This window comes from Setaria italica, chromosome VIII (assembly GCF_000263155.2).
Source record: "Setaria italica strain Yugu1 chromosome VIII, Setaria_italica_v2.0, whole genome shotgun sequence".
Classification (NCBI taxonomy): Eukaryota; Viridiplantae; Streptophyta; class Magnoliopsida; order Poales; family Poaceae; genus Setaria; species Setaria italica.
The window spans coordinates 2,252,528-2,390,365 of record NC_028457.1 but is presented as its reverse complement, the minus strand read 5'-3'; the positions used below and the strand labels follow the sequence as shown (position 1 = coordinate 2,390,365).

At 47.9% G+C, this 137,838-nt stretch overlaps 13 protein-coding genes and 2 non-coding genes across 17 annotated transcripts; 9 read left to right on the top strand and 6 right to left on the bottom strand.

Annotated features, from left to right (window-relative positions):
* The first annotated feature begins 26,231 nt into the window (after window positions 1-26,231).
* LOC101761187 (probable F-box protein At2g36090) lies at window positions 26,232-27,910 on the top strand. Its single transcript, XM_004978656.3, has one exon. The coding sequence runs from the start codon at window positions 26,718-26,720 to the stop codon at window positions 27,729-27,731; it is 1,014 nt and encodes a 337-aa protein (XP_004978713.1). The 5' UTR covers window positions 26,232-26,717; the 3' UTR covers window positions 27,732-27,910.
* A 9,130-nt stretch (window positions 27,911-37,040) lies between these two features.
* LOC101760782 (bZIP transcription factor 16) lies at window positions 37,041-39,037 on the top strand. Its single transcript, XM_012848458.2, has 4 exons — window positions 37,041-37,304; window positions 37,406-37,630; window positions 37,707-37,850; window positions 37,995-39,037. The coding sequence occupies exons 1-4, from the start codon at window positions 37,155-37,157 to the stop codon at window positions 38,115-38,117; spliced, it is 642 nt and encodes a 213-aa protein (XP_012703912.2). The 5' UTR covers window positions 37,041-37,154; the 3' UTR covers window positions 38,118-39,037.
* On the top strand, window positions 38,905-39,838 carry LOC111258234 (atherin-like). Its single transcript, XM_022829184.1, has one exon. The coding sequence runs from the start codon at window positions 38,905-38,907 to the stop codon at window positions 39,433-39,435; it is 531 nt and encodes a 176-aa protein (XP_022684919.1). The 3' UTR covers window positions 39,436-39,838.
* A 10,328-nt stretch (window positions 39,839-50,166) lies between these two features.
* Window positions 50,167-51,640, bottom strand: LOC101760368 (NAC domain-containing protein 90). Its single transcript, XM_004978654.3, has 3 exons — window positions 51,316-51,640; window positions 50,887-51,209; window positions 50,167-50,796 (listed from the first exon to the last, which is right to left on the bottom strand). The coding sequence occupies exons 1-3, from the start codon at window positions 51,506-51,508 to the stop codon at window positions 50,428-50,430; spliced, it is 885 nt and encodes a 294-aa protein (XP_004978711.1). The 5' UTR covers window positions 51,509-51,640; the 3' UTR covers window positions 50,167-50,427.
* A 10,273-nt stretch (window positions 51,641-61,913) lies between these two features.
* LOC111258233 lies at window positions 61,914-63,068 on the top strand. Its single transcript, XM_022829183.1, has one exon. It carries the CDS (start codon window positions 61,914-61,916, stop codon window positions 63,066-63,068), a length of 1,155 nt encoding a protein of 384 aa, XP_022684918.1.
* Window positions 63,069-73,226: 10,158 nt separating this feature from the next.
* TRNAE-UUC lies at window positions 73,227-73,300 on the bottom strand. Its single transcript has one exon. It is a non-coding gene; the product is annotated as a tRNA-Glu (tRNA).
* A 2,429-nt stretch (window positions 73,301-75,729) lies between these two features.
* On the top strand, window positions 75,730-76,389 carry LOC111258232 (E3 ubiquitin-protein ligase RHF2A-like). Its single transcript, XM_022829182.1, has one exon. The coding sequence runs from the start codon at window positions 75,730-75,732 to the stop codon at window positions 76,387-76,389; it is 660 nt and encodes a 219-aa protein (XP_022684917.1).
* A 1,009-nt stretch (window positions 76,390-77,398) lies between these two features.
* On the top strand, window positions 77,399-96,799 carry LOC101759962 (RING-H2 finger protein ATL2). Its single transcript, XM_004978653.3, has 2 exons — window positions 77,399-77,801; window positions 95,710-96,799. The coding sequence occupies exons 1-2, from the start codon at window positions 77,759-77,761 to the stop codon at window positions 96,549-96,551; spliced, it is 885 nt and encodes a 294-aa protein (XP_004978710.1). The 5' UTR covers window positions 77,399-77,758; the 3' UTR covers window positions 96,552-96,799.
* On the bottom strand, window positions 89,473-89,546 carry TRNAE-UUC. The gene has a single exon. It is a non-coding gene; the product is annotated as a tRNA-Glu (tRNA).
* A 4,433-nt stretch (window positions 96,800-101,232) lies between the features above and the next one.
* Window positions 101,233-105,500, bottom strand: LOC111258231 (RING-H2 finger protein ATL58-like). The gene is made up of 3 exons (XM_022829180.1): window positions 105,076-105,500; window positions 103,000-103,122; window positions 101,233-101,431 (listed from the first exon to the last, which is right to left on the bottom strand). The coding sequence occupies exons 1-3, from the start codon at window positions 105,498-105,500 to the stop codon at window positions 101,233-101,235; spliced, it is 747 nt and encodes a 248-aa protein (XP_022684915.1).
* Window positions 105,501-110,935: 5,435 nt separating this feature from the next.
* LOC101759148 (rho GTPase-activating protein 4) lies at window positions 110,936-115,384 on the top strand. The gene is made up of 5 exons (XM_004978651.3): window positions 110,936-111,869; window positions 113,455-113,575; window positions 113,667-113,786; window positions 114,194-114,424; window positions 114,529-115,384. Exons 1-5 carry the CDS (start codon window positions 111,409-111,411, stop codon window positions 115,105-115,107), a joined length of 1,512 nt encoding a protein of 503 aa, XP_004978708.1. The 5' UTR covers window positions 110,936-111,408; the 3' UTR covers window positions 115,108-115,384.
* A 1,720-nt stretch (window positions 115,385-117,104) lies between these two features.
* LOC101758468 (protein FANTASTIC FOUR 3) lies at window positions 117,105-118,490 on the top strand. 3 transcript variants are annotated; one of them, XM_004978649.2, is made up of 2 exons: window positions 117,105-117,229; window positions 117,428-118,490. In XM_004978649.2, exon 2 carries the CDS (start codon window positions 117,431-117,433, stop codon window positions 118,262-118,264), a length of 834 nt encoding a protein of 277 aa, XP_004978706.1. In that variant the 5' UTR covers window positions 117,105-117,229; window positions 117,428-117,430; the 3' UTR covers window positions 118,265-118,490. The 3 variants fall into 3 exon arrangements, with proteins under 3 accessions (XP_004978706.1, XP_004978707.1, XP_022684635.1); XM_004978650.2 differs by having other exon boundaries at window positions 117,116-117,229; window positions 117,373-118,490; XM_022828900.1 differs by lacking the exon at window positions 117,105-117,229 and adding an exon at window positions 117,237-117,328.
* A 4,139-nt stretch (window positions 118,491-122,629) lies between these two features.
* LOC101758208 (aspartyl protease family protein At5g10770-like) lies at window positions 122,630-124,788 on the bottom strand. The gene is made up of 2 exons (XM_022829018.1): window positions 124,534-124,788; window positions 122,630-124,007 (listed from the first exon to the last, which is right to left on the bottom strand). Exon 2 carries the CDS (start codon window positions 123,967-123,969, stop codon window positions 122,824-122,826), a length of 1,146 nt encoding a protein of 381 aa, XP_022684753.1. The 5' UTR covers window positions 123,970-124,007; window positions 124,534-124,788; the 3' UTR covers window positions 122,630-122,823.
* Window positions 124,789-128,768: 3,980 nt separating this feature from the next.
* Window positions 128,769-129,772, top strand: LOC101757794. Its single transcript, XM_004978648.4, has one exon. The coding sequence runs from the start codon at window positions 128,845-128,847 to the stop codon at window positions 129,568-129,570; it is 726 nt and encodes a 241-aa protein (XP_004978705.1). The 5' UTR covers window positions 128,769-128,844; the 3' UTR covers window positions 129,571-129,772.
* Window positions 129,773-131,885: 2,113 nt separating this feature from the next.
* Window positions 131,886-132,910, bottom strand: LOC101757391 (alpha carbonic anhydrase 7). Its single transcript, XM_022829179.1, has 2 exons — window positions 132,844-132,910; window positions 131,886-132,766 (listed from the first exon to the last, which is right to left on the bottom strand). Exons 1-2 carry the CDS (start codon window positions 132,908-132,910, stop codon window positions 132,003-132,005), a joined length of 831 nt encoding a protein of 276 aa, XP_022684914.1. The 3' UTR covers window positions 131,886-132,002.
* Window positions 132,911-137,838: the final 4,928 nt, after the last annotated feature.

Here is a 137,838-nt window from a genome sequence, read left to right as displayed (position 1 = left end):
TAGGTTAATAATGCCTAAATAAATTATCCATGACATTGCATTGGCAATCAATTCTTTGCTTCACCAAAGAAACTGAGTACTTTGAACCAACATATCCATTAATTAAAGTACTATCAACAAGACAATTGCCTTGATGAAGAAACATAGATAAAGTGACAATATCATACAATTATTTCTAAATTTTTTCACTAACAACTAAAACCTACGCTTTATTGCCCATTCCTGCCCCTCTCTCCATTGCAGCTTCACTTCTCCCTTGAAAAGTTACATCACTAGGTTGTTTCAGATTTGAACTTGTAGCTTTCTTCACCTACAACGGGGTATAGGGTTAGAGGAATAACACAATTTGAAGATATTGCAAAACTGTAGATTTAATCTTTGAAAAAAAAACTTACATGTGAACGGGGCCAAGGAATAGTATAGCCAATAGCATCTATTAGTGTACGAATCTTAAAAATAGGTCTAGGTGTCAGCTCATCTCCTTTATTTCTACTGTCAACATTTTCAAAACCTTCAACATAAATCCCAACATATTCCTTTCCAAGCATGCTTCCTCCGATCTCTTGTTTGCCATTAGTAGTCACTAATTTCGCTTTGGCCACAATTCTTCCTTTGTTTCTTAGTGAAAGAAGATAGACTGGATAACGGCTCTACCATTTTGCAAAACATGATGATAAGAGTTTTGTACATTTAACTAATTTAATTACAAAAGAAACAAGCGGAATAGAAGCATACCGATTCTGACCGGTTCAAACTAGGGGCATTAACTCTTCGAGTCCTCTAGAATAGGTAGAAATTATATTAGTCAAAATACAGCATCACTAAAGCAAGTTCACTCATTATAAACAATATTGCAATGTTAGCTTAGATATACCATGTTTGTCAATATGGGATCTTGTGAAAAAATTGTGGCTGCATTACCAATATCTTCAAGAATAGAACTCTGAATATGTGCCTCCTGCAGCCACAGTGTAGCTAAGTTTACATCAAATTTAACTAAAGAAATATTACAAGTAGGTATACAAATAAGTGTATGAGGTTGTGTCTACTTGATTATGCTATACTCAACTAGTATGCTCTAAACAATACAAGCATACCTTGGCAACTGTTTGCTCGCTAGGTAAAGACGTACGGTCTTCGGTGGATATCTCCTGCTGCAAAGTGTCATCAACCATATTACATAATACATTAGCAAAAACTTAAATATTATTGTTGTAGCTGTGTACATTAGAAATAAAGTATCTACTCTATTACCTGCACTTCATTTGTGGGAGAGTGCACATTACCAATTGAGTGTGCAGGGCTGTGATCAGTATGACTTTCTGGTTCTATAAGTCCATCCTTGAAAAAATAAACAATTTAGAGAGGGAGAGCTTACTTCTAGGTGCTAGGCATACATACAGTTCATTGTAAATATGAAAGGACACATATATGTAAAAATAATAGATTAAACCATTCTGATGTTTAGAGCATAATAGCATATCTAATCACTGTTATCAATGAGAAAAAAAGATCTAGTTGCCATTCTGAAAAAGGAATAGATGTTTATCTTCACATCTTATCTGATCTTAATGTTTATCTTCACATCTTATCTGATCTTCTAAGTGTTGACACTACCAAGCGATAATTCCAGTTTTTTTCTTTGTTTTCAGGTATGAGATTTCTCTATTCATTTATTCTTTTAGATCCTAATAGGGAGATAAGTACAGTAGAATATAAGCATAGCATGACTTGAGGCTAAAAGTAGAGTAGATATGTACATGTGCAATACAACAAATGAGGGAGCAAACAAGTTCTGAACAGCATGTAGCCTAACAAAACATGGTCACTAACAGACAAGTCACCAACACTACCAGGCAGAAGGTAAAAATATATATGGCAAGTCGAATAGATGCTTACTTTATGAAATCCTCTTCAGGAAACTTTTTTAACATGAAACCAAGCCAGTGCTTCATGAAACCACCCATGTGTTGCACCTTATTCTCCATTGCATTTACTTTCTCTTGGTACCTTCTTTCTTCCCCAGTTTGAGTGACAAAAGTTACACCTTGAGACACTAAAACTTCACTCCAGTAGTTATCATCATAGTACCCACGTGCTTTTAACTCCTTAGCAACTATCTCACCGAACACCTCATTAAAATCTTGAGCTAAAAGATTACCATTGTTGTTTAGTTGCCTTTTTTTTCTAATTCCTCATATGACGCATTCTATAGAAATAAAAACAGTGGAAGGTCACAGAATGATAAATAGAATTTCAAATCAAACATAAATGCTTAGGATCAGAAAATGTACCATTATTGCATCCACTTTGTGGGTAATGTATCTTCCATTCTTTTTCTTATGAGCAGCCTCCCATAATTCTAGCCTATGAACCTTCCTTTTCTGGTTATCTTCCTGCACAACAGAGTAACTTGAGGCTCATTACAGATCTGAATTAGATGATAGTGAATATAATAAATAACATTGGATGAATATATTTGACCATCTTTTTTTCAGCCTAGCATGGCTTTTTCTTCCTGACGTGTGTGTATTCTTCTGTTCTTTTGCGATTCTAGAGTTTGTCACACTCATTGCTTTTAAATTGGATATAAATGTTACGTAAAAGGATGGCACCTTATGTGGTTCTCGATACCAAAATCCAGCAAGAGCTTTCCATTGAAGTTCATTCACATTGTTTGGTTTCCAGTTTATGATTTCATCTAGAGATCTCTCTTCACGATTAAAATATTATTTCTTCAACTTTGATTTGTAGGATCACCACCTATTGCTAACAGTTCTTAGCACCCAGTGTTTCTATAAAGAGTAGAGGTAAATGTTACTAGATGGATGAAAATTGAGGTACTTGCTTGAACTGGTAAGATTAATTTTACCTCCACATCCTTGATTATTTGTTGCTTGTGAGTATTGAACAAAGGATTGTCCCATCTTTCAATGTGTAAAGGAGCTAATGATGGTTTTTTTGTTGTCTGTCCAAGGTACTGACCAAGAATGGAGGCCGACTTTTCATTTGGAACACCATTTTCATCGATCCCTACAATTACCTTTCCTCCTTCTAATCCACTAGATTTGAAACTCTGAAATCCCCTGAAACTTATCTGACCTCTCCATTTGGCCCTACATATATGAAATAGATTGATTTGATACTGCATTTGGATATGCAAGGAAAAAATTAGGAAACTTACATATTATCTTAATGGGGGTTCGTGGATGGTGGCGTGGCAGGCGGGCTAATAAGCTATCAACATCAGGAGGACCCTGTAAGTCATCATCGTTCTCATTCTCTGCTAAGTTGTCATCCCCATTCTCATTCTCTCTAAGTTATCCTGCCCATTCTCAATAGGTTCTGGATCCTCTACTTCTTCAAGGTTCAAGTTCCTTAACCTTTGAAGTGGTCTTACCATGATTTCTTCTGCATATACATGGGTACCAAGATCAGCACTTATAGTTTAGCGTAATCTGAAAGTGCGCGCGCACATTAATTTAATTTCAGATTCAGTCATTCAGATTTTAGAGCATTAGAGAGTATGTAGGTTGGTGAATTATCTCTCACAAGGCAAAAGGCAGCCGCACAAATTGGCAGCAATACAGTAAGAAAATAGGAATTTTATAATTCAATTATCAGGTATGAAATAATCAGTTCCTACTAATAATTTGGGACATCAGACTCTAAATAGCGACCACAGCGCATCCTGTCTTACCCAATTCATCTAGTCAAACAACAAGATCTGTAATCCTGACTCATTTTAATGTTAATTTTGTTTCAGATTTCAGATGTCAAAGCCTAAACTACTAAATTACATCAAAGTAGGAAACATGACCTAACTAGTACTAGCATTCATTTGAAACTGAATACTCCAAGGAAAAATATCCAATCAGATATCTCCTAAATTGTTCTACCAAATTCAGTGTTTAAGAACTGCATGGAAAGAAACTGAAATTATCTAAAGCCATCTATTACTCAACTTGATTAGATGGAATCTACAAGGCCGTAAAGTAAGTGCCAACCCCTCAGGAATCAGCACATCCTACCGAAGAGATTAGCCCTAATTACCAAACTAATCAAGTGGTTGCATGTAGGAGGAAAAACAAATTCGATCTAATAAGTACCTGATAGTTGGTCCTTGCGACGTCCTGGCTCCTAGCCGCTGCAGGTGATCTGGACGTCCTGGCGTTGTTGTTGCTGCAAGTGATCTGGACGTCCTGGTCTCCCTTGTTGTTCTAGGTTATCTGGACGTCCTGGGATCCTTTGCCACTACGCCTCGCACCCTGCCGACCGCATGACCAAGTGAATGCCGATGGTTGAATCGTGACCCATGGTTTCAGAAGGCTGACGGCAGCGACGAGAGGAAGGTGAAGATATGCTCACAAGTTTTAGAAGGTTGACGACAGCGACAGGAGGCTGGGGGCATTGGATTTGCAGCGAGGGCAAGGTGGCTAGAACCGGTGGAGGAGGACTGCCTAGCGAGATTCAGGAGGGAGGTGAGGAGACCGGGAGGTTAATGCGGAGGTGGGGAGGTTAAGGGATGCGATTTGTTCTCTAATCCCAGGATGTGCGGGCTATTAAGCGCCAAGTGAATTGTTTTAGGCGGCAAGTTGGACAACAAAATTTCTATTTAGATGTAATCTCTTTCTAATTTAAATAATCACTGATCATTGGTACATATATTATGACATTTCATTTGCAAGCTTTGGAAATTTTGTAAAAATATAATTGACATATATTTAAAAAAAATGGATAATTAATAAGTTATTGAGTACTCATAACTTTTCAACAATGAAGAAAATGAATGGCCAACATAAAGAGATTGTCGTATTCAAACTCATTTGGAAGAATAGGACTTCATATTAGCATTGGCAAACTATTTGAGAAGAAGAGTACACCACAGAGAAATGGAAACTCGATTGATTGTCATTTATATATGCTTTTCTTTAGATGATAAAATCTTATCACCATTGTGGGATGAAACCATATAGACCTTTATATTTTATATCACCTAATGTTTATAACCATTGCGGGATGAAACCATATAGGCCTTTATATATTTTATATCACCTAATGTTTATAACAAACCTTTATATTATAGTTTATATCACCTAATATTTATAACCGTTGCGGGATGAAACCATATAAGATTGTCATGTACCAAGCTAATGATACACTTATCTTTTTATTTGTGATTGAAACTTATATCATTCACTTTTGCACAGAAAATATATATTGTAACTGTATAAACCTGGCTCGGCAAAAAATTAGGAATAAAAAATTGTCAAAAAATTAGGAAAATAAAAAAATGTCAAAATTCGAGCCAAAAAATTAGGAATAAAAAACTGTCAAAAAATAAGGAAAATAAAAAAATGTCAAAATTTTGTATATCACTGAATCGAACCGCAGGCTACAAGTTCCAAAGCACCGGACAAACCATTGAGCTAACATGTGATTTCGGTAGTTATAGAAATTCTAATCGCTTTGACAAAGTGTTTTGTTTGGTCTGTAAATAAATTAGATAATCCATGCTGGAACCTCTAGTGCCATCCTATCTGTCATGGTCTTTTGGACTGGCCATGTGCATGGGCCTTTTGGATAGAATGTTAAGTGGGATATGGATGCATGTGTGCTATGGAATATGTTAAATGCCAAGTATACGTTTGAGTATATTTATTGTCATTGTGAAATGTTAGCCAAATTTACATCGTACAAATTACAGAGATGCTCCAGACCTCCAATGCAACAATTCCAAAGGGATACAACAATAGAGATCTGTGATGCAACAAGAGACACAAAAATCACCGAAGGGGTGCAACATTCAATCACCAAGATGATCAGGGTTTTCGCTTCACTTAGTTCCATTAAAAAAGTTGTAGATAATTTAGAGATACAAAATGCAAGTTCAATTAGAACAACAGAAGCTGGAGCAAGTCCTATTGTTGAACTATGTAGGATGTCCACTATATTGTTCTAATCTATTTCATCTACCAACAATTCAGCACCCATGTCAAAATGATCACATGGGATAACTCTCACCACGTTGTGCCATGCTTCAACTTTTGGATCTTGGACATAAAAGACTTACTGCACTTGTGAAGAGAAGACAAAAGGATCATGCTCTAATTTTTGTCCTGTGTGTATCTTTCAAGAAAAAATCACAAGGGTGAATCCAAACTCATCTTGTCATAACTCAGCTTGATGATGAACATCATACCATTCACCTTTGAAAAGCACTACCTTGTACTTTGCATGACAATTCAATTATATCTGATAATTTGCCATAATAATTCACACCATCATGTGCGATGTTCACTATGCCACTATTTTGTGTCAAGCATGAAGCCTCATGGCTCATAGTATGGAACCTAAAACCATTAATATTGTAACCACTGCATCTCACACCACATCTGCTAGGTTTTGCAGCCAATGCTCTAACCTTTACCGTGATGCTTGTTCCATCCCCTAGGATAACCTGTTTGTATAAGAAATTATATTATATCCATTCCATCTTTTAATGGTATGCCTAAAATGCATCAATTTAAGATTTGCACTCCTTTTGCTCCAACCAATCAGGTAAGTGTTCATTGGTCAACTTCTCAATGGAAGGTGTCAAATTAGTTGATGGACCCATTTTGCTTTTCTCCTTTTCCAAGAATTCTCTACAGCAATCGGATCAGTGTCATGTCATCAAGTTACTATAAAAATAAACATAACAGGGAGCACTATATGAACAAACCTGCGTAAATCCTCAAGTTTATCGCAATGTCGCAAGACGTATCGATGTGCCTGAACAAGAAGATGCTTATCAAGGTTGACACCGGTACACTTTCCAATTGGTTCACCAGCACTATCAAACAAGTACATGCCTTTTTTTTCATCAAAAGGTTCAGGATTTCTAAATGGCCTAGTAAAATGTGTAGTTCCTTCTAAAAATCTCAAACTACAATCCAGGCACTCCTCCATGCAATATCCTTCAGCAATTGATCCTTCTGGGTGAGCACTATTCTTCACAAGTGCCTTTAGTCAAACAAAAAAATCTATATGCAATTATGGACATATGTAAGTTGTAAGAATTATTTACAATGACAGTGGAAATTACATGTAGTTGCATACCCTCTCCATGGGATACATCCACCGGTACTGAACAGGGCCACCAAGTTTAACTTCTTCTACCAAATGCACCATCACGCTTACAGTAAAGAATGATGGCAAGAAAGTTCTCTCCATATCACATAGTGTCATCACAATACTCTCTTGAAGCTTTACCAACTCATCCACATCTATCACCTTGGAGCATAGCATCTTGAAGAAATTAGATAATTCAACAACTGTCCTCATGACATCTTTGCTAGGGTAACAGGATCGGAGCGCCACTGGAAGAATGTCATGTAGTAAAACATGATTGTCATGTTTAGTCCACTCAATGTAAAGTCTTTCATATTCACACACCTAGATATGTTTGATGCATATCCATCAGGGGTCCTAAGGTTTTTAATTATTGAGCAAAGGATCTTCTTTTTCTCTCTAGACATGGTAAAAGGTGCATCAGGAAGCGACTGCTTTCCTTCATTATCTACAACAAGATGAAGGTCCTCTCAACTTCCAAGTTCAACTAAATCTAGTCTTGCATTAAGGTCATCCTTCATTTTATGACAAATAGCCAACAAAGTCGAGATAAAGTTGTCACTCACATTTTTCTCTAAGTGCATTATGTCTAGATTGTGTCTTAATCTATTGTGTTCCCAATGTGGTAGCTTAAAGAAAATTGACCTCTTTTTCAACCAATCTTTAGGATTCTTCTCCTTAGCACCACTCCCATCTTACTTCTTATTTTGTCCTTTTGTTTTACGCTTGCGTTTCTTAGCACTTTCAGCCGCCACTTCCTTATTCTTACCTTTCTTGTTGTCCTTCTTTGCTGTGCGCACCTTTTTTCCTAGCACAAACTCTTTCCCTTCTAACATTTTAAGAATAGTAGTGCCACTCATTGTTTTAGGTGCAAGTTTAGTCTCTATCGAGCCATCAAACTGCATCCTTTGCCTTCGGGATCTGTGATTTCCTGGCAGCCATCGATGATGACCCATATAGTACGACTTTTTAACATTCTTCAGGCAAAATGATTTTATCGTTGGACCACAAGAAGGACATGCATATGTACCACCTATGCTCCATCCATATAGGTAAGTTAATGCTGGAAAATCATTTATAGTCCACAATAGTGCAGCTCGGAGATGGAATTCCTTTTTCAAAGAGGCATCAAATGTTTCAACTCCATCCCACAATAGTAAAAGCTCATCGATCAAGGGCTGCAAATATACATCCACATCATTACATGGAGAATCTGGTCCAGGGATGATCATTGACAACATTAAAGCTGTTTGCTTCATGTAGATCCAAGGTGGTAGGTTGTAAGGAACGAGCATTACTGGCCATGTGCTACACTTTAAATTCTTATTCCCAAAGGGGTTAAATCCATCACATGCAAGACCAAGGCGTACATTACGAGCATCTTCTGCAAATTCATGATGCCTATCATTAAAGTCTTTCCAAGCTTCACCATCTTATGGATGTCGTAGTTTTCCATCTTTCGTACGGGCCTCCTCATGCCATTGCAAATCATCTGAAGTTTTGGTAGTTGAAAATAACCTTTGGATCATAGGTATCAATCGAAAATACCACAACACTTTTGCTGGTTTTCTTTTCCCCTTAGGTTTAGCTGATGAGGCATTCTCCTTAACAACTTTCCAACAAGAGCTCTTGCACACACGACAAACATCCTTTTTGGCATGTTCACCTCGAAATAGCACGCAATCTTTGGGGAAAGCATGGATTTTCACATAATCAAGACCTAATCCACGGATGATTTTCTTCGCTTCATAATGTCTTAGGTAGATTTGCTTCAGGAGGTAGCGCAACAAATAGTAGACCCAGTAGTGCTGTAAACGATTCTTGTGACCAACCATTTAAGCACTTCAAGTGATATAAGTGGACCAAAAATGACAACCTTGAGTATTTACAACTAGGGTATAACCTTACATGTGCATCCTTCAAGACCCTTGCATATATATTTTGATCCCTCCCCGAATCATCATCTTGAGCTAGATTCACAATATCCTAGGGGCATTATGTTCCATATCTGCAAATCCTGACTGAAAATCATCTGCTTCACCTTGAGGCAAGCCTGCAGCCCTACCAAATGCAGCATGTAGCAGTTCTTCCATGCTATCCGATTCTCCATCCCGGCGACCTTGTACTATACCCAAAGAAGGCAATGTTGTGTTGGCACATCAACAAATGCAACTGATGGTTTGTCATAATTCTCACCATGATGAACCCAGATAGTATAACCTTGAAGAATACCGTCACACCTCAGATGTGTCCTAACTTCATCACGACAATGGTTTATTCTATTCTTGCACTTTTTACATGGAAACAATATCTCACTATCATGTGGAAGGTCCCGGTAAGCAAAAAGCTAAAAAAATTTCAACACCATCTTCGTATGTAGTCTCCTGTCTTACTTTTTTCATCCAACTTCAATCCATCACCCTATGTAAGGAGCTATAAAATTTAAATAAAACAAATCGGGTTTAATTTGTAGTACATAGTTGTGACAAAGATGAACATTAGGTGATGGTTAATTCCAAAAATAAAATGAAAACAGATTCCTTAATCAGTATAGATTGGTGAATTACTGCCAAACACAAATTTATTCTACCGAATAAACTCAATTAAATGTTACTAATAAAACTTAGCAAATTCCAAAATTATTTATTCCAAAGCAATTTGCAAAATAATTGTAGGATTCTGCAAGCTAGGCAAAAAGAAGAACCCTGCATATGCAACAAATGATTGTTTTAAAAACCAATTCAATTTTGCCAGAAAAGGAGGCAGCTGCTGCTCTATACTCTGATTGCTTCCAATCATTCCTTGAGGCGAGATATATATTACTGAACATTGTAGCTTAGAATTCGAGAGAGTAAATGGGGATAATGATGCATTAGATGTACAATAATAAAAATTGCAGTATCATTGCAGGGCTTATTGGAGCAAGATATAATTTTGATTATCAAATAGAAAATCAGGGGTGGAGCTAGCTTTGTTCAGATTCAAGATTCACCATGCCCCGCAATGGAGTTGAACCCGACAAATGGAGAGGGATGTGGGAAGGTGAACCTGGACCTCAACGTCGTTGCCGTGCTGCTACCCTCCAGCATGCCCCCCAGCGGCAGCGGCGGCTGCCTGGCACACAGATGTGTTTTGCCGAGTTGAGAAGGATTGCCGTTTTGACCTGTGCGTGCCTGGATGCCATGTACTTATTGGGAGGATTATGTGCAATAAAATACGGTTGTATTTAGAGACCCATCGAACATTCTCTACTAGCTCAATGGTATGGTTGTAGGTCCTTGTAACCATCAACCAGGGTTCGATTTTGGGAGGCATCATTTTTTATTCCTATTTAAAAAAAATTCTGTTGTACACAGCTAATTTTAATATATTTTTTAGCCTGCAATACCAATTAAAATCGAGTGTTTCATCTTGCCAACGTTACACAAATTTAGTTAGACGTTAGTTGTATTTTTTTCACAATTCCAATATATTGTTTCTTCATCCTCCAATGATTACAAATGTTAGGTTCCTTGTTCTGAATAAGTGTCATTTTCCATTTCGCATCAAAATTCATCTTTACATGCCTATTGATGGTTATTTGATATGCTTTACAACCTGTCTATGTCAAACTTTGTATCAATTCGATACGTTTTTCTAATCGAGTCAAAAAGCATCTTTATCTGGCTATAGACAATTGTTTGATACGTTTTACAACGTGTCTAGTGGATAATGACGCTTTAAAGCATGTCTAACTCCGTGTCATTTTGAGCCGACTTCAATAGCGTGTTAAAAATGTCTTAATAAGACTAATAACACTCTAAGCGTGTCTAATATCGTAACACTCTGACATGTTTTTGAAATTGTGTTAAAAAACATCTTTACATGCTGACGTAGAGACGCTTTTAGCGTGCGTTACTACTATAGCGTAGCTAGGGGGGTTTCTAGTAGTGGTGGGGCTTCCCAACCGGCTTCACCACTAGCTTTGAAGCCCTATACCAAAGGGGCGTGAGCAAAACAGCTCCGCCATGGGAGCCACCGGCTCTCTTGAGCAAATCGATGGAACCGAAGCCAAAGAAACTAGGTCCCCGCAGCTCCATCTCATCAGCGGGACCAAAGTTCCTGATTTGCCCCCTCCATGGTGGTGCCGGAGGGTGCCAGCGGCGTAGGGAGATGGCGTGGCGGAAGTCATCGGCGGCACGGGGAAGGAGGCTTGGTCGAAAGGTGCCGGCGGCGCGGGGAAGGAGGTGGGCTCAGAGAATGCCGCGTGCGAGGAGGAGGTGAGATCGGAGGCTGGCTAGCATGGCGCAGGCGCAGTGGAGCCGGAGAGCGGGGTGGCACTGCGAGGGCCGGAGAGGCTGGGGAGCAAACGGAGGGCAACGGCGAGCGCAGGAGCAGAGAGTTGGGCGACGGGGAGAAGGAGAAGGTAGGAGTGGATAAGAAAGGGAGAGAAGGGGAAAGAAAGACATAGGGGAAAATAGGAAGAAAAGAGAAAAAGAAAAAGAAAACAAAAAAAGATAAGGGTATTATAGACATTCCATCCTTTTCCACGTTTAGGAGAAGTTGTTTTACAAAATATTTTTCTAATCAGACAAACTGAAGGAAAAAAAATTTCTCCATCGAAGAAGCTGGAGCCATAGCCGTGTTAGCCACGGCTCCACCAAAGAATATACAACTACAGATGTTTTAGCTACAGCTGGAGTTTCTGTGCAATAAGTCAGTGAGGGCCTACCGGTCCTGCTGTCTGCCCCACACCAAACATGGAATCTCTCGGACTAGGCTAGGCCAGCGGTACTGTTGGGATATGGTTTGACTTTGACTATCCACTTTTATTTTGATCCTTGTCAGCACGTGAACACAACAACAGCTACCTACAAGTAGGCACGTGTGCTCCTAGGTCCACCCCTTTTGCAGGGAAAAGGAAGATAAAAGCAGAGCTGCTACTGTGCTACACAGTACTAGCTAGCGCGTGTAGAAGTAGGACATGCATACACTGTTCACACATGAGCTGCATTAGTTCGAGAAGAGACCTGCTAATTGCAAGTTACTTACTAGTTTCGACGACTGTCAACATTTGTTCGGACGGTAATTAAGCCTGTGACAGTGTGATGTAGTGAACCTTAATAGAGCCTGACTGAACCGTACACTCACTTGCAAGTTGACACACATGTCCTTCGGTTGTAGACACTCATTACAAACTTCGGTTGCCCTCCGATCATGTCGACACAGCGTGCAAGCTATAGCTAAGGGCAATAATATCATTTAAACAAGAGTATATATCGTAGACATACATGTACTAGGATTCTATCTGGACCATGAATCCTATGCTTGTAATACTCCTATACGGAGAACTCTTGTAGTTCATCCAGGATAGGACCTCTTCCGTCCTATGTAATGAACATGACAGGCGCCCTCAAGGGTAAGCCGTTCTATAATATTCCATATGGTATAAGAGTCTCCTTCTCCAAAGAAACATTTAGTTGCGTATAGCAATCTTTTTTTTCGTCGACGTTCACGGTGTCGACAAGCTCCTCGGCGGCTTCATCGGCAATGTTCAGCATCCAGATTTTGGAGAACTTATAAGGGATAACTTTCTTGTGTGGCGAGCACAAGTCATGCCTGCTATTCGTGACCCACGCCTCATCGGCATCCTAGAGGGCTCGTCATCTCAACCACCGGCGATTCTTCATGTTGAGAAAGCTGACAATGTCGTGGAAGAAGTTGAAAATCCACCCTACGTGACTTGGATTATGCAACAACAGCTTCTTTCGTACCTCTTGTCCTCCATGACCAGGGAAGTCCTGGTACAAGTTTCTTCTCATGAACATACTGCCTCCTTATGGACGGCGATTACTGAGATGATCTCGTCGCAATCTTGATCTAAGCTTCAGCTCCGCTCTCAACTGTCATGTGCGAAGAAGGGAGATTATCTCATCAACATATTACAGCAAGATTAAGGGACTTGCTGACGAGATGGCAGCCGCTGGCAAGAGAATTGAAGATGATGAACTCATTGGATACATCGTCAATGGGATGGATTCTGAGTATAATCTGTTTGTCTCCTCCGTATCCATCAAGGACTCTTTGTCGCTAGGCGATCTCTACTCTCAGCGCCTCTCATTTGAGGCATGCCTGGCTCAACAGCACACCGAGGAATTTCGCATCTACTCGTCGGCCAATATGGCGTCTCGCGGGCGTGGTCGCGGTCTAAGCTAGCTTCTGGTGGTCGCGGGCGTTGTCGCGGTCAAGCCTCTGGTGGTCGCGGTTTTGGTGGCCCTGGCCGCCCTTCTCCTGATTCTGATGATGGCCCTGTCTGTCAGCTCTGTGAGCGCACAGGACATACCGTGCATGATTGCTGGTACAGATTTAATAGGAAGTATCTTGCTCCACGAGACAGTGGAGCCAAACCCATGAAATCAGGACCTCAGAAGTTGGCTTCCGCTGCTGTTCCTTCTTATGGTGTTGACATAAACTGGTACTTCGATTCTGGAGCTACTGATCATATTACCAACGCCGCCCTCGACAAGCTTACAACAAAGGAGAAGTACAATGGCTAGAGCAGATACAAGCTGCTAATAGCTCAGGTATTAACAACAACCATATTGATACAACTATTTTGCATACCTCTAGTCGTGATTTTTCTTTTAAAAACGTCCTACATGTTCCTGCCGCTAAAAAGAACTTGATATCTGTTCATCAATTTGCTTCCGATAATGATGTCTTTTTTAAATTTCATCCATCTTTCCTCTGTGTTAAGGATTTGGACACGAAGAATCTACTTCTTCAAGGTAGATGTCAAGATGGGCTCTACCCATGCCACGTACTCATCAAGTTCATCATGCCACCAAGCCCACGACGCCTCGGTGGCATCATCGCTTCGATCGTCTTCTTATTTATAAAAATATACAAAGGCCTAAAGGTACAGTGGCCCAACAACCTAAACCAGATGTGGATGCCATTCGCATCAAAATGATACGTTCAAATCTTCAGCTAGCCTTGTTAGTTAGGTCAACAGTCATATATGGACCACTGCGTGCAGCATCCATACGGCACCAAATTGGGTGTTTGGTTCTTTGGAACCTCCTAAAATTCCTATCACATCGAATATTTAAATACTAATTAGAAGTATTAAACATAGACTAATTATAAAATCAAATTAGAAGTATTAAACATAGACTAATTATAAAACCAATTGCACAGATGGAGACTAATTTGCGAGACTAATCTATTAAACCTAATTAGTTCATGATTTGACAATATGGTGCTACAGTAAATATGTGCTAATGATGGATTAATTAGGCTTAATAGATTCGTCTCGTGAATTATCCTCCGTAATTAGTTTTATAATTAGCTCATGTTTAGTCCTCTTAATTAATATCGAATATTCGATGTGACATAAATTTTTAGTTCGGAAACACCCCTAAATCTTGATTATACTGTAGGTAATAACTTTGGACCATCAGAGGCCTAGACCCTTCAGGGACCTCTGTAAAAAAGCTTTGCTGTACGTGGAGCAGTATCTACTTGCAAGTTTATCCAGACTGCATGACTGCATCTCTTAGAAAATCTGAACAAGCTAGAAAAGGCACCACCTCGATTTGATACGAACCAGTTGCCGTGGACATCCAGCAGGCACCGCCGCCGAGCGGCATCATCTTTTCAAGGGCCCAATAATCGAAGTATTGAACACCGGAGGGGTACAAATCAGCGGCAGTGATGCCGACTAATCGCCCTATTGTGTCGCCCAAGTGATTTTGCATGCCCTACAACTCTACAAGCACCATCTTTTCCGATTACTTGACACTTTTTATAGGGGGGAAAACTGCTGGCTTCAGAACCACATACCTTTCTGACAGACAGACCAAATTGAGGCGCAAAGCATGCATCCCATTACAGCTTTCTCTTTAACTAGTAATTGTGCACATGCAATGCACATATTTTTTAAATTAGGTCATCAGGTGACCCTTGTTAGTTGGGCAGCACATCTTCGAATGTAGAGGCAGACCCTTACTTTTCTCCTCTTGATGAATTATAAACTCCCACTGTATAAAGCTAGCTACTTCATCAACCGGTGGGTCTGCACAAGCTGGTGATAATCAAAACACGTGAACTGTGTATCGATGTTATCATTTTATTACTTATCTCTAATGGAGCAAGCCACTAGTAGATGGCATGGATCAGATGGATCGAGTTGACCTGTGCCAATGCAGTTATGCAAACAGGCCCTGCTACACAAAGCCTTGCTAGCTGCGTATAGCATGTGTACCTCCTCAACAAAAAATGCAAATCGATGCTGACAACTGACAACATTACAAATGAAGCTGTCAAGTACTGTCACATCAGAGAGACCCCCCTCGGCCCCCGCATCGCCAGGCGACTCGGGCGGCGCCACCACCTCACCTCTAGCGCCGCTCCCTCCTTCCCTTCCGACTCACTGCCGCCGGAGCTCACTGGCGGAAGTCCGTCCAACCGCGATGAGGGCGGCGGTGGGCGCATCAACTTCCCCACTAAAGACCTTCTTCCCCTCCACAACCTCCCCCACCCTCTTCTTTCCTGCTGCTGCGGTGGTGGTTGCCAGCGGTGGCCGTCACCCTTGGACTGGTGGTGCCCAGATCCGGCACCGGCAAGCTTGGATCCGGCGTCGCCCAGGCCATTTAGGGCCTCCCCTGGTGGATCCATGGGGGGCGTTAGCGGGGGCCAGAATCAGATCCGCGGTGGCGCAGCCCACAGCGGTGAGGGTGGCGGCGGTGGCGGCCCGCGTGGAGCCTACCTCTCTTGGGCTAAGCTCGGGGGGAGGCATCTTCACCTCCGGTGACCGCCACCGTGGGAAGCTCGTGGTGAATCCGCCCGAACGTGGCCCGTGGCGGCTACAGGTGAGCATGGCTCGGCTCTATGGCGGCGGTGGCGGACGGAGGGCGGCAGATAGAGGGCGGCGACAGCGGGCGACCGGCTTTGGCACCAGCCAGCAAAGTTTGGTGGTTGTCAGGGTCGAGGTCCTCAGGCGAAAGCCATGACTGGTCTTGACCGGTGCTAGTGACGACGGTGCCATGATGCATCGTGCTCCTTGATGGCATTGCAGTGAGGACCTTGACCCCAGGAACTTTTTCCAGGTGAAAATCGAAGAACCAAAGCAGGTTCGGGCGGCGGCGGAGTCTTGGCATTACTTTCTTCTTGAGGTGCCATTTTGGGATCCTTGAGATGGCGGTACCCGTTCAGCTTGGTGGGATGGCGGTTTTAGTGTACTGCCAATGTGCATGGTAGAGATTGACTAAGTGCAGTTTCTACACGACAAGAAAACAAGGTGACCATCGAGCAAGATCATCCTAACTTCTAAAGTTTCTAAGAAAATGACAGATGGGAGGGATTAGTTGCTGCACAAGGCCTATTGCCAGGTGGAAGCAAGAGCATAGAAGAAGTTTTAAGCTTAGTCTTTTTAGCTTTCTTTCTTAGTGGCTTGCTTTCTTACTTTTCTTTGATTCTCGTGTTGAGGCGTGGAGTCTAAGTACTCGTGTACCTCCGGACTAGGTGGTCGGATTTGTTTTTTTATCGTAGACATTCAGAAATTTGTGAATGTTCATGACCGGATAATTTTCTTAATTAAAAAAAAAGTACTGTCTCGTTGATCCTGGACAGACAGGGAAATGTAGCGATTTACTTTCGCTCATGCGACGAAAACGTACGTGTTGGACACGTACTGGATTCCAATGATGCGCGCCTAATAATGTAGGCTGTCATCCCAGCTAGCTAGTGCAGAACCGGAGATCGTCTGATCCGTTCATCGGTCGACAGCAAGCAAATGGAAGAGAACAGTGGGCACAGCACCGTGTACGAGCAACGATCGAGGAGGTGTTCATCCATCGATCGATGGATCTGGGACGCATCGATGGATGGGAAGACCGGAAGATATCGCGAGGAGATCGAATGAAGTGACGGCTGAGACGGGACGTGCATGGGAGTTGGGTCGATCTGAGCCACAGGGCACGATACGACCGAGGTGCCCCCACCGAGTCACGTCTCTGTACTGTTACTGTTAGAGGCCTGCAGCAGCCCATGCACGCACGCGTGTTGGTGGCGTGACAGATGGACAATCACAGGAAGCACAGTGCACTTGCCGTATCTGCAACAGAAAAAAGGGTGCTAGGTTAGATGCTTGGATGGTATGGAACCTGACCCAGTGACCCAGCAGGCTGTCTGATTGCTTGAGGGTTCAGAATCTGTTCCTCCTGGCTTACCACTGCCAAGGCCCATACTGGGTAGCTCATCATCAGAATTCAGACCACAATAATTCAACGTGTAGTATGTTTCTGGGGACCAGGCGTCAGTGATAACAGTGGTTGGGCCATTCAGATACAGCATCTATCATCACAAGAATATCGATCAGATCAGCTCGTGCGATCTGATGATGATCTAAGATTACGAGGCTAGCAACACTGTGGGCTACGTTGTATTTCATTGCTATCTGATCGAAACCAAAGTCATGATGCATTGATGCTTGGTGCTACTACATAGGAGCCATCGGTACGGTTGCTGCCGAAATGAGCAATCCTCCATCGAGTCAAGCAAGTGGTCTTGCATTCCGCCACAATATGATCATGGTGATGTCCATTCCATTTCTTGTCCGGGTTATTCCAGGTTTCACAGAGACACCACGCATGTGATCATGCATTATATTCGTGCATGCGTATCCAACCAGCAGATGATAAACGAATTGGTGAGAGCACTAGACGATACTCCATACAGGAGCATCATCTCATATGAGTAAAATGGACAAAGGGGATGATATGATCGAATATAGATCGAAAAAAGCATGCAGAATCTTGACTGTGGCTACCGGCAGCAGCGAATGAAGCAGATCGACATGCTTGCTTGCTTGCTTGCCGGAAATGACATTATTGACATGGCCGGCAATGATAATCGACGCCGGTCGGTCGGTCGGTCTGTCTGCCGTCGCTGCGTTAACGAGTCGCGGCAGCGGGAAACATGACGGATCGATCCATCACACCCGTCGATCCTACGTTACGTCGTCCTGCGTGCAGGACAGAAGCAGGCGACGGACTGCACTGCACTGCGCAGTCCGACAATGGTATATAGTGGCAAACAAGAAACGAGTAGCGTTCTGCTGTTTCCCGCTGATAATCGTGCATGTACAGCAAGCCTGTCCTTATTACTGTTAAACACGCATTGTCCATCGAGCTGTGCTGTACGCATCGTATCTATTGCCAGCTTGCTTGTCGTGCGGTCACTGACGTAAATTTTCCTATGTGCCACAAAAACCGACAGGAATATATGGAAAAAGTCAGAAAAATATTTACGTCGAAATGGCAAATACCGACAGGGATAGAATGGCAGAGAAATTTAAATTATATTGCTTGTCGGTTTCCCGACAGAAATAATTTTTCTGTCGGTATTTTTCTGACGGTTTATGCATAGGAAAATTTGTATCCATCATTTTAGAAATCCATCGAAAAACTGTCAGGATAATTTATGGGGTGTTCGGTTTGAGGAATGAAGTCATGCCTCATCTTCTCACTTCTCAATTTTTTTGTTTGGTTCGTGGAATGTAATTAGTTGATCCCTCAACACCTCATCCCACACAAACTAATAAATAGTATAACCATGAAGAATAGGATCATCCCAATAAATCTTATAGGATCAACTTATGATGGACAATCTCATCTAGGATGAGGTCAAACCAAACACACCATTACCCTGTAGGATTCTCCGTCAAGGAAATTTCTAAGTTCGCTGTCGGTTTCCCGTCAAAGATATATATAATATTCCTGTAGGTGTTATTCTATAAGAGAATTGAGTATCCCTGGCGGTAGGAACAGATAGATTTTTTTTCCTGTCACCCTCCAAGAGAATATATCATTTCAGGTAGTGAATGATCATTTGGCAGTAATATAAATGCGAATAGACATGCAGTCTCTCAAGGTATATGGGTGTTGTTCATCACTCAAGCCCTGCCCTCCATCTCCATCAATCAGAAGAAACTCAAGACTGATCAAAGGGCCAGGTAATTCTCGCACTCACACGAACAGCCCAAGCCCGTTTAGCTGGGTCACTTGTGTTGTGGTGTCCTGCTGGCCGGTCCGTCGCCGTCCCAAACGTCGTGTCTTCTCCCAGTATCCAGTCTCCACCTATCTAGAAGGAAGGACAACAGAGTTATGTATCTGGTGGTGGTTGAGGACGATGAACAATTGTAGCCAAGGTGCATCTGATCTCCAACCAACAACAGTTGTGCATGAACCGACATAGCTAAAAATTTCAATCATATGTAAATAACAATTCTCTCAACAACATAATTTCTCATAGTATAGTTTATATCCACTAATTAATCACTTGCAGTGCTGTATTCGTCGCTATGATAAATAAAATTAGAAAAGGTACGGATGAATTAAAAACAAAAGGAAAATCTTGGAATGCTTATGCGGACCAAAAGAAGGAACTAGGTTGCTAGGATTGCATGTCTGACAACGTGAGGGAGGGGGGCATGAGTCCCCCTATAGGAATCCGTCATAACCTACCTGCAAAGTATAAGATGTTGAGTGTAATACAAACACCTCCATACTAAAGAACATAATTTCAAATGTCATCCTTACTCTGAAACCTAGTAATCATCTAGCCATATAAGAGATTATATTTGTCGTGAGGCTTCATGATCGAGGAAGTAATAGCTTTGTTAATGGAACTATTGCTGAATGGTACCAGGACGCCACCTATATGTGTCCTCGGTACTTTTGTCAAGGATGGATATAGCATGGTGGCTCCACACTAGAGGGAGTTGATCAGAGAGTGTATGTCCGGATGGTCAGAGAGGGCTACTTGAAGCAGGCAGTCTTGGAGCATCCGTTTACCCTCTTGAGCGCAGTTGGTGAGACGTGGTCGTAGCTGTTCGTCCAACGGAGAAAGCATGGCGTCTGAGACGGAGATGTTCTGCCGGATAGAGTGCGAGTAGAGCGCCGGGAAAGTTTCTTCCAAAGTCGATCCGAGGAGCCAGTGATCGTGCCAAAAGGCGGTAGTTTTGTCGTTACCCATGCGGGAGGAGGTCAGTGAGCGGTAACGCTGAATTTCCCCTTGGATCAGTCATGCAATGAAGGAGTCAGTAGTGAATCCTCCCAGATCTTGATCGTGTTGACTTAGGAACCAAGTTTTCCAAGGCCAAGATTGTGGATCATGAAGCTTGTGAACAAATTTCATCAGGAGGTAGTGGTTTTGTTGCTCAATGTTCCGAACCCCGAGACCACCGTTCTCTTTGCTTTGACACACCTTCTCCCAGGCCACAAGACATTGTGAACCATGGCGCTTTTCTCCCCCAGTCCAGAGGAAAGCTCTCCGGCACACATCCAAAGCTTCAATGATCGTTTTTGGCAGCAAAGTGGAGGACATGAAATAGACAGGCAGACTGCTTAGGACCGCATTAACCAAGATCAAGCGCCCTCCAGTGCTGAGAAGACGAGCCTTCCATCCAGCAAGGTAGCGATCAAAGCTGCACACAAGGGGCCGGTAGTCACAGGGTCTAAGTTTGTGCAGCGAGAGTGGAAGCCCCAAGTAGGTTTGGGGGAAGCTGGCAATCTGACAGCCTAGAATACTAGCCATCTGACCAGCTGTCTCGGCATGGACGTTCATGGGAACGAAGGCGGATTTGTGGAAATTGATAGTGAGGCCCGTCGCCATAGAAAAGGAGTCCAGGATGGATTTAAGGGAAATCATGGACGGCACATTCCCTCGAACAAGAATCAGAGTATCATCAGCGTATTGGAGCACTGGACAAGGGAGTGCATTATCGATAGGATGCTCCAAAATGCCAGACCTCGACGCTCTTTGGACGAGATGTTGGAGGACATCAGCGACAATGATAAACAGGTAAGGAGAGATGGGATCTTCTTGGCGCAGCCCCCGTTTACAGTTAATCCAGCGTCCGGGAACACCGTTGAGCATCACTGCCGTTTTGCCTGTCGATAGAATTTCGCTGATCCAACTACGCCAGCGAATGTCAAAACCCCTGGCGACCGAGTCGAACGCCTTCTTAAAGTCCAGCTTGAGCACTGCAGTGGGGACATTCCTTTTGTGGCAGCAGCTCAAAAGATCAGCAGCATAGATGAAATTTTCTGCTATGTTCCGGCCATGCACAAAGCCAGTCAGATCTGCGTCAATGATAGATGGGATGGCTGCTCTGAGCCGATTCGCCAGAACCTTGGAAAATAATTTCATTGGGCAGTTCTGCAGCAGAATAGGCCTGAATCCATCAGCTTTCCTGACACCTTCATGCTTAGGAAGAAGAACAAGATGAGCTCTGTTGAGACCGTCGAGGTCAGCAAGGCTCGAGTGGAATCCAGAGAAAAGATCCACTAATGGCTGCCTGAGGTTGGCCCAGAAAGCTTTGTTTGAATATGGGCCAAAGCCGTCCAGCCCAGGACTAGAGTGCATATCCATGGCAAACAAGGCCTACAAGATCTCTTCAGTTGAGAAAGAAACGGAGAGATTGAGCCCATCTACAGACAAGTGTGGGTAGAGCTCCTGTAGGTCGAAGTTCCAAGACGTTGGGAATTCAGACCCCAACAGTTCATGGTAGAAGTCGAAAAGCACTGTACTCTTAGCTTCATGAGATTGCAGGATGTTGCCATCGTGTTCCAAGCAGGGGATAGCGTTCTTCCGACGGCGCCCATTAGCGGCTGCATGAAAGAACCGAGAATTTTCATCCCACTCCACGGCCATCCTCATGTTGAAACGCTAGCGCCAAAAGGCTAGCTTTTTCGGAGTGAATGGATTGGAGGCCCTGGATGGCTCAGCGACGAAGAGTAGATTCAGCAGAGGAGAGAGCGCGTTCCTCTTCTAGTAGGTCAAGGGCTTTGATGAGAATATTGGTGTCGTTTTCACGTTGCTCTCTAGGGTGAAGGCGCTTGGACCAGGAGCGGTAAGCGTGTCTGCAATTCTTCAAGCGTTTGACAAAAGCCTTGCTGGTCGATCCTCTGACCGGAGTGTCAATTGTCGATCTCATCATTTCCTTGAAGGCTGGGTGTTGTAACCAGGCATTTTCAAACCGGAAACAACGAGCTCTTTGGAATGCTGGTACAAACCGAAAGGAGGAGAGGGACATGATCAGAGGCAAAACGTGTCAAGGAGGATAGGGCCGTGTTTGGAAAAGTGGACTCCCACTGGATGTTAACGAAACACCTATCTAGTCGCACTAAGTGTAGGCTCTGTCAACCAGCGGAATCTCAATTAGAGCTAGGCAGTTAATTGTATCATTGAACAATTGCGCTTCTCCTGAGTTAAACGAGTCACTATTTTTATCAGCAGGCTCACGTGTGAGGTTGAAATCACCAATTATGATCCAAGGGCCGGAGACTGATTGAGCAACATCCTCGAGTTCCTTAAGAAAAGCATCTTTATCTTCATGAGCCGTGGGGGCATAAACATTCGTAAGCGTGAAAAGGCTGCCGTCAGAGTTGAGGGAGAAATTAGCTGTAAGAGAGTAAGCTCGATCAGAGGAGCTGAGCAGCAAGCACGAAGTTGCATCCCAAGCCATCAAAATCTCAAGCCATCAAAATCGTAAGCACGAAGTTGATCAGAAAGAAAGTGAGCGAGGTAACATGAGAACAAGCAGAACACCAGATCACGAAACAAACTTAACATTGAAGACAACACGCACATGAGTGTGTACAAATTACAAAAACATGCAGGGAGAAAAGCTTTTGCGAGGAACTCCCTTCGCAAAGCACTCACACAAACTAACTTAGAGAGATACATCTCCCGAACAGACAGAGGGAGAGAAGCTAGCTCTTGCGAGAAACAGGCTAGCTCGCAAAGCAAACACATACCACAAGCTAAAGCTAACATCAGACGGGGTACGACACCTCATCCTCGACCTCAGAGAGGTGAGCAAGGCCACAGACGCGCCCCAGGCAGCGCAGCTTGGACGAGGAGATCTTCTCTGGTGGGGGGCGCTCCAGCACCCCGGACGCTTCAATTGCTGCCTTCATGCGCTCGGACGCTTTGGCCAGGTCCAGCTGAGCTTCCTTGACGCGAGTCGCCTTGGTGGTGGCGTCGATGTAGAACGGGATCTCCTTGGCCGCCAGACGACGACTGCGGCGCAGCTTGGAAGCGCTGTCCGCCGCGCGCTTGCGGCGAACACGCCGGCGCCGGATGCTCACCTCGTGCTCTTCCTCCCAGCCGTATGCTCCCAGTAGTTTCTGGAGCTAGTGGCATATCAATCATCCCAGCCGTCTGCTCCCAGTAGTTTTTTGTTTCCATAGGTCTGTACAGTTCTGGATGTATCTTTTCTTTTGTTCCTGACGAAGCAGCCAGCATGGACTCTGTCGTTGTACTGATGGATCACATTACAATGCACATGACACCCGAAAAAGGCACAGAAGTATACAGGACGACTACTGCTTGGGGCCGCAGCTGATGAGCCGGACTGTGTAGTAGATGGGCCGCCTCCTGAGAGCAGTCAGTAGTAAGTAGATGTGCTGGATTGCCTGATATTTCTTTGCTTCATTTTATCTGTTTGGACTCTACAGCACTACATTATTTACGCATCAAAAGCAAGCAACGGATTCTTTCTGATAGCACGTCGATGTCACATTCGTCTCATATGATATTAAACAAAAAACTACATATGAAAAAGAAAGATTTCTTCGCCTCATCAAAATGCCTCGGAAGAAGTAGACGTTTTCCCGGAGGCAGCAGTAGCGGCTGCACGCCCGTATCAAAGCAACAGCACGAAAGAAATGGCGTTTAGTATGCGTCGCTTGTCACGGCACAGAATGGCACAAGTTGCCAAACGCAAAACGCCTCACTCACGATGCAGATTGCCATCATGTTAATGTTTGGGAGCTGCGAATCCAAGCAACTTCCCCCATCGCCGTCAGCATATTTTTTTTTTTTGGACTAGTAGTTTATTGGTGTTGGTTAGAGGGTGATCAGACTCGTCTAGTCGTCTGAAAGCTGCAGAAACCCTTGTTTACTTCTGAGCCTCTCTTTTTCTCTTTTTTTTCTCTCCCTCTCTTTTTCGAAATCCATCTAGCAGCCGTCGCTTGCGTTTCAATCACAGTCAGAAAATAAACACAGTCAGAAACAAACACATTGGTAATACAGGACATAATCTTTCGTTTCCGTTCGTTAATAATCTTAGACTTTGTGCTTAGATTTTGCATTTATGATGTGTGAACATGCTGCCATTTGCTGGGGGTCCCTTGTTTATTAAAGACAAAAGGGCTCGCAGACTCGTAACACTTGATGGTTGCGCGTTCCCCTTCCATTCCAGGGAGAAAGAAAGGAAAGGAGCAAACAGGGACGCGATCTTAACATGTTAACCGCCGCCGCAGCCCCACCAGCTAATGAATCATAGAGCCTGGAATGGAACCCTTTTTTTCCATACAAAAAATGAGTAATTTAAAATAAAATCGTTGCTCCTGAGTGGCTCCACGTACGTGCGCACCACGCCGGGAGTCGTCGTCGCTGCTTGCGGAGCTCCTGCAGCGGCGGGGAAGACGCCGGACGTCGCAGGCCGGCGGGGAGAGCGACGCGCCACCGCCGCCTGACGGTGCAACGCAACCGTGCGAGAAAAGCTAGCACGCGTCCTGCGTCGTCGTCGTCGTCGTCGTCGCGGGCGGACGAGAACGAGACGACGGCTACTGACTTTCCGGTGGTAGGTTCGTGGCGCGATCGGAGGGACAGCGCGTGTGCGTATCCATCGGTCGGTTGCACATCGCTCGGAAGCGTTCGCGAGAAAGGGGACGCGACGTGGCACGTACGCTACGCTTTATTCGTTCCAGGGGTTTATTTCTAAAAACAATGCTCATTTTCTTTTCTTCCCTCTCTCTCTCTCTCTTTTTGCCAAAGATCGTCGTGAAAGGGGGCCCGGAACGCTACCTCTCATCATTCATTGTGCACGGAGGAGAGGGCGTACGGAAACGGCTGGAATCGCGGCAGCACGCTGCAGCTGCGTCGTACGGATCGGGCGCAGCACGGCGGCGGCGACCTTCAACCGTACCCTACGTCAGTACGTGCCCGTTCGCCCACCGAGCGTGCGTGCGGGACCACCGTGCAGCGCCGTGGCGTGGAGATGCGAGGCAACTTGGGGCACTACTTGGCAAGAGGGGGAACGAAAAATTCAGGGGGGGTTTCAAGGCTGACGGCCGTGCGAATGGTTGACGAGATCGTGATTCTAGAACGAGAGAAGAGACCTACTACTTTCGCCATGGAGGGTGCTTACTTAGAACAAGGAGTCGTTAATCAGTTTACTCTCGCCATGTGGCAGGTGGAGTTCGTGTTGTTTAGAGGAAGGGAAGGAGGCTTCAAGTCTTATCTCCTATAATTTTTTTTGAAAAAAAAAGGCCTTTTCTCTATGCTCAACAATGTGCCAACCTTCTCGCTTTTCGAGCCATCGATCTCACCCCGTACCGGCATCGGCAGACGGAAAGGAACACAAGGAAGATATGTCCATTCAACCACAAACGTAAAATGTTGATGTGTCTATTCTTTTCAACGATAAATGACGTGCTCGTTGATAGGAGCTCGTATCTTTCAGAATTTATTTTAAAATTTAACTTGTGCTATTCTTTTTAGTAGTAAAACGACGTGCCCATTAATAACGAAGTGCCAATCTCGAAGATCTATCGAATCTGTCTCGGAGGAGCTCATAAAAGTGTTGAGTGTGCATGTGTTTTAAAAAAGAAAAAAACAGTGCCAATGCCGCGATGTGAATGTGACAGCGGTTAATTAGTAGTGCGTCGCGAGTGACGTGACGTCGCAACACGCCTGGCATGCATGCCAAACGCCACCCAAGTCAGCAAAACCATGTTGGCCCTCACGGAAAAGGTCAGAACCCGTGTGTGGTTTCGCGGTGTGCCACACGTACGGACGACCTAGCCGGCCAAACTGTTTGCAAAAGCACGCGGCTGATCGATCAAGGTCGTGGATTAGCGCGAGCGAGTGATTAATGGCGGAAACGGGACCATCAACGGCGCCCATCATCAACATTGCACGCACGTGCCAAATGCGATCATCGCACGCCTGCCTCATCTATCTCTACTCTCTAGCCGCGAGCAGACGCGGAATCCACTCACACGTACGCTGGCTGCCCCCGCAGCCGGGACGACGGCAGGTAGCCGCCGCCATTGCTACACTTGCAAAGCTTTCTTTAAACGTGGATACGCATCGATCATGCACCAGTCGATTGTAACTAACGTCCCTTGCCTGACACGTCGGCCATGGCAGGGTCATCGTACGGCGCCGCGAGTTGAAATTGACCGGTGGCGTTGCTGCCGTTATAGAAGCTTCCTTCCGCTGTCCGATGAGAAGAAAAAATGTCCCCACGGATGACTTCTCCGAGCTTGCTTTCCGGCGACGCAAAGAGCGCGAGAGCGAGAGCGAGCTATCCGCCGTGGCTGCTGGCTTCTCATCCTTGCTCTGCTGACACCGGCCGGTCGGGCAGGAACATCTCGCTTTCTGACCCGTGATCCGACCACGCAACCTCCCCTTAATCACCCCATTTATAAACCAAACAAAACAAACGAACCACAGGCCGCTTCAAATCGACGCACAACCGCCCGGGAACCAACCAAGCTCCACGGATCCTGTTAAACAGAGCCGCCAGGTTGCCCCGTTTCCGTTTCATGGGTGGTCTCGGGGCCATGGACGCCGCCGGTGCCGCCACGCCGGCGGCCGTCGAGGACCTCCCGGCCGACGTCCTGGCCCTCGTCCTCCGCCGCCTCGACGGCGCGTCCCTGGCCGCCGTCGGGTGCGCGTGCTCCGCCCTCCGCGACCTCGCCGCCGACCCGGGCACCTGGCGCGGACTCTGCCTCGCCATGTGGCCCTCCCTTCGCGACGTCCCTTGCTTCTCCCGCGCCTCCGCCGGCGGTGGGCACTACTACCGCGCGCTCTTCGCCGACGCCTTCCCGTTCCCGGACACCACACCGTCGATACCGCCGCCGGCGGTGCCCGGATCGGCGGGCTCGCGGCCGCGATCACCCCTGCCCGCGCGCCTCGTCTCGGCCGTCGACCTCCACCACGGCGGCGCCTGCATCATGTCCCGCGTCGTGGAGACGGACGCCGCGTCGGGGTGGTTCCTGGGCGCGCCGTTCCGCGTCGACGCGCTCGTGCAGGAGGGCTTCACGGCGCCGTTGTCGCCGGCGACGACGATCGCGCCGGGGGACCTCGCGCTTAGCTGGATCCTCATCGACCCGGCCACCGGCCGCGCCCTCAACGCCTCCAGCCGCCGCCCGGTCTCCGTCGACCGCAAGTGGCTCACGGGCGACACCGTGGCGCGCTTCGCCATCGTGCTCCCCGGCGCCGACGCCGGTGGCTCCGACGTCGCACTGGAGGCCGCCGTGACGTGCGACGAGCGTCGCGGGCACGTGCGGGAGGTGAGCCTGTGCGCGGAGGGCGGCGACGGCGGCGGGGTCAGCGGCCGGGACGCGCTGGCCGCGGTCGCCGCGGCCATGGCCGGCGCGAGGCGGGGCGGCCGCGGCGCCGAGGGCGCGGCGAGGCAGCGGTACGAGGAGTTCGTCAGGGGAGAGAGGGCGCGCAAGGAGCGGAAGGCCAGGCGGGAGGGCATCGTCGACCTCTGCTGCTCCGGCGTCGGAGCCGCGGCGTTCCTCGGCTTCCTCGTCATGCTCACGCTCCGGTGAGAGGCGACGGCGTTGACTTGTACAGGGAGTGTAAAGACGATCGTGTTGGGGGTTGTACGGTCGGCTGTCACGATGAAATGTACAGCTGAGAGTTGCCATCATGCAGTGGCGTCCTTTTGCCGCTATTAATTCTTCAGAAAGCAAAGTTTAAGAAAAAGAAATACAATACTTTTCTAAAAGCAAAGTTTGTCCTAAAGACGTTTTGGTCTGAGGCACCATGGATTGATTTTTTTTTTATCTGACATGCACGCCTCAGCACTTTAGCAGACCTGATGCTCGCTTAGGCAAAGCAGAAACAGAACATATACGTAGTCCACCACCATTATATGGTTCAGTACTTCATCGCAAAAAATAGATTGAATTCGAACGTTCTTACACAAACCTACCTAATTTTACTTCCATTTTCCAGTTGCATAAGGGCATGTAGACCGTTTGTCGTCGTATGATGATATCACACCACATAAAAACACCTAAATAGACAGCTCTGGTTGTTTGTTAAGTCTTTAATGCCCGCATGTAGTCATGATCAATAGTAAATAAGACTTGTGTATACTATTGTGTTGCTTATTGAAAAAAGAAAGATGATGATACCTTTTGGAAACATGATATTCGAATATATTTATATTAATGTAATAGAACAAATTTTTCATAAATTAAATAAAACGTAATATGACTAAACAAGGAAAGCTTCGCTGTTGTTTGCGCGCACAAGGAAACAAAAAGATTCACACATGTTCATACCAGAGGCAGTAGCTTGACAGAGTCCAGGTGGATTGGTGGAAACTTCACAGTAGAATTAGGATCTTACTTTTGGGCAAGAAGAAAACTAAATCAGTTTTCGCATCCAAAACATTGAACAACTTATACGTTCTGAGGTAGTTGCTGCTCCTGCCGTCGTGCTGCACGCTATTGTTCTCAGCAAGCCGATGGATCTCCATAGCCACCTTTCGTCGAACACCTCGTTTACATCAGAAACACCGACTAAGCCAGAGGGGTGGGAGGCTCTGTCGCCGCTGTCCTCGCGACGGGTCGGGGTCACCGGGAGGAGGTTTCCACAGCGGCATTTCTTGCACTTGCAGCGCCGTTGCCGTGACTGGCGCCGGCGGTGATGGGTGATGCCGTTGCGCCCAAGCCGCGAACAACGGGGCGGTCCGTCATTGCTGCTCCAGCTACCGAGCTGCTTCCGCAACGGGCCACCATTGCCGCCTCCGTTGCCGCTGACCGGATGCAGAGATGGGATGGATTTTTGGCGCGCAGCTACCATCTTGCGCGCGTCAAAATCTGGATCCGAGCGCACCCGCAGTAGGATCCGCGCCGTCGACTCGAGAGGACGACCCTGTACAGCGGTCCTCTAGTTGGCGATTTGGTCTGGGACCACGAGCCCTTGCCGTCGCCTCACAAGACGACGATGGCGCCGTCTCCTCGCCATACGAGGGTGTTTTGTGCAAAAACTACCGGACACATACGGCACTCGGCGACGCGTTGTAGGTGCTGCTACGATGGAATGGAACCGATCGGGCCATGGGTCGGATCGGAATATCGGATCACGGGCGGGCGAGGGAAATGGAGCGGGGGAGGGGGCAATCGGCTGCGGCTGCGAGGGCCCCCGCGGCGGCATCGGTGGCGCTGGATCTGAGAGGGGCGCAGCAGCAGCAGGACGCTAGCAATCGTGGAGTGGAGAGGGATGGGTGCTTCCGGAACAATCACACAATTCACAACTCACGTCACGTGGTAGACAGGGGACGTGGAAGGGAGAGAGGACTGTTTGGGCCCAACTGGCTTGTCCTGTTGAGGCCCAGTTAGGTTAGTAGGCGCTGGATCATGCATGGGCTGTAACCGATCTATTGTCGAGGCCTGCCGCTGCGTGGCGCACAGGACTCACCACGCCACTGCCCATAGGGAGGGAAACAACCAAGAGACGTGACGTGACACGCACGAGGCCCCTGCGCCGCCGAGCACCGCGGCATGGCACCGCCGGCCTCAAGCAAAGCAGGCGAATGACAGCGCGCCCGACGAGCCGCCGCGCGTGCGCGAGGGCAGTGCAGTATCTCTCATGCATGGCGTGCGAGTGGTGAGGCAGTGACGTGGTCGCTCGGTCGCCCCTGCCGCCCTAGGACGGACGGACGGGAAGTCCCGAGGCGGCGGCCGGGCGCGTGAAAAGGCGCGCCAGGGATCAGGTCTGGGAGGAGACAGGATGAGAGGGATGGAGCTGCCACTAGCCGGGGGATACGCTGCGCCGATCCATTGGACAGGTACATGGTACTACACGTCGTCAGAGTCAGAGGGCGTCGCCTTGCCGTATAGCCGCGCACGCCAACTTGCATGAGGGCGGCGTCTCTGCTGACTGCTTCCGCGATCAGATCGCAAGTTGGTTGGCGCGCATCATCTCGCGCCCAGGACTCTCCATCAGTAGAGTAGAGAAGAGAAGAGACGGGTCCAAGACTGCGTGCACAAAGCACATTGCCTGCGGCCTGCAAGGCGGTGGACTGGGGATAAGCTTTTCTTTCTTTTTACTGTGGGCGCGCCGCGGGCAGCGTATCTTTTTACTACCGGTCCGTCGGTCTCCACTGCGCTCGTCGAACCGTCTGGTAGTCTCTGGTAGTCTCTGGTCTGGCCGTTTGGGGCTTCCTTCGAACCGAAGAGATGTGTTCATCCATCACTGGTAGTCTGCGCACGGCACGGCACGGCGCGCGCGAACCTTTTGCTGTTCGTCTTGAAGACTGCCTTGGCAGCGTGAAGCGTTTTGCTCCGATCCTGACAGCAGGATTAGCAGCAGGCAGATCCTCCAGTGCCGGCAGTGCGAGAGAGCAGGCGGTTCAGCTGGCCGCGATACCATTGGACCCCGCCGCCGACAAGGCCGGTAATCAACGGTCAACACACGTTTGTCCCCACACCATCACAGATTACTACGCTACGCCCTAGTCGTATTCATAATCCGTTAACCATTTGTAGGTCCTTGGTGAGGACGACGGCGAAACCAGGAACTCAAAAGTGATCATGAGAACACGAGTAATACGATGATTTTAGATAGGTTCGGATCTCCGGAAAGTAATACCCTACGTCCTTTTATGCGTGAATTGCATTGCTCGGGATTGTTCGATATTGGGATACCCTCGACCACGAGTTACAAGTCAGTTTGAATCTAATCTACTCGATAGTTACATGGAAATTAATCTGAGTCGGACTACAATACGCATTCCATGATATCCGGGCAGATTTGGACTGTCTTGTTATCTTAACGTGTACTCCAAGTAACTTCATATCCTTAACCCGCACGCCCTAATTGGGCGGGCACACTTGTTAGGCCCGAACAGTATCCTGGTCGGTAGGGATCCATGGGTACCCGTATCCCTTAAGCCCCCGAGCGATGTGTAGGTGAACAGGAACTTGAGGTCATCACAGCGAAGCTTGAAATGAAGTCGGCTAAAACTGCGATGGCATCATGGTGACGGAGAGAATGCGCAGTGCTAAAAAAGAAGAAAATCCGAGCGAACGTAGAGCCAACGCGTAGAGTGAAGACGAGTGCCGAATTGATCGATGCGGGCATCAAACAGGTCGAAGCGAAGGTTAAGGAGAGCGTCGCAAGACGCACTCCGTAGGAGTAGCCCCCGAACATTGAAGTGATTAGAATAATCGGTTCAATAGTCAAAGAAGAAAAGGTTGTCTCCTGAAGCAAGTCCTAGTGCCCGAGCACAAAGATAGGCGCAACCATGGAGGCCCGCCGACCAAAAGTACACGTCCAAATCTCTGGAGATAAGGACTGGTGCAATGATAAATAAGCGACAAAGATGCCTGCTCATGGGAGTACTACACCATCTGAGCAACTTCACGATTCCCGTCAGTACTTGAAGATCAGACCAAGCATCACGTGAACACTGTAGAGCCATATCGGTATGGGAAAGCCTTGTCGTGAACCCTCATGAGTTCACTGTAGCACTTTGGATGTTTAGCGAGCGGTCAGGCTATAAATAGACCAAAGTTCATCATGAAGAGCCATGGCCCGAGTAATAACGCTTGTAGGCTTGAAGCTTATAGTTTTTGATAGGACTAGCACCCGCCCAGAAGCCTGATGCTAGAAGAATTCTCATAAGGAAAACCTGGATGCTCCTTCCCTTCGCAGTCTCTTTGATGAAGCCAGGAGGTGACGATGCTAGAAGAATCCTTGTGAGGAGGCTGCATCGTGAACCGTGTCACTTTGTTCGGGACACTGTTAGGGGAAGTGTTTCGCACAGCTTTCTTGTATTGTGTTTTTTTTTCTTTTTTTACATTGTAGCTTCTTATCCTGGGATGTCAGCTATTTCAAAGTTATTCACAGGCATTTGTAATATGTATTGGCAATAATACTTCCAGGGAATATGATTGTAGCTGAATAAAAATATACCCCTTCATCTGAATGTGGGGATTTATAGTGCCACAGGGGCACACCCGCCAAAATTAGGTGCCCAGCCCCTAGGGACAAGGATTGGCGAAGCCATGGAGGCACGCCGACCAGAATTAGGCGCCCAGCCCCTCGAGGATGAGGACTGGCAGAGCCGCAGAGGCACGTCGACCAGAATTAGGCGCCCAGCCCCCGAGGATAAGGACCGACGGAGCCGCGAAGGCACGCAGTTAAAAGCGCAACGTAAAACCCGCAGATCCTATCCCACGCACGCGGCGCTAACGAAAAAACTCGCAAATTTTGCCTGGCACATTGCGCCACAATAACGGGAGGTCCGCAATTTCTGTCCGTAGGTTACGCCGTCATCCCCCTCAAAAGCGCAAGGTGTCACAGAGCCGTTTTCACTTCTATCTTGAACACTCACAGCGTCGCCGCCACAGTCCACTGAGCACTTCGCTGCCGCACTCACGAACCCTAGGCCGTGCCGCTGCAATCCCCGTTCTGCTCGCGCACATTCTGTCGCCGCCACTCGAGCTGTCGTGCCACTATCGCCAAAGCCGTCGTGCCACCGTATGCGCATCAAAACTCGAGCCACCATTAGATCAAAATCTCAAGGTGTACAGCTTGAAGAAATGGCGCAAGCAAATATTCTGGAGCCATCTGCCATCGAGATGAAGTCCGTGATGACCCAAGAATCGTTACAAGCCCTTGTCGACTGAGGTCTCCTCGGGCCGCAGGCTCTGCTGGATTGGAAGCCCACCGCCAGCCAAGATTTCCCGTCAGAGGACACGGCGGAGACGGTGGTCTTCGCGCTGTTCTTCGAGCACGGGTTCGGGATCCCGTGCGAGATTTGTTCCGGGGCCTTCTGTTCTACTACTGAATCGAGCTAGTACATCTCAATCACAACTCAATTTTAGACATTGCGGTCTTCATTCACCTATGTGAGGCATATTAGGATATCCCCCCGCATTTTGATCTCTGGAAATATTTGTATCATCTGAAGCCTGTGTCAAGTAAGGGGAAACAGGCATGGGTTGTTGGGGGTTGTGGGTTCTCGCTGTGGCCTAAGAAAGTACAAGAATATTTTGATCTGCAGCTGAAGGAGTCCAACAAAGGTTGGCATAAGGAGTGGTTCATCATTGCCAATCAGCAGCCCAAGTTGCCGCCATACACAGGGTACGGGCCAGCGGTGATGCCCGTGTGGTCGAACTAGCCGACCTTGGAGAAACAGGTCCAGGTGAATGAGTTGCTGGCGAAGATTGCCGACTTAAAAGCACGGGGACTGACAGCCGCGGCCATCAGTATCAACTTCAGCAAGAGGTTGATCCAACGAATCAAGCACTAAGTGCACCTGACGTACGAGTATTCAGGGCTAGAGGACCCGACCCGGGATGTGCAGCGCAAGGTGTCCAAAGAAGAAATTATCAACTGGGTGTCCAAGTTCTTCGGGGGCGTGATTAGGAACAAAAACTGCCCCAAAGCATACTCATTGAAGAGGCCGCCATCCAACCCGGTAAGATTGCGGATTTCAGATTTGGCGTACTGCATGTCCTTCTGTGACTATTCTGAATAAAACTATGTTTTGATCAGGACGACATGTTTATATACTTTCCCTCGGCACCACTGCCTGGAGGGGTCGACTAGCGATGACCCAAGATCCGTCCGACCGTTGAGGCCAACGTGCCGCTCGCCGACCTTCAATGGGATTCGGACTCTTCCTTTGGGTCGGACGAGGGTGTGACAGAAGGGGCCGGCTAGCCCCAAGGCTCTGAGCCGGTTGGGCATCGGACACGGTAGACCGTGCACAAGCAGGCTGTCTCTAAGGTGCCGCAGTTGAGCGGGAGAGGAGGAAGATGGCCAGAAGAAAAAGGAGAAGGCTGCCCTGACCAGGTCGGGTAGCGATGTGGACGAGGACTCCGACACGCTGAGCCCGACCGTAAAGAGAAAGAAATTGGAGCTCCAGGAGACCACTGCGGCTGAAGCGGCACACGTCAAGGAGACGCTGAAGGTGAAGATCCGTGGCAGGCCCAGCGAAGATACATCAGCGCCGCCACCACCATTGCGCCCCATGTACCGAGTGAAGAAGAAGAGCACCCTGTAAGTGCCGCCTACTTATGCTATCTGTGTTGCAATTATGGTTGCCGACTAACTTGTGTGAATTGCTTGTTGTGCTGGTGATGGAGGACCACCATGCTGTCCGATGATGGTGGCGTACAACTGACCAGCTGCTCAGCCCAGACCGAGGCGACCAGCGGTCACACCATGGAAACGTCCCTGCCCCCGAAGGCCAGAGTTGATAAGGATGGTCGCACCGAGGTAGTCGATCTGACTCCAGCGCTGCAACGTGATGAAGCCGGCTTCGGAGTTGCAAATATAGCCCCGGTTGACCCTAAGGTCGAGAAGGCAGCTGATGAGGGGGCTAGAGCCAAGCCTCAACAAGAGGAGCTGCCCAAGGATGACCTGCTCCCGGAGAGGTCTGCTGAGGATGCTGACCTTGGTGTGGTTCATGAAGATGAGCCTGACCCCAAGGATTTCTCCGACACGGATGTAGCAGAGGACGTAGCGCGGGATAAGGAAGACCTTTACAAGCTGCGAAAAATATCCCTGGACGCCGACGAGCTGTTGTTTGTAAGTGCATTTGCCAACTTGTGTTTAAATCCAAGTTTCCTTGAAGAATTCTGGATGTTGAAATGTAAACAGAATCTGGCCACCCACGAGCGGAAGAGGACAAAAGGGACTCGGCGGGCCGAGTATTATCGTTTGAAAGCGGAGCGCCTTGAAGCCGAGCTCCAAAAGGCCAAAGAGGATGCCGCCAACCAGCTCCTATAGAAGAGCATGGAGAAGGATGTGCTTGCTGCGCACATGAGAGGTATGCTGTGCCGACCTATTTTAATCAGTTTTGTCCTTGCCACCCTAATGCTGATGTGAACTTGTTTGGGCACGCAGATGCCGCGATGAGGGAGCAAAGACTCCACCGGTACCTCAAGGAGTGCGAGGGCTCCAATGCACGCCTTCAGCAAGAGCGTGACATAGCGGTCAAGAGTGAGTATGTGGTATCACAGAAGCTGGCCTATGAAGCCAATGCACATCATTATGCATGCATCACAACACCTTTGCACGACATGCATCACAAGCATCATTATGCATAATTGAGCATCATGAACATCCTTTTGTGCATAGTTAAGTATCATGAGCATCACTTGTGCATAAATAAGCATTTTGACCGTGCATTACTTAAGTTCCTAGAAATTTTTATTTATTGTTAAAAAACCAAATTTGTGAAGCAACCCCAATTTCTTCTACACAAATATGCCTCCTGTTATTTTATTCAAATACTAGATACCATTTAGTGATTTTACAAATTTTTACCCAATTTTTTAGAGATGTTTGATTGTGCTAAAAGTTCATTTAAAGTTCAATTTTAGCTATTTTGTTTTGTCAATTGTGTGGGTGAGTTGGATGTCGGGTTCCTTGAGGGGGGTGTATGTGACACCCGGCCCAATTTGTTGGTCCAGTGTGGTCCATGAGCGCATGTTTAGTACCACCTTGCTAGTTGAGCAAGGGTGGAGCCAACTTATAAGCCTTTGTCAACTAGCCATAGCACCTTCGGGTTAGCGAGGAAGTCCTTCATACTCTCGAGAAAAACAACGCCAGGACGGGATGCCATCGAGGTCGCCAAGAGGATCTCGCAACCATTCCTACCTAGCACGCCAACTGTCAAATTTATAAGCCCAGCAGTCTACCAGGGGTTTACCCAAGTGGTTGATTTGTAGGTGAGGGCGATTGCGAAACCAAGAACTCGAAGGTGATCGCGAGAACACGAGGGATACGAGGGTTTTAGACACGTTCGGATCTTCGGAGAGTAATACACTACGTCCTGTATGCGTGGATTGTATTGCTCGGGATTATTTGATGATGGGATACCCTCAGGGGGTGCCCTTGGCCACCTTATATAGGCTGAGAACTAAGAGTTACAAGTCGATTTGAATCTAATCTACTCGGTAGTTACATGAAAATTACTCTGAGTCGGATTACAATACGCGTTTCATGATATCCGAGCAGATTTGGATTATCTTGTTATTTTGTACTCCAAATCAAGTAACTACCTGTTCTCAGCCGCATGCCTTGATCGAGCACCACTCAGACCAGTATCCTGATCGGTAGAAATCGGTAGAAGCCCGGTAGAAGTCTGTGGGTACCCTCACTCACCGAGGGGTAATCGCCTGATCGGATGGATGGGTTTCGCCAAGGCACCGCACTGCCGAATCGGTGGCGCGCTGCTGCTTGGTCTTCTAGGCCCTTCCGCCCGGCGTCCATCCCCGGCCACCCGGACTGTTCATTGTCGAGGCACGTCGCGCCGGTGCTGGCTGACATGCGGGGCCCCGCTCCCTCCAAAAGCGAACTCAACTCACGGGCCCAACCCAGGCGCGCCAGCAGTGGCGCCCATCCGCCCTCACGTGTGCAGTCGCGAAGGCCACGTCACCGAGACAAAGGCACTTCCGCACCTGGTGGGGAATCACCCCAACTGACCAGTGGACCCCACAGCCCCGAAGGCCTCGGGCCACGAGCCCGCCTCTCTCGACTCTCTGCATGCTGGTCGCGGCGTTGGGTCGCTCCGCGTGTCCCTCCACGGCCTGCTGCGTGGAGGAGAGCGCGCTGGGCTGCTGCCGCCTCGCCACGTGGCGATCGCGGACGGGCGAGATTGGCTCGTGCCCGCCCCATCGGACGCTCCCGGGCGAGGTCGCGGCGCGGGCACAAGACCACCTGTCCTGCTCGGCTGCTCCCCCACACCCCGCCGCGCCGCCTCTGGGAGCCGGGAGGGATCGGAGGAGATATTTATTCGGGGGCCCCCAGCCCGGCCGTACTCGCTTTGGCTTGTCACCGTCGAACCCAAGCGATTAAGCGCAAGCTCGGCTCGGCTGCCCCCATCCCCCACCCCGCCGCTCTTACAAAAACCTCCCTCTCCCCTCCTCTTGCTCGGCGATCCATCTAATCGATGCGAGGAGGCCACTGTTGACTCCCATCCCTCCCTCCCCCCTGCCGCCATGTCTGACGACAGCGACGGGCAGAGGCAATGCCGCCGCGGCGTCACCGTCGACGTCGAGCTCGACGCCGCCATGGCGCTCGCCGACATGGCCGGGGTCGGGCCGGCTGCCACCCCTGGCGGCGGCAACCACCCGCGCTCTTCTCATCAGGTGAAGCCCATCCCCTCAGAGTCGAATTCGATCTCGTCCCTGGCCTCTCACCCACTTGCCGTCGCTACATGATTCAATTCTTGACGGTTACTGCTTTCCAGGCTGCCGCCGCGGCGCCGCCGACAGCGGAGGGAGAGGACGATTTGGCGAGCACGCGGCTGAGCCTTGAGCTCGGCAAGGTCGGCATCCAGTCCGCGTCCCCCTGCTCCAGCAGCTCCAGCGCCGGCCACCCGCACCCCCAGCCTTCGGCACAGCATCAGCCGCACCCCGTGCCCGAGGCGGCGGCGACGGGGTACGGCCCCCGGCCCCGGCACACGCTCACCGAGGTACCCTACTCGCGCCGCGCGCTCGCAATTCCGGTGATCTCTCCCTTTCACCAGCGCGCCGTTCATATGTGTGTAGGCCGAGAAGGAGGCGAAGCGGCTGCGACGCGTGCTGGCCAACCGGGAGTCCGCCCGCCAGACCATCCTCCGGCGCCAGGCCATCCGCGACGAGCTCGCCAGGAAGGTCGTCGACCTCTCCTCCCAGAACGAGAACATGAAGAAGGTGCGACCGATCTTCAGATTCCGTTACTTGCGACAGTAGTGTGATTGATTGTTGTACAACCTGCTGATGATCACCATCCAACTGACGGTCGTGAAAGTTTCTTGTCTTATTCCTATGACCCTGACCTGACCTGTTGGTGTGCAGGAGAAGGACATGGTGATGCAGGAGTACCTCTCGCTCAAGGAGGCCAACAAGCAGCTCAAAGAACAGGCACACCACCATCACCACCATCGCTTTCGCTTTCGCTTTAATCCTGTACTTGCTTGACTAGACAGATTACGTCGTCCGCTGCATGATCGACGATTAAACAACTGTATTATCCAAAGCATGATGTTGCCATTGTTAGGCAGACAGGAATCTAGTACGTTCCAAGCCTCCAGTTGTGCCCCTCGACGGAGGCCACATGACACCCAAAGCTTTTCTGGCCACTACAAGGTCGATGCCGTACACCTAGCTGCTACGGAGGAGCATGCTAGTTGTGGTTGTGGTGCTCGATTTGTGTTCGTTGTCAAAGTGCTTCTTGCTGTTGTACGCATGTCACGCTGACAGAGACATCTTATATCGGATAATGATAGAACGAACAATCTCTTCCTTCTTTTCCTTTTCCTTTCCCTGGCCTTTTGGTCGGCACACCCAGCTCGGTAGCTAGCTCGGTGCAATGCCGACGCTGGCCGCATGGGGTGCGTCCGCGTAGGGTAGTCAGCTCAGGTGTTCTCCCTTCTAGTCGGTTCAGCAGACTGGCCTTCCCTGGGGAGAAAAGTTGCTGCACGCAGCCGTGTCCTCGGTGTCGTTTGCAGCGTCGCGCGTCACCTGGTCACCGCACCACGTCGGCACAGCTCGTCTTTTTGTCGCCGGAGTTATCATCGGTCTTGCTGTCACACCACGTCGGAATTAGCTGTTTCAGAGCCGAAGAGGCGCCGCAGGTCCTGATCGATTCGTCACTTCCAATTCTCTGCAGGTGGCGAGGACGACCAAGAAAGCCCCGGTGACGACGGCGGTGACCGCGGCGGTGCCCATGCACGTGGCGGCGGTGCAGCAGCAAGCGGCGGAACCCATGGCGGCTGCGGCGGCGTCGCCGCCGGCCACGCCGCCGCAGCCGGGGTTTCTGTACACCGCGGCGCCGCCGGTGCCCTACGTCTGGGGCTCGTGGCCGCCCGGCGCCGGGTACGAGCACCACCACCATCACGGCAGCCCACCGCCGGCGCTCTGCCTGCCGCCCTGCGCGTGGTACTACCCCGTCGTGGCGGACCCACGCGGGTCGCCGTCGGCCGCGTACGCGGGGACGCAGCAGCAGCAGCAGCAGGCGGCGTTCCAGCCGGAGCCCGCGGGGAGCGGGGGCGGGAGCCCGGCCGGCGGCGCGACGGCCGAGGAGGACACCGACGACGACCCCTGCTCGCTCACGCTTGGCCTCGACATCGCCGCCGACAAGCGGAGCGCGCCGGTCAGCATCGACGCCCGGGGCGGCGCGGGGCCGAGCGACAGGGACAAGGCGGCGACGGCGGCGGAGGCGAGGAAGCGGAGGAAAGAGCTGACCAAGCTCAAGCACATGCACGCCGCCGGCCGCCCCGGGGCCGAGCAGTGGTAGTAGGCGCGCGGCACGGCGGCAGGCATTGACACACTAATGACAGGGGGCTCTTGCACTACGGCATAGCATTGGTGATACGGCGGCGACGGTGACTCCATTGGATCGATCTGATCTCTTCTTTGGATCGATTGCTTTCGTGTTTCTTTTGGTTTAGGTAGGCAGGATGCAGGAAGGTTTGCATGCATACGCATTTGGTCATGTTTCTGAAGCCTCAAGGCAATTGGAGGAGAGGAAATGTTTTCTGTTTTTCGTAGTATTCTTTGCTGCAATATGTAACTGGAGAAGAAACAACTACTAAGCTAGTAGTATTAGTATTTCTCGATGATGTAGCATCGGAGGTCATGTATAATGTAACGATTCTTTCTGTAGGATTTTTATACCACCAGCGAGCAAGATTAAGGCAATACAACGTCTCCTTTCAAGGATATGCATGAGCCTCAGATTTCGTTCTTATTTCTCACTACCCGTAGAAAGGCATGATTTTTTTCACACAGGAGCGAGACAGAAACAAGGGGATTGGTCAGCACAAGTTTAGCTTCATTCCTGGTAAGCAAACACTCTTCTCATTTTCGAATTTGAGGCATTCAGATTCATTCAGTTGTGCAGTGCGTATACCCAACAAGACGAAAGTTGTGCAGTACTTCCTCCGCGTAAAAAAAAAACAAGTTATTATGTGCAGTACTTCCTCCGTGTCAAAAAAAAACAAGTTATTATGTGTGATTAAATATTTTGAGTAACTTGTTTTTGGGACACGTATATAAGAGGAGATTTCGCCTTGCTAAAAAGTGGAGCTTGCGGGTAATTTGTTTGGAGAAAAAGCCGGATTATTAGATATTCGCCGTGGTTAATGTTAAGTGCCATTGGATCTACCGTAGATCATATAATCTGGGTAAAAAAAATCACATCCCAATCCAAACTCTTTGGATTATCGTGTATTTTTCCTAGATTTTTGGAGGGTAATGACTGCTTTCCAGCCGGCTGTAATTTCGTCCACCTGCACGGACTCGTCAATCTGCGCTGACTCATTCATTGCGCAAACAGGTTTTCCATGTGCGCGGGCCCCACAATGTGCTGATATTCTCTCCGCCATTCCTTCTTCCCAACAGAGGCACTCTTATCTTCTTCACCCCTCTCTCTCTCTACCTCCAGTATCTTCACCAAATGGTGGTGAGGGAGTGGCGCGCGCGCGCGGCGGCCCCCGGTGAGGGCCTGCGGCGGCGGCCTCCAGGGCGTGCGCGACGGCAGCCCCCCCCGGCGACGGAACGCGGCGGTGGCCCCCGGCGAGAGCCTGCGGCGCTGCCCCCGCGGCGGCCTCCCGGCGAGGGAACGTGAGGACGGCCCCCGGCGAAGGCCTGCGCAGCGGCGCCCCCCGCGGAGGCCTCCAGGGCGCACGGCGGCGAACCCCGGCGAGGGACCCACGGCCGCGAGGAAGGGCTCGCAAGGGTCGTGGTGCCGTCCTGCACCAGGGGCACGCTCACTGGCTCTCTCTCGAGTGGTTGTGATACTAGCATTTGTCTGAGTTTTTGCTCCCTGGTTCCTGTCCTCCTGATTTAGGCAATAAAATGGACCTGATTAGGCAAACATGTTATTCGAGACAAGCAAAAATATGGTTCCCAATAAGCAACTTAGTAGTCCAGGTTTCAGATGCCAATTACATGAATTGTAATTTTGTGGATGCGTTCATTTCTGTATGTGAAGTGAACTGTGAAGTGAAAGTGCTACATTTGCAGGGACTTCATCTCGGTTGTTCCCCTTTCAGTGAAGAAACTATGTGGCTTTAAATGATGTTAATTTGCCTATACATTTGTTCTAAATTGCTTCTAAGTTTATTGTAGTATGCGTTTAGCTTTTAACAAAACTGCTTGGTACTGTATGAGAAAAATAGGATCAAAACATATTGAAGCGAGATCTTGAAGCTTTTGCTGAGACCAACACGATGGTGCAATCAGATTTTGGTTTTGATGCTCGGTTGTAAAGACACGGATTTTTTAACCTGGCAATCTTTTCTTTGTTTTTTTTTGAATCTTACTGGTGGAGTTGCTCTGCCGCGTTCGGCTAGGCTGAATCTGGCTGGCTAGGCTGTTTCGAGCTAGGCTGATAAGCGCAGTCGTTTGGCAGTTTGGCAGCCCACACGCAGCCGTTCGGCTGCAGCACCGACGCTTGGCCTCCTTTCCTCTTCCTCTCTCATTTTCTTCCCCGCATCGCATCTCTATCCACTTCCCTCTCGCTCCCTCTGCGTTGCGTTGTACCCAGCGTCTCCCTCTCCGACGACGGCTTCCATTTGTCCTCGATGCGGCATCCACGAAGCAGGTCTAACACGAGGTGAGCTTTTCGTCGCCTGTGCCGTACCATTCACCCCCACCGCGTAGGAAGGTCATCTACCCGCAGCGTCAAGACACCCGGGGTCAAGCCGGCCGCTAGGGATCCAGCTCGCCGTCCAGCACGCCAGCCGGGATTCGGGCTTGCGACGGCGGCCGTCTCCACCGCGGCACCCCCTCGCCTGACAACTCGAGCAAGAAGTCCAGCAGCAGATCTCCCATCCGCCACATCGTGGCCCTAGTGTCGCCATAGCCCGAGGAAGCCCCCCATTCAGATCCAGGTAATCCTTGTTTACCGCCATATGCTTCTTCCTCAAGATGACTGAAGCTGGACAGCAATAGCAAAAGGAAATATTTAGAGTGATGTTATTGGATCTAAAGCCTGCTCATTGTTGAGGCAGGTGAATGTGTGGCGGTAGGCCTTGGGTACAAAATTGAATACCTTAGAAGTGTATATTATCCTGTTATTGATTACTATTGATACATATGGGTGTAGGTTTATATTTTCTCTCCACCTCTAAAAGTTTCCATCGGACTCAGATCCTTGTCCCTCTCACTTGATGAATCACATATAAATTGATAAAGCTCATTCAAATAAAATCTGAGAATGAATTGATTGACTTGTTAATTTTCTCTGTTTGGGTAAACTGCACCTACTAGTACTATTAATTGCTCTATGAATGGTCGAAATGGTTTTGAAATCATATATACACATGTTTTTTTTTTACATTCTTCGCTTTGGAATGATATATATTCATCTGTACAAATGATGACCACAAATACTAAAGGATGTCAAATATAAGTTGTTTTGAGAGAATTCATCTTAATTACCTTCTTGCTTGTCCGCACCTGCTTAATGTTAGTTATGTTTTAGACCAATCGTTGTCTGAATTAAGAAGTTTATATTATTTGCCATTGTCAAGTTTTTTATGTGTGCTTGTACCTTTCCTAAGAATTCTTTCTTGTTGCTTATGTAAATGCCTTTTTCGGTTATTTCTACAGTTAACAGTATGTGATCCAACCTTGGTAGCTAATGTTATATCTTCTGCTTGGTCAGAAACTTGAGCTATAATTCACTGACAGGAAGCTTACCACCTGGTTTAGGCCAACCTTCACTTGTGTCACTGTAAGTTTATGATTTCTTCTTGTTCATGAGATCCAAAATAGTAATACTGGATCCTGCAAAGATAAAAACATAATGTGTTGTCATTGCAGCTATCATTCTTCTGCAAGATGTTGATGGAGATAATAGCATACATGATGCTGAGACAACCTAACATTGTCTTTTCAACCTAATAGCAAAAAAATAATATTGAATTAAGTAAATTTGCTTAAATTGCATGTATTTTTCTTTTTCATCTGATTAGTCATTTGGTTTACTATTTGAGCTCATGTGTTTGCTCATAACAAAAGATCAAATGTTTTGATTTCCCTTCCCTATTGAGGTCTTTGTTTGATGTACGTACAACATCCTGACCTTCTGCCATCTCATTCAAATGAATGAAATTGGATATGCATGTGGTTGCTTTTATTGGATTAGTAAATACATTCTGGTACTTTAGGCAAGTTTTCCTCATATTCATATATCACTTTTTATTTTACTTATACTGAGAGAAATTTGTAGCCCCCATGAACACAATTATTAACTTACCAGTTCATAAATTTATCATATTGTGTTTCCTTTGTAACAATTCAAAATATAGGATTACATTCCTGAATTAACTTATTATCTCAATGATGCCAGTCAGTATGCCTGTTAATTACTCATTAGTGTATGTCTCTACGAGATTTGCATATAGCCATGATTAGTATGCCTGCCTGTCAAATTCTGGTCCCTTTTATCTATAGATTATATTTCTAGCTTGCATAAAGGTTTATGCAAGTTTATTGCTTCTCTGAATTGGATTGTCCTCAAGTGCTTTAACTAAATTCCGGTACAATGTTGAGTGCAAATTTGAAGCATTAATCTAACAATATTTTCTTTTGCACATATGCAGTCCTCTACAACAAGCCTACTTCCAGTACACTCTTGTCCTTTGCAACGATACCCACACTGGCATCGTCATCCACTTCTTCATGCTCTCCCCCACCAGCCTGTCTATACAATCTCTGTTACAAATGCGCCAAGACAACTGCTGAGGCAAGTGACATGTTCATTACGTACTGAGTTTGTCTACTTTTATGTTTCCTGCATTTTCTTCTTTGTTAAAATAAAATTGCAGTTCCTACCTACTCAAACTATGCATTGTACAACTGGGCTCAGATGGCTAGTAGCAGTGCCAATTGGGATGAGAAGACAGCGAAAACATTCCTCGACCTCTGCATTGTTGAGAAGAACCAACTGAATTGAAGCAACAAGTGCCTAACTAAGTTAGGATGGCAACACGTCTACCGTAATTTCAAACAACAGACTGGTTTGACTTTAGGCAGCAAGCAGCTGCAGAACAAGCTGAGCACCATGCAAAGGTCATTCATGAATTGGAGGGACCTGCAAGTCCAATCAGGCCTAGACCGTGACAAACATACTGGTGGTGTTGCATCTGATTCCACTTTTTGAGCTACCGACGAAGGGGTACGTGCTGTCACCTTTGCAGTACTTCTTGTTCATTCAATTCTAGCATCAATTTTTTTCTAACATGTAGTTGCGTGACCTACAGGAAACTAGTGCTGGTGCTGCCCAGACGAGTACTACTAAACCACCACCACTCCTTAACGAACTTTACACGCTATTCGGCCACACCACCCAAGACAGGGGGACCTTGCTAACTGCAGGAGGTGTCCGTGAGGCAACACCCAGTATGGGGACCAAGGACACTCCAGTAGACATGTACCTAGACCCCATGGCTACTAGCAATGCTCGTAATATGTCTAAAAGGCCAACCCAGGAGGAAGTTGTCGACAATCCTCCAAAAAAGAAGAGTGGCAGCTTGGGGGACTACGTCAGAGAACTCTCCGAAACTGTAGCTACGAGAAGCTAGAAACGTCTCAGCTGTGAGCAAGAGGAGATGGACCTTGCAATGCGGATTTTAGAAGAAGATGGTATTGACGAGGGGTCTGATCTGTACTGCATGGCAATATATTTATGCAAGAATGCAGTGAATCGAAGGGCCTTCACGAAGATGAAAACCAGAGAGGGCCGCCTGCATTGGATCCAATTCAACTGGGAGAGGGAGAACAAGTAGTTCAGTGTGGCATCCGTTGGTTTTATTGTAGTGTTGTATACTGATGGTAGGGAACAATATCTTAGCATGTAATGTGGCCTCTAGCTTGAACAATGTATTGTGTGTGATGTCTAATTTTCCAAGTTAAATGTGGTCCGTGATTTACATTGCATGTGCATTAGTGAGAAAGAAGTTTTATCTTACTTTTCATTGTACCAGGAAGGTGTGGAGGACCATTGAGGACCTATTCAGCCATCCAAGGAGGAGGACAGGGAAGCCATATTGACAGGTTTGAAAGAGTTTGTTCTATAACTTGTGGTGGAACTTTTACTTTATAGACTTATGACTGAACCATTAATATCTATTCTGTGCACAGGTTGCTTCCATTATGAGCAGCGTTGAGGAATCAAACAGTGAACACTGGTAGTGATGTTAGCTCCATCGTATACCAGCTGGCGGGGGTAGCAGTAGCTATAGCAGCATATGCAGCTGCGAGCAAAAGTCCAGCTTCTGTGGTGAACCCACCCATGAAGTTGCCACAAATGACCAGACGTCAATGGGTTGAGCTAAATATGCGGGAAAGCTGGAGGTGCTACAACACTTTTCGTATGTATCCTGACGTATTCCTTCAGTTGCATGATATCTTAGTTAATTATCATGGGCTGGAATCAACACAAGGGGTCGAATCTATCGAGGCTTTAGCTATGTCCGTCTGGGCTTGTGGGACACAACAGGCTTCTAGACAGATTAGAGATAGATTTTAGCGGTCATTGGACACAGTTAGTAGGAATATGGCTCATGTGGCAGATGTCATGTTCTCATTCGCACAGACGGTTATCGCTCTAAAGGACCCGTCATACTCAATGGTTAATTATAGGCTCAACCCATATGCACCGTTCTTTGATGGGTGCTTAGGTGCTTTAGATGGAACTCACGTTCCCGTACAAATCGGGCGTGAGTCACGTCTGGACTTTATTAATAGGAAAGGGTGGTCAAGCTTTAATGTGTTAGCTATAGTGGATATGGACATGCGGTTCACATATGTAGGAGCGGGGAGGGCGGGGTCCAGTCATGACATGGCGGTGTTGAGGGACTGTATGGAGACACCAAATTACCCACATCCATCTCCAGGTATGTTAGTTGGCTAATTACGCTCTTGAAGAAACAATTGTAAAAGTGTTGCACTAATGGTAAGTATATTTGATGTTGTGTAGGAAGGTACTATCTGGTGGACTCGGGTTACACAGTTCATGAAGGCTATCTGGGGCCATATCACAGTACGAGGTACCATCTAGAGGAGTTCTGCCGCAGAGCGGCTGAAAGTTTGGAGGAGAAATTCAACTTCCACCATTCGAGTCTTCGCAATATTGTGGAACGAGCATTTGGCGTGCTCAAATCGAGGTGGCATATTTTCCGAGAAGTACCATTCTATGATCGAGAGAGGCAAATAAAGATCATTATTACTTGCTTTGCACTCCACAATTATTTGTTGCACCGTGCCGATGCAAGTACTGCAGATAGGAACATGGCATGAACTTCGGATTACGTTGTGTCTGCATGGGTGGCAAGTGTACGAGATTGGATCGCGGTAGGAATCTCGTTGACGTAGTTAACCGGTATGACTGGTTTTGGATTTTGGTTCTATACAAGTTTGCATAGATGTTGGTAATGACTGATGGCTATGCCAAAATGGGTACATGCAGGTAGTGATAGCAAATTTTGACATTTAGGTAGCCAGGTAGTGGAATTCGAGCAAACAAACCCTAGCAATGGCACTGGATGCCTCGTTGTTGCCTCACTGTAATGTTCTATATCTATGTGTGTAGATGCAGTGCAGCTAGATGCAGGCAGCTGCAAAGCAGTAGCTACAGCCAACAGCTATAAGCAGCAGCCAGTAGCCAGAATCAGCAGCCAACAGCGCAGCCAGCCAAGCAGCTGCCGAACGGCCTGGTTGTCTCTGCCTGTCCAAAAAGGCAACAACAACAAAGGTTTTTATCAGTGTCAGAGTAGTAAAAGTGGACGGATGGTGCTTCCGGTTCCAAAAAAGGGTGGCTATGCGATGATCTAATTTAGGGCGTGTCTGGTACTGCTCCGTTCCAAGTTTTGCATCTCCACTCTAGATTCTTGTTGCTAAAAATCTCTAGCTCCATTAGCACCAGTTCCAGAAAAAAGGTGGATCTAGGGGCCAACGCTAAGATTTTTCTGTAGCACCTCAAGGGGTGCTCCGAAAACTTCAGTTTCAAAGCTTCTCTTGGAATTGGGGGTTAATTACCCACCATGCTACCGATTACACAATATACTGGTTTGTAGAACAAAATAGTCACTCCCTTCCTCCGGTCGCCCCCTTCCTTTCTTTCCTGTTCACCATGGCCGCACCGCCCTGCCATCCGTGGTCGGGTCACCGTCGCCCGACATGTCGTCCTCTGTCGCGCGCCGTCGTCCCACCCGTCGCCGCCCTAACCGCTGCCGCCAGCCAAGTCCCGTTGCATCAGGGGTCGCCGCTGCCATTAGTATTCAGAGGTAGGGAGCCACGCCAGGAGACGCGGCAGCTACGCCTCCGTCGCTGAGGGCCACCGCTCGCTGCTCCCTAGCGGGGGTCGCCTCGCCACCAGACGTCGTGGCGGGGTTGCCCCGGGCGCCCTCACCGCTCCACGCGGGGGCCGCCGCTCGCTGCTCCCTCGCGGGGGTGCTGTGCCGTGGAGTCCGGTGTACAGAAGCCGACGGCGACGATGGCGATGCCACCTCGGCCTTCTTCGCCGCGCGGGTTGCGGGCGTTGCACTAGACACAGAAGCCGACGGTGATGACGCAGACCCCATCTCGACCCTTATTGCCGCGGCGGTCGCCGCGCCCTCTGTGGAGCCGAGGAACTCAAGGTTGTTATCTGCCACCCCGCGATTGCTCGTCCTGCCAATGGCCGCCGCGCGGTCCTCAGTCCCGCGCCAGCCCATCTTGCTCCTCGTCGCCACGTGCCCCTCGACCTCCCCGCGCCGGCTGCGGCAGCAGCAGAACCAACAGCAAAATACTACTGCCAGACAAGCAGATGCTACGACTATACCAAGGACAATATGAAGCCATAAAGGGATTCCTAATCAGATCCAGCTCCCTAGAGAGTCCATTTTCAACATGCGAGTTTGGACTTGGGGGAGTGGCACACTGGCAAATCCACGCAATCCAGTCTTCAATGTACACTGATGTGTGGATCGCACAATACAGGGGTACAATAGACAATGCACATAAAAATATTATGTTCCTAGAGCTGGAGTCTGCTCATTTGCCAAGCAGGCGCAACGGCTCCATGTTTTCGTGGATTTGGTGGAGTGGAGGTGAAGGAAGGTGGAGTTGGTGGAGTGGAGCTATTTTTCTGGAACGGAGCATTCCCGAACAGACCTTATAGCGGGCTATAAATTAGCCATGCCCTTTTTGAGATCTACCTTAGAAAAGACAACACCCCCCTCCAAATAAGAGCTGCCCCGGCCCTGTAGACATTTACATTTAAAAATAATTGCACCCAAATTACCTGGAGGTTGCTTCTTCCTCCTCCTCCATCTGCACCTCCTCTTCCTCCTTTTCTTCTTTCTCCTCTCTCCTCCTCCTCCTCTTCCCTTGGTTCCAATGGAGTTCTTGGCAGTAGTGGGGCTAGAGCCCTTCCAGTCCCCCTTTAGATCCACTTCCCGCAAATTGTGATCAAGGATACAAATGAACTATATAATTACTGCATCCAGCTATACAACCTTTAGGGGCTTGAGTGGGCTTGAGTTCATTTTGAAAAGTAGCAGCAACACCATATTTGCAGCTCTAGGAGTCAACTCATGAATGTTGTAGGATAAGTTTTCTGGTTTTTTTTATCAGCCAACTACTTTATTCTAGGCTAAGCGTGGTGAGCCAGAAAGAAAATATGCTGTGATCTTGATATGGGCAAAAATTTGGGTAGAGAGATGGGGATGGGATTAGTGGAATGTTCTATCATGGTTGGAAAAGAACAATGCGTTTTTGGTGTAGATTAAACATGGAAAGTGATTCTTATCCTAACGAGAGAGACTTCGCTCGGTAGTTTCTTCTCTATACTATATTCTCCAAGGGTTTGCAAATTTGAAGGACAAGGGGGCATATGGACCCTTTTGGTCGTAACTGAATTTTGCCTCTACTTAAGAGGAAATGTCATATGTTGTCTACCATGGCTACTTTCTCGTGAGCTAAAATCGATGTCATACGTCGAATTGATTTGGGCCTTGACCCTCCTTTTTTTAAGCCAGCTGCACGTATATAGTGAATGTGTTGTTGGAGGGGAGAACTAAGGAGGAGGAAAGAAAAGGATGATGCGATGGTGCTCATGGCTTATTTGAATAATGGGCTAAAGATTATAATAAGGTAGATTTAATAAAAAAATAGGAACAATCTGAATACCAACAGATTTAAATAAAAAGGGAACAATTTTATACCAGGATTATAGTCTAGTTGAATCGTTTGTTTTAAATTTTTATTATCTGTAAACTTAAAATAGTCATCTTTATCTAACGTAGGAGATAATAGAAAGCTAACTTATTATATTATTATTAGTTAGAGCTTAGCAACTTTTCATAGGTTATGTTTTGTAGGGCTTTGGCCTCCATACAAAATGGTTTTGGTTTTGGCTTCGATGGTACAGAGCAACTTTTTTGTGGAACCGAACCGTAGAATAAAACATTGTTCAAGAGAAACAAAACTATATACGGAACAAATCATAGGGTCCGCGGGAAAAAATATACACATGGAATTCAACTCCTAGAGTAAACATAAAAGTAAATAAGCTCCATGGCCAAAAGCAAAAATAATAAAAACAAAAACCAATACTGCACCATCAAATGGAAAAACACTAAAGAAAGAAAAAAAAAAGAAAGCTAAAATATAACTGGACTGACTTTATAGCTAAATGAGTGATAAGGTGGCAGGAGAATAAGACGCAAGGGAACCAAGCACCCCCCCTCAATGTTTTCGGCCCAACTTACACCGCAAAATAACGCTGCAAGATGTCCTCCTGCACTGCACCTTGTTCAGGCCGTGTGGACCATGATAACCCAGCAGAAATGACATGAAACTGGGCTCCAATTGTTTTTTTTAATGAATGCATAGAGTCCTGGAGGCCCAAAAGTTGTCGCCCAAATATTTTACCAGAAAGCCCAACAATGTTGAACATCACTCACGAGCTAAAATGCATGCACGCACGCAGCATGTTTTGTTTTGAAATTCCGAAGTTTTCTGATTTGAGCCACGGTTGGTTCTGGATTTTAAACTTTATTCATTCCCAAGTGGATTTTAACATAGGACCAAAACTGGCTAATAACTAGTACTTCCTTGTCCAGCAGGCTAATCTGCTAGCATAGCAACAGCACTGACCTAATGAACTTACACCTCAAATACTTCCCTTTAGGTTTAGCACGCACTCTACCTTTGTTAATCACGTTACTGATCCAATCAGTAGTTCTTAATCATCTGATTAATTTGGCCTAGGAGGCTAGCTTAAGCACGAGGCGTGTCAATTTGAGGGCCAATTAATGACACGGCTCAAGTCATCGACGACGCTAAAGCGGAGATCAGCCAGCGACTCCCAGTCGATGGCCGTGGCGCCGGAGTCTTCTTCAGCTCCGTCCACGACGACCCCTCGAGACTCCGATGACGTGCTGTCGTGGGAGTTCTCCGCCGCCTGCCCGTTGGCGACAACGCCGACTGCAGGCATCTGGCTCGCCGCCGCCGCCGCCGCGGCGGGTGGTGCCAGTACTTGTTGCTGTTGGTAGCAGTGGAGAGCTTGATCGACGCCGCCGGCCGGGTTGAGCGGCCGGCGGTCGAAGGACCTCAGCGTGCCGGTGCTGATGTACACGCGGCACACGCTGAACTCGTTCCGCAGCTGCACGCCGATCAGTAGTGACCATAATTATCAATACATAATTAATTACCATCGTCATTAATGCACAGCCACATCGCATGCGGCACGTACCCTGACGGGCGCCCCTGCAGCCAGCGGCGGCGGCGCGCCATAGGCGGTGGCGATGCAGTCGTCGGCGGCGGCCTTGTACTCGTTCATCTTCCAGCGGGTCTTGTTGCCCGTGGGGGCACGGCCCTCGTAGAAGACCATGGTGCGCTTCTCCCCGATGACGCGGTTGGCCGGCGCCGAGTAGACGTAGGACGGCGACCCCGTGGCCTTCCAGTACCCCGACGGCGTGGTGCGCGCCGGCCGGCCGCCGTGCAGCTCCCGCTCCGCCCGCGGGCAGAAGAAGAACCACTGCTCCTTGTCGCCCACGTTCGCGACTCCGGCCATCGCTGCATGCATCGATAGTATATGAAATCTTGCGCATCATATATATATGTAGTCATCGTGATCATCCGATCGAAAGAAGGAGATCGATGAACTAGGACGACGACTAACCCTGGAGCTCGGAGGGATGGTAGCTGTAGATGTCGACGACGGGGATGAAGTGCTCGACTTGTGGCCTGGTGCCGGCGAGGCGGTGGCGGAGGTAGAAGCTCAGCAGCTCCTCCTCCGTCGGGTAGAACCGGTACCCCGGCGGGAGCGGCGGATCGCTACTACTTCCACTTCCCATTGTTCTCTGCAATAGCATGAGCTCGATCGATCTTATTTCCTCCAACAAATTGCTCCTGATCAATCAAGAGTATATACTACTGCGTGCTCCTTTTGATTCTCGCTCTCTCTTTCTGGTGTAAATAATAATAATAATAACAATAGCGCGCAAATCAGAACTCGAGCAGTCCTATTTATAGAGGGAGGGAGTCCGGTGGCTACTACCTCCCTCACGCTTCGGGGAGAAGATTGACGAGGAGAAACTTTGAAGAAGTTGCATGCCCGGCCATGGGCGCGTACGTTCCAGCGTTGACCTTGACCAAGAACTGGGGACGACCACGACTCTTTGCCACGCAGCCAGCTGGAAGTAGAGGGCAGTCACTGTCTCGTGTACATCCGGCGTACGCCATGCGGTAAGCTCACTGCTCTCTCTGTTTTAGTATACAAACAGAATCAGAGGCCATGGCCCACGATAGGCCCTTTCATCAATGCTAACATAAATTTAGAGAGCCAATAATATCATCTCCTGTACTACCTCTCTTCAAAAGCAAGATCAATATCATATTCACTATTATTATTGAAAGTCGAACATGGTTTGCTAGCACACTTGCTTGATCCTATCATTGTGACCAATAGATTATAATCTACTTTATGAATTCCATGTCTATAAGATCTTATGATTATCGCAAAAGGAAGAACATAACAACCATTCATTTCGGTAAAAAATAATAATACATAGAAACTGTCGTGGACGTTGACGTGATCTTAAAAATATATTTCTGACTACTATATCCGCCATACTCCCTCCGTTATAAATTATAGTTCACTTTAATTTTATCCTAAATCAAACTTTTGTAACTTAGACCAATTTTATAGGGAAAATGTACCACTAATATCTGCAACATCCAATCACCTGGATTAAATCCACCGTGAAATAAATGCTCTATGAAAAACATATTTCATTAAGAAAAAAAGAACGTATACTAGACAGTATATCACTCAACATGAAGCCAAACAAGCTAACCGAGCACACAACTCGTTATGAACAAGGAGGTAGAAAAGAAGTGTAATATTGGCTTGGTTCAGTTTGTGGAAAAAGTCTAAGCCAAGCTTGTTGACGAGTGTTGACCTTATTTTCCACCCCTGCCGACCGCCAAAGAAATGAAAATAAATAAATCATTTTATTTTGGGGAAGGACATAGAGTAATCCCGTTGGGTTTGCGCTTGCTCCGTTTTGAGCAGTGATGGCATGCTTGAACCCAGATTATGCAAAAAAAAAAGGAAAGGAAAGGGACGTGTGGGCCGGCCGGGTTGACTCGGAGTCAAGGCTACTTAATTAGCCATAACGGAAAAATAACAAGCATTCATTTTGGTAAACATAAAAATAGAAACTGACATGGATGTTGACGTGATTTTATTAAAAACATATTTCTGACTAATATATCAGCCCTACTCCCTTTGTTATAAATTATAGTTCATTCTGATTTTATCCTAAATCAAACTTATGTAACTTAGACGAATTTCATAGGAAAAATGTACCAGTTAGTATCTGCAACATCCTATCACTTTCACTAAATCCACAATGTACCACTTAGTATCTGCAACATCCTATCACTTTCACTAAATCCATCAAGAAATATGTTTTCCATAGAGCATTTATTTGGTACTATATATGTTCATATATTTTTTTTATCAATTTGACTTAGGACAAATTAAAACTAATTGAATTTTAATTTGGAATGGTGGAATTAATGAACAAAATTATACACTATTGTTATATTCCGGTTCTTATAAAATCAGAGGTGGTATCAACATTAGGGCACGATTGGAGCTGAATCCATCTGCTGGTGTTTTAGCGTTTCTCGAGAATTAATATTGCCGTGACCCAAACAAAATCTCAGGAATTAAGCCTGCGGAGAATATCGAAAACAGTAACCCAAGTTGATGTCCGGAAAATCACCAAACTTAGTTAACAAAGGTCCATTAATACAAAAGAAGTTTAATAGAAACGAATGGAACTCGGCATGAATTTTGCCAAAGGATGGACTTGTATATGTTGCATAGCAAGCTGAGCTTGATCACATATAATGGTACCATTCCAAATTTCATTGTTGAACTCGAGTTTGTGATAGTCGTATCCGTCGAGCCAAACAAGCTAACTGAGCACACAGCTCGTTACGGAAAGGAGCTAGAAAAGAAGTCTAATCTTGGCCCGGAAAGGAAAGAGACCACGTGTGGGACCGGCCGGCCGGGTTGACTCGGAGTCAAGGAAACTTAATTACTTAGCCGTAACGCGGGCGCTGCTGTACTAGTTGCACGAACCGGTCGAGATATGGCATCTGGGACACGACGACGACGACGAGCCCGGCGAACCGAGTCGATCCATCACCAATCCGTGCACGCTGTCTGATACAGGATAGGAGTACCTCAAACCAGGCCAGGGCATGCATTGTTTAACTAACGACAGCGTAGTAATTAACAAGATCATCATGCATGTCGTGACGATCAAAGAGTCAGATCAAGGTCTCGCACTCTTGTCTTCATGTGGATGCCGAAGTTGCAAACTTGTACTAATAATAGCAACTGCCTATTTTCTAAGATAATGAGATGTGAGACTTGTTGCGGCAGATAAACCCAGGAGACACTGATTGACTTGATAGGACGCTAATGCTACTTGGTCACTCATGCCGAGATGACTATGGTTCTATCTTTGGTGGTGAAGATTTTTTTTATGGAGATAAAATACTTTTTTTTTAAAAAATAATTGGCAAATGACTTTTCAGTAGCAATGCTGGTTATTTTAAGGATAATTCGTACTTGGGAGGGAGGAGACGCCAGTGTGTGAAGCCACCTTTTCTTTTGGTTCATGCCGTGCAGGATCTGTTTAGCAGAGCTTGCAGAGCAGTTGCTAGGCTGATTCTAGAAGCTCTGTTAAATGATATTTTATAGTGAAGTGATTCTAGGCCTGGAGTGATATCTTAAATGAACTTTGGATCTGGAACAATTTTTTTAAATTTAATAACTTACAAAATTATAAAGAACAACATCCAGTAATTAGGTACTTTTGATACTGAAAAGAATCAGTATATTATACTCCTCGTGTATTCAGAGAGTCAGTGAATCACGCTGCTATCACGTGCTCGCAAGTGCGCGGTTTTAAGTTTAACCGCCGGTCCTCCGTGTAATACACATGCATGGCTTCGAGCTCTGACGTACTCCTACAGTAACATTTACTTTGGAGCCCTTCGTTCTGCTACCAATAGGATAGGCCGGGACGCCGGGTACACGTTTACTGACGAAACGAACAAGCGGTCGCGGGAATGGCAAACACACTGGTTGTCCTTGTCTGGTTGCGCACAAATAATCGGCCCCCCTCCTTCAAGTCCAGCAGCAACATGGCAGCAAAGCAAGCATCAGATGCGTTTCACTTCCAGCTCCTCGCCACGCATCCTCATGCGCATAATTCCATTACCTGCCCAGAAATTTCAGCGCACTGAAGAGCAGAACATAATCTTCTGAAGAAGATCTGGTCACACGACCCGATCACCCAAATGCTCTGCATCTACGCAGCACTGGCCACAACAAACAAAGACGCACAGAGATCCACTTGGCGCTAGCTGCGGCCTACAATGATTGGACATGGACAGAGCGCGATCGAGAGGAGTTTTTACTTAGCAGCTGCGTGCAGATGCAGCGGCAAATGCGCTGAAGTTTTCAGACGACGCCAACGAAATGATAACGGATCACTGCTGCAGCTGATGCAAAGCTACTGATGGTAGACGACACTGCTAGCGAGTGTAACTGCGGGCTTCTTCTTGGTGGCCGGCCCTGTCGTGTTGGGTCAGGAAGAAAGGGGAGCCCTAGTGGAGGACAGAGGACTGGACTGACGACGGTCGCGCGGCTACCTGCTCCTGCTCCTCGTCGTCGTCGTCTTCTACCTCGGCGTCGCTGTCAGCTCAGCTCGTTGCTTTAGCTTGCTCCGGGTATGAAACGAGCCATTAATTAACTAATAAGCTCGGAGGGAGGACCCCAGTGTGCGAGGTCTAGCTAACTAACTATACCCGTCTGTCAGTCTCTCTCTGCCTGCTACCTGACGCGAACGCGACGGGGGCAAAGTTTATCCTCGCTCTCGCCAGCCGGGACGCGGTCTGCGATGACTACCGGAAGACCGAGCATTGTTACTAGGCCTAATACTAATGGGAGCCCCCATTTTTAATCCTAGTAATAATACCGGGTTCAATGGTTAGTTTTTCAGAACCCGTGACCTCCTGTATCGATTGTGAGCTCCAACCAGTACTAAAGTTTGCATATTAGTATCGGGTGGAGGTTCACCCAGTACTAACTTTCCTCCTATAAATCCATCGTCTTCTTGCTCTTACCTAAGCCATCATCATAGACTGAGGTTATTTGACTCGGTACTTAAAATCCCCATTTAGTACCGAACTAATAATACGAGTTGCACAACCGGTACTGGAGAGTTAGACGTCGTCAACAGTAAGAGAGCTTGCTGCGTGATGAATGGATCGATCGCCGCGACAGTGCGACAGGCAGCGACAGGAGAGGAGCGACCACCAGACTGACAGGTCTCCGCCGCTCCTGGACGAACGGAGAAACTAACGCGGTTTTTTTGGCGACGAGCTGAGCGCGCGTAAGCACGTCGCCTGTAGTCGCACGGTTGCTAGGCGCCATGCGTTTCCCTGTCTTGAATTCAAGCAGGTTCATCCCGGATCCCGTGTTTTTTTTCCTACTTCTCTGTGTTATGAGAATCCTGCGTTCCTCAGAGTGGCCCTGAAATAAAAACAGCTGCAGGAAATTCAGAGGCGTCACCGTCAGGGCTTCAGGGGACGTGTGTTGGATTCCTTTGAGATGAAGGGTTTTGACTCTCTTTTGTTTCAGGCTTTCAGTTGCCAGCAGAGAGAGCTCCGGCTGACGGGCTGACAGGGGGTGTTTGGTTCCAGGATTAAAGTTTACTCACTGTCACATCAAATGTTTAGATACTAATTAGAAGTATTAAATATATGTTAATTACAAAACTAATTGCATAAATGGAAACTAATTCGTGAAAGATACTATTAAACTTAATTAATTCATGATTTTTAGTTTATCTGTCACTCAAACCATGTATGGATTAGCGGCGAGATGTGCTGACTGCCGACCGGACGATAGACCTAGGTGACGGCCAAATTATGCACACGGACTGTACGGACGAGCACAATCTTGGATTATTGGAGTCAACCAGTCAAAAGATCCACTCTCTTACCAGTTCCAGATGTGGAGAATGATCCTGAGAAAAATGCACACGGTTTGGTGAATGACCTCGCTCGCTCGCGCGCTCTGCCCTGCGCCACACTCTCAAGTCTCAAGTGTGAACTGATCCCCATGGTCCATCTGATTATTAGGCAGGCGATGCATTCTGACCGCTCTCCAGTAGTCCAGTCTCGATCATCGCCAAGGAATTGGAAACTTAAACTATCGTGGTTGCTGTCCTGTAACCATCGTTAGACCGCCAGTTCGGATCATTCTGTGTTCTTCTGCTCTCTTTCTAAGCTCGTACGATACGATTCGTGCAAGTACACGCGTGCATACACTTGTGGTCTCGCGTTCATACCAGATTCCATCAGTAGACATTGATTTCCAAGGGTCAGGTAAAAGCATCATGAACACATATACGTGCAAAATCTTTCTGCTGGCTTCTCAACTTCAACTCAACACTGGCTGGCTTCAAAGTTTTTTTTGAGAGAGTCCGCTGGACGATGTCAAGACGTTCCATCAGGAATTCAGGGATTCTTGCTGCTGTAGTTACACGACGTAGACGCAAAAGGAATCGGGGTCTTCCTTAGCTTCCTTGTGGTGTCAAAGGCACTAGCGAGTTAGGCGGCCATACCCTGCTGTTGCCTAGCTTTCTCCAGGAAACAGGTAGCCGACCAGACCCAGAAACCCAGCAAGTAGGAGCTCAGAATTGGTCGCTTCCAGAACCGCAATGACATGGAAACCAGCAATAGGTTGGCCTGCAATTAGCCTCGTATCCGAGTGATTCGAGTAGCATCTGTGTTCCGTGGCCAGAGGATCAAGATCTATATATAGCCGTATTGTTTAGACTACAAGTCCGAATACCTTACATCTTATGTTGTAGCGGATTATAATAATTTGCATGCAATGTATAATCTATTACCTGCATTTACCAACAATTTAACCCAAAGGTTTAAAATGATAGACAGAGCTAGGCGATTAACTTATACCCCCCTCACGTTCAGCTTCCTTGGAGCATATGTGGAAATTGGAATCGGCTACAATTATTTTATTTAATTGCATCTGCTAGAATTTGAACTCGAGTCCTTTAGATCTGATACTATATTGAGTTACTCCGAGTATATATAGTCGGGACCTAATGGCCCAACAGCTAGAATTATGTTGGGGGTGGACTAGGAAACACCATGGCCCACCTCCCGACCTCCCCTGGTCGGGAGCTGAGGGCCACAGCCACCAATCCAGCCAGATCGGGGGCGGGGCCCGCAAGAGGCCCATAGCGCCCCGCCCACTCCTTGACTCAGGAAGACCAACACCGTACCGGGGGCATTAAATGCAGGGCGTGGCCTCTCTGACCGCCCTGTGCGGGGACATGATCTGGCGGAGGGAGCCGACCTTTAACCAAGGGGTTTGAGGGTGAGGCTACACCCTTTGAACTGCCCAGGACGATTTGCATGACAATGCCACGCGCGGCTGTATGCACCCTGAAGTCATCATTATCCTCACCGCCAGGACAACCCGTCATGCTCAAGGTCATGCCACTACGCCAGACCCGGTACGAGCCCGCAGACGAGGCGGGACCTAGCATCAGTCGTAACGGCGTGGATTGGCCGTGGGCAGGTCGGGGAAAGCCGAGGGAAGTGGCATGCCTCGCTCAGGCCGCTGATCGAGACTCACCCACTCATCTCCGGTGCGGACGTCAGCAGCTTCTTCCGTCCCGTTCACTAGCACGGGGTTGGCAGACGGGACGGGACATGCTGCAGAAGCAGGTCAGGCCGTGCGTAAGCAGCCCACGCTGCACAAGAGCTGTCGTACAGGGCGTGTGAAGCCCACGACTGGTCAAGAGGACAGGGCAAGGAGGTCCCTTGGTGCAAGACTACTCCGACCACGCCACGACCCCCAACCTTCGAGGTCGGGGACCCCCTCCATTTGTCAACGTTTGTTGCCCGGTCCCTGGTCTATATAAGGGAAATCAGGCCTCCTTGCTCTCAATCATGCATTCAACGCATACTCTTACACATCACATGAATGCTTTCTTGTAAGCATCTGGTTGTAAGCCCTGTGCACTCGATCCAAGGAACATGACTCATGCTGAAATTGGACGTAGGGATCTTCCAAAACCAGTATAACTCCTTTATCTCTTGTGTGCTAGCCATCGAAAGTGAGGAGAGCGTGGTGTATAATCACTAGTTGGCGGTCTAAAACCTCGAGAGGGCCCATCACCTTTGCTTGCATAGTGGACTAAGGTTCATTTGCCGTGTCTCCGGGTAGGCCTTTCATTTTCTTGCCCTTAATTTAGCTGATAGGAGTTATGTGTCAGTTCATGATGAGATATTCCAGAACTTTCTTAAACCACTAAGTCCATTTCCTAAAGATGGGATACCTTGTATTACGATATTCATCACCTCTAATTTTGTAGTACAACAAGAGGCATTGTTAGATGTGGGTGGAGGTGTGTGTTGCGGGGCTCGAGCTCCCCGCTCCTGCCGCAACAGTAGGAAAAGAAGGGAGAAAAAAAGAGGACGTGCCGGAGGAAGAGGTAGGAAAGATGAGCTCGCACTTTGCATTTGGCACTTAAGAAATGAGAACAATTTCACATGCCGCTGTACAAATTCACATCAGCTCACTTTAAAAAAAAATGCAGCCCATGAAAACACTTTAGAGTAGCGAAGCTCTTCAAAATTTGTGTAAGGAGAAACAAAAGAGAAATCAGCGTATGAGCAATAGTGGGTCGAGTTGCACAACCATACGCGTGCTAGTTTCTCCTTGCACATGTTTCTTTTTATCCAAGCTTAAATTTTGCATGCGCATAGATAATTATTGCATGTTGCTGGCTCGGTTGAAACTTTTGATGCACCAATCCAGATACCGCTGTATATGTTTTGCAAGTTGCAACACATTAACACTATGTACTCCCTGGGATTCATTTGGAAAGGAAAACAAGAGTAAAAAGCACAAAGTTAAAAAAGGCACAGACTGTAGACCTTTTTTCTTCATAGATCGCATCATCATCCGAGAGAAATCTCGCCAATATCGCTCCTAGACCAATCACAGGAAAAGATAAGCACCATTCAAAATTGCTTCCGTACTTGCATCAATGCATCATCATCATCACACACACGCACGCACGCACGCACGCCCGCCTAGGGCTACAACTACAAGAACCGTATGTGAACCTTGTTGTGAAAGATAAGGCAAGAACAGCGTTAATAAGGCCATCGATCGGATGGGGGCAACACGGTCATTTTCAGTGGAAAGAAACCAGTTAATCTCGTGGGCTGTGGGCCGACCGTTGCAGACCCATTTCGGCCCATTACATTTTGTTCGCCGGGGGATGCCAAAATTAGATTGGGATCGGATGGAATTGGACACCGGGCCCAGCAGCATGCATGCACGAAACGGATTACCATGATGCACGCTGATTTGATTACCTCCGGATTCTACATACGAAGTTCACACCAAACAGATACGTTCGCCATTGGCTCATGTCTGCCCGGCTGTAGGTGGCGTCATGGCAGGCTCCTCGCGCTGGCCGGACCTCCCGCCGGACCTCACCGGCCTCATCCTCCGCTGTCTGCCTTGGCTCCCGCTGGATCGGATGGAATTGGACACCGGGCCGTCTACCACGCGTGGCGCCTGCCCCCGCCGCCCTTGCTCCGCTTCAGCGACGACGGCACGTTCTAGAGCCTCACCACCGACGAGCCGCCCACCCGCCGGTTGATAACCCCGCCCGCGGCTGGCTCACCGCGCGCCACCACCCGCCATGGCTGCTGCTACGACGACTGGCTCCTGTACTGCAACGTATCCGAGGACCGAGGGCGAGGCTACCCGCTCCTTGTTCAACTCTCTCTCCGGAGTCACCGTGGCAGACGTACCCCTCCTCCGTGACGACTATCCAGGCGTTGCTTGACGCACCCCATGAAGAAGATCATCGTGTGCTCGCCGGACCTCGTCGTCGCGATGCTTGGCCTCGGGAGGGTGCTCCGTCATGGTCGGTCTGTCTGTGAGTCCGTCTGACGCTCGCGGCTGGGGGTGGTACTTGGGCATCGCTCTGTACCGTGGCAAGATCGACGCTCTCACGAACAACAACAAGCTTCCAAGGAACCGGTACTCGTAGCTTAAGAGAAAGAGGGAGTGAATTAAGCAATCTAAAATTTTAACATATAGCTTCCACTACTTTGCAAAAGCATAAACTATATTATTTTAACTTAGATGTTCATTCTACGATTAATCTAGTGTGAAATCCTTATCCCAAAATAAGTTTTGCAACTTAGAGCCAATCCTAGTAAGATACTACACTAAGAAAGTAAAGGCACACGAGTTGCAAAAATGAAATACGGAAATGTAAGAGGTGAGGATGAGGGGAAGCAAATATATGCTTTGCATCCACATTTATAATTGTTAACTTTTCACTTTGCATCGCAAATATGCGCTTGAATTTATTTAACGGATCTTAAGTTTGAGCTATAGTTTTAACATAGAAATCTATATTCTCATCACTTTCTCTGTATCTTTATAAATAAACGCATATACCTTAATTATTATTTCATATACCAATAGTATAACAAATAGGCGATTTAGAATCATACTTTAGTGTATATTTTTAATTAAGGTGATTTGGATTCAAATTTAGGGTTACCTCATGTTATTTGTAATAATAGCATATGTTGATAATATAGATGCAAATTTAAGATGTTATTTTAAGTTATTTTTTGAAGTATTAGCGGTGGAAAATTTAGTTACAAATTTAGGGAGTTATTTTAAATTATTTTTATAATAGCAGAAGTGGGTAATTTTGATAAAGATTAGGAGGTCACTTTAATTTATTTATATAATGGTCGAGGTAAGTAATTTAAATATGGATTTAGGGGGTTATTTTAGGTTATTTTCATAATGGTGTAGTGGGTAATATTTTAGAAAATATAATAGGTTCAATGGCTATGATGATTTAAGCCTACTGATTAATGACAAGATGTAATGTCTAGAATTTCTCTCTTATTCTAAAGTGTCCACTAGAATCCTAAGTAGCTTCACCGGAGGCTAATTAGTAATAGTAACATAAGATTGTCAATTAGCAGGGTTGAGGAGTACGTATGCATTAACAAGTTAGGCCCGGATTATTCGCACCTAATAACAGATCGATTTGCAAAAGATAACAACCATCGTGTCGCCTCTTTCCGGCTTCCTCGGATCGCATAATGGATCGGCTGGGGAGGATACGACCCCCGCCGTCATGGTCAAACCTCCTGCCGGAGCTCGCCGGCCTCATCCTTCGCCTGCTGCTGTGCCGCATCGACCGCCTCCGCTTCAGCTGCGTCTGTCGCCGGTGGCGCCTCGCCGCGCAACAGCAGCGTCCCCATCTGCCGCCGGCGCTGCCCTTCATCTGCCTGAAGGCCCTAAGCAACTACGGCGCCTTCCTAAGCCTTCCCGCCGGCGAGGCGCGCCGCGCCGGCGCAGTGCCGGCGAAAGATGTCACCTGCCACGGCTGCTTCGACGGCTGGCTCCTGTACGGGCCCCACGACCGCGACAACGACGACTCCCACAAGTGCTTCCTGACCAATCCTCTCACCGGCGCCACCGTGGAGATGCCACTTCACCTCGGCTATCTCGCAAAGAGTAACGTGCTCTACATGCTTAAGTTCATGGTGCTCTCACCTGATCTCATCGCCGCTCTATCAGGCAGTTATGTTGCGTTTTACCGGCCCGGTGCCCCCTCATGGTCTGTCTCTCCGTCTGACATCGGCGGCGATCGCGGTGCCCGGGGATCCTACTACGTGGACTCTGCCTTCTACCGTGGAAAGATCTTCGCTCTCAACACAGAGGATGAGCTCTTCGTTCACGAGGTCGGCGCCGCCGCTGCCGACACCGTCGAGCACGCGATCAAGGCGCAGAGCCCCCAGCCGGTGGATCCTGAAGAGAAGTTTAGCAAGAAGCGCCACTACCTCGTCGTGTCGTGCACAGGCAAGCTGCTCATGGTGAAATGGACGACGGTTCCTCTTTGCTGTCGCCGTCCCTCTCCCAGGAACTTCGACGGGATCACAGTGGAGGTGTTCGAGGCGGATCTGGAGAAGGGTCGGTGGTTGGAGGTGAGCAGCTTGGACGACGGTGAAGCTCTCTTCGTCGGCAGGGGTTGCTCCAAGGCTGTTAGGTTCACCGGTCACGATGAGAGGTTCCAAGGGAACCGTGTCTACGCTTTGGGCTGCGATAACTTCTTCCGTAAATGCCATCTTGCCATGCCAAGCTATGGTTTCTATGATCTAAGGAACGGCGAGATTGTTAAAGTTCTCCATGACAGCATGCGGGCTGCTGCATGGCCCGTCAGTGGCATGGAATGGTTCTTCCCACTCGAGTAGGGTTAAAACGTGGAGGTGATTCAGAGCTTCATACTCATATCCTTATTGAACAGAAGTTGTCAGCTTGGCAAGGATGCCAAATCAGCCATTTCATTTGTTAAGATATTAGTGCATGTTTGACGTGGATAATAATTATATTTCTTGAAAATGTTCCATTTCCTCTCTGGTACAGTATTCAGTCAGTATGTTCATTACTTTTAATTAGTTTGGTGATATACGACATTTTCTTCACGGAAAATTAAGTTAGCCATCATGGCTGAGTATAGTTTTGCTGGGTTAGAATTCTTGTGGTGAAACACATGTTCATCTGAATTGAGTCACAAACTTTGCATAGGTACATGCATTTCCGTTGAATAAAATTCGGTCACACGTTGATTCACGTAAGATGCGCGCGGAGGAGTGCAGGAAGGCGGCGGCGAGGCTGTGGTCTGCTACCACAGCTCGGTGGCAGCGGCGGATCCGGTCCCCTGGAGGCGATGTGCGGCACTAGCTCCTGGAGCCAGACCTGCGCGGAGCACTGCCGGCAGGCGTGTGGAGACCGTGGGTCATGCCCAGCGGCCGGGTCGCGCGGTGGCCATGGGCGAGGTTGCGGTGGAGTGCGGGTCGGAGGTGCGGATGCCTGGGCGGACTGGTGGCGGCACCATGGTGGTGCGCCCGGGGGCAGTCAGTACGGTGCTCTCCAGCGGCGCCATGGTGGTGTAGCTTGGGGCGCACTGGTGACACCAAGGTGGTGCTGCTGGTATTGCCGGGCCACCTTTTCCAGCACAGGTGGATCTGGAGGCAGCGGCAAACGAGGCTAGCAGCCGCAAGTGGTGACTCACCGGCATGGTGATGGGCGTGCTTGAGCGCATGGATGGTGGCTCAGCATGGATGTTACGGCTGTCGTGCGTGAGGTGGGTGACTGACCGTGTTGCCTTAACTTAGGGGCGTTGGAGCTGCGGCGGCTGTGGGAGGAAGGGCTTTCCAGGCGAAAGTCTTGCTCGGCCTCGTGCTGGGGCCGGCAATGTTCAATGGACGCAATATTCCCCCTTGGGTGTGTTGTCCAGGTGCCCTCCTCTTCCTGACGGGATTCTCCGGGTGAAAACCATGCTTGAGTCCTCAGGCGGGCGATGGCGGCGCTTTAGCATCGTTTCTTTGGAGATCATGTTCCGGCCTTTTTCTCGGCAGCCCACCATCGGCTCTGTGGCGCTCTTGGCTGTCAAAACGGTGGGGTTTTGCGTGAGGACGAGTGCATCTCTCTTCTCTCTCGTCCTCTTCCCCCGCAACCTTAGCTTGTGTTGATGTTCGGGGGTTCGCACGTTTCGGTGGAGTGTTGACTGGTTAGAGTACGGCAGTGCGTTTGCAACTGCATGTTGGCTTAGCGGCAATCAGCCACGCATTGTGGCGACCGGCTCGGTGCTAGGTTCTCCCTCTTAGCGGATCGTCTGTGGTCATCAGCGTATGGTGTTTCCATCCTTCCAGCCGAGTTGTTGTTCCAATCGGGCCACTGCGAGTTGAGTGGCGCAATACTTTGTGTGGCGTGTGTTGATGTCCCAATCCAACTGGTTAGGTATTGCTGTTGAGTGGTGCGCCGTGTTGATGTCCCAATCCAACCGGCTGGACTTGTAGCCTGAGTAGAGTGGTGTGGTCGTGTTGATGTCCCAATCCAGCTAGTCACATTTAGTTATTTTTTTCTTAATCTTTCTTTTTCTTTCCTGATTGTGGTCTTCCAGGATCGTGATCTTGTATTTTTCTGCTATGTTCGTTAAGAAAAAAGTAGCGGCGGCCGTGGTGACTGCAGAGTACCATATTGGGGATCGGAGTAGAAAGCTGGGTTGCATTGCTGCGCACTCTAACGAATATTGGGGAATTGATCTACATAGCCATTTTTATGTTCTAGGTATTAAATAAATTATGGGGCCTAAATTAACTTCAGCATAGGGCCTCCATATGTAGGGGACGGCGCCCTTCTCTCACATCTTAATTTAGAAAGAAAAATAAACGCTCTGATGCAGAGAGTTATTAGGTATGACGTCATATTTTTCATTCAACATATATTCTTAAATAACCTCTCAAAAAACATATTCTTAACACCATAGAGATACCGCTTTGGCTTGATGATGGCACAAAAATCAGGAGATTCCCCATGCGCAAGATCATCATGTGCTCACCTGACCTCGTAGCCGCGATCCTCTCGGGCAGCTCGGTGGGGGTTTTACCGGCCCGGCGCCCCTTCATGGTCGGCTTGTCCAACGGATAGCCATGGAAGGGGATTGTATGTGGACATTGCCTTGTACCGTGGCAAGCTCTACTCCCTCAACGCTAAAGGTGGGCTCTTCGTTCATGAGGTCGGGGACGGCGCCGCCGGCATACCGAAGGCGTCTCAGGTCGTCGTCGAGAACGCGATCGTGGTGGCACAGCCTCCAGAGATGGCAAATCCGGGAGGGCTTCTCTTGACGCGGCGGCGCTACCTAGCTCGTCGTATGTTGCCCAGGGAAGCTGCTCATGGTGAAGTGGATGGTCCCTTCTCGTGGCCCTTACTGGAGCTTCTCATCTTCCAAGGCTACCGACGGGATCGTGTTGAAGCTATTTCAGGCGGATTTGGAGATGGGTTGGTGGACGGAGGTGAACAACTTGGACAGTGGCCAAGCTCTGTTCGTCGGCAGGGGTTGCTCTAAGGCTGTTAGATTGACCGGGGATGATCCGAGGTTTCAAGAGAACTGTGTTTATGTTTCGGGCCATGATTTCTTCGGATATTGCTATGATGCCATGCCAAGCTACGGTTTCTATGACCTAACGAACGGCACGATCAGTCAAGTTGCCTTAGACAGAATGCGGGTTGTACGGCCTATTTGGAGCATGGAATGGTTCTTGCCACAAGAGTAAGCTTAAAATAGGGAACGGTATCAGGGATGCATACATCCTTATTAAGCAGCAGTTTTTTAGTTTTGCAGTGATGCCAAATCAGCTATTTCATTTGCAATGACATTAATGTTGAACGTGGATAATCATTATATGTATTTCTTGAAAAGATTCCGTTTCACCTCTCGTAGTATATTTGTTTAGGATGCTCAAGTCTCTTCAAAGTACTGCTGGTTGGATTCCTAGCTGAAAACTTTGTGTTTTGAACACACCAAATTGGGCCATGGCACATCAATGATGTCATGTCTCTCCCTAGAGGCATTATTTGCAGATATTACATTGTGCTAGATATCCTCTGATGTTCGGTATCTGTTTAGTTGTTTTGTTCAGGAGGAGGTGTGCTCCAATTTGTTGGGGCTTATATGGAAATAAGAGGGTCAAATTTTGCTCATGGGAAGACCGATCATCAATTTGGTCCCATGATATCACTTTGTCACTGTCATCTTTAAGTGCTGTTATTTAACTCGTGACATTTGAGATACTTTAGATAGCCTGTTCATCACATTCTTTTCATAGGAGGACGATAGGTTGAGTTAGAAATTCTGTGATGTTTAGAGCGCTTTGAGTTTCATTCTATTTTCCTTTTTCTTCAACTTTTGTAATGGCTGCGCGTATCAGCTTGTTGCAAAGGCGGGAACTTTTATTATTAATAAAGCTCCATTCATCTAAAATTTACAGCATATATATTGGGAATACATTATTTATTTGAACATATAAAATTAAGTTAGCCATCATGGCTAGTTTTAATTCACTTGGATAGAATTCTTATTGTGGAATCTATCTGCCCGTAAACTCTGCACAAATGCTTTCCTTGAATAAAATTTAAAATTGATGCACATTCCACCTATGATGCTAATTGCTAACTAAAACTACTCCCTCCGTCCCACAATTTTAGCTACATCTAGCCATTTTCAGTCATATTAATTAAGGAGGGTGATAAAAGGTCTAATATACCATTCATTAAACCTGTCCATGCATGCACACATGATCTTTATGGTAGTGATCCTTTCCTTGCATATATATCTCTACGCTAAATAAACAAAATTGTGAGCGCGAAATGGGTTATTTTCATCCATTGACCCATTCAATCAGGCTTGGCAACTCAGAAGTAGTTATATTTTGGAACAAATTTGGAACTCTAAATGTAGCTATATTTTGGGGAAAAAATATTAAGTAAACTTGTTGTCAGCTAATCTATGTTCGACAAATTTTCTACATAGTTCTTTTGTTCTGTGAACAAATTATGGAATACGAGATAGTCTGTTTAACCATTTCACGATTATACGTTGGCCCAAGTATAGGAACGGCCCCGTTCGGATTCCAGTCCAACATAGATTTGTTTACCTACTATAGATAATAGGTGAGTTTGAACGCTAACCGTATTTTGTAATCTAACATGCCACGTATTCGCACAGCTCGAGAGATATTATGGTTGGAGTCTGTTGCCATATGGGCTAACGTTAGGTTTACATGAAACAGCAGATCGATCTCTTTTAGCCTCAAATCCGAACAAAAGATGAGGCTGATCGAGGGCGACGCATGGGTCAAGTGGTCGGGTAGATGTACCGTGGAATAAGATGTTCTGATTACCATGTAAAAGAATAGAACGTGATTGCCTATCTCGATAATATATAGGGAGAAAGTCCCCCAACAGATTAGGGGGGTGTTTGGTTTCTTTTGCTTATTTTTAAGCAAGTGTCACATCAATGTTTAGATACTAATTAGGAGTATTAAACGTAGGCTATTTACAAAACCGATTACATAAGTGGAGGCTAAACAGCGAGATGAACCTATTAAGCCTAATTAATCCATCATTAGCAAATGTTTACTGTAGCAACGCATTGTCAAATCATGGACTAATTAGGCTTAATAGATTCGTCTCGCCGTTTAGCCTCCACTTATGTAATCGGTTTTGTAAATAGTCTACGTTTAATACTCCTAATTAGTATCTAAACATTCGATGTGACGGGTGCTTAAAAATAAGCAAACGAACCAAACCAGGCCTAGGTTAGATTACACCCTAGGATATTGGAGATATTTGATTCGGTTGGAATATTGTTACATCAAGACTCTTATCTCTAACAGCCAAACCAAAATCTCAACACCAATATCTCTTAGGCAGTTCGAGTTACATACGACGACTCGTAAGATGCAGCCCTAGTTTGTTTAACCTTAACCGTGAAAAGCCCGCTTCTTTGTCATGTATATATCTAGAAACCACATGGCTGCCCATGCCATCGTCTCGTCTCTTTTCGGCATCAATTAATGGGCACCTGCCTGAGCAAAGGACAACCACGCCCGTCGTCGAGAGATATTATGGTTGGAGTCTGTTGCCATATGGGCTAACGTTAGGTTTACATGAAACAGCAGATCGATCTCTTTTAGCCTCAAATCCGAACAAAAGATGAGGCTGATCGAGGGCGACGCATGGGTCAAGTGGTCGGGTAGATGTATTGTGGAATAAGATGCTCTGATTACCATGTAAAAGAATAGAGCGTGGTTGCCTATCTCGATAATATATAGGGAGAAAGTCCCCCAACAGATTAGGTTAGATTACAACCTAGGATATTGGAGATATTTGGTTCGGTTGAAATATTGTTACATCAAGACTCTTATCTCTAACAGCCAAACCAAAATCTCAACAGCAATATCTCTTAGGCAGTCCGAGTTACATACGACGACTCGTAAGATGCAGCCCTAGTTTGTTTGTCATGTATATATCTAGAAGCCACATGGCTGCCCATGCCATCGTCTCGTCTCTTTTCGGCATCGATTAATGGGCACCTGCCTGAGCAAAGGACAACCACGCCCGTCATCGCCGCAGGACCATGTGCCCCTTTGGTCGGACCTCCCGCCGGAGGTCGGAGGCCTCATCCTCTGCCGCCTGCCGTCCCACGTCGTCGACCGCCTCAGCTTCGGCCCCGTCTGCCGCCAGTGGTGGCGCCTCGGCCTCGCCGAGCAGCAGCATCTGCCGCCAGCGCTGCCGTGGATCTGCTTGAACGTGTCCCCATCTACAGCAGACTGCCCGGACCGCGGCAGGCTGCTGCCGCGAGCCTTCACGGGCGCCGGCGAAGTGGGGCCGCCTACCGACATGAAGGACTGCTTCTGCTCCCTGGACGGCTGCTGGGTCCTGTACGAGTTCTACGGCGCATCTACCGCACGAGTCCTCGTCAACGCTTCCTCCGCCGGCGCCGCTGCCACAAAGGTGCCACCGCGCCGCCGCCTCCATGACGGCGGCGGCACGGCGCCAGCCGTCATCTCCACCGCGTCCCTGAAGCGTAAGATGATGGCGCCCCAGCCAGACGGCTACCGGCTGGGTCCTCCCATGTGGTTATCTTCTCTTCCTCCATATACTCGTGGCCACGGCTCGTGGTACCAGGACGTCGCCTTCCACCGTGGCAAGCTCTACGCCCTCACCGCCATGGACGACCTCTTCGCTCTTGAGGTCATCGACGGAGAGATCGCCGGAGAATCTCAAGACGAGCATGTCATCAAGGCATCAGAATCGTCGTCCCCACCAACGACTGACCTGCAGGAAGAGCGTCCCAGCAAGATGCGCTACCTCGTCGTGTCATCTTGCGGCGGAAAGCTGCTGATGGTGAAATGGAGTGTTCCTCGTCGCCTTAACGAAGGAACAGCCGCGAAGGTTCTCGAGGGGATCAAGATGAAGGTCTTCGAGGCGGATTTGGGGATGGGTCGGTGGCTCGAGGTCGACAGCTTGGGTGACGACCAGGCTCTCTTCGTCAGCAGAGGGTGCTCCAGATCACTTCGCTTAACGACGGGCGACGTCGACGACGAGAGGTTTCAAGGGAACCGTGTCTACTTTCTCGGCATTGATCTGCCGACGTGTTGCAAGGAAGCTCTGTGCCCCGATTATGGCTGCGAAGCCTGCGATGACTACAGCCCTCTTCCCAGCTATGGTTTCTATGACCTGAGGAGCCGCACGAGCAGCCCGGTGTTCCTTGACGGGAAGACGAAGGACATCATACCATCATCAGCTGTGTTTAGCGCGGAGTGGTCCTTTCCGTGGCAGTAGAAGCTGAAAAAAACAATGTTTCTGTCTCTTTTTTTATAAGAACTTCATGCATCTTATCAGTTATCATATGTGAAAATTATCTACGTTTATGAGATGACCATTTGGTTTTTTGTTGCCACTACCAACATAGTACTATCTTTTATGAAGGGGCGGTTTCAATGCGGTAGATCTAGATAAGCATATCAAATAGCAATATGGGCTGGAAAACACCACGGTATGGATGGAATAAGACTTTGGCACTTCTCAGGAGAAAATTCAGTATTTGCCATCGGAACTTTAATTGTTTCCAAACAAATTCGCACCTGATACTATTTTTGAGTGAGGGGGGTGGATAGTCAAGTATGTATACGCTACCCATCAGGGCTGGAAAACACATACGATAGTTTGTTAGGGTAGATCCTATCTGACATCGTTGTCTTGCGAGGTTGAATCATGTCGGACCTATAGAACCAAGTACTTCGGCTCAGTGATGGTAAGGCCTTTTCCACTAATGCCGCACAACTCTTCGTTGCTGCTTAAGACCTAAAAAGTCGGTAAAATTTATTTTATTGTCGAACCGGCATTTATTCTATACATGGGTCCCATGCTAGGTTATTCTAGTCTTATCTTAAATCAAACCATTTAAAATTTAACCAAATTTGTACAAAGTTCCCATTCTACAAAGTTTCTTTGTTGGTATATGAGGCCCAGGTAATTTGATCTACGAATCAAATGCTTATATTTACTAAATTTTTTAATGAAAAAATATGTACGCGCCATAAAAGCATCTCTACTTACACACTAAAATCGAAACAAACATCAATCAAAGAGTTTACTTGCATAGATCAAGCATGATATTAGCATTATCGCAGTGCAGTTTAGAGGTGACATGACAGGAGAACAAATTTACATGAAATCGACGCAAGGGTATGAACATACTTTGCTGGAGCAACAACAACACACAACAAGAAAAGATGCACACACTATTGCTAAAAGAATTTCCAATTCCATTGTCGTCCCGTCCGCCATCCCCTCGTGCGTGCGTGCAGCTAGGCAACGCGTATACAGTTCCCCAATTCCCTTCCAAGAACAAGGCGTGAAGAAGTTGTAGATAGATCCCGTTTCCCTCTCCCTAATACACATGACCACCATAGAAGGAACACAAGAGACAAGTATACGAGGGAGCTATACATCTTCTCATTATTCATTTGGTATTACACATATAGCTCCTATATATAGATGTAGTCTTCAAGGCACATCTAGCAACCTACACCGCACTACATGGCATTAAGGTATGAGCCCACTCATATCCATAGTGGAGAATTTGTAAAACTAAAGTACCAATCTTATTCAGAGTGGTTCTTTCCATCAGTGTGAGCATGTCCACCGTGGAGTTTCTCATACTGTTATTGGCATTACCATGCGGATTGAACTTTTAGATCAACCTAGATGTTTTAGATCAACCTAGATGTTTTTGATCAACCTAGATCTTTATTTTCCTTGACCATATAAAGATGTTGGGTTTGTCTCTTTTTTTAACTTTTCTTATCATTTATTGTGGAAAATCCACATATTACATCAAAAGTTACATATTCTCTTGGTCGACAAATGTAAGAACTTCACATTTTTCAAATTTGTCAACAAATATAAGGACTTATGGCCAGGGTTTTTGGATTCGAAATATGAAAAATTTGGGATGTCACCGGGTGAATTTCAGAAATTCGGGCCAGGATTCGATTGTTTAACTAGGCAACAGATTCGTTTTTGGAGTTGCTGTTAGAGGTGATAGGAGAAGAAATTTACATAAAATCGACGCAACACAAGATTACATACTTTGCAGCAACTACAACACAACAACAGAAAGGGTACACACGCGCTGCTAAAGTGCTAACTTTCCAATTCTATTGCCGTCCGCCATCCCCTCGTGCGTGCGTGCGTTCGTGCGTGCGTGCGTGCGTGCGTGCAGCTAGGCAACGCGTATCCTCAGGAACGATGGCTTGGGAAGCATGCTCGGCTCCGGCGACCTGTTGAAGCCCGGTCCAGCGTAGAATGCCCGTCGGGCCGCCTTGTCCACCACCAGCTCCATGTCGTTGCTTCCAGTACTGCTCTCGCCGTCGTCGAGCTCGGCGGCGGCCGGCGGCGCCCGAGGCTTCTTGTTGGCGTCCCAGCGGTCGGCAGACGACGGCGACAACGCGCGGCCGCCGTTGGGGCGCCTGCTGATTTGGCGCGTCTTCGTCCTGTTACTGCTTGTTGCCGAGGACGACGACGCGGCGGGGCTCGCCGGCCTCTTGTGCGCGTCCCACCTCTCCTCGGAGTCTGCGCGGCCGTTGCTGCTGCTGCTGCTGCTGCTTGACGAGGATGACGTCGCGGCACCGGCACCGGCGCTCTTCTTCTTGCTCACCCACTTCTCGGACAAGGACGTGCCCCCGGGGCCACTGATGCTGTTCAAGGAACACTGGCCAGCTGACGGCGGCGGCGGCGACGCTGGGCTGCCGCCGCCCTGCTTGATCTTGATCTTGTGCGCGTCCCACCTCTCCACGGCATCGGCGCGGCTGGGCCTGCTGGGAGGCGAGCAGGGGAGGATGATGGCGGTGCACGGCGGCGCCGGGAGCAGCGGCAGCATCATGCGCTTGGGCGGGGACGGGAGCAGGCCTGGAAGTGCCGCGTGCGCCATGGCGAGGTGCACGCGCGCCACCGGTATGGCCATGGATCAGCGACGGACGGGGAGACACAACAGACAGAGAAAGGGAAGCACCGCCGCCGACGCGCAGGTGATCGAGCGGAGGAGGCGAGGCGGAGCGAGCGATCACAATCTGATGAGGAAGTGTTGGGCGTGGAGGCTCAGCTATATACGCGCGTGCCAGAGAGGAAACGCCATTGCTGAATCCGACTCGGGTCCCCGGTTCCGAGTGCAGCGCGGGTGACTGCGCCGCCGTGCCATTTGCCCGACACCGACTCGGGGTCGGGTTCTCCTTCCTCTGTCCCGAGAGACTCTGGTGGGCCGTTCCTCCTCTGTTCGGCCCATTGCTCAAATTGCACCGCCGTGTCAAGCCCTTCCAGCCCAGCCCAATGCGTTCGCCCATATTTATCCCAATCCTACGGAATAGAGAAGAAGAACAAATTGTTTGTTGCGAATAATTTCCTGAGATTTGTCATGTGACGGACAAGAACATCAAATACTGAACGAGAAAAGGAGAGGTCTGATTGAGGGAATTGAGAAAAAGAGAACAAAAAAAAAAAGATTCCATTGCCGGGATTTGAACCCGGGTCGCCTGGGTGAAAGCCAGGTATCCTAACCGGACTAGACGACAATGGAAGTGATGTTCTGTTGATGTGATCAAGAGTCAAGTATGCAATTACCATATTGCTTGCAAATACTAGTAGTTTGTATATGATATATTCGGGACATGGTTACACCGTTGTACGTTAGGAAGGAGTTATTTAAATGTCTCAGGTCCAGTAACTCTGTTGGAGCATTGGATGGGAGGTGAATGCCATCTGCCTAGAAGAGCATTGGAGCATTGAACTTGGCCTCCTCGTAGTCCTCTTCATCCTTTGGAAATAAAAAAGAAATAATGATTCCTGCAAAAGCTCCCTGCAAGTGCAAGCATAAAATGTATTGTTCAGGCTACAATTTCAAAAATCAATCGCACCATCACCTCTAACCTATTATTGAAGGCAAAGAAACCTACATATATTCAGGAGACATGTGCTGCAAACGTCCTGATCCCATCCTCATTAGCAGAGGAGGCATGACTATCATCAAAATGATAGCAGTTACCCTCTTCAACTAGCTGCAAGTGACACCATAGGCAGCTTCAGGAAGCTATACAATTAAGAATACTTACAATAATGCAAACATATATAAATATAATATGTTAATATAACAGTGACACGAAAATGCAAGTACCTTTGCGTATGCTGAGTAGTGTCCAGCACCCAGATCATCATTAGGATTGATCAGCGCATAGAGTTCAGACATGGGCTGCTTATCACCTCTCGACATCTGCTTGACATATTTGCTCATACTGAGGTCATGGCCTCATGGATTGGGAAGTTCACAAAAGTATCAAGCTTGTTCATGTAGCGGCTGCATGAGAACCTTTTCAAGTGAACTACAATATCTCTAAACTATAGCCGACCATGAACCTTTACTAAAAATTGGATGGAGCTGGTACAAAGTGCTACAAGTTCTATAACAGTTGTACGCTCTTTTTTTTCGTGAGTGCCTCAGCACCTTTCAATTAACAAGAAAGTAGTTTACAGACACAATCTCGATGAAGTCAAGCAGAGCTTGACCAGCACGAGAGCACAAAAGAACAAAGAAAAAGAAACAGACAAACAACCACCATACGACGCGAAACAATAAAGAGGAAGCACACTCGAACCCACGTACCTAGACATAGCCACTCTCCTGAACCTGCCAAAAGATGCAACCTCGTCAAGAGTGTTAAAGGTCACGGCAGTAGAGCATCCGCCCGAACACAACAACAGTGGCAAAGCATCCACCTAACCAGCACAACCGCGATGGCAAAGCATCCACCCGAAGCAACTACAGTGGCAAAGCATCTGCTAGACGACGACGACCTAAGCAACCCGAGCGGAGTTGACAAATTGAAGCAAGGGTAGGCACAGAAGAAGACACTTCCCGAGACAGCCACCACGAGGACTCTGACCGACGGAGACGACCGGGGGCGGCGTTCAGCAATGATCCCTGCAGTGACAGCAGCAAGAGCCCGCTAAGCTTCCAAAACCACGCCTCAAGGGAGGGGGCGACACCACTGGCGCCGTCGTCGTCCGACCAACACGGTCAAGGTTTTCACCCGAAAACTCGTCGTAGGGAGGGAAAAGGGGAATGAATGACACCTTCAAGAAAGGAAGTGGCACCCGGGGGCGTCGCCATCATCGACCTGCAAGCAGGCACAAGGCTTTCGCCTAACCCCGTTTCTTCCCCAGAAATCACCGCTGCCACCAGGAGCACAGGGACTGCCGGGCGCCAAGGAGTGGAAGAATGCTGCCACATAGCCAGTTGTTCGCCCCCCCCAGTTGGCGAAAATGCGCCACCAGGGGGGACGCTCCAGCGGCGTCGCACAGAGCCCCGCCCCCGATGGACCCGACAGCCGGGGAGGGACGCGACCATCCTCGCAGCGGAATGGGTGGCAAGGGGAGGGACACGGATCCGGTCGTGGTCCACTTGGGCGGCCACGCGCCAGCGGTGCCGGCGGCGGCGTACAGAGCCCCACCCCCCGGCGGACCTGATAGCCGGGTAGGGGTGCAGCTACCCTCGCCGCTCGGCCTCTGGCAGTGGAAGGGGTGGCGGAGGGAGAACGTGGATCCGGTCGCGACCCCTGTCCTCCAGGCGATGGAAAGGGGGAGAGAGAACGTGGCGGCCATCGGGGAAGGGGCCCTGCATCCAGGATGAGTAGATCCAAGCTCAGGGGAGGCGGATCTGCCCGCGGCAGCCGGCGATCGGTGGCAGATCTAGGCTACCGGCGGTGCTAGGGTTTGCGGAGTGGGAGTGGAGAGGGAGAGAGGAGGAGGGAGGGGAGGAAGAGAGCGTGACGTGGAGGCCGGCTTCGACGGCGGCGGCCGGAGTCGGACGGGTGGCGGGTGGTTGGGCAGAGGCGCCCGCCCCTTGCCAATCACCACCGCCTACATAACCAATCGATCCATCCATCAATCAACTCGTCGTCTCTGTCTTGGCCATTGTTCCTCTTGGGTGCCGTCTCCCTTCCGATCCCTGCCATGGAAGAAAATATAGTGCGGGAGATTGGGGAGATCGAAGCCCAAGGAGGAGGAGAGTCGCCGCCGTTGTTTGACCAAGCCACGCCGCCGCCGCTTTACGCGCCGGCGTCGGTCTCGTCACTCACCCGAGGCGATGCCGCCGCCGCTTCCATCAGCAACAAGCGCGGCCGCGTCGCCGCCTCCAGCAAGGCCATCCAAGGCCTGCGGGAGGTGACGGCGCCGCCGACGGACGGGTCCGACGACTGCTGCGCCATCTGCCTTCAGGATCTTGATTACTCCGACAAGGCCCATCCAGTTCCGCTGAGGGCCATGCCTTGCTCGCACACCTTCCACGAGCACTGCATCTTCGAGTGGCTCCGCCGGAACGCCGTCTGCCCTCTCTGCCGCCACCAGCTGCCCACGGAGGACGACCACGAGCAGGAGCAGGAACAGGGGATGAGGAGGATCAGGACCCGGTTCGTCTACAGCGATGAGGAGGGCCAGGACTATGGCTTCTGGTACTACACGGCGCAACCTTTCTCCAGGGACGACGAGGAGGAGGAGGAGGAGGAGGTTGTGGTGAGTATGGCAGCCTTGAGAGAATTTTACGCTGGTTGGCTCAACATGGGGCGCAACGCCGCAGCCTCAGCTGAGGATCATTCGATCAGATCACAAAGCTAGCTTTCACTGGGACTGGAAGATGATCGATTCGCCATGCCAGAGCCTCCTCCTTCATCTCAATCCACTGCCTTCAACTTGAGCTTGAGCTTGCTGTTGAGTTTCTACCCCCACCGCAAGGCATGGCAGGAGAGGCGTATCTTAGATATATCCATGTAAATCTTACTTAAGAGATGCCAGATCAACTGGATCTTGTGTTTTATTTGAATTCATCCTATGAGATTCATATCATTCTCAGACTCATCATGCATGTTTCCAAATTCAGTCTCTAGAATTTACAACTGCCTCCAGGTGTTGCAGCATATCACAGACCACAGCCTCGCTGTGCTGTGCTTGTCAATGTCAATGGTCTCCTGCATTGAGTAATCCTGGAGGTTCAAATTTCAAAACATGGCTATGAGCTCAAGAATTAAGAGATGAACCATGCATGCACACATGGCTATCAGTTGCTTTGTAAAGTACAATACAATTGGCATTAGTTATCACAGATTTGTTAGTGTGGATGAAGATCCGTCGCCGGCATTTCACTGTGCTCCTTGCCATGCCCCCTCAGGCCACGGTGATGGTCACCGGGAAGCTGGTCCTTCTGATCTATTTTGTGCCAGATGCATCATTCCCGCTCCAGCTGAGCTCACAGTCGAATTTATAAATCCTTTACAACCTGAAATTAACTCAACGTGTGTGTTCTCTCCTATTATGCTACCCCTGTGCTTGCCAATTAGTATTTCAGTACTCCAGCTAGGTCTGTGGGGAAATACTACATTGGCCGTCTGCAGAAAAAAATGATTTTTCCTTAAAAACATATACTAGATGGATATGGATGCTTGTTACGTCGAAAGGGCCTCGACTCCTCTTTCATGTTGATCTCTTGGACCATTTGGCGAGAACGGAATGACAGAGTCTTTGGACGATCAACAGCGCAGTCAGCTGCTCAGATCACCAAACTTGCTAAATTTCATCAAATTTCAAACTGTAGCCGACCATGAACCTTTACTAGAAATTGGATGGAGCTGGTACATAGTGCTACAAGTTGTATAACAGTTGTACGCTCAAAGGATAATTAGTTTGACAGATAAATATCTCTGAACTTTGGCAAAATTTGAAGCATTCAGTGTTAGTTTTCAGAATCTGTAGCTCTACGGATGGGGAGGTGAATGCCATCTGCCCGGAGGAGTTAAAACGTCAAAAGAGAAAAAGGCACTACTGGCATACATAGCCATGCTAATTACAAAGTCAAAAGAAACTGGCCAAATAAAATTGCAAATTTGCAGTAGATGAGATCCATTGCGCCAACAAGGGAAGCTGCAATTACAGTTGTTTCAGGAAGCTGCAGCTTGCAGATCAAAAACAAGACCTACCTGTTCAGTGGCTGATGACACCTCTGAAGTCTGAACCTGCAATTGCCCGACGAGAAGGTAGATTCTGGATGCGGATCGGAATCGGACACCGCGCGCGTGCGATCCAAGCAGCAGCAGCAGATCGGAGTCCGACTCCCGGTGATTTGCCGCCACCACCGCCTACATAACCAATGGATCCATCCATCAATCAACTCGTCGTCTCTGTCTTGGCCATTGTTCCTCTTGGGTGCCGTCTCCCTTCCGATCCCTGCCATGGAAGAAGATATAGTGTGGGAGATTGGGGAGATCGAAGCCCAAGGAGGAGGAGAGTCGCCGCCGTTGTTTGACCAAGCCACGCCGCCGCCGCTTTACCCGCCGGCGTCGGTCTCGTCACTCACCCGAGGCGATGCCGCCGCCGCTTCCATCAGCAACAAGCGCGGCCGCGTCGCCGCCTCCAGCAAGGCCATCCAAGGCCTGCGGGAGGTGACGGCGCCGCCGACGGACGGGTCCGACGACGACTGCTGCGCCATCTGCCTTCAGGATCTCGATTACTCCGACAAGGCCCATCCAGTTCCGGTGAGGGCCATGCCTTGCTCGCACACCTTTCACGAGCACTGCATCTTCGAGTGGCTCCGCCGGAACGCCGTCTGCCCTCTCTGCCGCCACCAGCTGTCTACGGAGGACGACCACGAGCAGGAGCAGGAACAGGGGAGGAGGAGGAGGAGGAGGATCATGAATTTCAGGATCCCGTACCTCTACATCGATGAGGACGGCCAGCCGCACTATGGCTCCAGCGACGACGAGGAGGAGGAGGAGGAGGAGGTGGACCCGGAGCAGTTCGAGGCGGCCTTGAGAGAATTTTACGCTGGACTGGATCAGACGATCAGACCACAAAGCTAGCTTGCACTGGGACTGGAAGATGATCGATTCGGCATGCCAGAGCCTCCTCCTCCATCTCAATCCACTGCCTTCAACTTCAGCTTGAGCTTGCTGTTGAGTTTCTATGTAATCTTACTTAAGAGATGCCAGATCAACTAGATCTTGTGTTTTTATTTGAATTCATCCTATGAGATTCATATATCTCATTCTCAGACTCATCATGCATGTTTCCAAATTCAGTCTCTAGAATTTACAACTGCCTCCAGGTGTTGCAGCATATCACTGTGCTTGTCAATGTCAATGGTCTCCTGCATTGTGAGTAATCCTGGAGGTTCAAATTTCAAAACAGGGCTATGAGCTGAAGAATTAAAAGACATGAACCATGCATGCAAATAGAGAGGGTAAAATAATCTCATAACAATTGGGGGAGCAATTTCCAAGCAGCTCTTTGTGGCACTGAGAAACCACCATGCCTACTTGTATCATCTGCAGTTTTTTCTTTTTTTGGCAGAAATGTGTAGTGTGATATTTGCGTTGGTACAAGCACCAGGAGTTGCAGTTTGTGTTGGCGCCAATTTCCTGAATTGGTGAGCATGCACAAAGGCTCATCAACTTCTGATTTTGTTTTTGGGTAATTCCATTTGTTACAGTTATTGGTGCATCCTAAAGCAGTGCATGGAAAATGCTTCCCCACCGAGCCCCCCCCGCTCCCCCTTCCCCCCAAGCCCCCGCCGCTCCACCACCGCCGCGCCGCCCACCATTGCCGGCGCCCACCCAACCTCAGATCCACCGCGCCCAGATCCACCTGCCCGGACCCCTATCCCCCACCTCAGCGAGAGCCTGGGCGCAGTTTACCCATGCCTCCCCGCCGCCACCACCGCGGATTCACCGGCGGCCGACGACCGAGGTCGATTGGGTGCCGGAATCGCCGGATCCGGCGGTCACCTCGCCGGATCCGCGACCTCCCCTTCAAGATCTCCTGCCTGCTGCCCACAGACCCGACGCGCGGTGTAGGATGCGATCCTACGCAGAAGTCGTCAGCGGCAGAGCCTTCAATACCTCACCTGCTCGAGTACATCTACGCCACCCTGGTGACGGCAGCCCACCGACCCAAGGACGACGGCGTACATCCGGCGACACGACAGCAACGCGGCGCATTCAAGACCCCGCACCAGCGCCTCCGCCTCCTGGACCTCCGTATGGGGGAGTAAAGGGGGCTCAGCGGCACAATTCGGATCTCCAGGATTGGCACACTGTGACAAGCCGAAGAACGCGGCGGCAAGCGCGGCCCGAGGAGCCAAGACGCGACGGCGGACATGACCGGAGCCGCAGCGACACTTCAAGACGGCCATCAAGCCGAGCTCTGCTGGCCTTTAAGCGGGCGACTCAGGGACTCTGCTTCCGCTGCCTTGCCCCCAACCACTTCGCCTCCGAGTGCCGCGACCCGGTGCGCTGCTTCCGGTGCCGGCGCTCCGGGCACAGAGAGCGCGAGTGCAGAGCAGAGGGACCGCCGCCTCGCCGATTTGAGCCCTGCACCTCCACACCGCCGGAGCCTGCTCGCCATCATCCGCCACCCACCGCCAGACCCCCCACCCACCACCGCCGCCCGCTGAACCAAAGCACAAGCCCTCATACACACCGCAGCGCCCCTGAAAGCCACAACCGCCACCCAGCAAAACCAAGCGCCGCCGCACCCAAAATGGCTATTGGCGACCCGAACACCAGGCCGGAGGTTGAGACCGTCTTCGTTTCCCCCACCTTCCACCTTCAGCATGATGCCTGCGACTGGGAAGCTTGCGCACTCGTTCCGTGGGCAATACACCTGCCCCCTGCTGCCGGCGCCAGGGATATCGCCGCACTCCTCACCAGAGAGCTCCACCTGAGGCCAGGAGACGTCACAGTCACTCTCCACCAGCCCGAACCTTACCTCATCAAGTTCGAGCAGGCGGAGCATGCGGCGGCGGCACGACGGCGACGCAGGTTCACAGGCGCCGGCATCGACATCTGCCTCCGCCCCTGGCGAAGCCTCACCCACGCACTGGGATTCCGCATCTTCTACAGAGTCCGCCTCTGCCTCGACGGGATTCCGGCGCACGCGTGGACACCGGAGATCGTGGAGCGAGTCATCGGCCACAAGTGCGCTCTACAACACATCGTCACCGATCTTCTTCAACCGGCGGACTCCAGACACATAGAACTCTGGGCTTGGACCGTCGACCCAAGTGAAATCCCGAAGAAGGTATGGCTCGCTTTCACCAATAGCCCAGCAGCAAGCTCTTCTTCCTTCGCTGTCTCGGCCGAGCCCTTGCAGCTGCCATGGCAGCAAGGGACTCGGTATGAAGTCTTCATACACCTGCCTCTTCTGGAGGACTACTCGGCGGCGGCGCGGGACCTCCAGCAAGCCATCGACAACCCACAGAGCATCGTCCCCATCAGGCGGCGCTACGAATGGCGCTACGGCCTGATTGACGGGGCGCCCTCCGACGCCCGCTCGCGCTATCCGGCGCGACTACCTCGACCACCGCGGGAGAGCTCAGCAGGCGACCACAACGAAGGGCGGCGCGCCCCGGCGGGCGGCCACAGAACAGAGCCAAGACGCAGAGCCGTGGGGGAACCAGAAGACGGTGGACGGCGACGCGACATCTCCACTCATCAAGCCCACCGCAACAAAGATGACGGCGCCAAGCGCCAGGCGGCACGACAACGCTGCGACGACCGGCCATTCAACTGGCCGTCCCGTCGCGGCGATGACGACGACCAAGACGACGACTACACCCACCCAGGACAGGGGTGCCACTTCAAGTCCGATTACTGGGGGTGCGCGGAAACAACACGCCGTGACCGCACCCGCTCTCCACCACGGCGCAACTACGGCCCCCCGAGCGGACGGCGCCACGACGACGACAATCAGAGACTTGCAGCCTTACCTCCATCCCAGCTCCAAGCCCTCTTCGCGGCGCAGGCGGCAACTCTGAAGGACTACATCCACCAACAGGTAATCGAAGCACCTCCTTCTGCTGACCCCTCCACATTAGATGCCAGGAAGCGTTTCTGGAAAGACGGCGCCGACGAGTACCTCCGCAAGGCCAGCTGGCTGGCGGATCGGATCGGCATCGACGACGAGGTGACGGGGGATGAGGCCTGGTCCGCTCCTGTGCCGCTGCCGCGGGTCTTCACCACGCTCCGCTCGGCGCTGATGCTGGGGCCGGCGGCGGAGGCGACGGCGGCCTCTCCGACGGTCGACGAGGTCAGCAGCGCCCTCGATGCACTGTGCATGGTGACTGAGGACGACCGGCGGAGCCCGCGCGACCTGGCCCAGCGAGAGGACTCTCCTAGCGATGAGGCCCAGCTAGCAGCATTGTCTGGCAACACGGCCCAGCGGAAGAAGAATGGCTCGCCCGGCAGGGCGGCCCAGCAAGGTTGCCCTCCTGGTGGGGCGGCCCGCCAGGGAAACCAACTTGCCACGGCAAGGGGGAGGCCGGAAGCCCACTTCGGGAGCCCATCATCGCTGCGACAGGAAGCATGCCGAGGGGACATAGCCACTATGGCCCAACAGCACAACACTGAGCACAACACTGCGGCCCGCAAAACAAAACCAGCGCCCATACTATACCACCGCCGCACCAGAACGGCCAACAACACAACTCCAAACCGGCCCACGCTCTCCCAGATACAATCCGCCGAGACACAAGTCATGCAACAGCCCCAAGTGGAGAACCTGTTCGTAAACCCACCACCACCAGTTCTGCTACACACCCCACCGCAGCGCACACGCAAAAGCCGCACCTTTGACATGACCAAAGTTCGGCGCAGCGCACGTTTAGCTAAAAAACCGGCTATGCCAGCGGTAGAACGAGCGCAGCGCAATCTTTGCAAAAAACTAGGCATCGGAAATGAAGACATAACGCCAATTGAGCAGATTTTGCAGGATTTTCTTAACATGTTTCAGGGACCACTGCCGGACTACATTATCGCCGCCATGACTACTCTCTTCGACCTTGACGACGCAGCGGCGGATCAAGCTAATGAAGCCCTTCTACAGATGGCCGGCGTTGATATCGATGAGCTCCAACAGATGCACCATGCGGCTCCATAAACCTCTACTGTGGCACTTACGTCCAGCGTCCCTCTATCAGTTTATGCATTGCTACCTATATGTACCTTATATGGATGCTCCTCACCCTGCTGGCTGCGACCTTCGGGGAGGACTCCACTCTAGCCCTGCTGGCTGCGACCTTCGGGCAGAAACCATGAACTACGCACTACGCCCCGACTACGACTCACCTAAAACAGGGACGCCTTTTCTAGCTATTGCAAAATGCGCAGACGCTCGCAAATCCACAATAACGGCAACCTCGACCACAACGCGATGCGCCCAGGGGACTACCACTCGACAAGTTAAAACGCAATGGCCGCATCAACTGAAATCCGATCAGCCCACCGATCCGTCCACCTCCGTGCGCTACAGACATGCCCCTAATGAGTAACAATTTTCAAATAATGAGTTGGAATGTGCGAGGGTTGAACTCCCCTGCAAGATGTCTTACAGTACGCGAAACCATAGCGGCTACACCATGCCACATTGTCTGTCTACAGGAAACCAAATTGCAAAACATCGACGCGGCACTAGTACATCTACTAGGAGGGCCTCGCTTATCAAATTTCACATATCAAGCGGCCGCAGGCACAAAAGGCGGCATACTAGTACTCTGGGACGGGGGAGTTTTTGATCTGCAGGATATCCAAACCAGTCGCTCTTGCATTTCAGCGACAGCAATAGTCAAACACAGCAACGACCGCTTCCAACTTACGACAGTGTACGGTCCGGCAAGACACTCGGCAAAGCCTGCATTCCTACGTCAACTACGAGCCATAGCGCCTGACGACGACACCCAATGGCTAATACTAGGTGACTTCAACCTAATATATAGTGCGGCAGACAAGAACAATTCCAACCTAAACCGGAGCCTCATGAGAGCCTTCAGGGCAACCCTGAACTTCTGCGGTCTTAAAGAAATACACCTACAAAATAGGCGTTTCACCTGGAGCAATGCACGACGCCAGCCGACGCTAACGCGAATTGACAGAGTTTTCTGCAATGCACCTTGGGATATAAAATTTGACAATCACGTTCTCCACGCCATATCCTCCTCGCACTCAGACCACTGCCCGTTGATACTAGCGCAACAATCAGGACCTCGCAAACCGACTCCCTTCCGTTTCGAAAACTTTTGGGCAAGACTGCCTGGATTCCGCGAAACGGTAAACAACGAATGGTCAAAGCCGACAGCCCATACTGAGCCGTTCCACAGGCTGGGTTGCAAACTACACAATACGGCCCGCGCACTTCGGACATGGAGCCGAACGCATGTCTCAGATGCTCGTCTAAAACTACATATGGCACAAGAAGTGATCCTACGCCTTGATATAGCTGAAGAGTCAAGAACGCTCACGGCATCTGAGCACACTATACGGGCCAAACTAAAACAACGACTGTTGGGATGGGCGGCCATAGAGAAAGCAAGGAAAAAACAGTGCTCTAGGATAACCTACCTACGCGAAGGAGACGCGAATACAAAATTTTTTCATCTTAAGGCAAATGGGAGACGACGAAAAAACTTCATTCAGCGATTGAGGAGAGGAAACGAATGGGCTGTGACGCACCTACAAAAACAGCAAATCATCCAAAGTCACTTCAGCACGGTCATGTCCACGCCCCCAGCCCGCACCAAAACTTTCAACTGGGAACACCTGCATTTTCCATCGGTGGACCTATCCGGACTTGACGATCCTTTCTCAGAGGAAGAAATACAAAATGCGATAACCGCCCTGCCCAAAGATAAAGCGCCAGGCCCGGATGGTTTCACAGGATTGTTCTTCAAGTCTTGCTGGGACATCGTCAAGGGAGACATCACAGCAGCGGTAAACGCCTTCCACGCTGGGCGATGCAACGACTTCAATTTAATTAACACCGCAGCTATCGTGCTGATACCCAAAAAAGACGGAGCAGAAAGTATCAACGATTTCCGGCCGATCAGTCTCATACATGCAATAGCCAAGATCATTACCAAAGCCCTAGCCACTAGGCTTCAGCCCTACATGGACAAATTGATCTCGCCAAGCCAGAGTGCCTTCATTAAAGGACGAAGTATCCATGACAATTTCTTATATGTCCGCAACATGGCGAGAAGGTTCCACAGACGAGGCAAGCCGACACTGCTAATGAAACTGGATATCTCAAAGGCCTTCGATTCCGTACGGTGGGACTACCTGCTCGAGTTACTACAACATAGAGGATTCTCTGCAAGATGGCGTAGCTGGATCACGGCACTACTAATCACATCAACCTCCAAAATCCTAATCAACGGATCCCCGTCCGACGCAATAGTACATGGACGGGGACTAAGGCAAGGAGACCCCCTCTCCCCCTTTCTCTTCATCCTGGCAATAGACCCACTGTACCAACTCATGCGCACGGCGACAGAAATGAAGCTACTTCAAAAACTGGACGGACGCATGCTGCGCACTAGCATTTCCATGTATGCTGATGACGCGGCTATCTTTGTCAAACCAACAAAGGACGATGTAACCAATGTGACAAAACTCCTACATTTCTTCGGCGAGACAACAGGGCTACAAACAAATCTACAAAAAACGACAGTGACTCCCATTAGCTGCACTAACGTAGACCTCGATGAAATACTATCCGAATGGCCAATCACTCGCACTGGCTTCCCGCTAAAATACCTCGGGCTACCACTGGCAATAAGGCGCCTCAGGAGGGTAGACTTCCAACCCCTTATAGATAAAGCATCTAAGAAGCTATCGGGATGGCAGAACCGCAATATCTCACAAGCAGGCCGAATCTGCCTCACCAAAGCTGTACTCTCTGCGCAACCTCTATATCTGCTTACTATTTTAAAACCACCACGCGAAGTCCTGGAAGAACTAGATAAAATAAGGAAGAGATTCATCTGGGCTGGAGACACTCAGCTAACAGGAGGCAAATGCAAGGTCAACTGGACCAAAACCTGCTTACCAAAGGATAATGGCGGTTTGGGAGTCCTAAACCTCCAAAACTTCGCGAGAGCTCTGCGACTCCGCTGGCTTTGGCATGAGTGGGAGTCCCCGGAAAAAACATGGATAGGAACGGAGATCCCATGCGACGGCTCTGACCGACGATTATTCGCTGCATGCACAGACATCACAGTGGGAAATGGAAGCAAAATAAAATTCTGGCACGATGCGTGGGGAAACGGAGAACGGCCAAAGGACATTGCGCCCAACATATACAAAATAACTAAGGGGAAGAAAAAAACTCTTGCAGCAGCCTTACACAACAATAGGTGGGTGACGGATATAAACATACACGCCGGCCTAGCAGTGCAGCACTTACGCGAATTCACCACCCTATGGAGACTCGTACAGACAGCGAGCCTACAAGCACAAAATGAAGACACGATCCGCTGGAAATTCACGCCAAACGGGCAATACTCAACGGCATCAGCATACAACGCACAGTTTCTTGGATCAACTTACGCGCCGCACAGCAGCACAATATGGAAAGCTTGGGCCCCACCGAAATGCAAATTTTTCGCGTGGCTGATACTACAGGATAGGGTGTGGACAGCGGATCGGCTCGCGCGAAGGGGATGGCCGCACTCGCCATGTTGCCCCTTATGCCATGCACACCAAGAGACTGCTCATCATCTCCTGACACAATGCAGGTACACCAAACGGATATGGGGTCTCGTAACCAGTTGGGCATCGCAACCCGGCCTGCATCCTTCGGAATGGCCACCATGTAACACCGCGCTTGAGTGGTGGATCAATATGACTACACGGACAGAAGCTCCTCGGAAAGGAACCTGCTCGATGAGCCTATTGGTAATCTGGGAAATTTGGAAGGAACGAAACCGACGAATTTTCGACCATCAAGGAATGGCAGCACCCTCCCTGCAGGCGCACATCAAGGCGGAAGCAGACACATGGATTTTAGCGGGGGCGAGTCCACTAGCGAAATTCTTATCCAGAGAGTAATCGCGTATGAAAAACAACACCCGGTAACCCCAATGTAAAATCTGTAACTATCTTCTTTATCAATGCAATAGGCACTATCCCGTGCCAATTCGTTCAAAAAAAAAATAAAATAAAGCAGTGCATATTACTATACTGCTTTTGTTGGTACCTATCAGAGATAAATTTTGATCTGCCCTTGTTTGAAAAATCCTTAAGATAGTATATTTGGAAGCCAAACTCTGAAACTCATATGTAATGCAGCAATGCGACATTGTACTTGCAAAGTGTAATGGTTGCAATGCCTTTACTATTGCTGCGATTCTCAACATGACTTCTGCTATCACATTCAGATAATTTTAGGCATGCACAAAAGGGACAAAACTCTGGATATAATTGTAAGCATATAAACTCCAGTCATATCTTAATCTGAGAACCATTCAGGAACACCTTCACCTAGGAAATTTAGCTTTTCAGTTTTACACAAGACTTGAGTTATTGGTATGAATGACGGAAAAAATGCAGGCATGGAATTTACCGAGTACCTGTCAGTTGCTTTGTAAAGTACAATACAATTGGCATTAGTTATCACAGATTTGTTGACATACCAATACTGAAAACATGTGAACTTTGCAACAAATACTGAAAATACCTGTTTCTACCACTGTTCTACTGTTGGCCGCGCCCCGGTTGATCGTGGCCGTCGGCCCTGCCGCGTGCGCTCCATCAGACTTCCTTAAAAACATATACTAGATGGATATGGATGCTTGTTACGATAAATGTCGAACTGGCAGTTTGCTGCTTTATAGCAAAGCGGAGTCCTAGGTCTTGGTACTACTTACATGGCATTTTACTCGCCACTGGTATCCTTGCTCTTCTAGCTTTAACTGTGGCTTTGCACAAAATAGATCATACCTGCCTTGCCTATGCTTCCTGTGACAGCATCGCCTAATGCTCGCTAGCTTGCCATGACAAGTGTAGCCAGCCTATGTCGGTATGCCCAAGTACAGGTAAGCCTGTTGCTCCAAATGTCGATTACATGATCTCAATGGATTGTTTAGTTTTGCTTTAGTTGACTCCTGTAGCTTCAACATTTATTTGCAGGGCTACTCCCGCCGTGCCTTCTTGTTTACTTAAAATGATCTTCTTTTCAGTTCTCTGCATTTTTAAAATCATAGAGAATGCTGCCTAATTCTATATAATCTTCATTCGATTGTATTATTCTTTCATGCAGTTATGCAGATTACATTGCAATATATGCTCAACTGACCTGGAGCCCTCATCAAGAATGCATGATTAACTATGAAATGGTGCCTACTTACAGCTGCATGATACAGATTACTGTCCTGGGTTCGAGGTATGAAGTGGTCCGTCCAATTTGATAGTGCTACTAATTAGTATATGTAATGTTCATACATCTGTGTGGATGTTGTTCATCTGCTCAGGAAATTTACATGCTTACTTCGGTACTAACTTCATGTTTAGCTCTTCATCTAGGCTGAGAGGCCCTCCTTCTCTCGTTAAAAGCTGATACTTTCATACGTGCAGATTCAAGTCCCTTAGAATGTGACATACACTGTGAATCATATTGCTGATTGAGGTTAGTTACCATCTTTCCTCTGTTTTATGTTCATCGTCAGGTGATTTTAGTGGACTTGAATTGTGAGTCATCACTCCTATATGAAAGTGGTATGTCAAGATATGTATGGACACTCACAAAAAAGACATTTCATCTCGAATGAACATGTCTCAAATTTCTGGTTAGTAGAAGAACAAAAGAAAACTACACAACAATACGTGGCTTTTAAATATTAATGAAAGATTCAGGTTCATGTGCATTAACTAATATTTCAAGAAATGCTTCATCTAATCCTAATTGCCAATGTGCTTGCTCTGGCCCTTACCTCGCAACCCCTTTGCTTACATCTTGCATGCCATGTGTACCAAACTGTATCGTATTAACTAGAACCTCTCCGATGCTGCAGTCTGGCGTCCTGGTAGCTGTGAGGGAGAATAAGAATCTGCCGCACAACAAATTAGATTCAAAAATAGAGGCAAGGCTTCAAGATGGTTGTTTATTCTCAGTTTTTGGGGTATTTTGTTTATGTCTTAGTTTGCATGGAAAATAGAGCATTAATATGAAAGCACAGGCATAGTTTTTTTTGGTCTAATATTTAATTCCTTTACATTATTTTGCATGTAACAATTGACTCTGATTTCTCTATTCACCAACAGGTATGAAGTTCACATTGAACTCAACATGTGGATTGACTACAAAAACTGACTGCCACCAGCTTGGTGGTGTTTCAATGCAGCAATTGCTGTTGTCTTGGACCAATCACCAATGGGGTGATAGAAAGATCAAGGTTAATATTCTGCTCATCCATTGATCGATCTAACAGTTTAGTGTCAATTACTTCATCATTCCTAATAGCAAATCCAAATTTAATGAACCCTGATGTCCTCTGTAAAAAGTTCTGAATTAGTACTAGCCTAAAAAATATTTGTGATTTCAAGTTAACTCTACTTAATTCCATAGTCTACTCTAAGGATATGTGTGTTTTTTTCAGATTGCTCTTGGTTCTTGTATTTTTTATATAACTAGCAAATTTGTCCGTGCGTTGCTATGGGTGAGGGTCATATGTATATATTATTATCATATAATAATATTATACGCTATATGTAGTGATCATGTAAATGCCATAGGGGTAGGAGGTTAAACACAAACGAAAACTAAATTTTTAGGACTAATGGAGAAATACCTATAAGGAAGAAGCTGTTTGCAGATTGATCCATCAAAAAGTCAAGCTAGGTTAAATGCCCAATGCAACAGTTGATGTCATGATGAGCTTAACTCCATTGCCGGGATTTGAACCCGGGTCGCCTGGGTGAAAGCCAGGTATCCTAACCGGACTAGACGACAATGGAGGTGATGTCCTGTTGATGTGATCAAGAGTCAAGTATGCAGTTACCATATTGCTTGCAAATACTAGTAGTTTGTATATGATATATTCAGGACATGGTTACACCGTTGTACGTTAGGAAGGAGTTATTTAAATGTCTCAGGTCCAGTAACTCTGTTGGAGCATTGGATGGGAGGTGAATGCCATCTGCCTAGAAGAGCATTGGAGCATCGAACTTGGCCTCCTCGTAGTCCTCTTCATCCTTTGGAAATAAAAAAGAAATAATAATTCCTGCAAGTGACACCATAAGCGGTTCCAGGAAGCTATACAATTAAGAACACTTACAATAATGTAAACATATGTAAATATAATATGTTAATATAACAGCGACACGAAAATATAAGTACCTTTGCGTATGCTGAGTAGTGTCCACCACCCAGATCATCATTATGATTGATCAGCGCATAGAGTTCATACATGGGCTGCTTATCACCTCTCGACATCTGCTTCACATACTTGCTCATACTGAGGTCATGGTCTCATGGATTGGGAAATTCACAAAAGTATCAAGCTTGTTCATGTTCTGACATGTCCAGAATGAAGCTGACGGCATGGACAGATGATCCGGCAAGAATTCCGCGGCGCAAGACGATCTTCATCGCCGAGCACGGGCCACGGGCATCGCGTCACATACGATGACCCCGACATGCAACGCATCTTTGGGAACTTGCCGCCATATCTCAGGCTGAAGAAGGTACTAGCCTATAACGTGCTCATTCATCTCAGGAACGTTGCTGACTTCCGTTCGAGGTCGCCTTCCCCGGAGCCGTCGCCTCCCTCCGACGATGGAGACTCGGGTCATGATGGAAACCCCGATCGCGGTTATGGAGAATCGCGCGGAGTGGGTCCGAGGTTGCATGGCTTCTTCATACAGCCTGGCGTCGAGGATGGTTGCGACGGCGCTTCTACTCAGGGACCAAGCTCCAGTGCGCGGACGCGGTGTGCCGGCGGCGCGTGCTGTGCGCGTTCGCGTTCACCCACTGCGCGTTCGCCCAGGCCACAGCCCGCTGTGCTCGCCTCCTCGCCCGCCGCAACGACGACGCCGGAGCAGGTGGTTGCTGCCGGCGAGCCGGGGCCATGTTCGCCGGTCGGCGACCGGTCCGTGCCTCAACCGGCGGAGCAGCTGAGGGAGCAACCGGCGCCCAGCTCAGCGGGGCAGGAGCTGTCTTCTTCACGCACGAAGACCGAGGCAAAAGGCCGCAGCGCCATGTCGCCCGTGAACGCGCTGCAGCGCACGTCGCCTGCTGCTCAGCGGGTCAACTTTCCCCAATGGGAAGGCGTCTGCTCCGCCGAACGCCGTGGGCCCGGCGCCGCTCGCAGCGCGTTCGAGGACGACGCCGCACTGTTCCTGCGTCACGAGTCCAATGGCTCCTGTGAGTCACATGCACGACCCAATGCTCCTGGAATCCCGACTGACGCAAGCGCGGGATTCAACTTCGCGCGCCACAACCCCGGCGCGGACGACCCTGGCTTCGTGCGCGCCCGTGCTCCGCACGTACGTGCGCCGTTCCAAGAGGGGGCAAACTTGTTCCGATGGCGAGCTTCAGCAGGACCAAGTGGTCTCCCCCGTCCGGCTGGATTTTGATGAAGAAACGGCGGCGGGACACGCTCAGCCTTCGCAGGCCCAAGGACGCAGGAACTGGTGCCAGGTGCCACGCTGGGGCACCGGTGCGCCAGGAACGTGCGGCAACGAATGAACACGCTCAGACACCGTGCCAACCGCCGCAGCCTTCTCCAGGTTCCTGCTCTGCCGCCGCCCGGGCGAAGACGACGAAGTTTCTTTCCAGTATCCGCTTGGCGCTGCAGGCACCTTTGATCGGAGCAACGTCGCAGATCGGACCACCGGCAACCAACACCGCAAACCCCGTCTCCGCCCCGCGCCGCAGCGGCCGCCTCGCGAACCAGGCGCTGAACGCGCTCGTCCGGCCGTCCAAGAAAGGGGAAGTGTTGGCCATGCGCAAGCTGGGCATCATCGCGCCCGATGAGGAGCTGCACCACCAGGCGGCGAAAGAGTTTGACAGGTTCATTGCGGCGGCCATGTTACCTCAGCATTTTGCCGCCCTGCGCGACATCTTCCCGGCGGCGAGGTTGCTCTCTGACGACGAGCTCAGAACGGCGGCTCAGCAGGCTGCCTCTACCATCGCTGCCTGATGCTGCTGCCATCTCCCAGCCCTCAGTTGCAACTCCATCATCATGAATCAGTGTAACCTAAATATCCTAGTGTGGAATGTGCGTGGTTTGGGCATGCGGAGTCGTAGAGACCATCTCCGATCGGTAGTGGCCGATGCCAATGCCTCGATCGTTTGTATTCAAGAAACCAAGTTGGCTGCGATCTCGTCATTTCTTGTCAGCGAAACGCTCGGAACACGGTTCGCGAGCTTTGCCTACTTGCCTTCAGTGGGTGCCAGTGGCGGGATCCTTGTGGCATGTAAAGGCCCTGAGGTGTGTTGCACTGTCATGAACTCCGGGCGCTTCTCGGTGACTGTCAACATTGCCGTCGAAGCAACCAACGAGCAGTGGGTTCTAACCACGGTTTACGGACCGCAGCCTGACACCGATAAAATTAAGTTCCTCGCTGAATTGCGCTCCATACATGCTCTCTTAACCGGCCCCTGGATCATTGTTGGCGACTTCAACCTCCTTCTCCATGCATCTGATAAAAACAACGTGAACATTAACCAAAGGAACTTGGGCCGGTTCAGGCGCTTCGTCGTCGACTTGCAGCTCAAAGACATTTTCCTCCACGGACGCCGCTATACTTGGAGCAACGAGCGAAGCACTCCCACGACGGAAAGGTTGGACAGGGTCCTTGTCGCGGTGGACTGGGAGCTAAACTACCCGTTCTGCTATCTCCAGGCGCTATCCTCAGACATTTCGGACCATTGCCCCCTACTCATTTCAACCAACGCTTCTTTCCACGCTAAGCGGCGCTTCCACTTTGAAAATTGGTGGCTTAAAATCCCGGGGTATCTAGATGCCGTGCAGGCAGGCTGGGTATGCAATGACGCTATCACCGATCCTCTCTACAGGATTGATGCGAAACTAAAGAACACGGCAAGGCACCTCCAAAGCTGGAGCCAACGTACCGTCGGCCAAATTAAGTCACAGCTTCTCATTGCAAGAACAATTGTGTTGTGGCTTGATAAGGCACAAGAGGCACGGTTCAGCTGCGGAAAGAACTCAAACTGAAAGCTCTCGGCCTTTCCTCCTTGGAGAGAACTATGGCGCGCCTACGCTCGCGTATCATCTTCCTGAAGGAGGGAGATGCCAACACGAAACTCTTTCACTTGCAATCTAGCAACAGAACTAACAAGAAGTTCATAGCTCAATTTCACACAGATGAAGGTGTGGCAGTGACACAGCAGGAAAAAGAGGAGGTGCTGTTCCAGCACTTCACCAAAATCCTTGGCACACCGCACCAGCGTTCTGAGGCTATCAACTTCCTAGCTCTAGGAATTCAGCAGGCCGACCTCACGCACCTGGAAGCACCTTTTTTCAGAGGATGAGGTCTGGCGCACAGTTAAGTCCTTGCCGAATGACAAGTCGCCAGGACCTGACGGGTTCACGGCAGAGTTCTACAGATCAGCATGGTCGGTGATCAAGTACGGCATAATGGCAGGGTTCAATGCATTCTACAGAAATGCTTGTGCATATTTGTACCGGTTAAATGGGTCTCTCATCACTTTGATCCCAAAAGGTCCTGATCCTAAGAGCCCGGGTGACTATCGCCCCATAAGCTTAATTCATAGCTTTGCTAAGCTGGTGGCGAAGCTTCTGGCTAACAGACTTGCACCAGAGCTCGATAAGCTGATTGATGTTAACCAGAGCGCTTTCATTAAGAGGCGATCAATCCATGATAACTTTAAGTACGTCGAGCAGCCAAGTTGCTCTACATAAAGAAAAAACCGTCGCTGCTGTTGAAGCTTGACATCTCCAAAGCTTTTGACACCGTGGACTGGGTCTTTATGCTACGGGTTCTGGAAGCCATGGGGTTTGGCAGACGATGGCGAGATTGGATTGCTTCCCTAACCTCATCTGCTTCCACTAGAATCCTTCTGAATGGGGAACCTGGGAGGACAATTCACAATGCAAGAGGGGTGAGGCAAGGGGATCCATTGTCTCCAATGCTTTTCATCTTGATGATGGAGGTGCTGCACCCTCTTATTAGCAAGGCAGCCCATGAAGGCATTCTGTCGCTGCCTGCAAGCCCGGCCATACACCACCAGTGTTCAGTGTATGCCGACGATGTCATGTTGTTCCTTGCACCGAAAGTGAGAGATGTGGTGGCAATCAGGGAGCTGCTGCTTTCCTTGCCAATGCCTCCGGCCTACACACATATCTGCATAAAAGCTTCATTGCTCCGATTGCATGCTCTAAAGTGCAGATTGGCAGAATCACTAATATCTTGCCGGCTCGTCTATCAGACTTCCCACTTCAGTATCTCAGTTTGCCACTGTCAATAGGGCGGTTGCGAAAGGTGCATTTCCAACCTCTGGTGGATAAAATCTCGCGCAGCATGTTGGCCTGGAGAGCTCCTCTTATGAACAAGGCAGGTAGGCTCACCACTGTTAAAAGTGTCATGAGTTCAATTCCAATTCACACCATCATCTCCTTGAAGCTGCCGGACTAGGTTATTCATGAAATAGACAAACGCCGCCGGGGTTTCTTGTGGGCGGGGAAGCGAACTTGCCAAGGAGGACACTGCATGGTGGCATGGATAGGGACTTGCAGCCGACAAGGTTTGGAGGATTGGGGATCCAGGATCTCAAGCTGGCCTCCTATGCACTGCGCCTGAGATGGCTTTGGCTGCAACGCACTGACGCCAACTGACCATGGAAATATCTGCAAGTTCAGTTTGCAGACGATCCGCTCCTCCGTTAGATGTTCCAGGCGTCGATCACTGCGCGACTGGGAGATGGCAACCTAGCGTTGTTCTGGAAAGATAGATGGAATGGAGATGCTTCCCCATGCGACATCGCACCTGATCTCTGTAGATTGGTAAGGCCGAGGATCGTCAAATCGCGAACGGTTGCTGAAGCTCTGATGGACAGATGTTGGGTGTCTGATGTTGTCGGACATCCAACAGTAGAAGCTTTGTTTCAGTATATTCAGTTATGACACTCGGTCAATTCAGTCTCCCTTCAGCCGGGGGTTGAGGACATTGTGTCCTGGAAATGGGAAGCAACAGGCACTTACTCGGCCAAATCAGCTTATAGATTCCTATTCCTCGGAGCCACGACTTTTCCTGCAGCCAATGCGATCTGGAAGACTTGGGCACCATTGAAAATCAAGTTCTTCATGTGGCTAGCAATCAAAAACAGGTTGTGGACTGTAGCAAGGAGGCACAAACGAGGCCTCCAAGATAATTCAAATTGTGCACTTTGTGACCAAGGAGTGGAGACCACCGATCACCTCTTCATGGATTGCTGCTACACCAAGGAGGTTTGGTATGCAGTCAGCAGACTACTCAACGTCCAAACTCCTATTCCAACAGGGTCGCTGGTCGACTGGTGGATGCAGATGCGTCTGGGTTTTAACAGGCACAAAGAAAGGGCCTCGACTCCTCTTTCATGTTGATCTCTTGGACCATTTGGCGAGAACGGAATGACAGAGTCTTTGGACGATCAACAGCGCAGTCAGCTGCTCAGATCACCAAACTTGCTAAATTTCATAAAATTTCAAACTATAGCCGACCATGAACCTTTACTAGAAATTGGATGGAGCTGGTACATAGTGCTACAAGTTCTATAACAGTTGTACGCTCAAAGGATAATTAGTTTGACAGATAAATATCTCTGAACTTTGGCAAAATTTGAAGCATTCAGTGTTAGTTTTCAGAATCTGTAGCTCTACGGATGGGGAGGTGAATGCCATCTGCCCGGAGGAGTTAAAACGTAAAAAGGGAAAAAGGCACTACTGGCATACATAGCCATGCTAATTAGAAAGTTAAAAGAAACTGGCCAAATAAAATTGCAAATTTGCAGTAGATGAGATCCATTGCGCCAACAAGGGAAGCTACAATTACAGTTGTTTCAGGAAGCTGCAGCTTGCAGATCAAAAACAAGACCTACCTGTTCAGTGGCTGATGACACCTCTGAAGTCTGAACCTGCAATTGCCCGACGAGAAGGTAGGTTCTGGATGCGGATCGGAATCGAGGAGGCCGGATCGGAATCGGACACCGCGCGCGTGCGATCCAAGCAGCAGCAGCAGATCGGAGTCCGACTCCCGGTGATTTGCCGCCACCACCGCCTACATAACCAATCGATCCATCCATCAATCAACTCGTCGTCTCTGTCTTGGCCATTGTTCCTCTTGGGTGCCGTCTCCCTTCCGATCCCTGCCATGGAAGAAGATATAGTGTGGGAGATTGGGGAGATCGAAGCCCAAGGAGGAGGAGAGTCGCCGCCGTTGTTTGACCAAGCCACGCCGCCGCCGCTTTACCCGCCGGCGTCGGTCTCGTCACTCACCCGAGGCGATGCCGCCGCCGCTTCCATCAGCAACAAGCGCGGCCGCGTCGCCGCCTCCAGCAAGGCCATCCAAGGCCTGCGGGAGGTGACGGCGCCGCCGACGGACGGGTCCGACGACGACTGCTGCGCCATCTGCCTTCAGGATCTCGATTACTCCGACAAGGCCCATCCAGTTCCGGTGAGGGCCATGCCTTGCTCGCACACCTTTCACGAGCACTGCATCTTCGAGTGGCTCCGCCGGAACGCCGTCTGCCCTCTCTGCCGCCACCAGCTGTCTACGGAGGACGACCACGAGCAGGAGCAGGAACAGGGGAGGAGGAGGAGGAGGAGGATCAGGAATTTCAGGATCCCGTTCCTCTACATCGATGAGGACGGCAGGCCGCGCTATGGCTCCAGCGACGACGAGGAGGAGGAGGAGGAGGAGGTGGACCCGGAGCAGTTCGAGGTGGCCTTGAGAGAATTTTACGCTGGACTGGATCAGACGATCAGACCACAAAGCTAGCTTGCACTGGGACTGGAAGATGATCGATTCGGCATGCCAGAGCCTCCTCCTCCATCTCAATCCACTGCCTTCAACTTCAGCTGGAGCTTGCTGTTGAGTTTCTATGTAATCTTACTTAAGAGATGCCAGATCAACTGGATCTTGTGTTTTATTTGAATTCATCCTATGAGATTCATATATCTCATTCTCAGACTCATCATGCATGTTTCCAAATTCAGTCTCTAGAATTTACAACTGCCTCCAGGTGTTGCAGCATATCACTGTGCTGGTCAATGTCAATGGTCTCCTGCATTGTGAGTAATCCTGGAGGTTCAAATTTCAAAACAGGGCTATGAGCTGAAGAATTAAAAAGAGATGAACCATGCATGCAAATAGAGAGGGTAAAATAATCTCGTAACAATTGGGGGAGCAATTTCCAAGCAGCTCTTTGTGGCACTGAGAAACCACCATGCCTACTTGTATCATCTGCAGTTTTTTCTTTTTTTGGCAGAAATGTGTAGTGTGATATTTGCGTTGGTACAAGCACCAGGAGTTGCAGTTTGTAGGCAGCATTTTGTTTTATTTCGGTCAATCCGCTTGCCTATCTTCTCCATTTTCTGATCTTTAATGCAATGTAAAGATACATATGTATAGATGCCAGTCATTCTCAGCTGGAGTAGTATTCTTATTCAACTTCTGAGATTCATATAATTCTCAGGTACTATTTGGCTTTAAGAAAAAGGAATTACTACTTACTAGGAACATCATCTCTAAAAAAAATTGCGATCTGCCTGCCGTAAACCTCCCAAGAAAAAAAAACAGAAACAGCAAGTGGGCAGTCGTCTAAACACGCAAAGACATCATCTTAAAGCACCAAATGCTGTGAAGAACTCTTTTCAGAAACTATCCTCGCTGCACCTACTTTGTATTCCTCCTCTCCTGCATGATATGTTGCACATTTTTGTTCTTCTCGCAGGGAAAACATGTGGTGATGTGAGTTGTGACTGATCCATTAGCAAGCATTTTCAGGCTGCAGATAGCAGCAATTATCTATTTTTCCCTCCTCTTTTGGGGCAATGATCAACAAGTATTCAAACAAATCTGTGCGCAGTCAAGCTTACTACACAAACTTGAGATAGTTCCAACAACTAATTATTTGCTGATGTATGCAACAGCATCTTTGTTTTTCGAGAATACGCAGAAGAGCTGCATATCTTTAAGAATTAGAACAAAGTTCTTACAACACGGGTCATCCGGGCACACACATACGGTTGAGAGTGAGGAGCCGTATTACAAAAGGAATGACAACAACTCAAGGTACAAACTGACTAGGCTGATGGACTACTGGGCTCTAACCCCTACAGTTGCAGCCGGCCATCCCAAAACTGTCATGTGTTTACCGCCGGCTTCCATCCATAGCTGAGCCTGATGAAGGATCACCGTGGTCCGATGAGCAGCAGATTGGGCTGGCGACCTGCTAAAGACTCTGTCGTTCCTTTCTTTCCAAATAGTCCAGGAGGTCAACATGAATGAGGAGTCAAGAACTTTCTTCTTGTGCTTGGTCATCCCCAATCTCATTTGCAGCCACCAGTCAATTACTGTCAGGCCAGGACTTGGAACTTGGATGTTCAGTTTCCTGCTGACTGCATACCAGATCTCCTGGGTATAGCAACATGTCGCGAAGAGGTGGTCAGCAGTCTCAATTCCCTGATCACATAGAGCACAATCGGTATTATCTTGCAGGCCCTGTCAGTGTCTCCTTTCAGCAGTCCACAACCTGTCTCTAATTGCTAACCATATGAAGAACTTGACTTTCAATGGTGCCCAAGTCCTCCAGATTGCATTGGCTGCAGGGAAAGTTGTAGCTCCTTGGAATAAGAATTTGTAAGCCGATTTTGTCGTGTATGTGCCTGACGGATCCCATTTCCATGAAACAATGTCTTCGGTTCCCGGCTGAAGAAGGACGTTATCAGCTATGTGCCACAAATGGATGTACTGCAGCAAGGCGTTGACTGTTGGCCGTCCGACAATATCGGCTATCCAGCGTCTTCCCAACAGAGCTTCAGCAACCGTTCTTGTTTTTGCAATCTTTGGCCTTACCAGTCTGCATAGATCCGGTGCAATGTCAGATGGGGATGCATCTCCATTCCATCTATCTTTCCAGAACAGCGCCAAGTTACCATCCCCCAATTGCACAGTGATTGACGCCTGAAACATCTGGCAAAGAAGTGGATCATCCCCAAACTGAATTTGCAACAGCATCTCAAGAACAATTAGGAAGGACACTCTCTTTTGCTTTTCCAGCCTGCCGTCATCAGCATCGGTATCTGGCCATCATGGGCGCGAAGTCGATCTTGTCCAGCCTCACGCAGCACAAGACATGATGTGCCTGCAACCATCATCAGACCATGGTTAAGTTTCAGACATTCAGTCAGGGGGTTACCTTTCAGCCAGCAGAAGCAGCACCCGTGAATGGTTGGGTCAAGATCAGCAGAAGAAACAATTTAGTTTAGCCGTGATTGCGTTTTGTAACTGCCAAGCATCTTATAACTTTGTAAAAAAAAAATCATTTGGCAATTGCAGACCTCCTCTGCTTCTCTGAAGCTAAGGAAACGAAAACGGTTGGAGCCTTGGAGGACAGAATCCAAATAAAAACCCCCTCCCTCGAGGCCCCTCCCTCTTAACGGTCGACGCATCTGCAATCCCCAATCCCTAATCCTCCCCCAATCCCTCCCAAACCCGGTCGATCCCTACCTGCGCCATCCCTCCCGATCGACCTCCAGCGCCCTGATCAGGCCATCCGCGTCGGAGAAGTCCAAGGCGGAGATGGATACGGCACCCCAGACCGGGGTCGGAAAGGGCGGCGGCGGCGACAGGCCCGGCGCCCTGGAGCGGACGCCCGCGCTCATCAAGAAGTCGGTCCGCGCTCTTCCCCCTCCGCCGGATCGCCTCATCTTGCTGGATGGGGCGAACGACGACGACAAGGAGGACCCCGTGGCGCTCGCGCTGCACTACCGAGGAATCTACCCTGACGACCGGTTCGACCCCTACTTCGACCTCTTCATCTACCAGCGCCCCTTCAAGGAGGAGCGGCTCCAGGCTTGGATGAAGTTCCCGCTGAAGCTTCATGACGCCGGGCTTGTGGCGGCGGCTGATTCCATCATCAGGTGGGGCCCCGGCCTGAGTGGGCGCTACGTGGACGTGACCGGGGAGATAGACCGCATCTTGGACGTTCACCCGGGACCCATCGCGTGCCTCCGAGTCGACTCGTCGGCGTTCCCCGCGCCGGAGCGTCTTCGGCGATGGATCGACATCCTGACGGCAAGGGAGGTGCAGGAAGTCATCTTGCTTAACCTGACAAGGCCGGAGGACATGGAGGCGCCTCTTCAGCACCTCCGCAGCCGGCGTCTCACTTTCCTGGCAATTGGTTTCGTTAACATCAGGGCTTGCCTTCGCCACGCAATGGAAGCTGCTTACCTGGATGGCCACGCATGGTCCAGCCTCAAGTACCTCACACTCACAGCTTGCGCCTTCGACGGGTCTGATCTATCACAAACTGTCCATGATCTGCAAGGGCTGAAGACTCTCACCATCCGGTCGTGTCCCTTGACTGAAGCCTGCAATGAAGATGGTCTCCTCATTGCGTCTCCAAGTTTGGTGGCGCTGCAATTTTACAGCTGCACGGCCGACCACAAGGTCACCATTGGCCAAGCCCCTGCACTCACACGCCTCACCCTCGGGGTGGTACCTGCCCCCAAGGCGGCGGCGGCTCGTCCTCCTCCCCTGGTACAGATCAACATTATGTTCTGCAGCATCTTGAACACTGTCGATCAGGTTGATATGCACCAACAGAACATTGTAATCAGATCCGAGTACATGATGAGGGTATGTCTCTAATTGCCTGCCTCTGTTTGATACATCCACCTTTTTAGTTCTTCCAAAAAAAGTTTTAGCATTCTACTTGATGTTCTGCAGGTCAGCCGTCAGCAGGTACTGATACTACCGTTCGTTCGTACCCTTGGTGTGGCTGTTGAGTTGGCCACGGCACACCATGCATTAGATCTCTTATCACTGCTTCGCTGGATGCCGAACCTGAAGGACCTTACTCTCCGGGTATGCTCGCTTTCCATCTGTCATGTATCTCTGCTTGATCCATCGGAATTGATCCATCAATCAATTTGTAATGTGTTATGTGCAGCGTGTCGACAAGGCCACTGGCAACGACGAGTGCCCCGCCATCGACTCAGCCCGCTGCCTAGCGCACACCCTGGAGCACCTCAAGATGCAGCAATTCAGAGGAGGGAGTGTCGAGATAACCTTTGTGTTGGCGGTTCTTGCTGTCAACCGCTTCCTCGCTTCACTGACGGTGGAGCCGCACCAACCCACGACGCCTCTGCATCCACAGGATGACATCAGCTCGGTGCAGCCGCACCCCACGACGCCGCTACGGTGGCAGGATGCAATTAGAAAATTCCGCACTTGCCACAGGGCCGCCAAGGCTTGTGAAATTGTTGTAGTTCCACCAACCAATGGCCAGATTTAGTTTCCAGGGACGGTGGGTGAGTTCAGTTTTTGCCGAGCTTGACAGCTCGTTGCCTACTTTCCTATTTTGACCTGACTGCCGATGTTGCTGAAACACTGAATCTCTGAATCAAAAGTTGGATTTAATCAAAATTCCAGCATGTTGTGTAGGGTAACGACTTCATTCATTCTTGTCAGGCGATGTCCTCTCCTCCTCAGTCAACTTCTGTTTGCGATAGACTGAAGGGTGTACCTCCTTCCTGTAGTCAGACATCTTTGTTGTATTCAGGTACACCAAGGTGTATGGTGCAGGTTCCTGTTCATTCGCTATCGGTTCAGTTTCCTTGTCACAGCTGCCAACTGAATTCCATTGACCCCTGCTGCATAAGAGAAATGGACAGTAAACAGTTACCAATATAGCATCAAGCTGAACTTGCAAAGGTTCACAAATAGCTCTGCATAGAATGAAATGCAGTTATGTATGGACAGTTCATTGAATCAGGCAGGGCTGGCGTGGTTTCAGTAGAACAATAATCAGGTGAAGAACCACCAGGCCAATTAGGCCATGAACAGTGTAATACCATTAACCAAACTATCATAAGACAGTCACAAGAAGGGAGAAAAATGAACTTAGTCCAACAGTGTCATGTGGGGCAAACCATACACAAGGCGCTAAAATAAAGGAAGGGCCAGGACAGAAATATTACTTATCATATAAAAAATACAAGAACCAAGAGCAATCTGAAAAAACACACATCCTTAGAGTAGACTATGGAATTAAGTAGAGTTAACTTGAAATCACAAATATGTTTTAGGCTAGTACTAATTCAGAACTTTTTACAGAGGACATCAGGGTTCATTAAATTTGGATTTGCTATTAGGAATGATGAAGTAATTGACACTAAACTGTTAGATCGATCAATGTATGAGCAGGATATTAACCTTGATCTTTCTATCACCCCATTGGTGCTTGGTCCAAGACAACAGTAATTGCTGCATTGAAACACCACCAAGCTGGTGGCAGTCAGTTTTTGTAGTCAATCTACATGTTGAGTTCAATGTGAACTTCATACCTGTTGGTGAATAGAGAAATCAGATTCAATTGTTACATTCAAAATAATGTAAAGGAATTAAATATTAGACAAAAAACTATGCCTGTGCTTTCATATTAATGCTCTATTTTCCATGCAAACTAAGACATAAACAAAATACCCAAAAAACTGAGAATAAACAACCATCTTGAAGCCTTGCCTCTATTTTTGCATCTCATTTGTGGTGCGGCAGATTCTTATCCTCCCTCACAGCTACCAGGACGCCAGACTGCAGCATCGGAGAGGTTCTAGTTAATGCAATACAGTTTGGTACACATGGCATGCAAGATGTAAGCAGAGGGGTTCCGAGGTAAGGGCCAGAGCAAGCACATTGGCAATTAGGATTAGATGAAGCATTTATTGAAATATTAGTTAATGCACATGAACCTGAATCTTTCATTAATATTTAAAAGCCACGTATTGTTGTGCAGTTTTCTTTTGTTCTTCTGCTAACCAGAAATTTGAGACATGTTCATTCAAGATGAAATGTCTTTTTTGTGAGTGTCCATACATATCTTGACATACCAATTTCATATAGGAGTGATGACTCACAATTCAAGTCCACAAAAATCACCTGACGATGAACATAAAACAGAGGAAAGTCGGTAACTAACCTCAATCAGCAATATGATTCACAGTGTATGTCACATTCTAAGGGACTTGAATCTGCACGTATGAAAGTAGCAGCTTTTAACGAGAGAAAAAGAGGACCTCTCAGCCTAGATGAAGGGCTAAACATGAAGTTAGTACCGAAGTAAGCATGTAAATTGCCTGAGCAGATGAACAACACACACAGATGTGTGAACATTACATATACTAATTAGTAGCACTATCAAATTGGACGGACCACTTCATACCTCGAGCCGAGGACAGTAATCTGTGTCATGCAGCTGTAAGTAGGCACCATTTCATAGTTAATCGTGCATTCTTGATGAGGGCTCCAGGTCAGTTGAGCATATATTGCAATGTAATCTGCATAACTGCATGAAAGAATAATACAATCGAATGAAGATTATATAGAATTAGGCAGCATTCTCTATGATTTTAAAAATGTAGAGAACTGAAAAGAAGATCATTTTAAGTAAACAAAAAGGCACGGTGGGAGTAGCCCTGCATATAAGTGTTGAAGCTACAGGAGTCGACTAAAGCAAAACTAAACAATCCATTGAGACCATGTAAACGACATTTGGAACAACATGCTTACCTGTACTTGGGCATAACGACATAGGCTGGCTACACTTGTCATGGCAAGCTGGCGAGCATTAGGCGATGCTGTCACAGGAAGCATAGGCAAGGCAGGCCGCAGGCATGATCTATTTTGTGCAAAACCACAGTTAAAGCTAGAAGAGCAAGGATACCAGTGGCGAGTAAAATGCCATGTAAGTAGTACCAAGACCTAGGACTCCGTTTTGCTATAAAGCAGCAAACTGCCAGTTCGACATTTATCGTAACAAGCATCCATATCCATCTAGTATATGTTTTTAAGGAAGTCTGATGGCGCGCACGCGGCAGGGCCGACGGCCACGATCAACCGGGGCGCGGCCAACAGTAGAACAGTGGTAGAAACAGGTATTTTCAGTATTTGTTGCAAAGTTCACATGTTTTCAGTATTGGTATGTCAACAAATCTGTGATAACTAATGCCAATTGTATTGTACTTTACAAAGCAACTGACAGGTACTCGGTAAATTCCATGCCTGCATTTTTTCCGTCATTCATACCAATAACTCAAGTCTTGTGCAAAACTGAAAAGCTAAATTTCCTAGGTGAAGGTGTTCCTGAATGGTTCTCAGATTAAGATATGACTGGAGTTTATATGCTTACAATTATATCCAGAGTTTTGTCCCTTTTGTGCATGCCTAAAATTATCTGAATGTGATAGCAGAAGTCATGTTGAGAATCGCAGCAATAGTAAAGGCATTGCAACCATTACACTTTGCAAGTACAATGTCGCATTGCTGCATTACATATGAGTTTCAGAGTTTGGCTTCCAAATACGCTATCTTAAGGATTTTTCAAACAAGGGCAGATCAAAATTTATCTCTGATAGGTACCAACAAAAGCAGTATAGTAATATGCACTGCTTTAGGATGCACCAATAACTGTAACAAATGGAATTACCCAAAAACAAAATCAGAAGTTGATGAGCCTTTGTGCATGCTCACCAATTCAGGAAATTGGCGCCATCCCAATTCCAACTCCTGGTGCTTGTACCAACGCAAATATCACACTACACATTTCTGCCAAAAAAAGAAAAAACTGCAGATGATACAAGTAGGCATGGTGGTTTCTCAGTGCCACAAAGAGCTGCTTGGAAATTGCTCCCCCAATTGTTATGAGATTATTTTACCCTCTCTATTTGCATGCATGGTTCATGTCTTTTAATTCTTCAGCTCATAGCCCTGTTTTGAAATTTGAACCTCCAGGATTACTCACAATGCAGGAGACCATTGACATTGACAAGCACAGTGATATGCTGCAACACCTGGAGGCAGTTGTAAATTCTAGAGACTGAATTTGGAAACATGCATGATGAGTCTGAGAATGAGATATATGAATCTCATAGGATGAATTCAAATAGAACACAAGATCCAGTTGATCTGGCATCTCTTAAGTAAGATTACATAGAAACTCAACAGCAAGCTCAAGCTGAAGTTGAAGGCAGTGGATTGAGATGGAGGAGGAGGCTCTGGCATGCCGAATCGATCATCTTCCAGTCCCAGTGCAAGCTAGCTTTGTGGTCTGATCGTCTGATCCAGTCCAGCGTAAAATTCTCTCAAGGCCGCCTCGAACTGCTCCGGGTCCACCTCCTCCTCCTCCTCCTCCTCGTCGTCGCTGGAGCCATAGCGCGGCTGGCCGTCCTCATCGATGTAGACGAACCGGATCCTGAAATTCCTGATCCTCCTCCTCCTCCTCCTCCTCCCCTGTTCCTGCTCCTGCTCGTGGTCGTCCTCCGTGGGCAGCTGGTGGCGGCAGAGAGGGCAGACGGCGTTCCGGCGGAGCCACTCGAAGATGCAGTGCTCGTGAAAGGTGTGCGAGCAAGGCATGGCCCTCACCGGAACTGGATGGGCCTTGTCGGAGTAATCGAGATCCTGAAGGCAGATGGCGCAGCAGTCGTCGTCGGACCCGTCCGTCGGCGGCGCCGTCACCTCCCGCAGGCCTTGGATGGCCTTGCTGGAGGCGGCGACGCGGCCGCGCTTGTTGCTGATGGAAGCGGCGGCGGCATCGCCTCGGGTGAGTGACGAGACCGACGCCGGCGGGTAAAGCGGCGGCGGCGTGGCTTGGTCAAACAACGGCGGCGACTCTCCTCCTCCTTGGGCTTCGATCTCCCCAATCTCCCACACTATATCTTCTTCCATGGCAGGGATCGGAAGGGAGACGGCACCCAAGAGGAACAATGGCCAAGACAGAGACGACGAGTTGATTGATGGATGGATCGATTGGTTATGTAGGCGGTGGTGGCGGCAAATCACCGGGAGTCGGACTCCGATCTGCTGCTGCTGCTTGGATCGCACGCGCGCGGTGTCCGATTCCGATCCGGCCTCCTCGATTCCGATCCGCATCCAGAACCTACCTTAGCAAGTTTGGGGCCGGATTTTTGTGCACGGACTGAGCCCTGCAGTGCGTGCCGCCGTGACCTGCTCGCCTAGCGATGCACAACGCGCGGCTGTCATCAGCCATTCAGCCCGCCGGCGAGCTCCGACGCCGACACGCGCCGGCGCCCACGTCCAGCCCCCACATTACGTCGTCACGCGCAAACGCGACGCAATGCACCAACTCCGGCGCCAACTGCCCGCCGCGACCCATGCCGTCGGCGTCCCGTCGGCACTGGCGACGCCACGCGCCAGACCAGACGCTCGCGCTCGGCCCTCCTCACCCGTGCCGTCTCTGCTCCGCCACGCGTCTGCCGGTCGCGCTCGTCCCTCCTCGCCTCGGCTCTCCAGCGCGCAGCCACCAACTCCCCGGCCTCATCTCCCTCTCTCTCTCTGACCGTCTTTCTTCTTCCTCCAGACAGCCGAACCGTGCCGAGCAGAGGTCAGAGGAGCTCCGCCGGCTGACGAGCTCGACGACGGCGACAGCAGTACTGGAAGCAACGACATCGAGCTGGTCAGCTGGCACATGCCACGGCAACCGCCGCCGCGGTCTTTCTACGCTGCACCGGGCTTCATCACCTCGCCGGAGCCGAGCATGCAAGCTCCTCATGCCATCGTTCAGGATCCGTGTTGCCTAGAAGCACGCAAGCACCAGTAGTGAATACTGAACGGTGATGCTAGCAAAGTGTTTAGCAAGTAGTGTTTCGAAGCATTGAAGCTGATGGTATTGGTTCAGGAAGTTCCATTGCAGCTTGTACTCGCATGTAAAACAGATGATTGTATGTCTGTTTCGCTAGGGAAATTGGGGTAACCATGGTCACAAAAAAAAAAAATGATGTCTCATCTTGCATAAATGTTTGGTTCCATGCAAATTTAGTTTTTCTTCTGTAAACAATGAACCTGCAGCTTTCTTGTTGGTACTGATCATGGCTCATGGCGGTTGCTTAGCAACACGTACGTCTTCAGTTGGCAAAGCAAAGAATCATCAGTTTTGATGCGGCTAATGGGGTCAGAACTTGGGAGTTTTTAACACTTTGTACTCCTAGGCGTTCGATCGATGTCACCTGAATTTGATGTCTTGCAAGCCGAACTATAAACGGCAGCTTTCTAAACAATGTACGTACAAGATTCCGTTCCAGTGGTTTGCATTTGCCTGCTGGTGCTGGAATGGAAACATGAACTGAAGTGTGTAGCTTCTTATATGGAAAAAAAAAAGTGTGTAGCTGGTAAAAGAACACGTTCGATTCGAAGGTCACAGAGTCCTGTTGACTGATGATTAAGCTACTCACGCTCACGCATCACGCAAGCCCATTTGTAAGGTGGGCCGGGCCGCACACTGGTAACAACTAAACAGCCCAAACATCTTGTGCGCGATTCCAACGAGAAGCATTTCGATGGACACGATGTCTCCATTTCTTTTGAAGTCTAGTCTATTTACCTCTACCTTTTCCCGTGTTTATTTAATGCTTGTTATCCTACATAAAGGAATTAGATTATTTTATCATACATTTTTTCTTTCAACAATGGAATCAACCAACTTCAAAATAAAGAAGAAGAAGAAGAAGATGCTTCACGCACTTATTATAGGTTTGTTGCGAGCTGGCCAAATTAACATATCATTAACTATGAGTGGTATCGTCGTGCCATCACATAATCCAAGTCAAGCAGTCCTGGTGTGTTGTTCTTATCCAACAGAAGAAGCAGCTGGGAAAAGAAAATAAAAAAATCCTCCCTCTGTTCCTAACGTTCCAAAGTGCAGGTCATTTTAGTTTTTTATCATCCTCGCGTAATTGTAAGTTAGCAGCAGAAGCATTATAACACAACGAATGGTATTTAAAAAATTTAAAAGCATGATGCAACAATTTGGTATGCCAAACTTCTAAAAACAATGCCATTAAACCTTGAACATGGCAGGTAGAGTCCAACTGAAGTTATAATCTTACAATCCTAAACGTACTAACATTCTCGGATACAAGCACTTTCTGGGTTTTTTATTACTCCTCACCAACCGGCCTAGCAGGAGCTAGTACTACGGTACGATACGACAGAAGAATGTTGTTTCGACTTGATTGTCACGCAACGTGCAATGTTTTCTCGAGGATTAAAATGGACGACACTTGAGTTTAGCTGGCATCAACAGATCAAATAATTAGCCAAATAATTCATGAGTACTAGCTCTTGTACGATTTTTAAAATAAATATAATTCTTCAGATGTATATGCCACTTTTCTGGGCCCTGAACATTGCTGAAGCTTTACTTCTGAAACTTGTAAATCCAACCAGAAACTCCTCTTGTGCTGGGTCCAATCCTGAAGAGAGCACATGCACATCACGTGGTCAGCAGAAGAATCCTGTTGCTCCTGCTAATACTGTGTCATCACTCATCATATGATGAATGACATGCCATGCCATGTCATCTTCTTCTTGCACATCCACAAAAGCGGAGAATCTCTAGATGAACATCTTAGCAAAATGCTTTGCCAATTTATGAGGCCAGGAAGCTGTACTGGTGCACAGTACTAGTAACAACTAGATGAACTGCGTAAAATTTATGAAGCAAAAAGAAAAAAAGCTTTCTTCCAGTTCAGTACTGCATTTCTTTTGATGGGCGCTGCTTTGAGTGCATGACAGCCATCTTCTGGTGCGAAACGCAATGGAGCAGGTATTTTAATTAGGGGGTGTTTGGATAACAGAGGTTAAAGTTTAATCCTATCACATCGAATGTTCGGATGACAATTAGAAGGACTAAACATGACATAATTATAAAATTAATTGCAAACTCCTAGGCTAATTCATGAGATGAATTTGTTAAGCCTAATTAAGCAATCATTAGCAAATGTTTACTGTAGCACCACATTATCAAATCATGGACTAATTAGGTTTAGGGTCCGTTTGGATGTAGATATTGGGGGAGCTGAAATTGAATTGGGTTCAATACCAAAGCAGCTATGGTATTGAAATGGCTGCAATTGGAATACTATTGTTTGGATGACCATTGAATTGGCTTTTGGAATCCTAGCAAGTAGATTTGGATGCGAAAGAATGGAATTGAAATGTTGAGCCATGGCAGGGGAGCTCAACTGCGGCCACGGGGAGCTTGACCTCAGCAACGACGAGGGGACCTCAACCCCAGCCAACATGGCAAGCGGATCTCGCGCCAGTCGTCATGGTGGACCTCGTGCCGCCGGCCATAGGGAGAGGAAGAGGAGGCCGTGGTGCCGTCCATGGGGAAGAGAAAGCGGATCTCGCGCTGCCGTCCATGGAGAAGAGGAAGAGGAGGTCGTCGGCCATGGGAAGACGAAGAGGAGGTCGCGTCGTCATCCAGTGGGAAGAGGAAGCAGATCTCGCGCCGCCGGCCATGGAGAAGAGGAAGAGGAGCTCCTCGGGCATGGGGAAGAGGAAGAGGAGCTTGCCAGCCACGAGAAAGAGGGGCGCTGGCCGCCGGCGACGGGGGCGCTTGCGCACGGTGAAGAAGCAGTCGGGTCCAATTCCACTCAATACGGAGGGGTCGGGCTCTGTATTGGGATATGTATTGGGATAGGCTCCTATAGTTCAATACTAAGAGCGACTCCAAGAAGCTGCTAATCTTACCCCAATACTTTTTTAAAGGAAAAAAGAGAAAAAATGAACTTCAACAGTCCATCCAAACCTTCCCCAATTTTTTAGCAACGCTAAAAAACAGCCTACCACCGCGTATATTTTAGCGTTGGCATTCCTCCCCCAATCTTGATTCCCGCACGCTCGCGAGTCCCTTCCGATTTGCCCAATATGATGACGTGGCCTGTTTTAAAATATTGGGGGCTATTTATTAGCGATCTGCTGTGGATTGATATGTTTTTTGGGGGAAATTTTTTTGGAGGAACCCCCAATACATAGTTTTGGGGAAGAATTTTTTGGAGTACTCTTGGAGTTGCTCTAAGGAATTGGATCTTCAATGCCAAATCTCAATTCTATGTGCATCCAAACAACAGTATTGAAGAAACCTGATTCCAATTCCAATGTCTGGGCTCCAATATCTACATCCAAACACTACTTTAATAGATTCCTCTCACGAATTAGACTCCATATGTGCAACTAGTTTTGTAATTAGAGTATGTTTAATACTCCTAATTAGGGGGTGTTTGGATAGGGGTGTTAAAATTTAACACCCCACTTTTAACACACTTTTAACACATTGCCTCCCAAACAGGGATGTTAAAAAGGATGTGTTAAAGTTTAATACTCCTAATTTCATAAACACATCAAAGGGGTGTTAAAACTTGTTAAACTTGTTAAAAGTGGTCCCCCTCTCCACTTTTTCCCACCATTGCCCCTTCTCTCTCCTCCCAAGTGGTCCGCTGGCCATAAATGAGGGGGCAATGGAGTCATTTCGCACCAAAAATGTTAAAGTTTAACATACCATCCTAACACCCCAATATGTTAAACTTTAGCACTTCATTTAAGAGTGTTAAAACTTTAACACAGGATATCCAAACAGATCCTTAATACCTAAATATCTGATGTGATAGGACTAAACTTTAACTTGCCTAAGCCAAACACCTCCCTCCTATCAGCCGTTTTAATCGATCTGTACCTTTAACCTTTTTGCCCCCTTCCAGCCAAATTGGACCTTTCTGTTTAGCTGAACCAAATTAGACTTTCGGTACCATGCAAATTGACATATTTGCAGTTAGGGGTGTTTGCAAGGAGCGTCACATCGAATGTTTGACACTAATTAGGAGTATTAAACCTAGACTAATTATAAAACTAATTACACAACCTCTAGGCTAAATCGCGAGATGAATCTATTAAGCTTAATTAATCCATAATTTGACAATATGGTGCTACAGTAACCATTCGCTAATGATGGATTAATTAGGTTTAATAGATTCATCTCGCGATTTAGCCTAGAAGTTCTGCAATTAGTTTTGTAATTAGCGTATGTTTAGTTCTCCTAATTAGTATCCGAACATCCATCCGAGGTGACAGGGCTAAAATTTAACCTCTGGTATCCAAAAGGGCTAAAATTTAACCTCTTGTATCCAAACCCCTTAGTCCATCCAGCAAACTTTCGGCGACGTGGCCAATTCGAAATAGTTCCAAAAAAGGTTAGGCTTTCTCTGATGGTAGCATCCATGTGAACGAGAAGCATGCGCATCCATGTGAACGAGAAGCATGGCATAAAAAGGGAGGAGAGGAGCAGGAGCAAATACGAATGATGGCGCCATCAGCTCCAGCTCAATCCCCCTCCCTTCAATCCAACTCCACCTCCACAAAAATCCTATCCATTCTCCACCAAACAGCTCACGAGATTTCATCATCTCCTGCTAAAAATTGCGTCTTTTTCTGGCTAAAGACCCATTACTGAAGTTAAAAAATAATTCCCTTTTGCTGTCCATTTCGACGATCCAATTATTTTTTTTGTTGTGTTTTGCATCGTGGATTTGGACCACGCGCACCACCACAACCAATCCCCTCGTCCATTTCCAATTCCATCCTGCCCCCAACAATCCCAATCTCCGGTCGAAAGAACTCCACTAGGAGAAATCCCCAATCATTTCTTGGTGCATTTGCCCCCCCTCCGTCATCAGAGAAATCCCAAGAAACATCTCCCAATTCGTCCCCCCCAAATCGCCCCCACACCGCACCAGATCACAGCTCATAATTCCAGTGAGAATTCGAAAAGGAGGAAGCAATGACGGAGGTGGCGCTCCTCCGGGGCCCGACCAACCTCGCTTCCCCCGCAAGCCGCGCCTCCACCTCCTCCTCGCTGCGCTATTTAGCCAATGCCGACAGCGACGTGCTCCCGGGAAGCGGCAGCCAGGAGCAGCCTGCGGGATCTACAGGGAGCCGAGGACTCCGAGAACGGCGGGGGCAACAGGCAGGGGGGTCAGAGGAGGAGGAGGAAGAAGAGGAGGAGGAGGAGCGGTGGTCGTTCTTGGCGCTGCTGTTTGAGCTGCTGCGGAAGTCGCTGCTCGGGTGCAGAACGGTGGGCGCCGGCGCCGGCGAGGTCCAACGCGGCGGCTGCGGGATGGAGATTGGGTTGCCCACGGACGTGCAGCACGTGGCGCACGTCACGTTCAATAGGTTCCATGGATTCCTGGGGCTCCCCGTCGAGTTCGAGCTAGAGGTGCCCCGCCGCGCTCCCAGTGCCAGGTCGGTACCGTATCCCGTGTTCATCAATCGGTGTCAAGTTCATGCTCTGAAGTCTGAAAGATACGAGTTTTATTCTGAATTCAGTGGTCTCACAGCATTCAATTTTTAGGTCCTCTTTAAATTTTATTTTGGCGGATGTTGACATATTTTGCTCCCCTTTTGAAATTTCGTGGCGTTTTGGTATAAAGTGTTGCTCAAAGTCCTAAATGTAAACATGGTGGATTGGTGGTTGCTAGAACGGGGTTAGTTAAAGGTTCACTCCTTTTTAGCATTTATACGGCATAGTTGTTTGCATGATGTCCTTTTTTCCATTCTAACTGGGGGGTAACCTTGTAAAGATGATTGCTTTTGTTTGCGTTGCAACCTTCCTTTTGCTTTGGTGAATTTTTTTAGGAAGACATTCAGATAAAATTTATTTTCCCATTTGACTTTAGTGTGTGTATAGTTGGAACTTGGTGTTTGTATTGGTAACCTTGGCTTGATTTGAACTGTGCTAGGCTGACTGCCCATAGTGGATCACTGGATATGCTTCGAACTACCCTTTTGTGTAGAAATATTTTCTGTTATGTTTCATCCGTGCTCCATTAAATAATTGATGAGTCATTTGTGATTTGCTGTTATTTATTAGTGTCTCGTCATTTTTCTGTACCTGCTTATCTCATCCTGGAATTGATATAAAATGGATTGTTACATCATCTATCGTTATGAAAAAATAAAAATTCTGTTGGGGATTCCATAATTTATTGGTAGCATATATATTCTTAATTAGATGACTTACACCCTTTTTATTTGCACTAGAGTTTCAAGTTTTTTCTTTTAGATCACTTGTCATCTGCCTGATGTTGGACTATGTGTTGAAATATTTGTTTCTCTGCTTTGCCATATTTTCTGGTTTATAATTGGAAGTTTGGAATGGAACACAGAGTATGAAAAGTGCATAGGTATCTTGTACATTGTTTCTCATTGTAGGTTCCAAGATTTAGGTTTTCAGTACTATGCATTCTGAAAAGAATAAACAAAAGCGCTCTATATCTTGCTCCTACTTTGCAGAAGGATGGGGCTCTAGTTCCTTCAAAAGAAGATAAAGTGGCACAAATACCTATGCCTAATCTTCAATTGATGATATATGATCAATGGAAACGAATCGATAATTGGAGATATTCTTAAATGTTACAGTTCCTGAAAAAAGGAATGGTAGTTTCACTCAACTGAGCAACCACCTGTACACCGAACAATTCAGCTTCCAAATAACATTTTGATTTTTTTTTCGCACCTTTGTTTTGATGCTGAGTTTTTGTGTGTAAAGATTGTTCAGGTTCCTTGCAGAACTTCTAAGGATTCTGGGAATCTTGTTAGACACCACCTAAATTGTTGATCTTTAAAAAGATGGAGATGCCTTGACATCATCGGCATGGTGGTCCCATTTTCATGTGGCCATATCCTATGCCTTGCAAGAAGCATCTCTTTTCAATGCTAATGTGCACTTCTGAACATCATAACTTTTGAACAAAAATAAACTGCTACTCCAGTGCATGTTTACTTTGGCTCTTGCTATTCCTCGGCCGATTGAATCTTTGAAATGCAGTGCAAGTGTCTTCGGAGTTTCAACAGAATCAATGCAGTGTTCCTACGATTCGAGAGGAAACAGTGTCCCAACAATCCTCTTGATGATGCAAAGACGCCTATATGAACAAGGCGGACTTCAGGTGTGTTTTTTAGGATCTCCGATAACTCTTAATCTATTTTAATTGCTTAGTAGCTTTGTTCTGATCAAGGTGTCTTGCTTTGTACTTCCAGGCAGAAGGTATCTTCCGTATTAACGCGGAGAATAGCCAGGAGGAGCTTGTGAGAGACCAGTTAAACAGTGGAATTGTTCCAGATGGCATTGATGTCCACTGTTTGGCAGGTCTAATCAAAGTAAGCTTCTTTCTACTCATTCTGTTGGCTGCATCACTTTCTTAATCAATGTTAAGGAATTAGGGAGTTATTAATTATTGTACTTACCTTGACTGATAGAATTTCATGTCAACAACTGTCAGTGAATCCACACTTCACTTTCCAACAGTACTCAATCTTCTCTTTTTCTTTCACAAAGATTTTGCCTCAACTTTTATCCCTACACGTACAAAGCTGTGATCGTGGATTTGTGGTCGTGCTATTTACGAATCTTCTGTTGCAGAATATAATCTTGCTTTTGGGAACAGTCAAGGAGTGCGGTCAACTTAGTTGACCCTAATAGTTTATGTTCTTGAGTCAGTTACCTTTACTTGGCAAGGCATAGTATGTTCTCATCCAATCTGGTTTTTTTTTCCATCTCTTCCCAGGCCTGGTTTAGGGAGATGCCAAGTGGGGTGCTGGACCCTATCCCACCTGAACAGGTGATGCAATGCCAATCTGAAGAGGATTGTGCTCGGGCTGCAAAATGCCTTCCGTCAGCTGAAGCAGCTTTGCTTGACTGGGCTGTTAATCTGATGGCTGATGTAGTCCAAGAAGAACAGATAAACAAAATGAACACTCGAAATATTGCTATGGTTTTTGCACCGAATATGACTCAGGTAATGCACTGTGCTAATAGCATAGCAAACTAGCAATATAGCTCACTCCACATAGAAATATTGAAATGGTTAGGCATGCTAACTATAGGACACATAACATGCAGATGGCAGATCCTTTGACTGCACTGATGTATGCAGTGCAAGTGATGAATTTTCTCAAGATGTTAATACAGAAGACTCTCAAGGATAGAGAAGAGTCCAATCTCGAGGATGTTTCACTGCCCCAGAAGGATCCATCTGATGAGAATGGGCATCAGAAACCCAGCGTGACACTTGATTCTCTACTTGAGGAAGGATCCAGGCGTCCCTCTTTCGTCAATGAAGAGCCCCTTCTGAACAGTCCTGCACACAGCTCTGAGGACAAACCTAATGAATTTAATGCTGCTGAAGGAGCCACTGCTGCTTTCACTGCCCAGACAAGTGAAATCCTGGCAAGTAGGGAGAGCTCCACTAGTTGCTCACAACCTGCACTTGCTACTCCGGCTGCTACTTCTGATGCTTCTGGTGCAACAGCTACAAATTCTCTTCAAGGCAAGGGGAGCCGAAGCCTGAATCGTAGGAGGACCAGAAACGTCAAGGGCCAGTCTGGAACACGTGCCACACCTGCAGATGAGAAATCAAGAGGTGTGAGCATTGTGAGCCGAATAAACTCCAAGGTTGAACGGATCGAAGCATGGAGATGAAATCAAAATCGCATTGCTGCTATTATTGTGTACTAGATGACTGACCCAATGTTTCCTGAACATAGGACCCTCGACTGCTTTGCTTGCACATTTTGCGTTTTCTATGTATCATTTCTTGATGTATCATGGTCATGGTATTTTCGGATTCAATCTTCTTTCCTTCACTAACTTTTGTATCTTTCTTATGATTACCGCTGGACTGAATGAAAGATAATGCTTTTCATTGTACATAAATCTCTTCTATGCCTAAATTAAGAAGTGCCTGACAGTTCAGGTATGATCTGTGCTGTGCTAGTTCTCATTGCATTGTACCTTATTCTGCTGTCTGCATGTTTCCCTTTCAAAATTTTGGATTGATCAGCTAAAATTGATCACTCTTGTGTTGTACTTTGAAAAAATTTAAGCTTTATGTCTTTGCCCCTTTGTCTCAATGCTCTCTGTTTTGCTTATGAGCTTATCCTTTTCCACATTATAATTTCCTATGCAACTGTCTGCAACTGAGCTCTCAAGCATCTTTTTATTCTACCTCCTCTCCTTCATTTTTTTTTTCCGACTACAGGCTTACAGAATCTACGCAAAGGTTTTCCAGCTTACGTGAAGAATACAGGGGAACAGACTAGGCACCACAGATTACCATTTCATTCAGATATTTAAGCCTGCTTCAGAAAAGAAAGTTCAGGCAATCAAAGGATGTTTGGGGTTACCTTGATTTTTTCCTGTTCAGCTAGAAATGGAACAGATTGCTCTACGTTGTGGTATTTGTCACATCCTTTATTCCCTGTCAGTGTTTGGAAGCTCCGTATTCCAATTTCAAGATCACACTAGCGTTATTCCGTGTGACAAGTACAGTACCGGTTGAGGAAAATGGTTCTTGCCATCATTGATTGGCTATAGCTCCACTTGAGATCAGAATTTTATTTGGGCAGACAGATTGGTGTGCTGACCTTATCGGATTCAATCTCGAGCTGCATAATTTGCGCAAGGCAGACAAATGGTACTAAAAGATCACAACTGAGGACATGTCAACTTCTGTCCCATAATACTTAAGCAATGACTCATCAGTGCCCAGTACAAAGATACCACTTTGATCTGCATTAATTTCAAATTTGCAGTCCTATACAGCTATGCAAGTTGGTGCTCATATTCTGATTTCTAAAAATATCCATGAATTGGTGCTTGATGGAGTGACAGTTATAAAAAGAAAAACTGAAGATTGTTTTGCACTTGAGTGAAATGTCTGAACTGAGCTCTAAAGCACCGTAACCATGTCCCTTTTCATTGCTTTATTTCTCTCCATTCGTTTTTGTTTATCAAATCTGTGGTAAGCTTTTTTTTTTCACCTTTCACAAAGAATATGCAATTTAAACATGCAAATGACAACAATCAATGAAACGGCATGAGAATAAAGAGAGCTCTTGCCCTGCTCTCTGATTGTTGTGCATGAGCTGTAAATCTGACGAATTGCTCTTTTCAGGGGTGACTTTCACATCCTCTGTTCCTGTTCGGTCTTGGAAGCTCGTTATTCCCTCCTCTAGATAACATTTGTGTTAATCTCAGTGACAATGCAAGTAAACCACTGGTCGGGGAAATTTGTCGAGCCGGCATCACTCTGTTCCAGGCTTCTAGCACCACTTGAAATCAGAATCTGGTTTGGGCAGACAGATTGGTATTCTGACCTTATCGGAATTTTCCATCCATCCTGGGCTGTATAATTTGCTCAGGCCCGACAAATGCCACTGCAAGATCACCAGCATCATGACAGGTCAACTTTCACTACGGAATCTGAATACTGAGGCAACTGATCATTGGTGCAAAGTGCATTCAGAGTTTCAGACTTCATGGATTCTGCAGTGACCGTTATATAAAAACGAAGGCTTTTTTGCGACGGTTATACTCTCAAGTTGAAAGACTACCCTCCACTTGTTATATTCCAATTCCACAGCCACAGAAAGCACTGCATATTTCTCCACCTCTCCTTTTTTTTTCTCCTAGTATATATATACATATATATAAATCTTTCTCTCTACCTCCACAAGGCAGAAGAACACAAAGATTTGAGTCAAGCTGACAGTCACACCCCTCAAACTGTTCTGCATATCCTTGAGCTCCTTTGTTGTTGCAGGTAAATAAAGTGGCACATCTCCATATGCACTATGCACTTGCGCATACAGTTCTTGCATCATCGCTATGGTTTCCTTTTTATTCAGAGAGAAAATTCCTGGTGGCGGTCTCTGAAAACTGACATGGTTTCTGAATTCTGAACAGCACACGCGGTGAAGAACTGAAAATACTTCTGTTCACTTCTGTTCCTACTCTGCAGTGCATGTTCTCGAGGGATAAGCAGTTGATGCCTGCGCCCATGGCGTCGGACGGCGGGCTGCGGCGGCTGTTCGAGAAGCCCCTGCCGGAGAACCCGACGCTGCTGGAGGCGCTGTCGGCGTGCCACCGCAACACCCACCCCAATCCCAACAGGCCCATCGACCCGTCCTCCTTCACCGAGATCTTCGGCGAGCTCCACTTCCAAGAGAAGCAGCAGCCGGAGCGAGCCGCCCTTCCGCCGGCGCCGGCGCCGGCGTCGTGGCTCGACATCGCCACCGCCGCCGAGGCCGATGAGAAGAGCAAGGACGACTCGTCGCTGGACGCGCTCCTGCGGCCCAAGCCGGCCGCGAGCGCCGTGGCCACCGTGAAGAGGAGCGCGAGCTTCTGCCTGAATAAGAGCTCGGCGTCGCTGCTGCTCTGCACCGAGGGGCTCGGCTCCGAGAGCACCGTGGACGCCGACGACATGGTCAAGTTCGACGGCGACGCCGAGGCTGAGGCCGACGCGGTCAAGGGCACGGAGACGACGGCAGACGGCAGCAGGAACGTTGACGCCGCCGGCGCCGCGGAGGAGGCAATGAAGGAGGAGAGGCAGCCGAAGGCGTTCCCGCCGCCGATACGGTCGATCGGGCGCGGCGGGAAGCCGTACGTGTGCTTCCGGTCGTTCAGGGAGGACGGGAGGTTCGTGCTGCTGGAGGTGGTGATCCCCGGGAAGGAGCTCCTGCAGGCGACGCGCGAGGGCGGCCGGCTCAGGCTGCAGTTCGCCAACGCCGCCGCCGCAGCCAAGATGCACGGGGAAGACGACGACCACCACGCAGCCAAGAACGCATGCATAGACTAGACGACGACATGAGCTAAGTGATGTCGTTGATGTCCTTGGTATACTTAGCTTGCACACGATATATGATTAGTCATGTGATGCAACGGTGTCATGCTTATGAGAAGCATCGATCAGGCCATCAGCTACCTAAGGCTTCCTCAAATGTTTCCATAAAGTGATGGATTCAGTCAGAAATTCAGCACGATATCATCAATACATCATACTGGTTTTTTGACAACTTCAGTAATTTCTACTATGTCACAAGTGATCGATCACTGCAACTTCTGTTCAAGCGCTCAACGGCGATGCAGTCGAGCATATCTTCACGCACACTCATCAGAGTGCATGCAATTCCTGCACCAACGAAATCCAGAATTTTGCTAGGTCGGTTTAGGCTAGGCCGGTGCCATCCTCCTCGGGAAAAGCACGGCTATTTGAGCCTGGAATCCTTAGGTGCCAAACTTTAGCTGGCTGCATAATTTCATTGTACTATTAACAATAGTGTCATGTTAGCTTTTTAACGAAATGAAACGCATAAATTGTATAGTTTCATAGGTAGACTAAATCATTTAATTTTTACGTTATCCTATGATCAAATGTGTCATGCCATGAAACCATAACATGCTCACTGCAAATTTCATTGGATTTCATTAGACTAGGTAACTGTGTCAAGTGGATTTCATAGAGATGAAACTCCCCTCTCCTCTATCCTCATAAATAACCTACCAAGTCAGCAGTTTTGCTAATGTGGTATGGGATTAAATGTCCATCAAACCCCATGACACTTCCATTGAGATTGGACTAAGGATCCAAATAAGCCTTCCCATTGATCTTTAGCTGGTTGAATCTAGCTAAAACCAGCTAAACCTATAAAGACCAAAATACCCTCGTCGGTTAAGTCCCCATACAGCCCGCACTCCCACCTCTCTCTCTCCCCATCCCGATCCAGAATGGGGGCCTCTGCTTCGTCCACCCCATCGGTGGGGGACGTGGCGATCTCCTTGTCCGGCACCACGAGGAAGAACGACGCCGCGCCAAGGGCTGCTTAAGAACTTCGTGGAGAAGCTTGTCAGTGAGAGGCCCTCGCCCTCCACACCCACCTCTCCCGTCGCAATGGCGGCGACAGCAGCACCGGCATCGGTCCCGACTAGCGCGCGCGACACCACGGGCCAAGCGGCACCCCCTCCCGCGCGCTGCGGAGAAGTGTAGTAAACATGGCCTTGATAAGCTATTTGTTCATGATTTTGGTGATTCAATGACAATATGGTCATTAGAACTAACAAAGTGTTGAGAACATATTGTGAAGGTATTTTAGGTCCCAAGGAAGCAACCACAACCAAAGACAAGCAAAGAACCCAAGAAATCCAGAAAATCAGCACCATCATATGTTCCGATTGCCCTCAGTAGAGCGTCGGAGCAATTGGTACGCTGCGATAAAGTCAAGTCAAAGTCAACCATTAGATGTTCCAATAGTCACTTTTCTAGTAGCATCAGACGAATTCTGAGGGACAAGCTTAGAAGTCGGAGAAAATCCAGTACCACCGGATGATCCGATGGTACGTGCAAGAGGAGCGTCGAAAAAAGTATATTTTCTTTGATTCCTTCTAGAAGGTTTTGGTCAGAATGCCTTCAACATTGGATGATCCGACGGTACCACCGGATGAATTTTGGGTGTGTCGTGAAGAACTTGGGCGTGGGGAGTCCAACGGCTAGTTGCACCAGATGTTCTGATGCAGGTGAAAAATAGACCATCAAAACATCCGATGGTATACTTTTTCACTAGCCGTTGGAGCAACAGCTCTTTGAGCCCTTGGGGCTATTTATACCCCCACTAATTGACCATTTGAAATTGCTGGAGTGTCCAGGGATGCATTGAAGACCAAAACTCATCAAGAACATATCCATGCCACCAAAAGTGCTTAAGTGATCCATCAAAGGCTTAGCACAAGCTTAAGAGAGTGATTAGTGCTAAGATAGGCCTAGAGAGGAGCGAGTGCAAGGTGTGCCGACCTTGTGATTAGGTTCTAGAGTGAACCACCATTGTACAAGAGGTGTGCCGGCACCTTGGAGCCTTGGTGGCGTGCTGGCAAGTCTTCGACCCTCCGGCTTAGTGTGGAACGACGTCGACGACCTTATGCGGGGGATGTGGAGACCCCCTTCACTTCGTGGAGAAGCTCTTTAGTGAAAACGGCATTAAGGTGATCGAGGAACTTGGCATGTGCCTTAGTGGTCAAGCCTTTGTGGCAAGTCAAGGGGTGCCTTGGGAGAAACTTGGTGATCGGGAAGCGATACACTTGTGTAAGTGCTTCAACAACGTGGACTAGTAGTGGCTTAGTGCCTACCGATATCACGGGATAAATCATCATGTCAAGTGTTTGCTTCCCCTAATCCTAACCTCTTATGTTTCCGCATTTCATACTTGCAACTTGTGTGCTTTTACTTTCTTAGTGTAGTGTCTTGTTAGGATTGGATCTAGGTTGCAAAACTTATTTTGGGATGAGGATTCCACACTAGATCAACCATAGAATGTACTTCTTGGATAGAATCATGCAAAGTAGAGGAAGCCATAAGTTAAGGATTTAAGTTATCTAATTCATCCGCTCTTTCTCTTAGGCTGCGAGCACCGATTCTTTTCAACAACAAGAAGCTTGGCGCGGTGGCCGTCGGGCCCGGGACGAGTGGCGGCGGCGGCACGCCATGCCCTGGGGCCTGACGCGAGGCGAGGGACGGGGCTGTGCTGTAGTAGCTAGTGACGCGACCCCAGGTCGAGGGTGCGGCTTTGGCAGCGGCGTGGCCTCAGGTCGACGGGGTGGGGCCCCAGCGCGACGCGAGGCCATGGCACGGCCGTGATGCGCGATGGCGACGGCAGGGTCTTGACACGCAGGGGGCAACCGCGGGCGCCCGGCGCGGTGCATAGTCTCGGCGGCAGCGTGGCATGACAACGGCGATTGGACCGGGCGGCAGTTCCTTCTCATCGTGACGCTTGGCCTGTGCGCGGCCGGAGGAGGCGCTGTGACGGAGATGATGCCAGTGGTGGTGGTGGTGGTGGTGGTGGAAGGGAAGGCTAGTATAGATAATTCTCTCTTCAACTAGTATTTACCTCAGCTAAATTTTAGCTAGCCAAAAAAATCTGTAGACTTTAGCCGCTGGTGGATCCAAACCCTATAGTAAAATGATCGAATTCCTTTGCCGTTCTTTTCAGAAATGGTCCGATAGAAAGCTAAGTGGCAACACGGATTCTAGCTTACGGCATATTTCTCTCTTTTTCTCCCTTTACATGTGGCCACAATAGCATGTTGGTAAATGTATGTGACACAAACATGGTCTGAACCCTATTTGTTTCCACATCAAAATTGTGAAAAACACCTTTTATAAGCTGAATTGGAAATAAACAGTCAACTTTCGTTCCTTTTTTTTCGAAACAACTTTATTTCTTAGCTTCCTCAATCTCATGATATCGTGCCAACGTGTAAGTGAAAGAAAGAGAGAAACCATGAGCTAGAATCCATGCTGCCAAACAAACCATCAGCTTTTGACCCTCGGCTTTTCACAATCTACAAAAGCAGGTCTAGGCAGATTTTAAGAAGAAGCTTGCGGATTGCAGATTTTTGGAAGCTAGAAGATTATAACGACGATCAGGGTTGTAAGAATGCTGAAGCTATATATTTGCATTGGTGTCCTAGCTAGATTTAGGAGATTTGGATTGCTGATGCAGTGTCGTCATGAGTACAACTTTGATCCCGTTTATCATTTTGGATCATTGTTTGCCATAATTTTTTTGAATTACACATAGTTTTGAACCATAATTATTTTTTTTTCAAATTGAAATAGGAAATGATACATCATGTTCGGATACAAAGGCACACCGGACAAGTGAATAGCAACTAAAACGTTGAAGCGGTTCAAGCATGTTGGAGCATAATTCCAGTACCCAGCAGCACGAATTCTGAATCATGCTAGGTGTCTGTTCGTTGGGTGCCAATGTGCCATTCATCTTATGAAAAGGAAAAAAGGCACGTACGGCCACTTGAGAAGGAACCATTTGCTGTCGAAATATCTATCTAGAAACATGGACAGTGGAACTTTCTCATAATATCTTTGTTATTCCTTTATTCTTTTTTTTTCCACGCTACATTCACTAGGCCGGTAGATGCGAACACTATAATGCGCAATGCTAATTCAAATAGAGTATATCAATGTGGTGAGTACATAATCAGGGATTCATAATAGCTTTGAACATAGTTTTCCATGTAGCAAATCACATCGTAAGTCTTTGTTATTGTATTATTAGTAGTTTTTCTTCTTTATCGAGATGTAGAACTAACAATTCCGAAATTGGTACATGCATGATGAGCTATGATATAGAAACAAGATGTACCATGAACTGCCATATCATGAGTAGATAGTAGCTGAAACAATTTAACAGTCTAACCAGAAAGTTTCAAGACCGAAAATTAATAAAGCGTCAAGCACCAAATTAGAGAAATCCTGCACCTTTACAACGGACAATAACCGCAACAATTTCAATAACCTGAAGCACAAGGTACTAAACTTTTGTGGTAATATTCACTTTCCATCCATCAACATGCACCGGCTTCAAAGCCAAAGATCCTATCTTGGATATCATAAACAACCCTAAATGACCTCATTGCTCTATTCCCCAAAACTTGAGCCCCTTTTACACCGGCATCATCTGGCCGAAATGTCAAGCATATATCATTGTCTGAGTTCACATAAAACACATTTCCCATACGTAGCAGCAGGGTAGACATTCCAAATTCCATCTCTATAGTAGGTAGGTCGTTCCAATCTATTGGCTCACCAGAGGTAACGAAGCAAATCTTGTCCTTCAGACTTCCCCGTGCATATCCCTTAGCTAGCATTGCTGTTGTCACTTCCTTGTCAAGCGCATGAAACAAAGGAGACAAAATATATGTATCAGTAGTGCCAGTATCAACAATTGTCATCGCAGTACTATAGATACGGGGATCAACTTCAAGTCTGATCCCATTGACCATCATGCCAAGCTGTTGAATAGCATAGAATGGTAAATGACCATAACTAAACAATCTAGTCAACTTAAGTTTTTCATCTCGAACATATGGTCCAATTGACAGAAACCCTTCGTTCTCATGATCACTAGGAAGGCAGTAAGAAAATGCTCTATAGTTTGTCTGCCGAGCTACCTGGTTGAAAAATGAGTAACTTTCATTCCCAAAACCAATGATACCTGTGTTAGATCCACTGTATAGATTACCCGCACCGCAACCAAAGATGAAATCATCAATAGTGTAGTTGTTAGGAAGAGTGAGCTTGTCTTTGACTAAGTACCCGACTGAGTACTCTCCCAGTGCATATCGTATTCTGTAGAGGCAAGCATCTTTGCCATCGACACAGCCAGAAAAAAGACCAGAGATCTTGTGCATGGCATGGCAGACCTCAGTTGAGCAATTGACATTCCGGTAAGTTGAGGACTTCAGGGGGTTGAATGTTGGTCCAGCCTTTCCGGTTTGCCAATAGCAACGCGTGTCACAGTGTCGACACTGAACCCAGGAGAGAGAGGAACCGGTGTCAATAGTGACAAGATTAAGAACAGCTGGTGTCCCAAGGCTGATGGCCACAAAGAATACATTTTCCTGCAGGTTGTCGCCCCTTATGATAGTGGTGTCTTGCATATTTGCAGACTGGGTCCATGAAGGTAACAATGGATGATTTATGTGGAACATAGGGAACTGAAAGGCTCCATCACTATTCAGATTAGTACCTAATGTATGGGGAAAAAAGTTTATTAGGTAAATATTATAAAATTATATTTGGATTAGCAAAAAAGGAATAAAATAGTACTCCATGGACTACAAACCCTTACAGTAGGATGATATAGTTAGGAGCTGGTGGAAAGGACATGGCAGCCTAAAAAATGGACCTTTACTGTCAGATAGGCACAGTTAACAGATTGCCGACTATAGATTGTTCAGTTTTGAAAGGTTGAAACAGTACACGATTGAACCAATTACACAGTTGACATAGAAGCTAAAAAATCCACATGATAGCTGAACTGAATTCAGAAACCACATTCACTTTTCAGGTGGGCACAATAATCCCACCGTTGAGCACTTGAGTCCTAAACAGACTAGTATAATTCACAATCCCCCAATCAGTGATCCAGCAATCCAACACTATAACAGCCAAATCATGACAGATTAGCAGAGTCCAGAGACTGATCACAACACAACCTAGGCTAAAACATCAGTTAGCTTAAGTAATTGACGCCTAGATCAAAGAACATTTACCAAGGCTCAGCAATCGACTGAACGGTGGAGACAGCACGCGTCCACAGAGCCCACCAGATTTGGGGGAAATCGAACTGCGTGGGTGCCGCCGCCGGTGTTTGGGCCCGCCGACTGGCTGCACTGAAGGGTAAGCCGCAGGCGCTGGCCGGCCATCTCATAGACGACGGACAGCGCGCTGGACGGCGAGGAGCGAGGAGGGGACGCCGGACGGCCGGAGCGGCATCGCCGGTCAGGCAAACACTCACTACTGGTCAGGTGGTGTCCGTCAAGGAATGTGAGTGGGCTCGACCTCATGGGGCATTTTAGTGGGCCGACATGAGCCCATAATAGATGTGGTCAGCGTAAGAAAGAATCTCTGGGCCCTTCCGCCCACCGCTGCTCATCAAATTTTCATGTCATTCTCTAAATTACCAAATTCAGGTCGCCTCAAAAATCCTCAATAGTAAGTACCAACCAAAAAAAGTGGCGTAATTTTTTCGGGTAAAATGTGGCGCAAGTTGATGTTTGTATCTCATTGATCTACTTTGAAGACAAAGACGCAAAACTCAATCCACCTGTTTTGGATTCAAATTGCAAGAACACTCGCCCAAGAAAAAAAAGGAAAAAAGAAGACAACAATAACAAGCAAAAACCAAAGTAGACATAACTGTTTGTTATAATATTTGAGTACGATTAAAACTGATGATTATTTGTGTGTTTTTTTGTTCTATTTTTAATCACAGAAAGACATTAAACTCCCATTGTCCTAAATCTACTTTGAAAACAAAGACGCAAAACTCAATCCACCTGTCTTGGATTCAAATTGCAAGAACACACGCCCAAGAAAAAAAAAGGAAAAAAAAGGAGACAACAATAACAAGCACATGTCAAAGTAGACAGAACTGTTTATTCGTGTGCGTTTTTATTCCATTTTGAATCACAGAAAGACATCAACTTCATTGTCCTAGACTACCTAAAAGAAGATTCATTGACAATCTAAGGCATATGACCAACATCTAATAATTCGATTGGAACAGTCCATTTCTCTAAACCAAACATGATAAAATTTACCCTTTTGTAGACCCAAAGTTTCACTAATCCTAAACTTGTAATAAGATGCATCTGGAGGATATATTTACGCAGATGATATCTACTAGTAATTTCGAGCAGATAAAATGAATACTACGGAATCCCTTGGTTTCAAATTGGGAAAAGATCATTAGAGCATAGAACATTACCATAGGTTGAGCCTGATGAGCTAGTGCTGCTGGCCGATCGAACTGTAGAACTTAGAAGAATTACCATGACAGCCAAGAAGACCTCCATTCGTACAAGACGCTAACAGTGTATTTCTTTTCCCCCGGGAGTTTAGATCGATGTCTGGAGCCACGAAAGATCGTTCTCCTGTTCATATGTGGTTGGTTATACAGTCTATTAGACATGCGAAACAAGATGACCACCTACCCATACACATGGAAGCACCATGTTTGTCCCATTCACATTCATGATTTACACATCGTCATCGTCCTCCTAATACGTGAATTAATGGCGAGTTTCGATTATTTACTTTGATGGGAAAATCCATACATGTTTTAGTTTTGTTTTGGCAAAGTATAGCCAAATTCATCCCTAACTTTCCCTATCATTTTGCTCGATCTCTAGCATCGAACGGGCTGGGGCCATTCTTGTCCATCAACCTTTTTTTTTTATCACACTGTCCCTAGGCTGACATGGAGGTGCCGGCGTTGGCATGACTAGTTAGCAACGAGTACTGTTTGGTGAGTCATCATGTAGGTAGCTAGGAACTGACCGTTTTGGCCACACCCTATTTTTAATTACGATTAGTCAACTCCTGTCTGTCATCAACCTTGAGTTGACATGTATTGTTCGAATGAAAGATACCCGTACTTGTACGTACGATCCAACTGCTGCATGTACTGTACGGCCAAGCAACTACTCCCTCCGTTAAATTATAGATAATTTTATATTTTTAGATTCATAGATATTATTATGCATATAGACATAATGCATAGTAAAAATTATGTACTAAAAAAGTTAAAACGACCTATAATTTGCAGCGAAGGGAGTAATATTATGCTAACGTGATTTTGCCTTGTCGAGGTGAGCTTTCTCAATCGTTCTAGAAGCTGGGAAATACAGGTCAATTCAAAGATCACAAAGAGAAGTCAAACAGGTATTTGCTCACTAGCAGAATCTTCTTAAATGTGTTGACAAGAACTTTCCGTCCCTTTGCTTATGCATATATAGTGTTTGGGCGGTCATCATCCCTAGCCTTGTGATTTGTCTGATTCTTGAGCTGTCTTGTGGAGAGTTGGCCCTTTGCATGGTTGTATTTTTTTTTTTTATGGTGGCGGCTGCTATAGCTAAAGACCAAAAGACGACGCTGTTTGACGAAAATGCCGAACCTGCTACTACTTGCTTTGTTTAAATCGCCGCAGAAATTTTGTTCAAAACCGAGCAAGATCGGCTTGTGCCTCCTCTCCTTCATGACTGGACGCAAGCTAGTAAACAGTACACCCTTCACTTTTGTAGTCTGAACGCATGCGCCCGGTGTCTCTTTCGGTCTTTCCTCAGTGTTCTCCCTCCACAGGCATGCAATGCCTTTTGCTAATCTTTTGGTGTCATCAGGCACCGTCAAAATTGACGACCATGAGTCAGTCACACCATGCTAGCGGAGAGGCATATGCGCGGGCATGCTCTGTGGGCTAAGTCCAAAAGATGCAATGCCTGTCCAATAATCTTCCTTTGACAAAACATGGAACATTTGCACGTATTCTTTTCTTTCCTGAAACTCCTTGGAAAAATCTTCAGAAGGGGACAGTGCATGGTCGGTGCTAGAAAAAAAAATGGGTGAAGTGTAGGAGCCTTTATACTTGTGTGCATGTATACCGTCGCACGAAAATTCAGACGCAAGCCAGTCACTGTACCTGGGCGAATCTTCACTTGTTCAGTGCAGGGCTGCAAACCTTGCAGGGGAAGCGACAAGCAAAGTCCAAGGTCAAAAAACGGTCTGAAACCTCATTGATTCGGAATTTTCTTTTGTAAACTAAACTAATAACCTGTCGTTAATCTCAAGGTTGTTCAGCGCTAAAACCAACTGCCCCGTCTGAATACGGCGCACTTTCCCTCTCTTTGATTACAGAGTCCACTCTTTTGTTTACCTGTAGGCCTGGTCCATGGACCGATCGTTGCTTGTTGCTGGGTCTTAGGGTGTGCAGCAAAATACAAGCTGTAGCTCCGGACTGGCTAGCTCGGTGCATAATTCTACAGCAGACTTTCTATGCTTTTATTTCCTTCAAAACACTTGACACTCAAATACAAGCACACATACTCACTTATACGAATAATAAATGCACGCAATTTTACCTCTTGTGAGCGCCTTCAAGGTCCTAAGCTGCTACCCTTTGAGTTTTGATGAAGTTAGCACATACCTCTTACGGTCGGCGAACACGTCGTCTAGCACTAAAGAATTAATACCATTTAATTTCCAAAATAAATATATAAAAATGCAATAACCCACCGAGGCGAGAATTTAAACCCGGATGGCTAGGGAGCAAGCCGGCCCTAGTATATGCACATCATCAAAAGGTAAACCAAAAGTTGCCACTCATTTACATTTTTATATGGACCAATTTTTAGACAACTTTTAACACAAATTAAATCTCTAATAAACCGCATCATAAATTCCAACACTAAATCATCAATTTTGAACTTAGCCAATGTCATACGAGTCCGAAACTGCTTTGAAATACATGCAATTAATAAAAATTCCAACTAGGCAAACTTCTTTTAACTTTGACCATCAATATATAAATAATGACACATATTGATAGTTGTAAGATATATCAAACTCGGCGTGAAAATTAGTTTCAAAATATTTAATCAATTACCTTTGAAATGTTATATTTTTATATAAATTATTAGTCAAACGTTTAATATTATAGACCATATCATGCTTTAAATGGCATGTATTTTTAATTAGTAGTAAGGATTAAGGAGTAACGGTTCAATGTTACCCATAATTTAAAAAATGACTCACATGCTCCTACAAGATTGATCAGTTATTGAACATGCGAACTCCTCTTATTTTCTAAACGACAATGATCCTAAAGTTTTGGAAATCGATGCACCCGCCTATAGGCCAGGTTCACAGAGCGGAAAGGAGAGAAAAAAATGGCGCGTCGCTCGTGTCAGGCTGATATCCCAATCACAGCGATCCCAAAGTCGTTAAAACCACGCCCCCCGCCCTTGGCCAAGGCCCAGACGCCATTGCGGGCTCGCGGCGTTCGCATCTCCTCTGATCTCCCTCCCATGGCCGCCGCCTCGCGCGCCGGCGACCCGCCGGAGTCGACGCGCCTCCGTGTCGGCGACGACATCGCCTGGTCCGAGATCAACGGCGTCTACGACCGCGACGACTCCCTCAAGGAGAACACCAACCCCAAGTGCCTCCTCAAGAACCACCCCCACCACAACAACGGCTCCTCGCAGCGGTTCTCCGGCAACCTCAAGCCGACGGCCGCGCCCATCATCGGCCTCTCCGGGAAGCTCGGCGGGGGCGGGCGGCGGCAGCACAACCACCCGCCGGCAATCTTCCCCAAGAAGGCCAAGACCGGCGGCGGCGGGCGCGCGCCAAAGGCCGCCGTCCCGGAGCCCGGGTCCCCCAAGGTGTCATGCATCGGGAAGGTCCTCTCCGACCGCGAGCGCGCGCGCCTCGGCCGGCCGCCGAGGACGCGCGGGAGCTCGAGGCAGCCCGGGTGCTGCGGCGGGCTCGGGTTCTTGATGCGGCGGAGCAGGTCCAGGAAGAGCGCCGTGGAGTGCGTCGACCAGTCCCCGCCGCCGCCGTCATTGCCGCCTCTCGCAGAGGCGCCGAGGAGGCGGAGGGAAGAGAAGGAGGTGGAACCGGAGCCGGAGGCCACGACGGCGGCGGCGCCGGGGCTGGGAGGCATGCGGCGGTTCGCGTCGGGGAGGCGGGCGGCGGAGTGGGCGGCCGAGATGGAGGACGACGACGGGCGCGTGGCGAGATCTGGGCCGTTGTAGCGCGTGCAGTGCAGGGGTAGTTGAGGCGTAGCTTTCGGTTTTGGTTGTGGCTGTGCTTTACGAGTAGTTGAGCTGTGTAAATACTGCACTTAGAAATTGATGAGGTTTGGATTGACAAATTTTTGGTGCTCTGTTCTGTCTTGTTTTCATTTGCTGTAAATTCGATTCTGGTCTTGCAGTGCACTATCTATATAGAGATTTATCAGAATTTTCAGTTTTGGGTCCGTGTGTCGTGCATGTCATTTAATTTTCTCTGCTTTGCTTTAGCTGTTGACCTGTAGTTGAGCACTTGAGCAGTGTATATACTGGAATTAGGATTGATGTTTGGTTCGACAAATCTGACAGTTTTGATTTTATCTGTTCTTGCTTGTTCTCATTTGCTGCAAATGCCATAATAACCAGCGCAAATAGTGTGGTCCGCTAGACTTGTCATAGTATATTATACACACACATGCATACTTTTTTTGATGTAAAATAAAAGTGATCATACTTCCTCTTTGTCTTTCATGACAACAGTGCATTTCACTGCTAACATTGTCTTTGACCTTTTGCATGGTAACACATTGCCATTGGCAAACGGTCAGTTGGAGTTATATCCCAAAGAGATATGGCCTTTCTCCTAACCTACTGCACCTTCTCAACGTTGAGAAGCCGGCTAAATGCAGTTCAAAGTTGTTCTCGACCTTCTCAACGTTGAGAAGCCGGCTACCTGCAGTTCAAAGTTGTTCTCGACCTAGTTATACTATCCACCCACGTACTTCTTGTTGTTTGTCCTATAAAGTTAACATGCAAAGCTAAGGTGCTTGAGGTTTGGATTGATAAAATTTGGTTGCTCTGCCATGACTTTTGTTTCTCCTTATTAATAAGGAAGAAGACAGTGATGACCTCACTAATCTACCATCGGTTTTGTTAACGCAGGCTGCAAGTCACACTCCAAAAGCTTTGTTGTTTTGCATGTTATGGTCAACTTTTTTAAGTGGTGGTATATTTTTGAAAGCGACCCAAGCGCCCTTTGAGGGTTAGATGTGTGACCGATCAGGATCACATACCTATTTGCATCAAATTATTGGTCTTGTTATAGTGTGCTACCATCGACACTAGGCACTAGCAGCAAACCTGCTGAAGAACATGCTGAGAGCAAAATGGGTATCATGGTAAGCTGTAGCAAGTGTACTCGTCGTTTCAGGAAAAACACATATCGTGCTCCGAGTTGTGGCAATATGGTTTGAATCTATTTGTGAATAACTTTGTTCCTATGTTTTTGCATATGGTACGTTTGGTTGACCCTAGTTGGCAGTTATTCATGGAGGAAATTTGTTTTGATGAGACAAGAAATTAATAAGAATTACATGGGTTTTATGAGGATAACTTCCAGCGACCACTGATTTTAGGAAGAGGATGGGTGTGAATTTTACTGTATTTTTAAGTGGAGGATAGATACACCTCTACCGTTTTATCCCGGTTTATGATAAAAATTTTCATTTCTAGTTCCACACACTAAATATTGGGTAAGAATTCTCTTGAATCAAACTCTGGATTCCCACCAAGATGCTTATTAGTTTGGTTCATGGCCAAAGATTGCCTAGTGTTGTCACACTTTCACACCAAACTTGACTAACTTAGCCTGCCCAAGGGCATATTATCACAACTCCATGACTAAGTAAGGTGTGACAAACAACCAAACACTATAGCCTAATATGGTCAAACTACCTAAAGAACTTTGTGGCATAGTGTAGCCATATTTGGACTCCAATTGGAAACCATAAGTCCATTTGATAGGATAGGATTGTCTCGCGAATCACACTTTTTGTCGCGCTGACTATCAATATCTATAGAAATATATTATATAAAATAAAAAGGTTATATGCTATGAAAGTATTTCCATGATGAAGTTAGTAATGCTAATGTTGTATTTGCAATCTATGTTAAATTTTATATATATTCATGGTCGAAGGTAAAGAGACTGAATTAGGATAATCTAGATGGACTTATATGTCCAATCGGAGAACCACCATTAATTTCTTTATCCATTCTTGTCATTTGCCAAACCCACCCTCGTACACATGACACACCCGCCTGATACTGAATTGCTCACAACCACCTGAACATAAGCTGAACCTTCTAGGTCATGCAGTCCATCTCCATAGGTCCTTCCATGCAAATTGAGGTAGACATTACCGATGTGTTACACAACTACTGGGAAAGGCCGCTCCACATGTAGTACATGTGGCCACATGTCTACTCAGCACTGTCACAAATGTTACACCAAACAAAAAGTGTGATATCATATCAGCAGCCACGTAAAAGCGATCGAGTTCATTTGACAGTTATCAGTGGTTTACATTAACATATAGTTAGTCGATTGATTGATTCCCTACCTACTACTGTAGTTAGGAGAAAATACTTCAACAATTACATGTCCGAAATCTGAATTACATCTGGAAGGAAACGGTGCTGTTGGGCGGGTTGTAGAACTGGACGGTCCTGCCGTTGAGCGGCTGCGTTGGGCGCGCGTCGCTGGCGGGCAGCGGCGCCTTGAGCAGCTGCAGCTGCTCCTTGCTGATCTGCCTCACCTTGCCGAGGACGTTCCAGGTCACGTTCTCCGTGCACGGCGGCACGGTGAGCGACCCCATGTACCGGAAGTAGCTCCCCGTGCGCTTCTGCAGCGAGCGCAGGTGCATCAGCCCCGCCTCGACGTGCGACTCCTCCTCGCCGAAGTGGCACCTGTCGCCGGCCATCTCTTCCAGCTGCCTCTTCAGCTGGTAGTAGAAGGAGTCGGGGGCGCCGATCTGGTAGAGGATGCCGATGACCGCGACGGCGCCGTCGGCACTCTTGTGGACGAGGTGGAGCTCCAGCGGGAACCTCTGGCCGTTGACGGTGTGGTCGGAGGGCGCGTGCCAGTGCATCCTGTCGAAGCTGTAGACCTTGCCGCCGATGGCGATGTTGCCGACCTTGCCCGCCTCGAACTTGAGCGTGATGTCGTGGCCGTCGTTGACGAGCGTGGCGTTGGCGGCGGCGTAGGTGCGGGAGAGGGAGTCGAGGTTGGGGTTGGGGACCACCTGCTTGGTCACGATGTCGATGGGGGACTGCTGCTTCCCCTTCCCGCACGCCGCGTACGCCGGGCTCAGCTTCCCCCAGTTCTCCGGCCCCGTCGGGCTCCCCGACGCGTACCCGTACGCCGGCCCGCCGCCGCCATCTGCTCGTCATCAAAGCGTATATTAACTGCTGATCGATCAATGGCCGCGCAGGCACGCACGTCTATGGATCACCTACCGGAGAGAACGACGGCGAGGGAGGACGCGGCGACGAGGAGGCCGATGGCCGCACGGGCAGACACCATTGCCGGCACGCCGTAGGATTGCACGTCGTCACTGATGCCGGTGCGTCGTGTGTTCGTCGTCTCTGTTCCGAACCTAGAAAGCTCCTGGAGGGGGAGGGATCGGAGACCCGGTCTGGCTTTTCGTCGTGCATATATGTACGGAGACGTGTGAGGTGGATGGATTTCGAGCGGACAGGAGCAGCTACTGGCTAGAGAGGGTGAATTTTGCGGTGGAAACCTGCTTGAAGAATTTAGCCATGCCAAAATTAGGCTTTCTTTCATTCCGTTACCATGGAAGCTTCAGCAGTTTGCAGCTGCCTGCCGCTTGGGCTGCATGTTGCTTCAGAGTCTCACCTACCTAGTTAACAACCGTGAGAGGCCCACATTATTCTGCACAGCCTAAGCAGAAAAGGCTGGATGTCGTGCAGGCCCAGAGGACTAGTAAAAGAGTGACGCTCTCAGTCAGCCAACTGAAGAAAGGCCCTCTCTCTCACTTAGAAAAAACAAGAAGAAGAAGTAGCAATCTCCTTTATAAGCTTCGGCATCTATCATACTGATTCCTCTTAATCTTAACACTCTAATTATGAAATCCCAACGTTCTATATTTCGTTCATTTCTTCGGACTGCAAGTTACACAAATTTTATGCAACTAAAGTACAAGAAGTATGCTTAGGACCGCCCGTACAAGGAGGACCCAAGAGTCAATATTCGATTTTTCCTTATACAACACTAGAATCGACTCTTCGTGATACGTCATCTCATCTCTAGCGACAATGAGTTACAGTCTTGCTCCTATCCCAACCGCATTCATCACAAATTGCAACATTCTTTCTATGCGAGCCCTTGCTCTTGTCCTGCCCTCATTCCTTCTTCACGTACCTGCTTATTGTCGGATCGGATCTACCTCCAAGGCAGGGTTGAGGGCAAATGCCCCCCCACCCTTGAAAGCCCAAATGTAATAAGCAAACATTCCTCCACTCCAAACAGCCAGAGGTGGCAACATCACGAACTAGTGGCGTCATTCGATCTCTCTCACCCTGCCCTCGTTCCTCCTTTCCTATAACTGCTCACACACAGACATGACTATTTTGTGGAAAGAAATGCTCTCCCGATCGAGGAGCTTTCTAAGAGCTACAGGTCGTATGTAGTACTAACTTGTGCGAGCGTGCCAGTATACATCCGTATGCAAAAATAGAGTAAATATGCTGGACAACACAAAAAACAAGTACGGAAAATATCGTTTTTTTTGGTTCACTATGGAATTACATGTTACAATCTCATGATTGTCTGGTTTCTGGATCCCGTGGCCCCAAAATGCATCCAGTTACTTACATCCGTAGCGTTGGGCTGCGGAACACCTCCGGTTAAACTATACCAATGAGTACCATCTTCGAGCAGAATAAGAATCATCTCCGAGTATGCATAAGCACAAAGAATAAAGTGCTAGCGCCTCGTCGTCCTCTAGCAAAAGACATCCTAGCCCCGTCGTGCGGATTCCGTAATGAAGTGATGAAAGTGTTCAACATCATCGATCTCAAACAAAGTAATTCCGACCTCATCAGTCATGGAAAGAGGAATCCCAGCCTCGCCGGTAAGGGAGAAGAGAAGACTTTACTGTGGCTCACCGGCCTTGACGGTGCGGAAATGGTTGTTGTGATGAGTAGTAGACTTGTACACGTATAGGAGATTTATCCTTGTGTAAGTTTACGAGATCATCGGCTTGATGCTTAGTCATGATTGGTAAGTTTTCTCTCTTGAATATCACGTATGTGTACAAAGATGAGTGTTAGCAGCCAAAATCGTGACATAGAATCATTTGGTGCCGCCGTGAACTTGCAGGTGGCATGTACCATATAGTGGGCTACCGTGGGCTTGCAGGTAGCATGGGCCATCTCACGTTGAACTCTAGCGGTCCAGCTCACTTAACACATCGTAGCCCATCTTGCTTTCAGTGACGTAGGTAGGGGGCCATACGGGCCAAGGCCCCCTCCCCAAGTCATGCAAATTTCCACTAAGAATTTAAAAACTTTTAACTAATTTTAAAGTATTTTAACTTTGTTGGCTCCAATTTTAACGCTAATGGCTCCATTAACATTGTAAAATTTGAGTATATGGCTCGTCTGCTGCTTGTTTTGTATGTCGTCTACGCACATTGCATGGTCCTATATAGCAGAATGTTTGTGCTTCTTCATGTAAGGCACACTAGTGGCTCTGCTCGTATTGAGGGCCCATAGTATCACCGGGCCGCCGCCGGGAACAACGACGTGCTCATCGTGGCCGCCGCTGCACGTGTGTAGTCGTAAGAACGGAGAGAGTTGTCAGCTGGCCGCCGTGCTCGCCGGAGTTGGCTAAACTGCCGTCGGGGCACGCAGAGCTGCCGCGGCCATTCGTTACCGAGAAGGAGCGCTTGTCGGGCCACCATGCTCGCCACCGGATTGGCACTGGCCGGGCCACCATGCTCGCCGCAGCAAAGAACGTCGTGCCCTTCGTGAGTTCGCTAGTGCAGTGAACATGGCGGTCATATTTGTGATTTTAGTGATTGAGATACAACATAATCATTAGGACTAATGGATTGTCTAGCATGCTTATAGTCTTAAGTATGCAATCCAAATCATGGCAAGGTCCAAAATCATGGTATTCTTGATAACGAAATCATGGTATTCAAGTATCCAAGTTATGATATTCAAGTGACTAAGTCATAGTATCTAGAATTATTCTATGGTATTCAAGCATCCAAATGGCAGAGAAAATCCAGAGCGAATAATTCTAGAGCATCCAAATGACGGTATCTTTCGTGCGCAAGTGGTGATATTCAACTTAGAAAAATCAGCACCACCGGATGTTCCGATGGTCCACCGGAGCAAGCGTCGGAGCAATTGGTGCAACTGAAAAATCAACTTGAGTTCTAGGAAGCATCGGATGCTCCGACTGGGGGTTTTCTAGTAGCGTCGGAGCAATTGGCAGAGAAGACGAAGACAACCCTAGGGCAACGGTTGATCCGATGGTTAGAGTTTCACACTAGATCAACCATAGTAGCATATCTTGATAGTATGATCTAGTTTAAATTTGATGTGAAAGTAGTGAAAACTATAGGGTAAAGTTTTAAGCTGCCTAATTCACCTCTCCCCTCTTAGGTTACGAGTATTGATTCCTTACCCGAGACCTGTGCCACATCTATGCGAGGAGAATAGGAGATTAGACATGGATATTATTGCTAGAATATATGAAGAACCTCACCAAGCAGAATGATCGAGCCGCATTCGATCTCTAGGTAAGCAGTCTCGATCCCGGTATCGATGGAGAAGTGACTAGTCACGCACGCGTGCGAACAACACGACGACGACGATGTTCATGGCGGTGGCGACCCCTAGCCGGCAGCCGCCGTACATGGGCACGAGGGCGTACGTCCTCCGGCGGCACCGATCGTTCACCGGTCGACGGCGACGCCCACGAGCTGGCTGCGGTCTTTGCGGCGGCGCCGCCCCACTAGCGCGGCGGCTCGCCCACTCCTGACCCGCCACGCCAGCCCCCGCGCCGTACGTCCGGGCCCACCCGAGGGAATTGTTTTCTCACGCACGCGTGCGAAGAAATAGCGAAGAATCAAACCGGCCCATGTCTGCCGCGCGCGACACGGTTAAAAAAAAGTATTCAACGGGCACGCAGGCAAAAATGCGTCACTGATCAGCCACCAGCTACTGATCGATCTACCGGTGTTGCTTTGGCTTCACCATGCCTCCTTTCTAATGGTATTGCTAGAAGGTCATGTATTATTATTTGTCCATTGGAATTTGGAAGCTACCACCTTGCACCGTGGTAAAATTAAGCTCGAGTAAAGTGATAAGAACTATATCCTGAAAATCGATCGATGGACACTGGGAAAAAAATAACTTCAAGTTGATCCGATGGTTCGCCATATTGCTAACGTATATACTCCATCTATTCCAAAATATTAGATTTTTTTCCCCTCTAAGTCGAGCCCTCTAATCTTGTCCAAATTTGCAGAAAATGCACCAATGCCTACGTCACAGAATTAATTTTATTTAAATTCATCATAAAATATCTGTTCATAATGTATTTATTTGGTACTATGGATCTTTTTTTTATAAATTTGGTCACAATTAGAGGATTTTGACGTAGGATGAAACTAAAACGTGGAATACAGGGGAGTATATATGGTAATATTGAGAGCAGCTTTATTGTTGCATACATGATCCAAACCGCAGCCTATATATTTCTCAGTTTGGTAAGGAGGCATTATACTTATTATAGAGATTAGCCGTGTGACACAGAGCTAGTAGCTATTCCATTCGGTTTTAGAGGCTTGATGCTTGAATAGTCTTCTAGTAGGCAATTTGACTGACGACCAGGTTCAGTGCATGCGTCTCACTTTATTGTCCATCATGATAACGAAGTCGCTGCTACGTTGCTGCACAATGCAAAGTGCTTGCCAATTACCATAGTGCGCACTAGCAGAGGGGAAAAAGTAGTGCGCGTCAGGTCGCGCCAGTGGCTAAGCGCGCGATCCGAGCAGCCTGCTAGTGAGCTGCCGTGGCCCACACGTTTTATTTTTTTTCCATCTCTAAAAAAATGTGATAATTTTTTTTTATGAATTGTTCATTTTAAATTCCGATTACACCACTATATTCCATGTAACGAGATCTACAAAACTAGGAATAATTTTTATGCGGTAGCAACTTACATTGAATGTGTAGTAGCTAGTTATGTATTAAATGTGTAATAACTTATGTGTAAACCTACCAACAAATATATACATAGATTGCTACAGAAATATTTATTACATGATATTGTTATAAGTATGGAGTACCCATATAAGTTGCCACATTGTCTTTACATTGGCGCGGTTGTTTATGTGCGTGATAGGTCGCGCCTTAACGCGGTCCCTAGCATAGATCAGAGAGCGTATAGGATCATAGTGGGTCTTTTAGAAT

Bases quoted from the DNA above. Each gene is read 5' to 3' on its own strand.
- LOC101761187 (XM_004978656.3), top strand. From the start codon at position 26,718: ATGGGTGGTCTCGGGGCCATGGACGCCGCCGGTGCCGCCACGCCGGCG.
- LOC101760782 (XM_012848458.2), top strand. From the start codon at position 37,155: ATGTCTGACGACAGCGACGGGCAGAGGCAATGCCGCCGCGGCGTCACC. The intron at 37,305-37,405 runs GTGAAGCCCATC...ACTGCTTTCCAG, and splicing joins ACCCGCGCTCTTCTCATCAG to GCTGCCGCCGCGGCGCCGCC. The intron at 37,851-37,994 runs GTGCGACCGATC...GTTGGTGTGCAG, and splicing joins AGAACGAGAACATGAAGAAG to GAGAAGGACATGGTGATGCA.
- LOC111258234 (XM_022829184.1), top strand. From the start codon at position 38,905: ATGGCGGCTGCGGCGGCGTCGCCGCCGGCCACGCCGCCGCAGCCGGGG.
- LOC101760368 (XM_004978654.3), bottom strand. From the start codon at position 51,508: ATGCTATTGCAGAGAACAATGGGAAGTGGAAGTAGTAGCGATCCGCCG. The intron at 51,210-51,315 runs GTTAGTCGTCGT...CGATGCATGCAG, and splicing joins CCATCCCTCCGAGCTCCAGG to CGATGGCCGGAGTCGCGAAC. The intron at 50,797-50,886 runs GTACGTGCCGCA...ATCGGCGTGCAG, and splicing joins CTGCAGGGGCGCCCGTCAGG to CTGCGGAACGAGTTCAGCGT.
- LOC111258233 (XM_022829183.1), top strand. From the start codon at position 61,914: ATGGATCGGCTGGGGAGGATACGACCCCCGCCGTCATGGTCAAACCTC.
- LOC111258232 (XM_022829182.1), top strand. From the start codon at position 75,730: ATGGAAGAAAATATAGTGCGGGAGATTGGGGAGATCGAAGCCCAAGGA.
- LOC101759962 (XM_004978653.3), top strand. From the start codon at position 77,759: ATGACACCTCTGAAGTCTGAACCTGCAATTGCCCGACGAGAAG. The intron at 77,802-95,709 runs GTAGATTCTGGA...CCCGACGAGAAG, and splicing joins TGCAATTGCCCGACGAGAAG to GTAGGTTCTGGATGCGGATC.
- LOC111258231 (XM_022829180.1), bottom strand. From the start codon at position 105,500: ATGGAAGAAGATATAGTGTGGGAGATTGGGGAGATCGAAGCCCAAGGA. The intron at 103,123-105,075 runs GCAGGAACAGGG...TCTTTCATGCAG, and splicing joins GAGGACGACCACGAGCAGGA to TTATGCAGATTACATTGCAA. The intron at 101,432-102,999 runs GTATGAAGTGGT...TCTCTTATGCAG, and splicing joins ATTACTGTCCTCGGCTCGAG to CAGGGGTCAATGGAATTCAG.
- LOC101759148 (XM_004978651.3), top strand. From the start codon at position 111,409: ATGACGGAGGTGGCGCTCCTCCGGGGCCCGACCAACCTCGCTTCCCCC. The intron at 113,787-114,193 runs GTAAGCTTCTTT...ATCTCTTCCCAG, and splicing joins GTTTGGCAGGTCTAATCAAA to GCCTGGTTTAGGGAGATGCC. The intron at 114,425-114,528 runs GTAATGCACTGT...CATAACATGCAG, and splicing joins TTGCACCGAATATGACTCAG to ATGGCAGATCCTTTGACTGC.
- LOC101758468 (XM_022828900.1), top strand. From the start codon at position 117,254: ATGCACTATGCACTTGCGCATACAGTTCTTGCATCATCGCTATGGTTT. The intron at 117,329-117,427 runs GTGGCGGTCTCT...CCTACTCTGCAG, and splicing joins ATTCAGAGAGAAAATTCCTG to TGCATGTTCTCGAGGGATAA.
- LOC101758208 (XM_022829018.1), bottom strand. From the start codon at position 123,969: ATGTTCCACATAAATCATCCATTGTTACCTTCATGGACCCAGTCTGCA.
- LOC101757794 (XM_004978648.4), top strand. From the start codon at position 128,845: ATGGCCGCCGCCTCGCGCGCCGGCGACCCGCCGGAGTCGACGCGCCTC.
- LOC101757391 (XM_022829179.1), bottom strand. From the start codon at position 132,910: ATGGTGTCTGCCCGTGCGGCCATCGGCCTCCTCGTCGCCGCGTCCTCC. The intron at 132,767-132,843 runs GTAGGTGATCCA...GATGACGAGCAG, and splicing joins CCTCGCCGTCGTTCTCTCCG to ATGGCGGCGGCGGGCCGGCG.